General features: G+C 37.0%; 7 protein-coding genes and 1 pseudogene across 8 annotated transcripts; 5 read left to right on the forward strand and 3 right to left on the reverse strand.

Moving 5' to 3' along the window:
* Window positions 1-21,948: 21,948 nt before the first annotated feature.
* Window positions 21,949-27,735, reverse strand: LOC112770795 (uncharacterized). The gene is made up of 13 exons (XM_025815201.3): window positions 27,187-27,735; window positions 26,714-26,826; window positions 26,571-26,627; window positions 26,354-26,449; window positions 26,186-26,256; window positions 25,637-25,679; window positions 24,974-25,054; window positions 24,820-24,879; window positions 24,618-24,668; window positions 24,241-24,338; window positions 24,089-24,137; window positions 23,133-23,177; window positions 21,949-22,644 (listed from the first exon to the last, which is right to left on the reverse strand). The coding sequence occupies exons 1-13, from the start codon at window positions 27,539-27,541 to the stop codon at window positions 22,204-22,206; spliced, it is 1,560 nt and encodes a 519-aa protein (XP_025670986.1). The 5' UTR covers window positions 27,542-27,735; the 3' UTR covers window positions 21,949-22,203.
* Window positions 27,736-32,672: 4,937 nt separating this feature from the next.
* Window positions 32,673-33,318, forward strand: LOC140181310 (uncharacterized). The gene is made up of 2 exons (XM_072224847.1): window positions 32,673-32,888; window positions 33,007-33,318. Exons 1-2 carry the CDS (start codon window positions 32,673-32,675, stop codon window positions 33,316-33,318), a joined length of 528 nt encoding a protein of 175 aa, XP_072080948.1.
* A 1,362-nt stretch (window positions 33,319-34,680) lies between these two features.
* On the reverse strand, window positions 34,681-39,689 carry LOC140181311 (serine/threonine-protein phosphatase 7 long form homolog). Its single transcript, XM_072224848.1, has 6 exons — window positions 39,579-39,689; window positions 39,273-39,335; window positions 35,604-36,025; window positions 35,310-35,447; window positions 35,145-35,235; window positions 34,681-35,025 (listed from the first exon to the last, which is right to left on the reverse strand). Exons 1-6 carry the CDS (start codon window positions 39,687-39,689, stop codon window positions 34,681-34,683), a joined length of 1,170 nt encoding a protein of 389 aa, XP_072080949.1.
* Window positions 39,690-62,503: 22,814 nt separating this feature from the next.
* On the reverse strand, window positions 62,504-63,207 carry LOC112769781 (uncharacterized). Its single transcript, XM_025814249.2, has 2 exons — window positions 62,743-63,207; window positions 62,504-62,656 (listed from the first exon to the last, which is right to left on the reverse strand). Exons 1-2 carry the CDS (start codon window positions 63,205-63,207, stop codon window positions 62,504-62,506), a joined length of 618 nt encoding a protein of 205 aa, XP_025670034.2.
* A 2,185-nt stretch (window positions 63,208-65,392) lies between these two features.
* Window positions 65,393-68,899, forward strand: LOC112769782 (DNA polymerase delta catalytic subunit-like). The gene is made up of 5 exons (XM_072224849.1): window positions 65,393-65,428; window positions 67,725-67,816; window positions 68,085-68,151; window positions 68,245-68,316; window positions 68,747-68,899. Exons 1-5 carry the CDS (start codon window positions 65,393-65,395, stop codon window positions 68,897-68,899), a joined length of 420 nt encoding a protein of 139 aa, XP_072080950.1.
* Window positions 68,900-72,723: 3,824 nt separating this feature from the next.
* On the forward strand, window positions 72,724-74,694 carry LOC112773004 (uncharacterized). 2 transcript variants are annotated; one of them, XM_072225638.1, is made up of 4 exons: window positions 72,724-73,287; window positions 73,647-73,759; window positions 73,843-73,905; window positions 74,028-74,694. In XM_072225638.1, the coding sequence occupies exons 1-2, from the start codon at window positions 72,940-72,942 to the stop codon at window positions 73,650-73,652; spliced, it is 354 nt and encodes a 117-aa protein (XP_072081739.1). In that variant the 5' UTR covers window positions 72,724-72,939; the 3' UTR covers window positions 73,653-73,759; window positions 73,843-73,905; window positions 74,028-74,694. The 2 variants fall into 2 exon arrangements, with proteins under 2 accessions (XP_072081739.1, XP_072081738.1); XM_072225637.1 differs by having other exon boundaries at window positions 72,798-73,287; window positions 74,362-74,694.
* A 16,715-nt stretch (window positions 74,695-91,409) lies between these two features.
* On the forward strand, window positions 91,410-93,503 carry LOC140181313 (uncharacterized). The gene is made up of 2 exons (XM_072224850.1): window positions 91,410-92,456; window positions 92,823-93,503. The coding sequence occupies exons 1-2, from the start codon at window positions 91,410-91,412 to the stop codon at window positions 93,501-93,503; spliced, it is 1,728 nt and encodes a 575-aa protein (XP_072080951.1).
* A 7,097-nt stretch (window positions 93,504-100,600) lies between these two features.
* Window positions 100,601-103,912, forward strand: LOC112773266 (probable hexosyltransferase MUCI70; annotated as a pseudogene).
* The last annotated feature ends 40,267 nt before the right edge of the window (window positions 103,913-144,179 follow it).

Genomic DNA, 144,179 nt, shown 5'->3' on the forward strand with positions numbered 1-144,179 from the left:
ATCAGCCCTGATACGAGAGGATAAGGTCGGGCAGTATCCAGTGTACTTCACCAGCAAAGTTCTACAAGGCCCTGAACTAAGGTACCACAAACTAGAGAAGTTTGCCTACTCATTAGTAACAGCCTCACGGAGGTTACGGCCTTACTTCCAAGCCCACACAATAAGAGTCCGAACGAACCAACCCATGAAGCAAATCCTCCAAAAGACGGATGTTGCAGGGAGAATGGTTCAGTGGGCAATAGAACTCTCCGAGTTTGACTTGAAGTACGAAACCCGGACGGCAATTAAAGCCCAATGCCTCACTGACTTCATAGCGAAATATGCGGGAGACTGAGAGGAAAAGCCAACTACATGGGAACTATACGTAGATGGATCCTCAAACAAGACAGGAAGCAGTGCAAGCATAATACTGGTTAATGAAGGGGGAACACAAATAGAGGTTTTCCTTAAATTTGAATTCTCATCTTCTAATAATCAGGCAGAATATGAAGCCCTGATTGCAGGCTTAAAGCTAATAGAAGAGGTTGGTGCGATAAAAGTGACGATATTTAGTGACTCTCAAGTGGTGACCTCCCAAATAAATAGAGAGTATCAGGCCAAAGACCCAAATATGAAGAGATACTTGGAAAAAATTCTGGAGCACCTCGGGAGCTTTGCAGAAACTGAAATCAGACATATAACTCGGGATCTTAATAGCAGAGCAGACGCCCTCTCCAAGTTAGCAAGTACCAAACCAGGGGGAAATAATAGAAGCTTGATCCAGGAAACTCTCCAAGAACCCTCTGTGGTGAAAACAGAGGACAAACAAGATGTCCTTGAAGTAACCGGGCTAAACCTCGGATGGATGAATCCCTTGGTCGATTACCTAAAATTCGACATCCTCCCCAAAGAGGAAAAAGAGGCCAAGAAAATTCGGAGGGAAGCACAATACTACACTCTGGTGAAAAATATCCTTTATAAAAGAGGAATATCAACACCATTGCTGAAGTGCGTACCGACCTCAAGGACCACGGAAGTACTAGAGGAGGTTCATAATGGGATCTGCGAAAACCACCTTGGGGCCAGGTCACTAGCCAGAAAAGTAATCCAAGCCAGGTTCTACTGGCCGACCTTGCAGAAGGAGGCCACAGAATTTGTGAAGAAGTGCTAGCCATGCCAAATGCACGCAAATTTCCACGTGGCTCCCCCCGAGGAGCTCATCAGTATAACTTCTCCATGGCCCTTCGTAAAATGGGGGATGGATCTGTTAGGACCTTTTTCCCAGGCCCCAGGACAAGTCAAATACTTAATCGTGGGAATAGACTACTTCACAAAGTGGATAGAAGCAGAGCCATTAGCCACCATCACGGCTCAGAGAAGTCGGAGGTTCCTCTACAAAAACATTATCACAAGATATGGGATACCTCATTCCATCACCACAGATAATGGAACCCAGTTCACCGACTCTACCTTCAGAAGCCTAGTAGCCAGTACGAAGATCAAACACCAGTTCACCTCGGTGGAACATCCACAAGCAAATGGATAAGTCGAGGCAGCTAACAAAGTCATACTGGCAGGATTAAAGAAAAGGCTACAAGATGCAAAAGGAGCTTGGGCTGAGGAGCTCCCACAAGTGTTATGGGCTTACCGGACGACGCCTCAATCTGCCATAGGAGAAACACCTTTCCGACTTGTTTATGGCGTGGAAGCCATGATACCAGTAGAAGTCGACGAGCAAAGTCCAAGGGTGATCTTCCATGACGAGGTCGGAAATGTACAAGGGCACAAAGAGGAACTTGAATTGCTCCTCGAAGTCCGAGAGCAAGCCCAGATAAGAGAAGCGGCATTGAAGCAAAGAATGACCACCAGATACAACAAAAAAGTCATTCGAAGGAGTTTCACCCCAGACGACTTGGTCTTAATCAGGAACGACATTGGAGTCAACAAATCTGGGGAAGGGAAGCTCGCTGCTAATTGGAAGGGACCATACAAAATTAGTGAGGTCTTAGGAAAAGGTTATTATAAGGTGACCGACTTAAACGACACCGAGTTACCAAGGTCGTGACATGCTTGTAATTTGAAAAGGTACTATAGTTAAAAGCGAACTCTACTCCCTGATGTACTCTTTTTCCAACTTCATGATTTTTTCCCAAAATAAAAGGGTTTTTTCTGAAGGAGGGTTTTTAACGAGGCATCACAGTAGAGACTAAGGGACAATAGACAGTCAAAAACCCTTAGTAGCAGTAAAGTACCTTCACAAATAAATAAAGATCTTTTACAATATCTCTTATAAATTCCTTCTCGCTTTCTTTCTTTCTACGAAACGCACCGACTTAAGCTCGACAAAGCGTGAAAATCCCATGAACCGACCTAGATGGTCGTCAGGATAAAACGACGAGGTATAAGTCGGTGTAAAGAGGTTATAAAAGTCGATCGTGGTAAACTCGAAAATTATCTGACTTACAAGTCGGAAAAACCGAGAAACAAAGAAATGCATCGCAAAAATAACCTAAGTCATAAGAACTCAATAAATCAAAAAATTGAGTATAAGGAATACCAAAAAGAGATCGGAAAACCTATTAGCACCAAGGCAAAGGCTATCCCTAGTCCTTAAGAAATTTCAAGAAAAACTTAGAAAAAAGGACAGCCAGCCAAGGAAAAGGTTTTTTCAAAAGGAAAGATCAAAAAGGTTCTTTTTCAAAACCTAAACAGACAAGCATGTGCACAACAAGCAAAGAAAGGTAACTTAAAACCCTTATCCAAAAAAGGGTATTTTTTGTTAACGGCCATAAAAGGCCAAGAAAGTGTTAGTAAACTACCACCACAGTTTAAAAATAAATAGTTTAAAAAAGGAGGGACCCATAGGCCGGGCCCCCATATAGTCACAATCACTTTTTCAGTTAGGAAGGACGTCACCACCAGAGCCAGAAGGAGTAGTCAGAGCACCACCAGAGTTAGGAAGAGTAGTCGGAGCACCATCAAGACCAGGGAGAGAAATATCCATAGAAGACGGAGTGGAAGTTCCAGGAGCCTTCGAAGAACTCGGGGCATCTTTTGGTCGGGGAAGGGACTCTATTATCCTCTGCCCCCGAGTCTTTAGATCAGACTCAGTGACATATTGGGGAGAGTGAGGAGAATCGATAGCCCCGTCAACCACAATCTTGTCCAAATCCAAAGGAGAGAGATCCAGGTCGGGAGCAAGAACTCCGACCTGTTCCTTAAAGATCCGCCACGCCTCTTCAGCCCCGTCAACAATAGAGTCCTCCAACTCCGTATAGGCCTCCCGAGCTCTCATCAAGTCCTTCTTCACCTCCACAAGGTCCTTGAACAAACTCGAATAGCTCTCCTGCGCCTTCTCCCTCAGGCCCTTCGCCATGGAACACTGGGCCTGCAACTTCCTCTCCCTCTCCTGGAGGCCATTCCTCTCCTCCTTCAATTTGGCGACCTCCTCCCTCAGCACCTTCTCCTGCCCTTGATATAAGCGAAGCCTCCCCTCCAACTCCTCAACCCTCGAGGATGAACCCAAAGAGCTAAGGGAAGTCTTCTCAAAGATATCAAGAAACTTTGTGCACACCCCTGCCGCCCTGATACTCTCCTAAGCCAGAATGGTAAGGTGGTTTCGAACAGAAGCATCATCCATACCTATACGAGTATGAGGATAGATATGCTTCCGAACAAACTGAGGCGCATCCACCTTGGCCTCGCCTTCAAAAGAAGAGCTAGACTCTAAAGTCTTGCGCTTCTTCTTTTCAGGCTCAGGGGAAGATCGGGGAGGGGGGACGGCAGAGAAGAGGCTGAGGAAGAAATGACAATAGGTTGGGTGGGGGTCCCCAAACTGCGAGAAGAGGGGGGAAGGAAGGGAAGAACCAGCTGCCCTGGCGCCGCCGACCCTGGCACGGGACCTCACCTTGGCCTCCTGAACTCTCTGGTAAGACTCTCGAGAATTCTTCTTCGCCATCTCTATAAAAAACAATTAGGTAGCCAAAATTAGTAAAACAAGTCGGAGAAAACAAGTCGGAAAATATGATAAACAAACAAAAATCTACCTAGTTGTGCCTGGACAAAAGTCGGAGACCCCTGGAGAAACTTTTTTGTATCCAAGTAGGGGGCTCTCCCCCATACTTCTCGGAGGAACCCCACAATGGCCGCCTCCACTTCATCTAACTCATCCAAGCCATATTTTTCACAATGGGAGGCCTCTAGCCAGTACAAAGAAAAGCGAGGGGAAGAATTCTGATCCAGGAAAAAGGAGTGGTGACCCTCTACAGCTTGAACTTTGAAAAAGTAATTTTTGAAGTCATAGAAGGATTCATCGAAAAGGGTGAAGACTCTCCGACCTTGTATAGCCCTGAAAGACACCCACTGTTGTTTGTTATTTTGCCCACTGAAGGGCTTAGTCATGTGAAAGAGGAAAAAGAAAATTCTCAGAGAAGTCAGAAAATCCAAAGCATGGCTAATAAATTGGTAAATTTTCAGAAAATCCCAAGAATTAGGGTGAAGTTGGGTAGGAGCAACACGGCAGTGACGTAAAACGGCTATTTCAAAATCAAAAAAAGGAAGAAAAACACCCAAACGGGTAATCATGCTCTCATACATATAGAAAAAATGAGGGGCTGCCTCAGCAGCGCTCGCAAAGCAAACCCAGTCTTCTGGACCCGGGACAATCAACTCATACTTCGGCTCATCCTCATCAGAAGTACAAATTCTATGATGAGTGCGGAGGTTGGTGATGAAGTCAGTATCTACAAAGGGTTTCTCTCCCAGAACAGTGACATCCACTCATTGAGCAAGGGTTTCTATAGAAGACATTCTTTCCTAAAAAGGTATAGCAAAACCTACAAAGGAAAAAGAAAAAAGGATAAAAAACAGGGTCTCTAAGGGGCCTGGAATCATACCAGAGTCACTAAGAGCCTACGAGCCAATCCTCCTCTCTAAAATAAGAACATGCAAATAAAAGCACTTCATAAAAAGAGAGTAGAGAAAAACTAACCTTTGCTTGAAAAAGGGAAGGAGCAGAGAAAGAGGAAGTCCCTTCGAACAAAGCTTCTTTCGAACAGAGGAGAGAAAGTGTGAAAATTATCAGAAACGAAGCAAGGAAAGAGAGGGAAAGTATTTATAAAAATGTTAGGAGCATAATAGTAAAAACGGAGGCCGTCATTTAAAGAGAGGCGCCGTTCCCAATGTAACTGATCCCCGCGTATAAATACGCAAATTCCTAACGGACGCGACGTTTGATTAGACGCGACTGTTGAGAATTTTCAAAACACGTCGATTCCGAGTTAAAATACTCGACCCCAATTCTTAAAAGAAATTGGGCTCTAGTAGGGGCACTGTTCATACCCTGACCCAACGCTAAGGCCCAGGTCTAAAAAGAAAGGCCCAATCCAAGGAATTGGTCCTTATTTCATATCAACTTTCCCCTCGAAGTCGGTTCCCACCACGACCTACTCTAAAGAAGTCGGGAACGAGAATTAGCTGGCAGATAACACTAAAATAACTACTTCTAAAATCTCTCAACCCACTTTTAGGAGCCATATTTCAACTTCCCTAAGATAAAGGGACGGTTACCCACCTTAAAAGGTGGAGCTACCTCAACGGTGGTTATTAGTTCACCACTATAAATACACTGACATCTCTCAGGTATCTCTAAGTCTCAATACTCTCTAAACCTGCTTACACCCTTGCTGACTTAGGCATCGGAGTGTCTTTGCAGGTACCTCCCCCCATTCACTCATACTCACAAGTCGGACGGAGTCCCAGAAGCGCGATTCCCTGTGAAGGCTTCCCTCTTCAAACGATCGGGCCAGCCTAACGAGTCCATCCCATCAATCTCCGGTTATCCATCGTAACAGTATGGTTAGTTTTTTATTTACTTTATTATTTTTAAGAAGATCAATAATTCATATTATAATAGAATTATAATAATAAATTTAATAAAAAATCAAAATATAAAAAAATACTAAAAATTGAAAAAAAATTAAAAATATTTGAAATGACTTGAAACAAATATAAAAATTCTTTTGGAAAAAACTAATAATGATCATCAAAGTGAACTCACGTTGAAGTGAACGTAAAAGCAACAATTTTTTTGCTTTCAGTAAACGCGTTTTTAAGCTGTAAAATCAACTCTGCGTTTAGAAGAAAAAGATTGCCAAATATAAAAAAATAGCGTTCAAAGAACTTCAACGCACTTTTATCCTCTCAAACTACTTTGCCAAATACACTCTGATATTTAAAATTGAGTCAGTTTTTACGTTCTGAGTGTGTGCATGAAAAACTTCATATTAATTCAAGTCCAATACGACACAGTCAACCGGTCAAAGTTCAAATAAATCGACAACACGCAACACCAACCACTTCTGTTCTTCTTCTTTCTTTGACTCCACTTCACCTTTTTTTTTCTTTTTGCCTCTCTAACATATCTTGAATAATTCTACGAGCATGGAGAAAGAAAAGAAACAAGAAGAAAAGCTGGTGAAGAAGAAGAAAGCTATTATGCACGCTCATGATAACGATAACACAGTGATGAGAATGGCTTCAATTGCTATAAGCTTGAACGCGAGGTTGAAAGCTTCTGACATGCCTCTTCACATGCAAGAACATGCTCTTCACTACACAAGATCACTTATCACCCATGGCCATCACCACCATCCTTCCAATAAGCCCACACACACACACTTAGCAAGAGAACTCAAAAAGGTAACTATTTTGTTTCACATTTTCCCCTTTTAAAAATTGTTATTCTTGGAGAACTGAACTAAATTTTGTGTTAGAATAATAATGTCATCATATACGTATTTTTTTTGGTCTACATAAATAAAGTCATACTACGTACCATAACCATTATATTAGCATATTTCATGCATTATGTAAAATATTTATTTTCTTCTACTCTCTTATTTATGAGTGATGACCCTAATGGTATATGATCATGAGATATAAATAGAATAATGTGAGGAGGGAAGTAATAGCGTATAGCACTCAATTTCATCAGCTAATATTATATTTATAATCTACTAAAAATGAACTTTTATTGACTTTGGACTTTGAATATTTTTTTAACTAAATTTCGAATGTTCTTTGATGAGTTTGAAAAACTCTAAATTAATATGTGTGATGACTAAACATTATTAAAATTAATTAATTGCAAAATTATTTGATCTGAATTTTTATTCAATACATTGATGATTATAATTTTGCTGCAGGTTTAATCATGGGCCGGAAATAAATGTATTGTGCTAAGCCCAATTTACACTCAGCCTTGGTTTTAATAACAAAAATAAATGTGGCTGTTTTAATGTTACTTGGGCCCAAATAATTTTCTGATCTAAGCCCAAGTGGGTTACATGCTTTCCACTTGCTTTATGCATGTTCCAAATTTTATCAGGAAAGCAAATGTTATTAATGGGCCAAGATCAAATATTGTTGCTACCAAGCCCAATGTTGATGAATGTTTCCATGCCTTATTCGAATCCATGAAGCAAATGAAATGCCTAAATGCTTCCAACGGATTCCACTTCATTATTTTGAAGGATTTCAAATTTAATTAATACATTGGAAACATAAGAAAAAGAGAGAAGATTGATTTGATAGCTATTATGACACTACACGCTACTCAACAAAGGGAAGTGGGAAACTTGAATTAACTTTTACATTCTCTCTCTTTGTTCATTGATTATTGTTCAAACCCATTGAATATTTTCTCTTTCTTCTCTCTCACAACTCTTTCTCTCTTCGGTCTTTACTCAGAAAATATTGGCAGCCATGGAAGCAAAAGTAAGCTACCGAGATGAAGAGAAAGCAAGCCTAAAGACCATCACAATGATGGCAAGAAAACATACTAAAATAAAAATGAGCTGTGGCTAAGATATTCACCAAATGTGGTTAGATTTGGTGAGGTTATCTTGAGTCTTTCATGCTCAAAATGGAAGAAGAAGATTCGGCCAGCTGGAGGAGATTCTTGAAGCATGGCTTGTCTTCGATTCTGCTCAACCACCACAGGAAGTAGCTAGAGTGGCGAAGTGATGGTTGAAGGCAGAGATTGAAGCAGATGAAGTCATCATCATCATGAAGCATCAAGGGCCAGAATTCCATCTTGGAGAGCAAGCCAAGGATGGAGAGCTCGGATTGATGAAGGGTGATGATCAAGAAAGGACTAGAGGTAATTGCATGTTGGTTAATGCATGGTTATCTCTTCTCTCTCTATGTGGCCGAACCGGTTTTGTTGAAGGAAGAAGAAGTTGGTTCAGTTTTGGCTTCAATAAGTGGAGGCTCCCCTCTTCTATATTAAGGGTGGACAGCCACTGTTTGAAGCAAGGAGAAAAATTGAGAGTGCAAGGCACAGAGTTCTCAGAGCTACCTGAGCTAACAGTTTTCTCTTCTCCTTCAATGTATTCTGTTTTGCATTTTTCTGTTTAATTTTGTCATGTCTTGAGTCTCATGGTAAAAGGCAAACAGTGAGGTTTGTAATGAAAAAGCCATAGAGCGGAAAAAGGCAGAGAGTGCAAAATTAAAAGAAAAAGCCATAGATGTCTTAGAGTTCCTTTGTTCATCTATGTTGTGTTTCATGATTCTGTGAGAATCCCCTTGTAAGTTGGGTTAGCACTTTACAAATTGTAATCTGTTTGATTATAGTGAAATTCCATCATTGTTGTGATGGAGACTGGATGTAGGCTGCACTGCACTTAGCAGCCGAACCAGGATATATCTTGGTGTAATTTTCTTCCTCTCCTACTCCATTTCTGTTTTCTACTGCACAGGAGCAAAAACAAAAATGTCTCGTGCCAAGTGACGAGATAAAATGAAAATGTCTCGTGGCTAGGGACGAGCTAAAAACATAAAAGTCTCCTCTGAATCCAGCAAGTGTTAGCAAGCAGAAAAGGGGCTAAGATTCAACCCCCCCTTCTCTTAGCCACTGAAACCATCAATTGGTATCAGAGCTTGGTCTCAAAGAGATCAAGCTTTGCAGCTTGGAGTAAAGATCCTCATGGCAGAAAACAGTGGCGCAAATGTGGTGTCTTATAATCTAACTGAAGGACAATCAAGCAACAGACCCCCTCTTTTCAATGGGAAAAACTATACCTATTGGAAGGAGAGGATGAAGATATTCGTACAAGCAGTGGATTACAGACTTTGGAAGATTATCCTCGAAGGGCCTAAATTTCCAACTACCACAAGTGCAGAAGGAGTTGTTTCTATCAAACCAGAAGCAAGATGGACCGAGGAAGATAGGAAGAAGGTGGAGTTAAATGCCAAGGCAATAAATCTGCTCAATTGTGCTATCAGCTTTGAGGAGTACCGACGGGTATCAAGATGCACAACGGCAAAGGAAATCTGGGACAAATTGCAAATCACACATGAAGGAACCACCATTGTCAAGAAGACTCGGGCAGATATGCTAAACAGAGAATATGAAACGTTTGCAATGAAGGAAGGAGAGTCCATTGATGAACTCTTTGAACGTTTCAATGCTATCATTGTTGGCTTAGATGCTCTGGGAATTACACATTCTGATTCTGTGCTAGTGAGAAGAGTGTTGAGATGTCTCACAAAAGAGTGGGAGACTAAAGCTTTAATTATTTCTGAGAGTATTAGCCTAGACTCCATAACACTTGATGATTTGAGAGGAAATCTTCTTGCTTTTGAAAATACCTATTTGAAAAAAGATACAAAAAAGAAAGGAATTGCATTTTCTTCTGTGACTAACCCCCTGGATGATGAATCCAGTGATAACTCTTCTGAAAATGAGTTTGTTTTATTTGCAAAAAAATTCAGGAAAATGGCTAAGCTCAGAGGCAAAGGCAGCAGCACAAGGAAAGTGAAGAAAGACCTCAGCAAGGTAACTTGCTACAATTGCAAGGAAATGGGGCATTTCAAATCTGATTGTCCCAAGCTGAAGAAGGAGGAAAAGCCAAAAAGAGGAAAGAAAAAAGGACTGATGGCCACATGGGAAGACTTGGAGAATGATTCTGATGATGATGATGAAGAAACCGAGACCAAGTCACAGACATGTCTCATGGCAGACCACATAGATCAGGTAGTCTTTCATAACCCTAATACTGAAGATCTTCATCTTATGATAGACCACCTTTCTGAAAAAATAAGATGTTTTCTGCTAGAAAATCAAGAACTTGAACAGCAAATTACCATTCTTAAGGCCGAAAACAGTTTTCTAAAAGAAAAAGTGAGAGAGGCCGAAACTGCTTGTGATCTTGTTGAAGAAAATAAGCAGTTAAGAGCCCAAGTTAGGAGCTGTGAAAGTAACCATTGTGTTCTTGCATATGTGGACTGTTTTAAACAAAATGAAGAGTTGCTTAAAAAGGTTAAAAGACTTGAGGAAGACTTAGCCAAATTTACACAAAGTTCTGAAAGTTTAAATCACATCTTGGCTAGTCAAAAACCTCTTTATGATAAGGCTGGGTTGGGGTTTCATAAATCTGAAAATTCACATTTTGAAAATATTGCTTCATCTTCTAATGACATAAGATTTCAAGATCCCACCTACTTTAACAAAAAGGCAACTCCAAGATTTTGTAGACTATGCAATCGGAATGGACACTTTCCCATTCAATGCTTTTTCGGTGAAAGAATGGTTGGTGACAAAGTTTATAAAATTGTTTTTGATTACAATGGCTTAGGACATAGAAGATGGTTTAACGTAAAAGGATCCAAAAAGATTTGGATACCTAAGGTTACTTAAGCATTGTTTTGTAGGTGTGCCTAGCATCCAAAAGGAAGGAAAATGTGTGGTATATGGACAGCGGATGCTCTAGGCATATGACCGGAAAGGCAACCTTCTTCATAAAGCTTGATGACTATGATGGAGGACTTGTCACTTTCGGTGATGATGCAAAAGGAAAAATTGTGGCTGTTGGGAAAGTTGGTAAAAACTTTTCTTCTTGTATAAATGATGTTCTCCTTGTACATGGCTTGAAACATAATTTGCTTAGTGTTAGTCAACTTTGTGATTTGGGTTTTGAAGTTATTTTTAAGAAATCTGTTTGTTTAGTTGTGTGTGAAAAAAACTGGGAATGTTCTTTTTGAAGCTAAAAGATGCAACAATGTGTATGGATTAACTCTTGAGGATTTAAAGGAACAAAATGTAACATGCTTCACATCTTTTGAATCTGAAAAATGGCTTTGGCATAGAAAGTTGGGACATGCTAGCATGTATCAAATTTCTAAGCTAGTTAAAAGAAATTTGGTTAGAGGGATTCCAAACATCAAGTTTGATAAGGATCTTACTTGTGACGCTTGTCAATTGGGCAAACAAGTAAAATCCTCTTTTAAATCAAAAGATGGAATATCAACCAAACGGCCATTGGAAATGTTACATATTGATCTTTTTGGTCCTACTAGAACTCAAAGTTTAGGAGGTAAACATTATGGTCTTGTGGTGGTAGATGATTACTCTAGATTTGGTTGGGTACTTTTCCTTGCTCATAAGAATGATGCCTTTTATGCTTTTTCCACCCTTTGTAAGAAAATTCAAAATGAAAAGGATTTGAAAATTGCCCATTTAAGAAGTGATCATGGAAGAGAATTTGAAAATCAAGATTTTGAAAAATTCTGTAATGACTTAGGGATCTCTCACAATTTTTCATGTCCTAGAACCCCCCAACAAAATGGAGTGGTTGAAAGAAGGAATAGAAGCCTTCAAGAAATGACTAGGGCTATGTTGTGTGAGAGTGAAATTCCTAAATTCTTATGGGCTGAAGCTGTGAACACAGCATGTTATATTTTGAATAGAACAATCATTAGAAAAGGGTTAAAGAAAACACCTTATGAGCTATGGAAAGGAACCCCTCCAAATCTTAAGTATTTTCATGTTTTTGGATGCAAATGTTTTGTGCTTAATAATAAAGAAAACCTTGGAAAGTTTGATCCAAAATCCTATGAAGGAATGTTTGTTGGATATTCCACCACAAGCAAGGCCTATAGAGTTTATCTCAAGGAGCATAGGACAATAGAGGAATCCATACATGTTACCTTTTGTGATTCTAACTTAATTCCCAGTATTGTGAAGGATATTGATTCAGATTGTGAAGAGGCTGGAACAAGTAAAGAAAATCCCAAATCTGTTCAAATTGAAGAATCTGTCAGCCCGGTTTTGTCTCGTCAGATTGTAGGAGAAACTTCCAATTTATCTCCTGAGCAGACACGAGAAACTGAAACAGTGAGACCATCAGAAGTTCATCAAAGTTCAACACCTGGCCGAAAACCTAGAGAATGGAAGTCTATGAGGGGTTATCCTCATGACTTCATCATTGGTGATCCCTCTCATGGTGTAACAACAAGATCCTCTACCAAAAGGCAAACCGAACCAAGCAACTTTGCTCTCTTGTCACAAATGGAGCCCAACAATGTCAAACAAGCTCTTGAAGATCCATCATGGGTCAAGGCTATGCAAGAGGAGCTGGCTCAATTCGACAAGAATGAGGTTTGGACACTAGTACCTCATCCGGATGGTAAGAAAGTTACTGGTACTAAGTGGGTATTTAAAAATAAACTTGGTGAGGATGGACAAGTTGTTCGTAACAAGGCTAGATTAGTGGCCCAAGGTTACGATCAAGAAGAGGGTATAGATTTTGATGAATCTTTTGCTCCGGTAGCTAGAATGGAAGCAATTAGATTGCTTCTTGCCTATGCCGCCCATAAAGGTTTCAAAATGTTTCAAATGGATGTTAAGTGTGCTTTCCTTAATGGCTTTATTGATAGAGAAGTGTATGTGGCACAACCCCCCGGTTTTGAACAAAAAGAGTTTCCAAATCATGTTTTCAAATTAACTAAGGCTCTTTATGGTCTTAGACAAGCTCCAAGAGCTTGGTATGAAAGGCTTAGTGCCTTCTTGCTGGAAAATCAATTTCAAAGGGGTACCACCGACACTACTTTATTTATTAAAGCATCTAATGATGACATACTTCTTGTTCAAGTTTATGTTGATGACATTGTATTTGGATCGGCCAACATTTCCTTGTGTGAAGAGTTTGGAAAACTCATGACTAGTGAGTTTGAAATGAGTTTAATGGGAGAGCTTACCTTCTTTCTTGGCCTCCAAATTAAACAAACTCCTAGTGGTACTTTTATTTACCAAGGAAAGTATGCAAAAGAACTTATCAAAAAGTTTGGCCTAGAAAATTCCAAAGCAATGAGTACACCAATGCATCCCAACACAAAACTTGAAAAGGATGATGATGGTCAAGATGTGGATGAAACAAGGTATAGAGGAATGATAGGTTCACTCATGTACCTTACCTCCTCTAGACCGGATATTGTTCAAAGTGTGGGTGTATGTTCAAGATTTCAATCTCACCCAAAAGAATCCCATCTTACGGCTGTTAAACGCATCATTAGATACATTAAGGGAACTTGTGATTATGGCTTGTGGTATCCTAAATCTGATGAATTTTGTGCAGTAGGGTTTTGTGATGCAGATTATGCGGGAGATAGAGTGGATAGAAGAAGCACGTCCGGCATGTGTTGCTTCCTTGGAAGCTCACTCAACATGTGGTCAAGCAAGAAACAAGCCACAGTGGCTCTATCCACAGCTGAAGCTGAATACATTTCCGCATCTGCATGTTGCACTCAATTAATTTGGTTAAAAACACAATTAGAAGATTACAAATTAAAAATCAATAGTATTCCTTTATTTTGTGACAATATGAGTGCCATAAACATTTCAAAGAATCCTGTTCTGCACTCAAGAACAAAGCACATTGAGATAAAATATCATTTTATTAGGGAACATGTGCAAAAGGGTACTATTGATATTCAATTTGTAAAATCTGAAGACCAAATTGCTGATATTTTTACAAAACCTCTCTGTGAAGACAGATTCTGCACCTTAAGAAAAAGTTTGGGAATGTTTGATTTAAGTTTCATTGAAAATTTGTGAATATGTGACTCTGTTCCGTTTTGCTCGTAGGTTTGGACGAGATAAAAACGCAAGCTTGATAGAGGAGCTCTGTTCAAGGGGGAGGCAACACAAATTTAAATTCTCCTGGGCCCCACCTAATAAATTCTGACCCCACCATGGCAGTTTAGTTAGTTATTCCTTCCTTGAAAAAATAAAATCACAAAATTTTTTAGATTGTCTTTTCAAATCTAGTTGGAAGATACATGTTGTCAAATCATATCTTCTCCTTCCAACTAAATCCCTTGATTCAAGGAAAAACTCCCTCTTTATCACTTTTTGAAACTCCCATTTGGATAATAACCGTGCCATTATGGTCATTAACCTCCCATCATCTCTCTCCAATCCTCATTTATTGCACCTCTAACCTCCTTCCATCCTCCTCTCATTCGGCCATCACCCCTTCATATTCAACCCCTCATTCATCCACCATGAAAAAGAAAACCGCTGTTAGGCGAAGTAGCCGAACCCCCATTCCAAAAAACCCACCTTTCTCATCACCTCCAACCCATACACATATCCATCTCCATTCTACCTCATCCTCTACTCAGTCACCTCCCTCCAAGAAAACCGAAACCATGCGCCGAAAAGTTATTGCTCAGAAAACTTCAGGAAGAGGCAAGACAGGGAAGAACAAGCAACCAAGTGTTGAAGAAGATGAAGAAACATCACATACTACTCCACCTCCATCACCACCAAAAAGAACTACCCCTCATGCAAAAAGCTCCCAAAAGAAACAGAAAACCTTTGCTCTGCATGACACAAGCGAACCCCCCAATCTGGAATCTCTAGAGTTCAAAAACAAATTCCACAAAACTCATTCACATTTTGATCCTTCTCGCTTCCACTCATGTGCATTCTATGAATTTCACAAAGACGTTCTTCTGCAGCGCAATCTCTGCCCCTCTTACTTGGTGAACCTTCCAAATCTTGCCACCAAAGGAATGAACTTTTCGTCTCTGTTTGATGCTCTGAAATGGACTCCTCTGACTCACATTCAGAAATTGGTATACCCGGGGCTGGTCCGGGAATTTTATGCAAACATGCGCCTGATTGGTGGGTCAATCCACTCTTATGTCAAGCGTGTTTACATAACCCTCACTCCTCAAACCATTGGTGCTGCCCTTGGGTATGAAGATGAGGGACCAACGGTTTATATGGTTGATAAATGGGATGATCAAGTGGGAGTTACTCAACAAACTGTAATGCAACACATCTGTGCCAACCTGTCCGGGCTTGATGGATTAATCCCAACTCACAAATCCCTCGGCCCAGAGAACTCTCTGTTACACCGTATCATCACTCATATCATCACTCCTCAAAGTGGTTCTCATCATAGAGTAACAGTTTCTGACTCTATCATCCTCTTTGCTCTTATTACTTCCACTCCAATTTCATTTGCTTATATTATGACACGTCATATGTGGGAAGCAGTAAGAAGCACAAAAAAGGCTAATCTTCCTTATGGCATGTTTCTTACATGTATATTTGAATATTTTAAGGTTGATTTGTCTAATGAATCTGTTGAGAACAAAGTGTCACAGATTAAAGGAGGAGGAGTTTCGAACAAGAAAAGCAAGAAATCTGTTGCCTCCGAACCCTCTCTAAGCGATTTGGAAAGCCACCCTGAACCCTCAAAGGTGTCGGCATCCATCAGGGAGACTCTCAGTGAATTCCGCAATATGTCCAAATTGATGCTAAAGTCAAGCAAGGCTGCCTGAAAATTGGCATATGCAAATGAGAAAGCCTGGAAGAAGTGCTATGAAAGGGTCGGTTTCATGATTCAAACCTTTGATGATGAAATGGGAACAGGAGATTCTGAAGATGATTCTGGTTCTGAGTTCAATGTTTCTGATGATTAGTGACTATTCCTCTACTTTTATTTGATATTGGCAACAATAGGCTCAATCCTTCTTTTGTTTTTTGTAAAGGCATGACTTGATACTCCCTGCCGTATGATACTCTGAACAATTACTGCTTTGTTATAAATATTATGTATTGCTCATGTCTCTTGTTGCAGGTTTTTATGCCCCTTGATGCCAAAAGGGGGAGGAAATTTAGATTCCAAAATTGAAATTGGAATAAAACAGGGGCTGGAAAAACAGGGGACAAGGGTTGAAATTTTCAAATTGAAAATTCATGACTATCCTTGTTCAAAGAATGCATTTGTTCTATTATGATCCTTGATATATGAACTGCATTTGATGTTTGATTTATGGTGATGCCTGGCTAATGGTTCATATTTGACAAACTTGTTGGTTTGAAAATTTATTTTTGGCAGTTCCTTTAAACTGTGTTATCTAACATCTGCCATGCTTTGATGTGCTATTATGTGTTTCAAAATATTTTCCTTATTTTGAATGACATTGCTCTGATATCTGGACTGGAAAATATTTGGAAATTTTCTGAACAACACTGGTTTGTGTTCTGTTGATATGTGTAAGTTTGAGCAGAAAATCAAATTATTGATAACAAATGAGTTTTGATTATCATCCAACTCTGCTCATAAATCAAGCATTTAGCATCATGTAATAAATATGCTAAATAACATTGTTATTTGAAGCTTGATTAAAATTGTTACAGGTTAATGCTTCCCTTGGTAAAAACAGCATATATTAAGGGGGAGCAATGTGACAATTTGAAAGGGGGAGAAATACAAATTTAAAGGGAGTACTCTTACTCAATTTTAAATTTCTTTCCATTTCAATTTTAATATTGTTTGTCATCAAGGGGGAGATTGATGAGTTTGGAAAACTCTAAATTAATATGTGTGATGACTAAACATTATTAAAATTAATTAATTGCAAAATTATTTGATCTGAATTTTTATTCAATACATTGATGATTATAATTTTGCTGCAGGTTTAATCATGGGCCGGAAATAAATGTATTGTGCTAAGCCCAATTTACACTCAGCCTTGGTTTTAATAACAAAAATAAATGTGGCTGTTTTAATGTTACTTGGGCCCAAATAATTTTCTGATCTAAGCCCAAGTGAGTTACATGCTTTCCACTTGCTTTATGCATGTTCCAAATTTTATCAGGAAAGCAAATGTTATTAATGGGCCAAGATCAAATATTGTTGCTACCAAGCCCAATGTTGATGAATGTTTCCATGCCTTATTCGAATCCATGAAGCAAATGAAATGCCTAAATGCTTCCAACGGATTCCACTTCATTATTTTGAAGGATTTCAAATTTAATTAATACATTGGAAACATAAGAAAAAGAGAGAAGATTGATTTGATAGCTATTATGACACTACACGCTACTCAACAAAGGGAAGTGGGAAACTTGAATTAACTTTTACATTCTCTCTCTTTGTTCATTGATTATTGTTCAAACCCATTGAATATTTTCTCTTTCTTCTCTCTCACAACTCTTTCTCTCTTCGGTCTTTACTCAGAAAATATTGGCAGCCATGGAAGCAAAAGTAAGCTACCGAGATGAAGAGAAAGCAAGCCTAAAGACCATCACAATGATGGCAAGAAAACATACTAAAATAAAAATGAGCTGTGGCTAAGATATTCACCAAATGTGGTTAGATTTGGTGAGGTTATCTTGAGTCTTTCATGCTCAAAATGGAAGAAGAAGATTCGGCCAGCTGGAGGAGATTCTTGAAGCATGGCTTGTCTTCGATTCTGCTCAACCACCACAGGAAGTAGCTAGAGTGGCGAAGTGATGGTTGAAGGCAGAGATTGAAGCAGATGAAGTCATCATCATCATGAAGCATCAAGGGCCAGAATTCCATCTTGGAGAGCAAGCCAAGGATGGAGAGCTCGGATTGATGAAGGGTGATGATCAAGAAAGGACTAGAGGTAATTGCATGTTGGTTAATGCATGGTTATCTCTTCTCTCTCTATGTGGCCGAACCGGTTTTGTTGAAGGAAGAAGAAGTTGGTTCAGTTTTGGCTTCAATAAGTGGAGGCTCCCCTCTTCTATATTAAGGGTGGACAGCCACTGTTTGAAGCAAGGAGAAAAATTGAGAGTGCAAGGCACAGAGTTCTCAGAGCTACCTGAGCTAACAGTTTTCTCTTCTCCTTCAATGTATTCTGTTTTGCATTTTTCTGTTTAATTTTGTCATGTCTTGAGTCTCATGGTAAAAGGCAAACAGTGAGGTTTGTAATGAAAAAGCCATAGAGCGGAAAAAGGCAGAGAGTGCAAAATTAAAAGAAAAAGCCATAGATGTCTTAGAGTTCCTTTGTTCATCTATGTTGTGTTTCATGATTCTGTGAGAATCCCCTTGTAAGTTGGGTTAGCACTTTACAAATTGTAATCTGTTTGATTATAGTGAAATTCCATCATTGTTGTGATGGAGACTGGATGTAGGCTGCACTGCACTTAGCAGCCGAACCAGGATATATCTTGGTGTAATTTTCTTCCTCTCCTACTCCATTTCTGTTTTCTACTGCACAGGAGCAAAAACAAAAATGTCTCGTGCCAAGTGACGAGATAAAATGAAAATGTCTCGTGGCTAGGGACGAGCTAAAAACATAAAAGTCTCCTCTGAATCCAGCAAGTGTTAGCAAGCAGAAAAGGGGCTAAGATTCAACCCCCCCTTCTCTTAGCCACTGAAACCATCATTCTTAATTTTAAAAAATTTCAATTTTTTTTTTTACCTTATATTAGTGTTAAGTGCAACGTTGGTCGTAGGATGTTTGGTTCCCAAAACTTTCTCAATCAACATATATCTCATACTTAATATGTACGAATAAGGCAACTCTTGGATTTGATCAGGAGTTCGATTCGATGTACGGACCAGCGTGGCACTGTGTGATTGGGACGAGTTTCGGGTCTTATGTGAGTCACACTGGTGGCGCATTCTTCTACTTTTCCATTGACTCACTCTCCGTTCTTCTCTTTAAAACGGAGGTTTACTTGGTCACGCCGCCACCACCACCTCCTCATACAAATTAACCCCTTTTTTTTTTTTTGCTTAACTTTTTTCATGTATTTATATTTTCCATCAGAACTCAGGAGTTAGAGCTGAGTCCTTTTGTGCTAACCTTAATAAATGTGATATATATATGCATGGTTATGATTCTGGGTTATATAGATAAGTGTTTTGTCCCGAAGTTTGGTAGTGTTCAAATTGAATCAATTAGTTATTGAGTTACTTGATGATAAAGAAATACTAAGCTGTGAGATTAAACGGGATTGGTGAAGCTACTAGCACATCAAAAACAGTTGGTATCCATCTTTTTAGTTTGGTTTCATTATTTTGTTTAAAGAAGTGAGAGTGAAGACACTAAATGAATAATATTTGTATAGAATTAGAGTAATATTATTTGAACACCACAATATACAAGTTATATCCTATTTTTCGTAGTATATGAAATTATGAGACTGCATTAACACATTATTTAGTTTAAAAAACTTGACATATATTTCATAATGTTGTGTACAAAGCAATTTCTATCTAAGTGGTAATAATATCTAACAAAACATCAAGTCATCAACCATGATATAAAAAATAAAAAATAAAAAACCCAAGTGGTGGTGGTTGCCAGGATTTGCACCTTATCATCTGAGTCAACTGAAATGTTTTCCAACTGTAGCAGGATTTCACTTTTACGTTCTCAAAATTTTCTTCTCCTTTTCTCATCCTCTTTTCCTCTGCCTATTCTGAATTCTAAAGGTTGCGCTGTGGTCCCAGGCATTTCTGACTCTTTATGTTTTATTGTGCCTGATTTTATTGTATTATAATATCATAAAATTATTTAAAAAAAATATAGGTAGACAAGGAGAATACTAAATAATATGAATAATGAATATGTTGGATGTTTATTATTTCTAATTGGATGATTATTTCTTTTGATTCGATTTATTCATACACAATTAACAATGGGTGGATGTTTAAGTGTGTGTTTGGATTGCAGTTTGCAAACGGGAGTTTGCATAAAATTGATTTTGATGAAAAGTAAGTTTGGGTTAACTGATTTATATTTGGCGATCTTTATATCAAAATTGATTATAGTAAAACAAATATTGTTTGGATTATACTACTCAAAATCACTTTTAGATAAAAAATTACTAAAAGAGACATCAATTTAAATAATTTTTTTATATGTATGCAAAATCAGAATACTAACAAAAATAATATAAAAAATATTTATCATATAAATAAAATAAATACAATAAAAAAAATGAAAGAGAGTACTATAAATTTTATAATATCAAACAAAAAGAAAATATTCTATAATTTTTCTAGTACTATTAGTACTCTTTAATTTAGTATTATTTTGGACTATAAATTTTCATTATTTATGGTTTTATTGTTACTTATAATTAATTTTTTATTTATTTTGTCCTTTTTTATATGATCATAGATAATTTATATTATACAAAATTTTGATAATAAACGTAGTATATAATAATTATAATTACAAATTTTATAAAGTCATAATAAAAAATAAAAAAATTAATACAAAACAAAAATAGAGTACATCAAAAAATAGAAAAAAATCATACAGATAAGAAATAATAAAAATTTCATAAAATCAACAACATATATCATATGAACAAAAAAATACAATAAAAAGTAAATAAAATTCGTATGAATAAAATCAAATAAAAAATAAAAAAATTTCATACACAACATAAATATAATGCAAGAAATGATAGAAAAAAAAGAATTCATATGAAAAAAAATAATAAAAATATCTTTAAAAAAAGGTCAACAACATTTGTCATATGAATAAAAGAAATACAATAAAATAAATAAATAATTATATGAACAAAGCTAAACAAAAATTAAAAAAAGATTTAATAAAAAATATATCTATAAAAAATAGTATAGTAAATAATAAAAAAAATTTATAAAAACATAACATGAGAAATCAGAACACTACACAAATAATATAAAAATATTTATCATATAAATAAAAAAATATAAGTAAAAAATACAATAAAAACATAAAAATTTAAATATGAAAATGAGTATTAAAAATAATAAAAAATTAAAATATTTAATTTGCTAGTGATTAAAATAAATTTGAACTATTTTAATGAAAAAAAAATTGTAACTAAGAACTATAAAGAAGTAGGAAAAACTATAAAGAATTACTGTGAAGGTAATAGTTAGTGGTATCCTTTTTATAGAAGAAAATGAAGGGTAGGATTGGTAAAAAAGAAATAAAATTTTCACCTAATTTTCCAAAGACAATAAGCAACCATGAACGTGAAACGCAGAAGCTACAAATTTTAGCTTCTCCTGAACGTGCGTTCAGAAGCAGAATCAATTCTGCGTTCAGGAAAATAAAAATGGCCAAACATAAAAGTGAAGCTTTCAAGAAGTTCAAACGTGCTTCTCTCCTCCTCAACGTGTTTGCCAAACACACCCCAATTCATTAGGTATGCGGATAGTTATCTTAATGTTAGGGTTTAGAGAATAATTTGGTAGTGGAGTATCTTTTTACTTTATTAGGCCAATTCTAGAGTTCATTGTTCACATTGTTCACAAAAGTTATTGTCTACTTAACAAAATCTAAATATTTATTTTAAAAAGTTAAATTAATAAATTAAGAGACATATAAATAATTATATTTTTAAAATGTCTTTTCATATAATAATCTTTTTTAGACTTGAATCTTAAATTTTACAGATTTTTTTTGTCTTGCGCTAAATTATTTTTTAGACATTTTAGTCATAAAATTACGGGTTCCAAAAATATAAAATGCTCAAACAAAACATATAAATGGTTATATATTTGTTTATTAAATTTCGATTTTCTAAATTTTAAATTTTACTTTAGAAGGTAAAATGTGATCTCTCACTATTTATTTTATAAGTGGGACGAAAAGAAAATATGAGAGAAAAATTATTTAAAAGTGAAAATTTCATCGGATAACGAACCCCGCTAATTTCTCCTATCAAGGAGAAATCACACAAAACTGCCTTCACTTTAGTCAACGTTGTATAGCAGCAGTTGAATCATACGTAATCCCCAACACTTTTTGACTCAAGCTTATACTAAACAGAACTTGGATCAGTTGTTTAACCAATTGTAACGGGAGCATGCGAAAGACGGAAAGACAAGCAAGGCAACACTATCAATATCAGCTAAATCATTGCATTCCTATTTTGACAATTAAACATGTTCTCTACTTCTCTTCTATTCTCGCGTTTCTGCTCTAACAAAATTGGGGAATAAGACAACTCTTAACATCGATTTATATATAAAATAAGTGATCACGATACAGTGAAGATAACCCTCCACAGCAATTATAATGGAACACCTTTGGACATCTTCTAGTGATTTTTCACACTTCAAGAAACCTACCCCAACTTGCCTCTTGCCTAAGTAATGATTGTCACCATTGTTTTCTCCTATGCTTCTTTAGATCACCATTCTCTTTCCTCGAGCCACTCTCCTCATTCCTGACCTTTTTATACTCTCCGTTTTCCTTGACCTTCTTACTTGATTTCTCCTTAGATGACGATTTCCTCTTCCTTGTTGAAGAGCGGGTGCTAGGCTCTGCACCATCATCATTGCCCCGTGGCAGCGGTTCTTCTTCATAATCGAACTGCCAATTGTATAACATATCTTGCTCTCCATATTGTTCCTCCAAAGGCTCACCGGCACCAGGAAGCAAGCTATCGAAAGTCACATCCCCATTAAACCCTCCTTTGCGCTCCAGCAACACGGAGTCCGGTCTAATTATAGTACCAAGAATGCTCCTGCTGGGCCCCAGGTTCATGATGGTCTTGGTGTTTGTCAAAGTTGTGTAAGCCATTGAAAATGCGGATCTAATCTGTGGAAAGAAAAAATATAATTGTGTCAGCCTCACTTTCATGCAGATGACCCTTCTAGCCCAATAGGAAACAGGACAAAGCAAACACAAGACTTTAGCAATCATTTAAAACTTTTGAACAATTGCACAATGAATCATGCAGTTCTCCCACCAGTGGGGCAAATAAGCTATAAGCTAACGTGCACAAAAAAGGATACAATATATGATGCCCTAAAAACTTTTTATGTCTGAATGAATAAAAGGTCTTGCTCATGGATTATATAATTCTTCTGCAATTACAGCTTCCAGAAATATGAAATTCATGAACTGATTTGCAGAATATGACAACTTCCCTATGCTAGAAATGAATTTCAAAGACTTCGTGACATTTATAAAGAAAACACTTTTTGCATTGGTTTCTCCAAACTTCAGGGCTTAGGAGAAGAACACTTCAATAAAAAGTTAAAAACTCATACAAAACAACATTTACTAAGAGAGAACAAACAAACCTGGAAATAATTGAAGGAGTTCTTTCCAATGTCGTTCTCCGGTGCCTAATTTAGACAGCATAAAAATTCCAGTCAATCACCTACACTTATGATAATAATTTACGTCTCAGGATACACTAAATGTGTCAATCCATTTTTGTTATGTATGAATTTGCATACTAGAAAGACATTGCAAGTAATTTGCAGCTAAAAATGCAGAGTACAGAGATTTATACAAGTCAATATACAACTGCTAAATAATCTCTGCTCTCCAAAAAAAAAATAAAAAAATAAATTATCGGCATATTGATAATCTCTGCTTAGATAATCTTCAGTTTCCAATTTTCAAACTCTCCATTTGTAGGCATGCTCATACATACTAGCATCCCAAAAGGCACTTAGTGTATTAATATATTAATAAATTTGGAATATGTAATATATATAATTATTTAGAATAAATAAGACAACTAGAAAATTGGTTAAGAGGTATTTGTGACTGAAATATAACTGCTCTATTTGAAACCTCTTCATGGAATTTTTTAGTTAAAATACAAATTAAAAAAAAAAATCATTAGCAGACTTAAAAAATTATTAAATTGAGTGAGGAGACACCAAAAGAAAGTAACCAAAAGCCAACCCCTCTATTATAGGAAGAGATGATAGATTCTGTAAATATTCTAAAAAACACTGAAATGGCTCTGAAAATATGCTGGAGGAAAATTTTGAAAGCACCATGTTAAGAAAATCTAGGGTCTTTCTAGTTTGTGTTTTCATTTTCAGTATTTTCTACTTTAGAATTATTGAAGGAAAAAGTGAAAACATGAAGTGAAAGCAGAAAACATTTTATTGTGTTCATAGTTTACTTCACAAATCTTGAAATGAAAATGTAACAAACACGCCCTTAATTTCTTGCTTTCCTTGATCAGCCATCAGAAAATATTAAATTTCAAAGTAAAATCTATATCTTTGAGAGAAACCTGTGGATCCTCAATGCCAATAAGAAACGGCCGTCCTTTGTTTAAGAACCTTGGAAACACAAAAAGGGGAGAAATTAATAACTTCAAAACAACATATAGCGCAGTTAAAAATAGCATTTATTCACAAACATATTCATGCTCCTTTTCATTACCCCTTACTACTCTTCGAAAAAAAGATTCCTGCCCCATTACAAGCCACACCAACATCTGTAGTGTTCAACTTGCGTCCATAGAAATCGAAAAAATGCACCTAAGTATGGAGGAAAAAAGGAACAAACAATATCATAATGGAAAATTTGATATACTTCTTAAATGCCAAAAAATTCCAAAAAGGGAGACGTCAAAATAAAGGTAAGAAATAAGAGTAGAGCACAAGTTCTTTTTAAAAATATTACAACTAGAAGTAGAGGACAAAAATAGATAATAAATAACATGTCAGTCAGCCCACTAACTGCCAGGCAAACCAAACAAAAAAAGAGAGGGAACAGAAGCAGAAGCAGCAGCAGAACTGTTGATCAGAAGTACGCACCAAAAGGACCCCTAAATTGTGCTCGGCAGAAGCTTGAGTCTCGCGTAGATTCTAAAACATACAATAGTCATAGATTCAGAGCATGCCATTGGAAAATAAATGCTTTTAAGTTTTACTAATCAAAATGCACTGGAGATGGAGAGGGGAAAAAACAAGAATCCACAAAAAATGAACAGTTAAAGTACATTTAAGAATCACTGACCCGCAGCATTGCCATCAGCATGGCAAGGAGGGCATAAGAACCAATACCACCAGAATATACCTGCATACTTCATAAGAATCTTTCAATTAAGTAGACTGGGATCAGATTGTTAAAAAATTACGACGAAGAAACATAGTTGACAAGAAAAACTCACCTCATTTAGCTCTCTCTGTTGCAAAAACACTTTCAAGATCAAACATAATGGCCGAAGTGGGGGCCACCTAGCCACTGCCTCCTGCAAATGTAAGCATTCAACCATGACAAAGAACATACATCATGTTCAATCCAAACAGAATGTTCAACTTCCAGAAAAAGTTATCTGCTTCTTTGTTTCATCCCTTTTTTTATGTTCTATATCTCTGTGTGTGTGTGTGTGTGTGTGGAAGACTACAGGTAGGTGGAATTTTAGAATTTTGAAAGCCGCCTCCTGTAAGACCAAATGGAAATTACTTTCAAAGGCTTTGTTATTCGTTAATATTCTAAGATTACAGTGCAGAAACAGGGACATATTGGCCACAAGGGCTTACATTCCACACTTGAGTGCCCAAGCTAATACAATATATTCATCGAAAAGATTTTGTAATGCCCAAACCAAGAAAAAAATGAACTATATTACCTAATAGTTTAATAAAAATGAAGAAACAAATGTATGCCATGTACCACATACAAGTTAACTTGTAGGAGTCAATATTAAAATGCATACTCTATAGTCAATATGGATTAAAAGGTTAAATACTAACAACATAAACCCTGCTATCTAGAATTGAAATTAAAAAATATATCTTGAAATCAAATAGCAGGAAATAATAAAACATACCTGAATATACTCGGCAGCTTTGGGTCCATTGTCAAGGTCAAAACTGAAACAAAACATGGCAATCCAAAACAAACACTAGGCATAAACCACAAACCATGCATCTATATAAGTAAATAAATAACAAGGAAGCACATTAAAAAACAGCGATATGAGTAGTCCATTATCACTTAGCAGTTAAAAGTTAAGTTACGTGTATGTGGCTAAATAACTAATAGGTATTCTTTGTCTGTAGCACCTATGAAATATTCCTACCCAAAATTTAGGCAATAGAAACCATCATGTCACCTCCTTACTCCGTAGTTTTTTTCCATAAGTAGGACACTAGAAATCATTGTATGCAAAGATGGAAACAAAAATCAAGAAGAATAGCAAATGCAAAAGACATGCAAATTAAACTATATATCCAACAGCATATATGATGAGGTGTTCACAAACTAGACACATAGATCCTCAATAAAATTATAATTATATCATAACCAAGAAAAAATAAAGAAAATAAACTCTATCAACAAATTTTAAAACTCAAAGTCCAACGGAAGAACATAATACCTTACATCAAATGCAAGCCCACTTTTCTTTTCAACAAATTTAATAATTGGTACACGAGCCTTTCCAATCACCTACAGAAAATGCAAACACAAAATGTCACATCATTTTGGGAAAAAAATATTTATTTGTTTCTTGGCATCAATCACTATTTAACTAATCTGAGTAGACCTGTATCTTTTTAGCCATGCTCCTTTGTGACAATGCTCTAGAAAGTGCATTCAAGCCAAGCTGTGGATTTGGCAAGCCTGACTTCAAAATCACAACCTGTAGTTTAAGGATTTGATGAACTGGACTTAGAAATTTCATAACAATGGTATCAATAAACTACTCGCACACCAACTTATTAATTAATATAGATCCACATTGGGGTAGCAACAAGACTTACATCAATATCACTAGTCGGAAGATACAGCCCAGTCCTATAAGATCCAAAGACTTCTACCTGAAAGCCATATAAATTATAACCACATTAAAACTCAGTACAACAACAACAACAAGACCAAAGCGATAGAATTACTAAATGATTACCTGGCAATGGGGCCATATATGCTTTATAACATCGAACACAGATTCTATTGCCGTGTCCCGTGCAGCTTTCTCTTCAGATGTTGGAGACAAAAACTCACAAAAATCAACTATCTCTGCACATATCAAGCATAACCGGACATATTACAAAAACCATCATCCTGATAAATAGTGAACCATAACGCCTCCCCCAACCCCCAAACAAATTGGGAAAAACTAATATTTGAATATAATTTTTTTGATATTCAATCATAAAGTAAACAAATTCAAAAACACATTAAAACATGGCATGCTTAGTTAAGTTACAATTCAAATAAAAACTCCTCCCCGGCCCCGCCCTTTTTCCTCCTCTGAAAACTAACTGTTTTGAAACCAACATAAAAAAAATCCAAATACTAAGTAAGAATCTAACACAGCAAAATAGATATTCTTTCGCAGCATGGATTGGTGCTTCAAAATCCCAATCAATCCGATACCTTTATGCAGTTGAAGCATGGGGCTCCTGAACTTGCAGTTTCCGCGAAACCAACTGCTCTCGAGCTTCGGCTCGGGTGCGAGTGCTGGCGTCTTGGGCTCCTCCGCCACGACGATCGGCGGCGGGAGAGAGTCCCGATCGCAGGTCTCTTCGGCGACGTCGAGAGAGAAGAAATCGATAGTAGCGGAACCTGGAATGGTGGATGGAATTTCAGAGAGGGATATCTCATTGCGGAAGACAGAGTAGGACTCGTTGTTGTTGTTGTCGTCGTCGTCGGCGGCGGCCGAGAAAGAGATGGGACTAAGGGTTTCATAGAGGAAAGTTTCGGGGAACGGAGGGTGGTCCTGCTCCGCCATTGAAGAGCTTCTGGCGTTCTTCGACCGAGAAGGAAGAAGAGGTGGAGGAATTGGGGATGGTTATAGAAATTAGGGAAATTTTTTTATTTTGGCTGAAATTAGGGTTTCTTTCAGGGTTTATGTGTGACGCGAGCACAATGATCAAGGAAAGAGAAAAGATAGTGGAGAGGTTAATCCGTTAATCCATTGAATTTGTCTGCCTCTTATTGTTATTGAGATTTATAGATATTAAAAATGTTACTTTTTACTTTATTAATTTTTTAATTTAAAAAAATTAATTAAAAGATTATTAATCTTAAATTTTTTTATTTTATCCGATTCTTTTCATTTTGGAAAAATTTATAGGAAAATTCTATTTCTCAATACAAATACAAGTAACATTGGAAACCTCTCAAAAAGATAAAAAAAAATGCTAATGGATGGACTTGGAACAAATGCGAATACACTCAAAAAAGGAAAATAATAATAATAATAATAATAATAATCACCTAATTTAAATTTTATTCATTTACCTAAAAAGATAACAGATTTTTTGTTTTACTTAAAGAAGCTAAACAAAAAAAATTCATCAAGATCTTTAAATAATTTTATTATAATAAGATATTTTAAAAAAATAAAAAATTATTATTATTATTATTATTATTTGGTTTCAACTAGCCGAAACCATTATATATTTTTTAATGGGCAAAAAAATTTGATTATTCACAATAATTTTTTAGGACAAAAATGTTTGAGGACAAAAATATTGTCATTTTAGAATTAGGATAATCTGGTAACTTTTATTTCATTTGTTTTGTTTTAGTAAATTACTCTAATTTGTACGTACAATTATTTACAACTATGAACTATCATAATCATCTACAGTTCTACACACAATTACACAATGCAACTACGACATATGGGACATGTTGGATTCTTTTGCAACCAAGTGTCTATACAATTTGAATGATACATGTGCTTGCACTTAGGAAACACTTGACAATATTGTCCATCTTCAAAATCTTCCATGCAAATGGCACATTCGTCGCAATGACTTTTTGTTGTGTCGTGCATGCCATAGCTCACCAATGGTGGCAGCTTATTCGAAGCTCTTAGTTTCGGTCCACATTCCTTGTCGTCCACCATGGCCAACGAATTTTGTATATCTCTCTGGATAAGAGTTTCCAAGAGAATAATATGGTGATTAGGAGTATCCCCATATGATCGATGGATCGCTTCTTCGATATCACGCAATTCCTCCGGGCTTAATTCTAAGTACCAAAAGAACAATCCATAGAGGATTTGGTAGAAGATGAAGAAGAACAATATGACTATGCCAAGAGCAATCAAGATAGTTTGAATATCAATAGTGAACAAATACCAAGCCATATTGGATGTGTATGTATTTTGTTTTATGCCAAAACTCTTTTTACAAGGAAACTTGATGAATGTGATACAATAATTCGAACGCGATTTTGAGATTTTATATAAAATAATGAATCTTAAACCATTATAGTTATGAGTAGTGTGGCAAAATAATCATTTCATCCAAATAGATTGTGATTTCTAATTATGGATTAAGTAGGTTCTCTACTTTATTATCTTACTAGTTTGTAATAACAATCTTGGATACATTTTACATTCATCATTTTGAAGAGATACTGTTTAATTTGAACTAAACCATATGTTGCTAATTTCTGTTTGTCACACTTATATGAAGTTGATTTAATACATTTGATGGTTGTTGTTGTTAAAAGGCTTATAATAATACATTTTAAAAATGTACTTAACCAAAAAAACAAAAGAGAATTTGTTTGTGAAATCCAACTGCCAGAAGCAAATTATTATTAATTATAATACATTTTTAAAATTTATTGTTAGCTAAAAAACTGAAAAAGAGTTTGTTTGCGAATCTAATTGCCGGTAAACTAAAACACTTGGCCGGTAATCTATTAACATATTCAATTATCCAAATTTAAGGACGTTTAATAATCAAGAAATGAACAATGAATCAATAGAAACTTCAACGTATTAGGGCAAGATTAATTTCTATTTATTAGTTGTTTGACCACTTGTATTCACTTACGATTAGGGCATACAAATTTATTTGGGTAAAATTTTATTATCAATCTATTAATTTGTTATTTCTTATTCTATTATATATAATTAAAATTAGATTTCTATATTTAATAATGAAGCTGGCCTAATATTTTTCTAGAGTATTTTTAATTTATTTTATTTAGTTTATTAAATTAAATCAATTATAACTAGTTCATTCCATCGGCTCAATTTTTTTTATATGGAAGAGTGGTGCGTGTCTTCCCCGGATATGGAGTAATGGAGTTCCATACCATTATGTGGGGCAATTTTTTAGTTAGTGTCAGGTATATGAACTCGGACGGTGCAACTTGTTTGAATTTCAGCTTTGGCTAAACAAATCGGTGGATCCGATTTGGAGAGGATGGAATTTTGTTTTTTCTGAAGATGCTAATCGGACCCTCCGAGTTAATAGGAGGGTATAATTTTCTTTTGAATGTGGTTTAAGAAATCGGAGGGTGCGATTTCGTTATTCTATAATATTTTTGAATGATGTAACCCTAATCGCAGGGTCCGATATGTTGGTGATGTTAAATAAAAGTGTCTGAATGGTGGTGAGCCCCTATTTGCGCCTTCTTCTCCTTCTTCAACGGTTCTTTCCTCTGGTTTTTTGTTTCTCTGTTTCTTCTTTACCTGGCATAATTGCTAAGAATCTAGTTCTCAAGTTTTTTATTTTGTTTATGTGAACGAGAGTAATGAATGACAGAGTTGTATTGAAGGTATATTATTTTGGTCAGATTTTGTTACAAACATCTGAAGGAGTAACATTTGTTTGTGAAAATCCGTTAGATATTGTGATTCCTTTCACAATCTCATTTGAAGAGCTCAAAGGTGTGATCTGTGAAAAGATTCATTTTGAGAGGGCAAGAAGAATAGCCTGCATTCTATATAGATATCCTGTACAAGTGTTTAGTGGATTCGTCCAGTTTCAAACCAAATATGTAACGGACGAAGCGAGCATGCAAGAGATGTTTTCAATGTATATTGAAAATCGGAGTCAACTCGTGTTCATCGAGTTGTATGTTGAGTTTGAGCAATCTGAGGCCGACCGGAATATTCTACGGGAAGATTACAATAGTGAAAATGAAGAAGAGTTCGAAAGCAACTACGAAGTTGTTGGTCCAGATGGAGATGAAGATCAAGGTGATGGACCTAAGACTCCGGATGTGTCAGATGTGGCAAATGCACTGACAAATGAAGTGCCGTTTGAGGAGCCATCATTCATGCGAGTTTTGGATTTGGAAGCCATGCATGTTCCGAAGTTTCCGAATTATATCGGTGCAGGTACGTAATTCTCCGTATTTATAAAATGGATTAAAATTTTTTAATAATTAATTTTGATAGTTGGACCAACTAGCTAAGTGAAGTGTGAAAATATACTCGATTAGTATTTATTTTTGTTTACCTGCTTGTGTATTTAAGTTTAAGAAAGTAAAATTTTTAGGGAGTTATTGAATTAGTTGAATATAAATTAGAATTTATATATAAATTAGTAAATTACTTAAATATCAGTTAGTATTTCTGAGGTAATTTAGGAAGTTAATTAAATATAAATTAGTATTTATTAGTAAATTAGTAAATTAGATTAATATAAATTAGAATTTATTTGTGAAATAATAGTAAACTAGTGAATTCGTTAAATATAAATTAATAGCTGTTAGTATATTACTTGAAAATAAATACGCATTTGTTAGTAAATAAGTAAATTAGTTAAATACAAATAATTTGGATTTAAAACATAATTGATGCAGGAAAAATTGATTTACTTATATTTTCGATGTTTAAATATTTGTGTATTAAATATTTTTTGTATGGCTGTTCTGGTAGAAATTTCTTTTATCGCAGATGGTGAATTTGTTGTTGGGATGGAATTCAGTTCCAAGGAAGCTGTTATTAAGGCGAGAAAAGAGTACACCATACGAAGAAGCGTAGACTATCGGGTGTATGAGTCTGAGCCGTTGACATTTTATGCGAAGTGTACACAGTATGGGTCAGGGTGTGACTGGCTTATCCGAGTTAGCATGATCAGCCGAAAGTACTATTGGGTTATAAGGAGGTATAATGGCAGTCACACATGTACCAGAGCCACAATTTCTCAGGATCATTCAAAGCTGGATACAACCACAATTGCAGAAGCAATAAAGCCGTTGGTTGAGGCTGACCCCGCCTTAAAGGTAAAATCGGTTATAGCAGAGGTATAATCAAAGTTCAACTATACCGTTAGTTATCGGAAAGCATGGTTGGCTAAGCAAAAGGCAGTAGAAAAAATATTTGGAGGCTGGAAAGCATCATACGAAGCCTTGCCTATATGGTTTGAGGCCATGTATCATAAGGAGCCGTCGGCTGTTGTTCATTTTGAGACTATGCCTGCATATCAAGGCGATGACCTGGTGACTGATGTTCGGGTATTGCATCGGGTCTTTTGGAGTTATTCCCCCTGCATTAGAGCATTCAGACATTGTAAGCCAGTTGTGCAGGTAGATGGGACTCACTTGTACGGGAAGTACAAGGGTTGTCTACTAGTGGCAGTTTCACAGGATGGCAACAACAATATCGTCCCAATTGCGTTTGCTATTGTGGAGGGAGAAACTTCTGATGCGTGGCACTTTTTCCTTAGTAACCTTCGTCAGCATGTTGTCACTCGGGATGGTGTGGGACTGATATCCGACCGTCACGAATCCATAAATGCAGCTGTGGAAAGGAGTAACGGTGCTTGGTCACCTCCTAGAGCTTTTCATATGTTTTGCATCAAGCATATAGAGTCAAATTTTCTGAGAAAATTCAAGGCGCCGTACTTACAGAAACTGATCGTCAACATAGGTAACGATCAGTAAAGCTAATTAATTTACTAACGGAGTTACCTTAAATAAGTGTATTTACCTCTTTTTTTTCGTTTGTTTCTTTTTATCCTGCAGGATATTCGAGGACGGTGCGGGAGTATGAAGTACGCTACCAGCATTTACGAGAACGGGGCGAGGCCTACACTAACTGGTTAAACCGAATCTCCCGCGAATAGTACGCGTTGGCCTTTGATGGTGGATATCGATGGGGGCATATGACGACGAATCTAGTGGAATGCATCAATTCAGTATTGAAGGGTGCACGCAATCTCCCCGTTACTGCCCTTGTGAAGGTAACATTCTACAGGCTTAATGAGTTGTTCACCCGAAAAAGAACAGAGGCGGAAGCCCGGATTAATGCCGGGCATGTGTTTTCTGATGTCGTGACCTCAAAGTTGCATGCAAACCAACTTGCATCAAGAAACATACAGGTTAGTTGCTTTGACCGGCAGAATGAGGTCTTTGAGGTGCGTGAGATGCCAAGTGGACTGGAGTTTGCAGTCGACCTACGTGGCCTTCGATGTGACTGTGGACTGTGGTGAGTTCTAGGTGGACCAGATCCCGTGTCGACATGTGTTCGCATGTTGTGTCAACCAGCGACTGGATTGGCAAGTGTATGTACATGATGTGTATAAGATGGACCAAGTTCAAAGGGTGTACCGAGCAAGGTTTAGGCCACTAGGTAATCCTACTACATGGCCTGCTTACAACGGACCTCGGTTCATGCCAAATCCGTTCCTCAGACGCGTGGCGAAAGGTCGCCCCAGAATGACGCACTTCTTGAATGAGATGGACACGCGAATATTACGTCAGCCTAGGCAATGTAGGCTATGTGGAGCTGAGGGACACAACCGTAGCTGATGCCGTCAGTCAGGTGGTGCGAATGTCGGCACAGATGCTCAGTAGATTCACATTCTAAGATGATCTTTTATATGTAGCATTATATAGTATGCCATGAGTTGTCCAATTGAGTTAACAAATTATGAATTATGTAACATTGTATAATATGACATGAATTCTCATACCGAGTTAACATGATCTGGTCTATGTAGCATTATAAACTATGACAAGAAAGTATTATTCTCCATCTGTAGCATTATATAATATGATCCTCCTTTGTCCAAATTAGTTAATTTGATACGAGATCGTTGATGCATAAATAAGTTCATTAATACATATATACATAGTCCACATCATGAATACATAAGTAAGTTTATTACACCACAACTACTTTCTCATTGCCCACTTTACATCCTTCACAAAGTTCTTGCATTTTTTGGTGGCCTTCTTGAATACAGATGGAGTGTAGCGATTAGTGCTGCGACGTGGCGGATCAATCCTCAGATTGTAACCTTTGCCTTTGTCATCCGAAGTGTGTGCCTGACCTGCATACAATTTAATAAAAACAATTAAATATATAACATTATATAATCAAACCAACAGAGATACCACATATCATTTACTCAAATCACATGGATTTACCATTTATGAACACAAAATGAATAACTTATCGAACATGTAAAGTAAAATACACAACATAATACCATCATTACGGGATTCCTCATCCTCATCGAACTCCTCTATCTCATCCTCCTCATCGTCATCCTCGTCATCCGGATCATCTACTAGATACGCATTGGCCTCCTCCTCGAGTGTGTTAGCATCTTCTTCAAGAGGTCCTATGGAAACACGATTAGGATTTTGACTATTAAGAACTCCGCGTCCACCTTCACTTCTACTAGAGTCAACAGACACAAACCCTCCAGAAGCAACCGATGAGGTATGGCATGGAAGCCTCGCATCCAACGAATACCTATCTGCCATGAAATCAGGCTGATTGCCATATTGTGACTGTCCTGCATCTGCAGCCATGAATCAAGCAATTGGTTAAAAGAACCTCCTTCTCCTGTTTCAAATTGTGACATACCCCAATAGTGTTGATGCATTGGAAATGACGGGGGTGAACTGTGTCTGAGGTACATACTGGCTTGAGAACTGAGGTTGTTCTTGTGGAAGCAAATTTGGCCCTGATGGTGGCGTTGACTGTGGCTCCTGTTCCTCGTTGTCATCATCCACATCTTGACTACCCTCATCCATATCATCATTACCCTGATCCATATCCTCATTACCCTGATCCATATCCTGATTATCCTCATCATTCTCTTGAACAACAAAACTCGACAAATTCAAGCGGTCCCCAAATTTTGATTGGTACCAGTACATTTAAGTGTCCAGTGGATACTGTGAAGGCATGGGAAGCTCAGAAAGAACGTGGTTATACCTGTTTGTCCAATGCATGACCCAGAATGAATGACTCGGTGCCGTGGCCCAGTTAAGATTCTTAGGACCAGTCAGGACTTCTCCATGCGCCTTGTCCAGATTCCATTCCTGATGAGGTACTCCCTGAATGAAACCGAACTGTCGCCTAATCCTATCAATAGCATGCCACTCGATACATTCGAATGACACCAACGGCACTGTTGCGCTCCAGACAACCGACTGCACGTAGATTTCAGCAGGAATTATGTTTGGATCCACGCGATCCACAGCATAAGCAGTCCAGACAAACTGGCAAAAAATAAATGAAACTCATAATTACAACCCACATAACAGTTACAATTACAATGCTTCATCAGATTTAGCTAAACCCTAAATTCGAAACTAATAGATCTTTAATGAAAACAAACCTGGCCGTCCTGAAGTTCATCAAAGGCCTTCCTAAAGTGACTTAGCATCAGATATCTATATCGTCGGTCATCACACTCCCAGTTACGCCACCTAATATGATATATTTATTTAGTGCAACTGAATTCTAAATATCTACATACGGATACATTGTAACATAATATTACCTGTTTGCTAGCGAAAAATTGCGGGGTTCCCTAGGAAGCGGCGATAGATAAGGCAGTCGGATCCAAGCCCATCCGAGCAGAAGTGTTAGTGGACCATCGATTTCTTTACAGTTAAAGCGAGATGCCCTGTACAATGCCCTGTAGAGGTGTGCTAAGCATGCTGATCCCTAACTATACTGTCTAATACTGCCGAAATCACGAAGCAAGGGTAGAAACTTCCAGTGCACACCTACCCCAGATTTATCCCCAAACAAGATCGTCCCAATCAGCAACATAATGTGGCACTTCACATACCTCTGTATACTTATTTCATCAGTCAACTGAAAGTTTTCTTTTAGATCACGCAGCCACGTCAGTTTTATACAGCATCCTCTGCACTCCTGCTTACGCGGTGCAACTCCAAATTGATCCAAATACTCCGCTTCCAAGGCTTCGAAACTACTCATTGTCATCCCTGTAACTGGAAGATCATCCGTTGGTAGACCAAGAATTAGAGCCACATCTTCAAGAGTCACAGCACATTCACTAATGGGAAGGTGAAACATATGTATATCTGGGTGCCACCGTTCGATTAGAGCATTTATCAGTGCTTTCTGACATTGTACTACACCAATCTGAGATGCATGGTAAAACCCAGTAACTCGTAAGTGTTCTTCCACCCTATCGTTGTATCGATCCGGAGAAACTGGATGGTTACATATCAGCATTCTTAATTTCTACAAAAAACATAACAAATTATTAGTCAAGTTATTAAATATTACTAACTAACTACTAAGAGGGAAGAATTTTTTAACTACAGCAAGTCATTAACAAAATTTGCACAACTAACTCGACAACGCATATTACTTGAAACCACACAACATTCATAAATTATTTGACTATATCAAACTAAAACAAATATTTATAACTTCTAAATTGAATTATTGATCCCTAAAATTTCTCAAAACTAACTATTAATAACATCAACTAATACATACATTCCTAATCAATTCTCAAGAATATTACAACATTATAGATGCTGGTTATTTATTTATATCCGGTAGATCCCCAATTGTTCTAATATATAACATTATAATTTGCAATATTAATTATCTATTAAGTATTACTTAAGTAAAATTAAACATGTAACACCCTAACTATCAAAATGTCACGCTTCCGGCTGCGCCACTCTGATAGCTCGAGTATTACCACGACTCTTATAATATTTAAGACTAAAATATGAGCCTGTTTAAAACTTAAAACCGCATAACCTTTCGATAACTCTTTTTTGTGAAAACCTAAACATACATGTACATGCAAAATCAGATACAACTTTAAGATATATATATATATATATATATATATATATATATATATATATATATATATATATATATATATATATATATATATATATATATATATATACATACACACACACTAATTTACAAATATACATATCATAATTTCCTATCCCTCTTACAAACATAATAAAGATAAAGGCGAGGGAAAACAATAGCTACGGTAATACAAAAGGACCGAATAAACAGAAAATGAACATAACTCTCCTAAAGCTTCGTCTTCCATATCCTGAAAAAGAATAACCTGTAGGGGAATGAGAACGTCGTCCTCGCTTGTTCTCACTATAGGATTACAGAAATTGCTATAACAAGATACGTAAAGATAAAATCATTCTTAGAGTTCAGTGACCATTACTCGTCTTATGAGTCTTTCCAAAAACCATAGGTTCACATTCGTAATCCAGAAAGTTCCTTTTTGAAAACTTGCTAAATTTCTCAAATATTCTAAAACAAAACCTTTTTCCTTTCTTAAAGAAAATGTCTGAAAAGTTTTCCCTAGACTGCAACCATGAAAGCAGTTACCTACGCGGTATAAATGATCATCCCGTTCCAAGCATAGGTTCATTAAGTCTATACTGAACCAATTAGATACTTTATACAGAACTAGGACTCAATATACCAATCACGGCCTCAAGCCCATCCAATCCAACACGGCCCCCGGCCCAAACAGCTCAATCAGCAACCAACTCATCACAAACCAATCAATTCAAACACAATCACAATTAATGTGGTTCAAGCACAATCAAGAGCAATTACAACAAGTATAACAGTTAGCAGTTAACATAAGTATTCACATAGGCAAACCAAATACAATATGCACACCCAAACAATATCATATAGATGCAAATGATGAATGCCTGTCCTACTGGCTGTGATATCACATTGTCGGTTCAATTGCCAACCCGACACATTCCCATGGGAATGTTGCCCTTCGGTCACGTATAAATGGGAACCCTCTGGGATAACGTGCCCGCCACACGGTCCAGGATGTTAGTGCCTGCACACTCTAGTGATCCGAAAGGATGTGAGTGGGATACTTTGCCTCCGACCTCACATCTACACGTAAGCGGGATTAACCACCGTCCTTACGCGGGCGCTGCAACCTCGACAAGCGGGATTAACCACCGTCCTTGCCAGGCGCAAGCGACTTATCAACAATCTCGTCATTTATCAATTCTCTCAGCATAAGCGGGACGAACCCGGCCCTTATGCCTACCAACCAATAACTCATCAATCTTGATGATATCCACAATCAATCAGGCTCAATAACTGATTTCAAATTCATTCTTGGCCCATTTCCTTTTAAATAACAAACGTATTCAATTCACATCTTGCCAAGAATTACTTTTCAAAATGGAGCCACTTTCCAACTCTTTCCAACACTTCCAAACAATCACGAAACCAGGCCAAACTCAAATCTCTTTTGAAAGACTCAAAATCATTCATTTCTAAATCAGGATTTGGTCATAAAATTCCTTAGCAGAGTCTCAAGACTTTAGGGGAGAATAACCTAACTCATTTCGTAAATTCATTGAAAACCTCTGAAACCTTAACTTCTTGGTTTAATTAAATAAAATTGAATTTAAACCAAAATAAAATCATGTGTCCAAATATTCCGAACCAATTTCAAAACCAACTTACTTAGACCAAAACCAAGTCATTTAAACTGAAAACTAATTTCAGTTTCATTCTTCATTCTGTTTCCAAAGGCTTGTGAATTGTATCATTTTTACTAAGTCAAAGTTCTAGTTAATACTTCAAACTTTTCCCAAAATGTCATAAAGTGAAATAGATTAATTGAAAATCAAGTTTCTTTTAAATCCATTAAAACCCCCTCCAAATCTGTTTACTTAAATCAAATTCCAAAACATAAAAATTTTCATATTTAAATTGATTTTTAAGGCATAATTCCTTTCTTAATAATTACACCCAAATTATAAAAATTTTCTTAATAAGGCAAGTTCAAACATAATTTATTTATCAAACATTTAATTCAAATCATAATTCATTATTTTCAAAATAACGTTCCAATCAAGGTATCAGATTTTTATAGAAATTTCGACAGCATCTCCCCTAAAACTTGGACTTTGCCACCCTTTCCGGGTCCCAACCAAACTAATCCTCAACTCTTTTTAAAAGGGATTCAAGACCAAATCAATTTCCAGTAAGAGAAATTAAGACTTTAATTACTAAAATCATTTCAATTCAAAACAACCAGAAACCTCTATTTTGAACAAAATCATACATTATTTCAATCAAACCAGCAATCATATTCATCCAATACAAATCAGGCAATTTATAAGACTCACTTAATCACAAAAAATGCATTTCGCACATCATATCTATTTATAACAATTCTAATTTAAAATAAATGAGTTTATTTAAAAAGCCCCTACCTTGGCTCGTTGAAACCATAACCCAAACGCGTCATAGAAACCTTCTCTCTCAACTCGAAATTACCGGCAGCTTGAATCACAGCTTCACTCACGTTCGCAGTAACCATAGCAACTCTAATCGCAACATATAATAATCAGGACTCGACCCCACGTTACCAAAACTCATATTCATTAACCAAACACAACCGAATACTAACGCGAGGCTTTTCGAAACATAAATTACTTACTGAGCTAGCGAAACGAAGCAGCTGCGAACTCCGAGCACGACACGCAAGCATCGATATACAACCCTGTGACAAATAACGTTACAACGCCTCAGCCGAAATTATCAGAACAGCGACAAAAGGCTCCTCGAACCAAAATGCTTACGAAGACCGAGGGAGAATGGCTGAACCGAATAGCGACGGTCTCCGAACCGATTCGGCGACAGCCCGGCAGCCACCTTAAGCGGCAGCAAGGACTTGAACAACATGTAGCGACAATGAAGTTTCCAGAAGCTCAACAGAAAGGAGAACCAGCTTAAAAATCCTTACCGACAAAGTTTTTCCAGCGACTAAGTTGCATTCTCCGGCGGCAGAGACGGCGAAGCAGCTCGGAACGGCCAGCAACAGTGGCGGCGCTAACCCAGCACCAACATCCACCATCGTCACCACTTTCCTCTCCGGTCAGACCCAACGGCCGCAACTCAGCCGCAGCAACGATGAAACGACAGCAAAAGGATCAGCCTCAACCCGCGATGGTGGCTCTTCGGCGCGACACCAGCACAACAGGAACGGCGGCGGTGAGATCCCAACAGCGACGAGTTTCCCGGCGACAGAACAAGCAGGACTGGCGATGGCAAGGAGGCCCGGCGACGGCGACCCAGGCGGCGATGGTCTCCCCTGTCGCGCCCTCCCTCTCTTTGCTGTGCAAACTCCCATCTCCCTCTCTCTTCATGCTCGCCGACAGAGGCAAGATGGCGGCGACTCAGCAAGGATGAGCTCCTCTGGTTCGGTGACAAAGGCGCGGCTCAGGCTCCAACGACGAGACGGCAATGGCGGCCACGACATGGTTCAGCAACCGCGTGGTGACAGCGCGAACAGATCCTTCTTCTCCCCTCGGCTAGCAACGGCGGAGACACTCCTCGCGGTTCCGGCGATGAGGATAACGGCGTCTCTCTCTCTCTTTCTCTCTCTCCACATGCAGCGAACTCCTCTCCTTCTCCCTCAATGTTGTTTCTTCCTTCCTTCATCTTGTAGTTGCTGCTGCGGTTGTTTTAGTTTGAGGAAAGGAGAAAGCAAAATTGCGTTGCTGCTGCTAGGTTGGGTGAGGACGAAACCGGGTCGGGTACGGGTTACTGGGTTAGGGTTTCATTTTGAAAATTATGGTTAAGGACATTAGGGTAATTTCACATAAAATTGGGAATAATATAGTAATTGAAACCCAAGTTAAACCCAACACTATTTGTACATAGAAAATACTATTTGCTCATCAATTTTATAAATTATTTTCAATAAAATGTCCCCACCAAATAATTAGAAATAATATACTTATTTTCTTCATTTTCCAAAATAGTAATATCAATACTCTAAAATATTAATTATTTAGTCCAAATCATATAAAAATCCTTATTATTTCACAACTACCAACTTTACAATTTAAATATATAAAATAACTCAATAATTGTAAAATTAGATAAAATCTTAATTTGAATAGCCCAAACTCATTATTTTTGGATTTCTAGAACTTTAAGTTGTAAATAGAAAAATAATCCATAATTATAGAGTTTGGATGAAAACCTTAATTTATTTTAAATCCAATTAATCAAAACTACCTTTAATTACCTTCAATAAGATAATTTATAAAAATAAAACTATAAAAAATATAGGGTTTGAGATTAGTTCAAAATAGGACTTTTCAAAAGTCTTGGGTCTTACATTCCATCCACCTTATAAAAATTTTCGTCCTCGAAAATTAAAATAATACATAGGATCATGCATAGCCTTAAATACCTTTTAGAAAAGTAAGAGATCTTAACACATATATATACATAAGTTCAAATACCTGATATCCATAAGATTTAAACATAATGGTAAAATATAGTGCAAGGCAGAAGATAAAGATAGCCTCAATGCAAACAGGTTATATGGTTTCAAAACCTTACAAAAGCTTGGAGAAACAATATAGGGTGCAAGTCAAGATAGGCGTTCACAAAGCAGAGCTATAGTTAATGTGGCAAGAAGGCTACAAGACAAGTTGGTATTAAAACAATGGATATAGCGTTCCCTCACAGCTCTCTTACCCAATCGAAACTTCAACTTCCCAACTCCATCAATCACTTCACAACTCCATAACCGCTCGCAAGCCTACATCCACAAACTCATCTGCGAGAAACAAAACTCTCACACTTCTCATAACGTTGCACACTTACCGCTTCACCTTCCGTATCCACAATCAGGTCTTAAAGAACTAACACATCGCATTACTATACCTAAAGATCACACGCGACATTACAACAATTCTCGAGTTTACTCAGAAGGATAAAAGACTTTGAAAAGAAGGACAAACAACAAGGATAATCTCCGCAAGAATTTTGAAAGGACTACTGAATCTTCAAGTAAACAAAGATGTACAATCGATGAGAAATATTGGAAGGAAGTTTAGTTTAACAACCTCAAGGATGACTCCTGAATCAGAGATAACTGATAGGAACACAAAAGCATAAGCAAGGCAGTAGTTTGAAACTAAATCAAGCTGAGTTAAAAAGGTATAAAATCATAGAAGAAGGTTAACTAAAGCTAGTGATGACACCCTCAAGGTTTAAAATTTATGACAAGTACACATAATACATTTGAATATAAAGAATGAAAAACTAAAAAAGATCACCTCCTATGCTAAAAGAAAGGTATGTAACTCGCATTTCACAAAAGGGTGACAGAAATATATATCAAGACTGCAATAGGGTTGAAATAAAACTAAATTGCATTTTGTCCAAATAGTTTCCAAGTAAAAGATAGAATAGGTGAGGTTTGGAAAATGAAAATCAGTCGAGTTAAGGCCAAACAATTTTTTAAAATCCTGAAAGACATTTAGGTACTCAATCAAATAAAGGTATACACTGAAATCGTGGCAAGTTTGTAAGAAAATCAAAAGTTTGTTCAAGATTTCTCAAGGTTTAAATTCAAACAAGCGTGTATGAAATTTTATAGCAAATATGGAACAAGTTAAACTCTATTTAGAAAAGGAAACTCCGTGGTAAAGTTTGCTTATCAGTCGGTTCCAAAACTTTATTTAAAACAGTGCATGCCAACTCCAAAACAACTTTGTCAATTTAAAGAATAGCTATGGATACAATTTAAGCAAGGAGAATTGATTTAAATATCTTAAGAGAATCCAAAACTTGTTTCAAAAGTTCACATCAAAACTCTAAGATTACACTTGAAATTGCCATCACATAAGAACATTCAGAAATATTAAGGTGTACTTAAAAGGAAATCAGACCAAACAAGAAAGGATCTTAAGTCAAGGGAGTTCAAACAAGATCCACGAAGCGTGGGACACCAAACAAACTTTCTATTGGTCCAAAAGAATGCAAAACTCGTCAGGAAAGACAACTAAATCAACAGTGAATTTTCAAGAAAGAACCTTCGACTAAAGAAGAACAATTAAGAGGACAAACAACACACTTGATAAAAACAAATTCAAGTTGACTCGGATGAGTATGAGATTTACAAGGGAAGGGAAAACTAAGACTAATAGTGATGTTCATAAAGTAAAAGAATAGTAAAAAACAAAATCAAGTATTACAACCATAGAAACAAAAGTTTAAAGAATTAGCCCATACTTGAGAGGAAAGGTATGAACCCAATATTTTCGAAAGAACAACGAATGCATAAATAACGTATCATGCCAAATTAAAGTCAATTTGTCAAACAAAAGCTAATTGGAATTAAAGCAAAATCTTTTCCTTTAATAATAAAAATTTTACCTAAGTACATAGTCAAATAAAGTTACGTATAGAAACCGTAGAAAAATTATTTGAAAAGTCAAATTGTACTTAAAGTAAGTGTAGTTCCGTAAACCAGTAAAAGAACATGCGAGGTATCAGAATTGCATAAGGAATTTTCAAAGTTTTATATAGATATGTGCATACCAAATCAAAAGCGATTTTATAAAAGTTTGAAAATTGGTTATAAATACAGTCAAAAGTTTTTTTTTAAAGGACTCGGAGCAAGGACCTATAAAGGCACACTGCATCAAGACAAGTTCAAAGTCATGCATCACATGGATCACGAAAAAGAGTTCAAACAGAGAAAGACAGATACACCAAGAAATTCAAACTGGCATATACAATTTAGGATCAAATAAGAATGCATATAAACAGAAAATAGAATTGGAAACACCCAACTGCTTTCCAAAAGAAAAGGCAACAAGAACATCAAGATAGGTTAAGAAACAATAGGTCACATGACTCCAACAGAATCTAAAGCACACAACTGAGTAACCTCAAGAATAGTTTCTAACGTTCCCAAAACCCACGAATCGTGTTACCTATTACTCGTATCTTGTCTATGATAACCCATCAGTGCTTTCATATACATAATTCACAAGTATTAAGCCGGCCAAACTTAATATCAGGAATTATGCAATGCAAGACTAACAGCAATAATCAATAGATTGTCATATGCACAAAGATCTAATTCTCGTTATTCGAACAAGACATAGTACATGACAAACGCTCAGAGTATGCAATTGAAGCATAGTCGGTCCATTCCTCAGGCTGTACAGAAAAGACCGTTCTGATACCACAAATGTAACACCCTAACTATTAAAATGTCACGCTTCCGGCTGCGCCACTCTGATAGCTCGAGTACTACCACGACTCTTATAATATTTAAGACTAAAATATGAGCCTGTTTAAAACTTAAAACTGCATAACCTTTCGATAACTCTTTTTTGTGAAAACCTAAACATACATGTACATGCAAAATCATATACAACTTTAAGATATATATATATATATATATATATATATATATATATAGACACACACACACACACACACATACTAATTTACAAATATACATATCATAATTTCCTATCCCTCTTACAAACATAATAAAGATAAAGGCGAGGAAAAACAATAGCTACGGTAATACAAAAGGACCGAATAAATAGAAAATGAACATAACTCTCCTGAAGTTTCGTCTTCCATATCCTGAAAAGGAATAACCTGTACGGGAGTGAGAACGTCGTCCTCGCTTGTTCTCACTATAGGATTACAGAAAGTGCTATAACAAGATACGTAAAGATAAAATCATTCTTAGAGTTCAGTGACCATTGCTCGTCTTATGAGTCTTTCCAAAAACCATAGGTTCACATTCGTAATCCAGAAAGTTCCTTTTTGAAAACTTGCTAAATTTCTCAAATATTCTAAAACAAAACCTTTTTCCTTTCTTAAAGAAAATGTCTGAAAAGTTTTCCCAAGACCGCAACCATGAAAGCAGTTACCTACGCGGTATAAATGATCATCCCGTTCCAAGCATAGGTTCATTAAGTCTATACTGAACCGATCAGATACTTTATACAGAACTAGGACTCAATATACCAATCACGGCCTCAAGCCCATCCAATCCAACATGGCCCCCGGCTCAAACAGCTCAATCAGCAACCAACTCATCACAAACCAATTGATTCAAACACAATCACAATTAATGTGGTTCAAGCACAATCAAGAGCAATTACAACAAGTATAACAGTTAGCAGTTAACATAAGTATTCACATAGGCAAACCAAATACAATATGCACACCCAAACAATATCACATAGATGCAAATGATGAATGTCTGTCCTACTGGCTGTGATATCACATTGTCGGTTCAATTGCCAACCTGACACATTCCCATGGGAATGTTGCCCTTCGGTCACATATAAATGGGAACCCTCTGGGATAACGTGCCCGCCACACGGTCCAGGATGTTAGTGCCTGCACACTCCAGTGATCCGAAAGGATGTGAGCGGGATACTTTGCCTCCGACCTCACATCTACACGTAAGCGGGATTAACCACCGTCCTTACGTGGGCACCGCAACCTCGACAAGCGGGATTAACCACCGTCCTTGCCAGGCGCAAGCGACTTATCAACAATCTCGCCATTTATCAATTCTCTCAGCATAAGCGGGATGAACCCGACCCTTATGCCTACCAACCAATAACTCATCAATCTTGATGATATCCACAATCAATCAGGCTCAATAACTGATTTCAAATTCATTCTTGGCCCATTTCCTTTTAAATAACAAACGTATTCAATTCATATCTTGCCAAGAATTACTTTTCAAAATGGAGCCACTTTCCACCTCTTTCCAACACTTCCAAACAATCACGAAACCAGGCCAAACTCAAAATCTCTTTTGAAATACTCAAAATCATTCATTTCTAAATCAGGATTTGGTCGTAAAATTCCTTAGCAGAGTCTCAAGACTTTAGGGGAGAATAACCTAACTCATTTCGTAAATTCATTGAAAACCTCTGAAACCTTAACTTCTTGGTTTAATTAAATAAAATTGAATTTAAACCAAAACCAAATCATGTGTCCAAATATTCCGAACCAATTTCAAAACCAACTTACTTAGACCAAAACCAAGTCATTTAAACTGAAACCCAATTTCAGTTTCATTCTTAAATCTGTTTCCAAAGGCTCGTGAATTGTATCAGTTTTACTAAGTCAAAGTTCTAGTTAATACTTCAAACTCTTCCCAAAAATGTCATAAAGTGAAATAGATTAATTAAAAATCAAGTTTCTTTTAAATCTATTAAAACCCCCCTCCAAATCTGTTTACTTAAATCAAATTCCAAAACATAAAAATTTTCATATTTAAATTGATTTTTAAGGCATAATTCCTTTCTTAATAATTACACCCAAATTATAAAAATTTTCTTAATAAGGCAAGTTCAAACATAATTTATTTATCAAACATTTAATTCAAAGCATAATTCATTATTTTCAAAATAACGTTCCAATCAAGGTATCAGATTTTTATAGAAATTTCGACAGCATCTCCCCTAAAACTTGGACTTTGCCACCCTTTCCGGGTCCCAACCAAACCAATCCTCAACTCTTTTTAAAAGGGATTCAAGACCAAATCAATTTCCAGTAAGAGAAATTAATACTTTAATTACTAAAATCATTTCAATTTAAAACAACCAGAAACCTCTATTTTGAACAAAATCATACATTATTTCAATCAAACCAGCAATCATATTCATCCAATACAAATCAGGCAATTTATAAGACTCACTTAATCACCAAAAATGCATTTCGCACATCATATCTATTTATAACAATTCTAATTTAAAATAAATGAGTTTATTTAAAAAACCCTACCTTGGCTCGTTGAAACCATAACCCAAACGCGTCATAGAAACCTTCTCTCTCAACCCGAAATTACCGGCAGCTTGAATCATAGCTTCACTCACGTTCGCAGTAACCACAGCAACTCTAATCGTAACATATAATAATCAGGACTCGACCCCACGTTACCAAAACTCATATTCATTAACCAAACACAACCGAATACTAACGCGAGGCTTTTCGAAACATAAATTACTTACTGAGCTAGCGAAACGAAGCAGCCGCGAACGCCGAGCATGACACGCAAGCATCGATATGCAACCCTGTGACAAATAACGTTACAACGCCTCAGCCGAAATTATCAGAACAGCAACAAAAGGCTCCTCGAACCAAAACGCTTACCAAGACCGAGGGAGAATGGCTGAACCGAATAGTGACGGTCTCCGAACCGGTTCGGCGGCAGCCCGGCAGCCACCTCAAGCGGCAGCAGGGACCTGAACAACATGTAGCGACAATGAAGTTCCCAGAAGCTCAACAGAAAGGAGAACCAGCTTAAAAATCCTTACCGACAAAGTTTTTCCGGCGACTAAGTTGCATTCTCCGGCGGCAGAGACGGCGAAGCAGCTCGGAACGGCCAGCAGCAGTGGCGGCGCTAACCCAGCACCAACATCCACCATCGTCACCACTTTCCTCTCCGGTCAGACCCAACGGCCGCAACTCAGCCGCAGCAACGATGAAACGGCAGCAAAAGGATCAGCCTCAACCCGCGATGGTGGCTGTCCGACCCGACACCAGCACAACAGGAATGGCGGCGGTGAGATCCCAACTGCGACGAGTTTCCCAGCGACAGAACAAGCAGGACTGGCGATGGCAAGGAGGCCCGGCGACGGCGACCCAGGCGGCGATGGTCTCCCCTGTCGCGCCCTCCCTCTCTTTGCTGTGCAAACTCCCATCTCCCTCTCTCTTCGTGCTCGCCGACAGAGGCAAGATGGCGGTGACTCAGCAAGGATGAGCTCCTCTGGTTCAGTGACAAAGGCGCGGCTCAGGCTCCAAGGACGAGACGGCAATGGCGGCGACGGCATGGTTCAGCAACCGCGTGGTGACGGCGCGAACAGATCCTTCTTCTCCCCTCGGCTAGCAACGGCGGCGACGCTCCTCGCGGTTCCGGCGACGAGGATAACGGCGTCTCTCTCTCTCTCTCTCTCTCTCTCTCTCTCTCTCTCTCTCTCTCTCTCTCTCTCTCTCTCTCTCTCCCCACACGCAGCGAACTCCTCTCCTTATCCCTCAATTTTGTTTCTTCCTTCCTTCATCTTGCAGCTGCTGCTGCGGTTGTTTTGGTTTGAGGAAAGGAGAAAGCAAAATTGCGTTGCTGCTGCTAGGTTGGGTGAGGATGAAACCGGGTCGGGTACTGGTTACTGGGTTAGGGTTTCATTTTGAAAATTATGGTTAAGGGCATTAGGGTAATTTCACATAAAATTGGGAATAATATAGTAATTGAAATCCAAGTTAAACCCAACACTATTTGTACATAGAAAATACTATTTGCTCATCAATTTTATAAATTATTTTCAATAAAATGTCCCCACCAAATAATTAGAAATAATATACTTATTTTCTTCATTTTCCAAAATAGTAATATCAATACTCTAAAATATTAATTATTTAGTCCAAATCATATAAAAATCCTTATTATTTCACAACTACTAACTTTACAATTTAAATATATAAAATAACTCAATAATTATAAAATTAGATAAAATCTTAATTTGAATAGCCCAAACTCATTATTTTTGGATTTCTAGAACTTTAAGTTGTAAATAGAAAAATAATCCATAATTATAGAGTTTGGATGAAAACCTTAATTTATTTTAAATCCAATTAATCAAAACTACCTTTAATTACCTTCAATAAGATAATTTATAAAAATAAAACTATAAAAAAATATAGGGTTTGAGATTAATTCAAAATAGGACTTTTCAAAAGTCTTGGGTCTTACAAAACACATATTTCTAAATTTTAAAAAATACTAATAATGATTCTCATTATCTTCCTAAATTCATTTTCTAATAACAATAATAATTAACTTCCTAACAATGATAAATATAATTAACAAAAATAAACTAATGTTCTTTCTTTCAAACATTAATACTAACCATTCAATTTTTATTCCTAACTGACACCCACAATAATATTTAATTTCCTAATAATTATAACTAAAAATTTAAAACAGATTTAAAAAAAACATTGTATAAAAAAAATTGATAATAATCCGGTTTGCATTGTATAATTTATTTTCTAAATATTAATATTCATTTCCTAACACTGTTATAACAGATATATTAAAAAAAATTAAACAAATTTAAAAAAAAACATATGTTTTACCTAAATATAACTATCATCCTATTTACATTTCCAGATTTGATGTCTAACAACAACAATAATAATTAAGATCCTAACAACAATAATTTTTAAAAAAAATTAATAAAAAAATTTTAGAAAAAAAAATTAAAGAATAATCCTAACCATTCTATGTATATTTCTAAGTTCAGATCCTAACAACAACAAGAACAACTAAATTTCTAATAATAATATTTATAATTATAAAAATTAAAAAAATTTCAAACAAACTTACATAATCAGAATGAATGAGATAGTGTCTAATATGAAGCTTTGGGCGATCAACATCTTTAATTTTATATTTCTTTGGCATTTTTCTTTTTTCTCCACCATACACACTCACTACTAGCAGAGGAATGAAGAAGAAGAATGGAGTTTTTGGGGTTGAAAGTGAATGTTGAAAGTGAGTTATCGGATGGTGGAAGTCCCTACTGCATGCACTATGTTGGTATATTGGGCACCATTTGGGGAGGCAGCTTTGGGTGACGCGTGTCCAGAGCCACACAAAACGGACCATCCATGTTGCGAGGGGATGTCGCACGGTCCGAGTTGCTAACTCCATGTCGCACGGTCCGATTTCCTGATGTACTGACACTACACCCATGTGCTGCACTCCTCCTTTCCATAACTGGGTGCAACACCAAAGAGCTTTCCATATAGAAATTAAAAAGCGTATTCCTTCAAGAATTTAATTTGATTAATTTAAATATTATATTATTTAAATTAATTTAATCGGTACTTGATAAAAAAAAAGATAAACAAAAAGATAAGGATTAATCAAACCATATGCATCATATATTGATTAGATAATAATAATATAGTGTTGCATGAAGTTGTTCCAACCTAATACATAACCCTTTTAGCCAGCGCCTGTTCAAAAGAGGCGTCTGGGACGCTTGTCCTTTTTTGTTGTTGTGGCTTTCTATGCAACAGACACATATTTTTTATGTGACAATAACGTGTATTTATGTGACTTCCATCCAGTTTCATCCTGTATTTTTATAACTGTATTATGGCCTCTTGTGTTTGTGATGAAAATGCAATATACATACATTAGATATTAAATGTGTAAACATGTTTTTCAATTTTTGGTGGTTCAGTGGACTTTTTAGTTCGGCTGATTAAATGTATGAATACATTTTTGGTTGGTAAGGTATGCCCTTTAAATGTGTGAATATATTCTTGACCAAAAAAAAATTTGTGAATATATTAGAAAAGTGATACGTTTTTTGTGAGAATATTTTTGCACACTGGACAAGAAAAATTGTAACAAACTGAACCATAGGTAAATATTAAGAATTAAATGATTGTTGTGAGAATGAGACCAAGAAGAACAGCAGCCCTAACCTATTGGGGAATGAGTATGCAATCAGATTGGGGAAGGAAGTTGCTGCAAGGGAAGGAAAGTGCAGCGCCTCTCTTGCACAATGAGGATTGTTGTGGCAGCTTAGGAGTTCTATTGGGCTTGGATTGTGTTGGCCCAGACCTTAGTCTAAAAAAAATGATTGTTGTGTGTATAGCCATAAAAAAATTTAGTTGTTTTGTGTTAACCAAAAACAGAGTTGTTTTGTTAAAAAATGCAGAATTATTTAAATAATTTATTCAGTACCGAAAAATTAAATATTTCAATAAGTTATTTTTTGGAGTTAACTTAAAAAAATGATTTTAACAATTATGAAATTTGATTCTAATTCTATAGAACAATATTATGTAGTTGTCAACTCCTTTTTTGTTCGTAAATTTGTGAATACTAATTTGAGCATGGTATTTATTGGAACATTTTGTCGTCCAAAATGCATTAGTGAAATCATGACACATTAATTATTACGGGAAATGTAACTAGTAATTGTCCACTTCCTTAAATAGTTTTTACCAAAATTATATTAGCGAACGTTTATCACATATATTAAACTTATTAATTGAAAAATTTTTATATTTATTTAAATAAAGACTATTAATTTTTTATTAATAAAAATTTTAATAAGACATGCTAAGTAAACTCTTGTACTATGGATTTATAGCCATCAAATCTAAAGGAAATGAAGCAAATGAAAACAATTTGATGTAATGAAAGCATTCAAATAATGGTTAGCTTTAGTTAGAAAAAAATTTAGGTAGATAATAAGAATACTAAATAATGTGAATAATGGGTATGTCGAATGTTCGATTCAATAGGTATGCAGATGATTATGTTCATTTTTTTATTCGATTTACTCATGCACAGTTAACAATGGTTGGATGTTCAATTCACTAGGTATGCAGATGGTTATCTTAATATTAAAGTTTAAGAGCTAATTTGGGGTGGAGTACTTTTTTACTTTATTGGGTCAATGCTAGAGTCCATTGTTTGCATTGTTTACAAAAATCATTGTCTACTTAATAAAACCCAGTTAGTTATTAATGCATGTCAATATTTTAATTTTCATTTTCCATGTTTTAAAAAGAAGGGTTTTGCTATCCTATATTTTATGGACATTGGTTAAGTATATCATAAAAAAATATTTTAATATTTTTGATATATTTAATATGTTAAAAATGTAAAAAAAATTTGTAATAAATAATATTAAAATATTTTCTTTTATTATATGTTTAACTAATGTTTTTAGAACCTATGATAGCAAAATTCTAAAAAAAAAATAATATATTTCATGATTTTTTTAAAAAAAATTGTTATTCATATAGCACGACTGTTACATAATTATATGTATAAAATTCATATAACTAATGTGAAGTATATTTTTTCACATACTACTACTAGATTTTTTTTTTTTGGGTTAAGTACAAATGATTTTTTTTTTATGATAAGTACAAACTAGACTTTTAATAGTCATTTAATGTTGCAAAAAATTGGACTGGTCTATTATTATAGAAGACTAGAAGAGCAAGTCACGGTCCAAAAAAAGTTTCATGAAATTGTGGGGCTATTTTCTAACTATTAATAACAAAAGTAGTCTAAATTCAGAAAGTACTATATCTAGTGATCAAAACTGAAAATAAATATAAACTTACAAATGATCGACAAACCTGTGTCAAAAAGTACGAGGCGTTCCAGACGCCTCTTTTGAACAGGCGCAGGCTAAAATTCACCAAGAATTCACCTAATAATATAGTGTTGCATGAAGTTGTTCCAACCTAATACATAACCAAATATTAACAAAAAGAGGCAACAAAATAGCCCTTAGCAAAAGAGTGAAAGAAACCAAATTGTAATGGGTTTATTACTACCAGTCAAACACGGGCACATTTAGAAGCAAAAGAAAAGCAAAAAATTGTTGGACAGTTCACTAGTTATTTAAAGAGAAAATTATGGACCAACGTTATTTAACGATGAACTCCACTCATAATAGGTGCACTAGAAGTTCTTCCTCTTGCTGTTTTGAGTGGAGTTCGCACTCCAACGTTCATCATCTCTTTCATCTTTCTTATTTTGTTGGTTTATTATTGACCAATACTCACTACTACCTATCATGATATTCAAGGGTTTTAAGAATTGAATTTGATGAGAAAGACGGTGAGAGGTTTTAGAATTTCAAGTCAAGAAAATAAGATCATAAAAAAACATTCATGGAAAAAAACGACTATGTTTTTGTTTTAGGAAGGGAACAAATAAGTTTTTTACCTTTCTTTGCTGTCCAATTTAGTATTTAATGGTAACATCATCATTGTTACATTATACGTGGATCATTTCCATTAAATTTTAACGTTGGGTAAGACAAAAAGGGCAATGTATCTCACTGCAAACAAAGACAAGAGCCGGATTGTACCTTTTTTGGACAGAGGATGATGTGTCCTTTTCGAAAATGAATAAGAGTTGAGTTAGATCTTTAATAGTGATAATGAGGTATAGTGACACAATTAAAATCATGAAATAGCACTTATAATGATAAAGACGAGAAAGATGGTATTAATAGTGGTGGTTGATTATTTTGTTACTTATAATATTATGAATTTTAAAATTCTACAATTATAATCAAAATTGATATTAAATTAATTTTTATTTGTATTTGATAAACCTTTTAATAAAAGAGTTAATTTATCCCAAAATAATAAAGTCAATAGCTATATTGTCCCTTTTTTATTATCAAAACCCTATTATCTCAAAGTTGACTTGGCCTTCGAAAAAAAATAATTTGTCTAACTTTAGTTTTAGAAAAGAAATTTAGAAGTGCTTTTGAATTACAATGTATGTCCCTCCACTCTATTCTAAGTAGTTCTTGAAATTTTCTATCTATATGTACTTTCAAAATTAATTATGATGCTAGTTATCCTGATTTTGGTGATAGTGCTAGTTTTGCTTGCGTTATCAGAGATTGTAATGAGTGTTGGTAAAGAGGATGTTTGGGAATGATTGAGAGTGATATTATTCATCAAGAAAATCTGTTTGCTATTTGGCGATGTTATCTCTTAGCCTGAGATGTGGGTCAACGAGATGTTATTTGTGAAACGAATTGTGTGGAGGCGTTTAATCTTATTACTAATCATCAATATGCTTTTGAGTTTATTGATTTGTTGTTGTTCAAAATAAGAGATATCATGGATTGGAATTGACGTATTGACTTTCATTTGATTATGAGAGATGCATACACGATAGCGGACACCATAGCAAAGATGGCAATGAGGTTACAACTTCATCAAGTGGAGCTTCCCTCAACTTAAAAGGAATTTGAGAGTAGCCTTAAATGGGGGGTGGGGCTGTCTTTTTGTTTAAGCAGTTCATATTTTTTGTTTTTTGTTTAGCTTCTTTAAGTCACAAAAAAAAATTTTGTTATCTTTTTATGTAAATGAATAAAATTCAAATTAGGTGGTTATTAATTTTCTTTTTTGAGTAAATTACCAATTATGCCCCCAAATTTATAAAACGTTGACAATAATAACCCTCATGTTTGTTAACGATAATTATACCCACAAAAATATTTAAAAACGCTACAAATCTGCCCAACTGTGAGAAGAACCCTTCTCTGTTAAACAGAGCTTGGTGATGTGGCAGATGAAAATCCAATGTGGCATCCGTTTAGGGTTTCAATCCCGTTTTTTCTTTATCCCTAATTCATGAAACCCTAATTGCCTAATTCAAATTAAATGACTAAATTAACCTTAAATGAAAGACCTTATTTGACTCTCACTATATACTACGCACAAAACTGAAGAGTTTCTTGGTGGTCAAGTGGTGTTCTCTTTTTGTCTTTGTCTCTTGTATCTTCACATTCTTCTCTTGGAATTGGTAATATCGCATGCAGGCTCACGTTTGGCATTGATGCTTAGTATATAAATCTCCATTGAACAACTAAGGTTTGGGTAAGCATTTTATGTTTTCATTTTGTTATTATCAATTTGTTGGGGTTTGCATAGTATTGGTGATTAAGTGGATTTTTTTTAAATGGAGGTTCGATGATGGTGTTTTGATGTGTTGATTTAACTGATTATCGCTTATTTGATAATTTTTGTTAGATGACAACTCATATCACATTTGTCTATCACTATCGGGGTTGGTTAGAGAAGGATGAGGATGGTGTGCTAAAGTATACTGGTGGGTTAGTGAGTATCATCGAGAGGGTGCATGTTGATACATGTAATATGTTCCTTGTTGAAGGTTTTTTTCTAGATTTAGGTTATACTAGGTATAATGAAGTGTATTGGTTGGAGCCAGGGATGGATTTAGCTAATGGGTTACGGGTGCTGAGAAGGGATGTTGATGTGGTTAAGTTGTGAAGGTTACAGAAGGAATAGAGAAGGGGATTGAATCTATTGCCTTCTTTTACTTTAATGAAATAAGCCTTTAATTTCAAACTTTCAATTTAAATCTGTTTGAACTGTGCAGCAAAAATTTTATGAGATAATTTTATTTTGTCTCATAAATATCAGAAAAAAGAACTTAGAGGAAGAGAAGAAAGATGACACAAGCATATATCTTGGTTCAGTTGCCTTGTGTAATGCAACCTACATCTAGTCTCCACCACAACTGTGGTGGAATTTCCATTATAATTAAAGTATTACATACACCAATCTCTTAGGATTCACTCAATCTTTTCTCTCTCAAGTTTTTATCTAACTTGACTTGGTTATGCTAATCCTTAACTCTTCACTCTAAGTGCTAACCCAACTTAGAAAGGGGCACCTCACAGGTACAAAATACAAGACACATAAAACAACCTAAAAAAATCTGAAATCACTCTAAGCTTTTATCTCAAGTGTTTCACTTTGCCTTTTGTCATTCATTGACTTTTTTCATGAGCTTTCTCATTCAGCCTTTTACCTCTCAAGAAATTACAGAAAGATATACATTGAAAATGAAATACTAACTATAAAACATGAAGGAGATTAATGCATCAACAACCTCTGTTGCTATAAGTTGAACCGGATTTAGCTGACTCTGATTAAGTTCTTCATCTTGGCAGAATGCTTCTTTAACTTAGAAAACACTATCCAAAGTTGATGAACTCTTCCTAGAGAAGCTCTTCAGAACAAACTCAAAATCTGGTTCTCTCTCCTTGTCTTCAGAAAGTGAAAAACTTTTTCTTTTTGTACCTCTTGCCAAGTTACTGTTTGTATTTCTCCTTAGTCAACTCGTCGATCCTTGAGCCTCCGATGCTTGTCATCTCACTTTCTTCAATTAATCCCCAAATTAGGAATTTCAAAACAGGTTCTTTTGCTTGACCGAAGACCCCAGATCAGCAAGAAAATGTTGTTCAGTGGTAAACTCAAATCTAAACCCTTGAGCAAGTGCTTTGTCCCCAAGAAATATTTTTAGCCTTTGATTCACAACAGTGATTATTCAGAGAACACTTTCTCCATTTATCCCAAATTGGAGTTGCAGAAATTTGGAGAAGGAGTAAAAAAAGTAAATTCCATGCAAATGGAAATAAATCACCTTTATCCTCTGACTTAGCTCGATGCTTTGATTTGGGTGATTAGACATTAGCTTTTTGTGATTTATCTTTATCTCTCTTTCTCTTCTGATGAATGAACGAGAAGAAGAATGAAGCTCTCTCTTTCTTTGATACTTTTATTTGGGTTTAGATTGAAGATGTGGGCAGCTCCTTTTCCTTTGTTTTTCAACTTGTTTGGACTGCTGCATTTTTATTTCCTTAGCCTGCATCACTTAGCAAAGGCTGATCAAGAAAACAATTGGGTGTTTAACCCAATAAAATAATGTTTGTCATCATCATTTATATTTGTATATACTTAACTCAACAAGTTGTGTGATACTATACTAAAGGATAAAAACAGGGTCCACTTGTATTTTAAGCATCATGTTGATGCCGAACCAGAGTATGTTGATGAATTCTTGGTTTCTGATGATACAAATCAGGCTAGTGCAATGGTTGGAGGACTTGATAACGAAAAAATAGAGGGACCTCCTTCAGAAAATTAGAAAAATCATCATGAGGATCCCCCACAGCATGAGAAGCATGGAAGACCAGATGACGAAGAAGTAGAGGGACCTCCTTCAAAAAATCAGGAAAATCATCACGAGGATCCCCACAACATGAGGAGCAACAGAAAGAAGAGGGTGAACCAATGTTGAGTAAAGGTGGGAATGATGAGCAATTGCAAAATGTCATAGCTATTGAAATGCTACCTAATCAAAGTCAAGCTGCAACAATTGCCAATGAGGCCCCCCAATTTAGGAGACAACCATGATACACAAGTTGAAGGTCAAGAAGGGCAATCTAACCCTGAAGAAGTTGATGGGGAAGGAGACGCAAGAAGAAACATCTAAGGCCCCAACCATCTGGTAGAGCAGAATGTGCACCACAGAACAATAGTGATGCACATACAGGTTAGTATATTTTTTAACGCATGTATGATACAGAATATGATTATGTTTTATAATTGTATATTTGTTGTATATTTTTTATTGATTAAAACACGAAATTATTTACAAATATCATATTAAATGAATTGTAGATCCTATACGAATTTTGTTTAATGTTGTGATTCTATTTTACTTGCAAAAACTTGTCGGTTAATTAATAACCTAATTATATGACTGCGTCACATTGTTGGATTAGATGAGGATGCCTCTGGTGGGATACAAGGTAGGAGGCATCATCCAAGACCCCTTGCATCTGCTCAAAGAATTATACCACCTAAAGAAGAGAATGAGGCACCAAGGGTGATTGTTCCTAACCTAAATGACCATGATGACGAGCCAGCAGAATATTAGTACCACTCTAAGGAGTTGCATACCCCTCCCGGTTCTGATTCCAAGAATGAAAATCTAATATTCCCTTAGCACAATCCTGAGACAAAGTTTGGGAAAATTAGATTGGAGTTTGGCACGGAGTTTGGCATGATGGAACAGTTTAAGAATGCAATCAGGAAGTATAGTATTCAAATGAACAGAGAGGCATTTTTTTCTCAAGGTTGAGCCACATAGGTGCAGGGTCATCTGCTACAATGAAACTTATTCATTGGAGGTTTACTGTGCAAGGAGAAACTAGCCACCTAGTTACCAAATTAAAACATTGGTGGATGAGCATACGTGTCCTAAGAGTAATAGAAGTAGGCCAGTCACTTGTAAATGGTTTTTGGAGGAGTTGATTAGCAAGATTAGGATCTGTCCCAATTTGTCCCACAAAGAGTCTCAAGACTTGTTCACGGTTGAGTTTGATATATGTGTCGGAGAGAGGATGATGTTTAGGACAATGGAAAAGACTAAGGATGTCTTTGAGGGCACATAAAGGGAATAGTATTTGAAGTTAATGACTTACTTAAATGAGCTGCGTAAGGCCAATCTGGGATCCACTTGCCATATGGGTACAACCCCACAACCTGAAGGGTTGCCTAAGTTTAAAAGCCTATACATCTTCCTAAATACCTGCAAAAAGGGATTCAAGCAAGGATGTAAGCCTTTCTTATGTCTTGATAGAGCATTTCTGAAGGGTTATTTTGGGGGGCAGCTGCTGACAGCCATTGCTCAAGATGCCAACAATCATCTATTCCCAGTTGCATATGGAGTAATTGATGTATAAACAAAGAGAAACTAGAAGGAATTTCTAGAATATTTGTTGGCAGACATCGAAGACTATAAGCAATTTGATTGGCACTTCATGGCAGGAGAGTTTTTGGGAGGAAACCATAAATGCAGTAGAAGGAGCCAACACAAGGCCACCCACACTCTGAAACTGATGAAGAGGTATTACATTACTCAATGACTGCTGTTCATAATAATGTGACATGTAGTAATTATATTTAACTTGTTGTAGTAAAATATAAACATATCCGAATAAACAAATCATGGTGCTGGAAGGAGAGGAGCTAGAACCAACCTTGCAAAAAGAGCACCCAGATCTGCCAGAAGTGCTATATCAACTCCTAAAACTCCCTCCAATACTGCTGCTACTAATGCATCTACTAGCAGAAAAAGAATCAGGGTAAAGATGCCTATTATGAGGCCCTCATCAGTCCAATCCCATGTGAGACCCATAGCTCCAAGTTCAACAGCCCAACTTCATATGAGGCTTACAGCTCCAGCTCCAAGAGCACCTCCAAAGCCCAACCCACCATTTAGGCCCCCACATATTAGGCTCATTGTTCCTACTTCAGCTGCTGCTCCTAGTTCAGGAGTTCCAAACACCACAAGGACTCTAATGGTGTCAAATGAAACCAGGAATGGAGCAAGTAAAACAACCACTTCTAGATTCTCTAAGTTCATGACAAATCAGTCAACTTGAAGGATGCTTGGCTCTCTAATTTGTTCTTCTTTTGAGTTATATGTTGATGTTTAGTTTGGATGATTTTTCTACTTTTGGGTTATATGTAGATATTTAGTATGAATAGTTATGTGCCTTTGTTGGACACCTTTAGTATTTTGGTATTTGGTATTAAGACTAATTAGCAAGTAAGCAGTATTTTGGTTGGAACAATTTGTGTTAATGCTTAATGTTATGCACTTCAATATTTTTGGTGTTAGTCTTGTGCTTTTGGCAAATTTAATTTTTTAAGTCTATTTCAACTTAGTTTTTGTTTCTTAGTTGCTGTTTTTAGTTAGTTGCACTTCATTCCATTCATACTTTTTGTTAGTGATGTAATTGAATTTAAGATACAAATCCACTTCATTAACAGGCAAATAAATAGTTACAATAATGTCAACATAACTTTCAGACAACAATAATACATAACATCCATCAAAAAACCATGTCCTACATGCAACCTTTGTCTTATCTAATCAAACAAATCAAACTCAGTACAAGTTCAAACATGATGATGCATAGAAACAATGCAACTCTCTTTGTGTGCTCCATCATCATCTTTTGATCTCTGTGTATCGTCTCAATCTCAATACTGGTAAATCTCCCTTTCAAAACTCCACTTGCATTGCATACTAGTGTGCTATTCTTAGAGCATTCCTGCACCCCAACTGATTCCTCATTAGTTTCGTCCATCCACCGAGAATAACGACACTCAGTGTTCTTCGTCTGCCCAATACAAAAGCCATCCATCAACATCAATTCTCAATAAGAGGGCACAAATGAAACAGTAAATTCATACATACCTTCCACATAGGACACCTGAAAAATAATCTCCTTGGATTTCTCTTCGTCTTCTACTTTGACGCCACCACCTGAAGACGGCAGAAGCATGTCCTGTCGTAGGGCTTGCTCCCATGTTCTTCGATCCCAGAGCTACCATTTTCTATTGACTGTGTCCTTCGATTATTATTGGACATGTCTCTGCTTCCACCAAGCATGACAATGGTTAGGGTTTTGCTTTTTGATGAAATTGGAGAAAACGTTGTCTCTCAATTCCATATAAAATAGAAATGGGATTGAAACCCTAAAGGAATGCCGCGTTGGATTTCCGTCTGTCATATCACCAAGCTCTGTTTAATGAAAAAGGATTCTCTTCGCAGTTGAGCAGATTTGTAACATTTTTAAATATTTCGAGGATATAATTGTTGTTAACAAATATAAAAGTTATTATTATGAGCGTTTTATAAATTCAAGGGCATGATAGTTTATTTATTTTGAGTATATTCGCATTTGTTCCAAGTCCATCCATTAGCTGCCTTTTTTTTTCTTTGAGAGGTTTCTAATGTTACTTTTATTGGGAAATAAAATTTTCCTATAAATTTCTCCAAAATGAAAAAAATTGGTTAAAATAAAAAATTAAGATTAATAATCTTTTAATTAATTTTTTAAAATTAAAAAATTAATAAGTAAAAAGTAACATTTTTAATATCTATAAATCTCAATAACAAATTAATTTAACTTAATAATTATTTAAAGGCAAACAAATTCAATGGATGAACGGATTAACCTCTCCACTATCTTTTCCCTTTTCTTGATATTGTAAAATTTGTTTATGGTGAGGAAACTTGCGTCTGGTCCTTTAGGTAGCGTTTGGCAGAGAGACAGAGACTGAGAGACAGATACTGAGAGACAGAGATAGAGAGACAAGAATTAAAATAAGTCTTAGTATTGTGTTTGGTATAAAATATCATTCCAAATAAAATATAGAGACTAAAATAAATGAAATGACCAAATTATCCCTACTAACTAAAAAAAAAAACCCAAATCCAATCCTTCAAACAACCATTTCCCCTTCCTCCTTTCTCAATCCCTAATCTCCCGTCAGTTCACCCAATTTCGCCGCGTCAATCTCTTGCTTGGCGTCGAGTTCGCCGTCGACGAGGAAGCCTTGCCACCGTTTCATCAATTCCTTCGCTTACGGTTCTCTCCATCTGTCTCTCTCTTTCTCTCTTGCTCTCTCTCACTTTCTTCTGTTGGTTGCAGGGGAAATTCGGTTGCTAGTTATGCTGGAAACAGGGGCTATCCTCCGAATAAGGTATGTAAGCTGATGATTATGATCATTTTGATACCAAATTTCTGATGTTTCCTTGTCTTTGCAAAAGGGTAAAAATTTCAACAAAGGGCACCTGTAAAAATTTGAACTGAACTGTTCTTATTACAGAGATGATTATTTTGAGCATGATAGAATTACATATATACTTGTAAGCAATCACTGGTTTCTCTGACTACTGCGTCAAGTTTTGTACTAAGTATGACCCTTCCTTTTCCAGGTTGTCTGTACTGAAGGACCAGACAGAGTCAGAGAATTAATTGCCATAAGCACTTCATTTGATCATGGAGAAGATGGGAAATTGCCTCTAGTGAGGGAAGGGGGTCATTCACATCGTCGAATTGTTCATGCTGCTGATATGATTGGAAAAGAAATTGAAAGGGCTCTGCTGAAGTCAGTTGTTAATAATCCTAATATTTTTGTGTTTGAACACCATTTCGCTATAGATCTTCTCACTTGTCAGGTTTGTTTTCTCTGATATTATTTTATTTTTATACTAATGGTTTTGTACCGTATACCTTGCTAGTACCTCGCTCCAAGCATGCTGGTATTTGTCAAACATTTGAAGTTTTAAATTCATGGGCTCCATTCACGTGAAATTGTTGCTGTTCAAATTTTACTAGGTACATTTTGAATGTCTCAGTGCGTTCTCTAACTAAAAATCTAAAACATGCCACTGGTGTTGCAGGATGGATTTGATATCACTTGTGTTGGTATTGACACTCTGAATACTGAAACATTAGAGGTGGGGAAAGTGATTTTGTGCAATTGCTTGAGAAAGATGTTATTGCTATTGTTGAATATATTTTTGAATTTTCATCTTTTTAGTTTTTAGGTGGTAAGATTCCTTTCAAAGGTGACTTTGCTTGCATCTGGTGGAGCTGGACATATTTATCCCAAAACTACAAATCCTCTGGTAGACCTCTTTTCTATTAATAAGATAGTTATATCTTGAAAACTAAAGTTTACAAATAAACTACTGATTATTGTTACTTACTCATTTGCAACATCTTATTAATTTATTCTGATGATACACTATAAATTTAGAAATAGCATGATTAAAATATAAACAGAATTAATAAGGTCTAGTTTAAGCTGAAATTGTTGATTGATTAAGTGGTTTTCTTTGTCCTTGTAAGTGTTAATTGATGGCAGTGAAGTGATCCATCTTATTCTGGTTGCACACTTAATATGTTGACTTGCTTATAGTGCATGACCTGCATTTTATGGTCTTATTTCTTTTAATTTAACTTGTTTATCTTTTTGTTATCGAAGGTGGCTACGGGAGATGGAATTGCCATGGCACACCGAGCTCAAGCTGTGATTTCAAACATGGAGTAAGTAGATGAAGGCAAAAGGATACATAACTTATGCATCACAGAATCTCTTGAAGGCAAAAGGAACTACATATTAAGTTATAGTGTTGGGTTTTAATTTGCAGCAGGAGTATTTGTGTGTAATTTATTTGTATTTGTAAACATGTTGTAAAAGCATGTATATGAATGAATTAGATTGACTGATCTGTTGACATTAAATTCTTGAAATTAGATTGGCTGTTTTGAAAAATTCTTGTATTCTTTACCTAATTCCAAACAAAACAACTGCAAAATCTGATCCAACTAAAAAGTTATATTATCATAATATCATACAAAGCATTTTATATAGATGGGAATAACAACTTACTAATAACATAGATGGAAGGACACTGAATTTAGCATATTGAACTCATTAACATAAATTCATGAAGCATTAGTTTGAATATTCAGTATCTAACATTACCTTGAAAATTTATGAAGCAATAATTTGAAAAGTCAGAATCTAATAATAACTTGTGAATTAGGACATTTCACCTAATAATTTATTGAATTCATAAAAATTACTAAATCATCCTAATAAGTTAATGAATTCATAAAAATTACTAAATCATCCACTAAGTACATAAACAAAGCTCATATCTCGATTACACACTCCTAGGACATTAGTACATATTTTACCCTTCCTTGTTCGATATCTTGACTTATCAGACTCGGGGACTGTCACTTCTATATAAGTGCCATCTAATGCTCCCAAGCAACCCTATAATTCACAAAAAAATACAACTTTTAGATAGACAATCCTTCCAGGCTAAAAACAAATTACATACATAATCCATTTAGGTTTACCTTAAACTTTCTCCATGTTGGGTCTATGCAATCCTCTTCAACCGGTGAGGCCTTGGCGAATAACAAGTTTTGCATACGTATAATAGCCTTTAAAACCTTGTTGAAATACTTACTAACTGTTTCCCCAGACCTACAAAATCTAACTTGTAGATTACGGTTTTTCTTGTGATGAGCTAAGATAATTAAAAAAGTTGCAACTTGTTCCGGCAAGCTTACTTGACCATCCTCACAAAGTCCTCCTTGGACTTGAAGCAACTCGCACAAATTAGCAAAGGCATTTGTGTTCATTCTTAACTCCCAAATACAATTCCTATCACCTTCACCAATAATACGCTCTAAAGCATCATGTCTAATTCTACTATTTATTCTTCCGCCTAATGACACTTTCCCACTACTTCTATTCCTAAAGTACACAAATAATGTAAGAACAAAGTTCAACATCAAATTACCATGCTTCGATCTCATTGTTTCATAAAAAGAAACACATCATTTAATAATCTCCGACCGTTCCATTCCTTTCTAACAAAATCATTTCATACAAAATAAGCATAAACATTTAATTTACTCAAATCAAAATCTAAACTAGATATAATTATTCAATGTCTTTTGTCACATGTACTTGAAATAAGAACAGGTTAATAGCCAAATAGCCAAAGTAGTACAATTTATAGCAATGGAATTAGTTACTTAATACATGCTATTGTCATTTTTGTCCATGTCAACTTCATGTGACTTGAAACATGTCTTCATTTCAGCATAAAGGCAGGGGCAACTCTCACAATTAAAAACATTGATATTCAAATTTCAAACCTACCAAGTCAAAATCAATTCAATAAACCAGTAACATTGATTTATTTAATATATGGTTAGTACCATACCCACATCAACCTTATCACCCTTGTTTTGCATGCTGTACCTCTTTACAATCTCCCATGTATAAAAAAAATAATCAATTAATTCCATACTCCTAAGAACTTAGGAGTAATATTATTTGTACAACAAAAGTTAATAACTTTATTTAGAATACTAATTTTCTTCTCAATATTTATATGAACTACCAACTTACTTTTCTACTAAAGACAAACACAACTAGCATTTCTGGCTCCAAAGATCAGAGAGTGAAGATTGGAGTATCATAGAGCACAAATTTAGCTCAAAAAGTAAGTAACCTACCAAATCATAAAACTCATATATTTGGTTCTTCTGTTGGTAAAAGATGTTAAATAAATAAATAAGTGCCATCAACTGCTAACATCCTCTAATATTTGATGCAAATTTTGCAGCTGTCTACTTTTTCAAGTTTTGAATTGTAATATACTCAAAAGGGTCATTAGTATGGTGCTCCCCTTGAGCATCAAAACGTTGTCCCCCACAAATAAAGCCAGCTTTATTAGCAAAAAGGGTCAAAAGGGGAAAAATAAAAATAAAAAAGAAAATCAGAAGCAACACAGCTTAGAAAAATTCATGCATTTGCAGTTTGCATAGACCATGAATTAATTAGATACCCTGTGCATTGCAATTCTAGATCTGAAATAAAAAAATTAGCTTCGAAAATTTTCATTGGTTATTACAGAAAAGTTTCCAACTTGCAAATAAATGCAGAATAATTTGTGAGAAATAAATCGAGTACCATATGAGCTAGATATTAAAAATTGAAAAAATAAGAACGAAACTGCGGGCAGAGACGAATTGTAGGTGTGAAGATGAATTCACCGGAAGGGAGCTAGGGATTCGTCTCAGAAAACTGCATAACAAAAACACGACAACAATTTCCACGCAAGCAATTCCGAGTACAAATTTAAATTATGACTATACAGATTGCATTATATATGGTACGATCTGGAAGTCTGAAAATCATTTAATTTTCATTTCATTATATATGCTAAAATAAAGTTGAGGCAAATGTTGAATGCAGATTATATAACACAATAATTAAGAAATGTATTAATCAGAAAAGATTTTATTTTATACATGCAAGGCATTGGCATTATTAAATGGAGGAAAATAAATTTGTCCTATTCAAGCAATTCAACTCTATTATTATATGAATGAATTAACTAACCCTTTCAGTAGCACCAACCCAATTTAAACAACACATATGATCCACGACAATATATATAGTACCAGAGAACAAGATTCAGCACACTTTTCTGATAATAATACTTCACACATTGCATTTAATTTCACTAACATATAGGTCAGAGAGAAAACAAAATCAGTTCTACATAAGATAAGAAAAAACCATGACTGGTCCACACTCCACAGATCATGGTTTATGAACTAAATACACATATCACATAAAACACACTTCCCAAATACATTTAACAAAAACAGAAAATATCGAAATAGAAGATAATCTGCAGAAGGCGCTGAAATTTACCAAAAATTTCAACAAGTAGAGCAGTAGAAATTTTGAATTAAAAATCATATAACTCCATACAACTATAAAACTGCAATAAAAAACAACACAAATGCTTAAGATACATGAAACAAAATGCAAATATGGAGGAGAAGAGAAGAGAAATAGAAGCTTCATGAGGATACCATGAATTGAAAAATATGCCTATGAAGATGAAGGTGTGACGGCGACTAACCTTGCTCACAGTGGTTCAACGATTTCGACGACGAGGTAGTGGTCTTGCAGGCGGCGATGGGTAGCGGCAGTAGCTTCAGGGTTAGCTCCAAGGTCTGATTGATATGATATTAGAAGAACTCAACCCTGATTATTTGATTTGGTCAAAAGGGCAAATTAGGAATTAGATAATTAGAATGAGGGTATTTTGGACATAAATTGTTATTTAAATTTCTGTCTCCGTCTCTATCTCTGTGTCCCTACTTTTTGGAAGTATTGAAATACTGAAATTTTTAAGACAGAGACTGAAATTTTAGTACCAGTCTCTAGGCCAACAAACATGATACTGAGATGGAGTCCCCTAGTCTCCGTCTCACACTACAAGAAAAAAGGCCTGTGGCCACGCTTTTTTCTTGCCACGCTTCAAAAGCGTGGCCAAAAGTGGTCAATGGCCACGCTTTTATGAGGGTGGCGGTAGATTAGAGATTTGGCCACTTTTTTTTTGCCACGCTTCAAAAGCATGGCGAAAAGGATCAACGGCCACGCTTTTGTAAGGGTGGCAATTGATTAGAGAAACGGCCATGTTTTTTTTCTGCCACGCTTAGCATGGCCATAGAGAGAAACAAGGACGTTTTAAAAGCGTGGCAACAGGGTTTCATTACGGCCACACTTACAAAACGTCGCCATATCCTGGTACTCTTTTGGTATGCTTTAAAAGCGTGGCCAAAAGGTTTTTTTTTTCTGCCACGCTTCAAAAGTGTGGCCGTAGAGAGCTACAGGAACGGTTGAACCGGACAGAGAACCGACCGGTTTAAAAGAAACTTCGTCGTTTTTGCCAAATTTGCTTACTTTCACTCTTGGTTCTGAAGCTCCTTCGTTTCTTTCTCCCTTTCTCCCTCCGTTTCTTTCATTCACAGAAACTCAGCCAAAAAACCCTAACACTGTAAGCCTACACCACCGCCGCCGCAAGGAGTGGCATACTGTTGCCGTCCGTCTGTCTATTTAGCTTCCCTCGTGCTCCAAGTCTTCAACTCCCGTTCGCTGTCACCGATCGCAGCTGCTTCCTCGAGCTCGGCGTCCGTCGTCTTTGTCTGCTCAGCCGCGCTTCCGCCGCTGTTGGTTGTCGTTAACGTTCGCGTCTTCGTTCAGCCGTCGTCTTCGTTCGCGTTCTTCGCCGTTCAAGTTTGCTCGACGTTCACCGTTCGCGTTCACTCGCCGTTCACCGTTCGCATTCACGTTCGTCTGGAAGCCACGTTGCCCTGCTTCAAACTCTGCGACCAACCCGTGTGCTCCACCTAGCCGTCGAACTGCTTTCGTTTGTCGCCGCCGTGAGTTCCCTAAACCCACCACCAGACAATACACTCACACAACACCAATACTCTGCTTATTTCTATTACAATAAGTAACTATTTGATTTGGCAGTGGTTTAGATTTTTTTTCATAGACTGAATTAAAGTATACAATAGTTATGTTCTCTTCTCTATCACACTGATACTAAGCTTTGAATTCTCTTATTTCGTTTCAAGTTTACCGCACTCAACATGTTTGATGAAATGCTTTAACCATATTTCGGGTTGGTTTTATCATTTCTAGCTTTTAGAAACTTAGTAAGTTGATTGCATGTGAAATTAGAATAATTGGATCTTAGTAATTAGGAAATTTTTGCTGCACAAATAGCATCTTTGTAGAAAACATATTAGCATGATGATTCCACTTGCATTAGTATTTTTCTGGTAAATTTTAACTGTTAGTGTGAACTTGTTAATTTGCTAATTGTTCTTGTGTTGTTGTTCTGTTGTTCTTCTGTTATTTTTATTTTTATTTTTTGTTGTGATTTTCTGTTTTTGAACCTGTTAAGTTGATAATTTGCTAAATTATTGGGCTGCTGTTGTTTTAATTTGCTAAATTGTTAGGTTTCTCAAATCCTTACATTAATGTTTTGGTATTTACATTTTGACAATTGTCCTTCTCAAAAGCAAATGGTCACGAGTTAATTATTCTCTTGCCAAAATTATAATTCTTGGTAGGTATTCTTGATAGAGGTATTCAGCTTAATGGTCTTGGCATGAAGAGCTTCATGACTTATGAAAGCAATGTACTTTTTTCCCTTCGCTTCATGATTGATTGCAATATAGCTGGTGGTAATTGGATTGAAATTCCTGCTGGGAAATATAAGAAGATAGCAAGAAGCTTGTCTAACTGTCAGTTAGAGTTTGATTGCTTCGGTTAGAGTTGACCCTGATATTATAATTGGATATAACATCTGCAAATTTGACCTGCCATATCTTATTGAGGTATTGGTTATCTTTGAGATTAGAAAGTATTACCAGTTAATAATTAGAAGCTTCGGTTAATTTAGTCGTGGCTGCTATTTTATTACATGTTTAGTTTATGCTTTTCTTGTTTTCAGAGAGCTCAAGCCTTGAAAATAGCAGAATTTCCTATTTTGGGCCGTATCAGGAACAGTAGGGTCCGAGTAAAGGATACAACTTTTTCATCTAGGTAAAGATAAGAAATAACACGTTATTCTATGGGTTCACTCTCATGTTATTTGTGTTAGTTAAATTTCTGGAATTGTAGTAGATGGTGGGTTTCTTACGAGTGCATCAACTTCTATAAAAAAATGAGGATTTTTGGTTTCAAAAGTAATTACAACATTTTAGGTCCTCAACATTTTCTATGAATTTTAAAACTATCTCGTTTACCATTTGTGTTTTTGCACTGTTAATTGTTTCAACCACTTTCTCGGTGTTACTTGATGGTTTTGTAGACAGTATGGAACCAGAGAAAGTAAAGAAGTTGCTGTAGAAGGGAGAGTTCAGTTTGATCTGCTCCAGGTAATGTTGATTTTGCTTTTCATTAACTACCCTCTGTTTGGATAATCCAACTTTATTACTGAGTAAGTTTTTTTGGCTTTGTTTTATTTGAAGGTTATGCAAAGAGACTACAAATTAAGTTCTTATTCTTTGAATTCTGTTTCAGCACACTTTCTTTCTGAGCAGGTAAGGCAATGTTTTTTTATTTCATTCCATGTAATTATTTCCTTACTCCATTCTATTTTTAATATATCTTGGAACTGTTCATAAGACATGAATTATTGGTAGAAGAAACAATTGACAAATCTTTTTTTGCCCTGGCTTTTTGCTATTGTAAATGTGACATCATGGACTAAATGAGTTATAATAATTTAGCAAAATAAATCTTGATTAGTATGTGTTAGTTACTATTCGTATATTTGTGCATGTGTTTCTATTTGCTTTTTTGCTTTGTGTGGTTCTATTCTAATGGCCAGCACAAAATATTTAAAAAAACTGAAATGTTGCACTTCCATCATGCCTTCATTGCTTGATTTATTTTTCTTTCTTTCTTTTTCTTTTGGAAAAATATAAAGCATACCAATTTAACAAGCCTCTGTCTGTTTGCATGCTGCAGAAAGAGGATGTTCACCATTCTATCATATCTGATCTTCAGAATGGAAATGCAGAAACTAGGAGGCGCCTTGCTGTGTATTGTTTAAAGGTTCATATTTTGATTTGTTTCTCTCGTAGTATGCTTTGTGCAACTACCATTTGGTCTGCATTTTAGCTGGTGCCCCTTACCTTGGAGGAGTTGTGGATGAAGACAGGCAGCTGATTCATATATTTATTTTTTATTTGTTTTGTTTATTTACATTTATATTTATACTATGCATGAGGGGAGTTTGTAACCACTTACAATACATGATACGTGTTCAGGAGGGCATTTAACACGTATTAGTACATTTCTGCTAAACTTTTAATACCTGAGTTATTAAACATGATCACACAATTTGACAATTTAGTTTAGTGTACTTTATCTATGCTAATAGATTCATTAATAACTTCTCTAAACCTGAAGTTGGCTTTAGAATCTATGCTAATAGATTCATTAATAACCTGAAGTTGTACTTTATCTATTTGGCACATGAATTTGAAAAAGGAATTAAACTTTTTTTCCCCTCCTTTCCTTACAGGTACTTTCTCAACTCCTTAGGAAGGCAAAGCAGAAGAACCTGGTTCTTCCTAATGTAAAACAGGCTGGTTCAGAACAAGGAACATATGAAGGTGCCACTGTAAGTTCATTTTAATTATTCAATTGATGATTATATCAGGCTCTATCTTCCTTAAATATGCATAACTTCATGTTTTCTTTTTGTCATGTCTCCTAATACAATGTGAAATTAAGACACTGAATAAGCTTCCTGCCAGCAAAATTATTTGACGATTTCTATGCCCAAAGGGTTTTCCAATACTACGTTGAATGAAATAGATTTATAGATACATGCTAAACATAAATGTTGTAGCAAAGTAGGACATTGCTGTCACAGTGCCACCTAACATCAGAGTTGCTGAATGCTGACATGTTTGTGGATTTGAAAGCTGTTTATAGCTCAATAATGTTATCACCAAGTCTCTTCTAGTAGCTGCATTCTGTAAAGACTGTTTTCTGTTTTTATTTTTTGGCCACTTTCTTTGTTTGTAACCATATTTGTTACGCTCAGAAAAGATGTGGTAGAATATTTTTTACAGTTTAAGAAAGGTTTAGTAGAATTTATACGAAGTCCTCTGCTTGTATTAAATCGGAGTTCTTAAAATACTTTTCACTTGTCTTATCCCTCTTTAAATAACAAAAACAAAGAGTAAAAGAAAAAAAATGAAAGCATGATTTTAAGTGTATATATTCTTGGCATCCTTTTCCTTATTTTCCGTTTGGATGTTTATTTATCCAACTTTTGCTTGTCAAGCACAAGATCATGATTCTTTTAACTTCTGCAACTTGCAGGTATTGGAGGCAAGAGCTGGGTTCTATGAAAAGCCAATTGCTACAATAGATTTTGCATCACTACATCCATCTATTATGATGGCCTATAATTTATGTTATTGTACCCTGGTAAATCTTAACTCTTCATGTTTCTAGCTGCTACCACGAGCAACTTAGTGTTTTTTTATCCCCTGTTGTATTTATTTTTATTCATTAGGGTTCATTGATTTTTTTGGGGGGGGGGGGAGGGTAACAGTTTTGACTTTTGAGCACTTCTTGTTTACTGTTTTAAGGTGACTCCTGAAGATGTTCGGAAACTTAATCTCCCTCCAGAATCAGTGAACAAAACTCTGGGGAAACATTTGTTAAATCATATTTGCAGAAGGTCTGTTGCTTTTAGTTTGGTATTTTGAGCATAGTTTAGTTTCGTGTTATTGTACTTTTAGATTTGCATTTACCAATCAGTGAGCATAGTTTAGTTTCTGTTGCTTTATTGTTCTTGATATTTTGCTGCAGGCTAGTATTGGAATGGATAACTTGAACGCTTAATGCACAAAGTGGAGCAGTTTTAGGTTGATTATGATCTTTTACTAGGTATTTAGGCTGAAGAGCATCTCTATTAGTGTAATTTGATATATTATGAGCAGTTCTAACTTGTATTGTTTTTGTATTTTTCTTCGGTTTTTAGTTTTGGAATTTGAACTCGAGATTTATTTTGCATTTGAATATTAGTTTTTTAATGTATAAAACAATTATAGTAAATTATATATGTCACTAATTATTGTTTGATATGTCTTGTAATAAAAATTGCATACTATATTTGTAGGTTTGGTAATAAAAAAGGATTGAAAATTTATATTGTGTAGCAATGAAGATCAAGCAAGGAAAAGAATTTTTTTTTTTTAATTTAACAAGGCTTTCACCACGCTTTTAAAGCGTGGCTGTATATCTTCTACTGCCACGCTTTAAAAGCGTGGCCGTATCTCGTCTACTGCCACGCTTGTAAAAGCGTGGCCGTATCTCTCCTTTCGCTACGCTTTAAAAGCGTGGCCATATCTCTACCTATCGCTACGCTTTAAAAGCGTGGCCATATCTCCCACATACAGCCACGTTTTTTAAAGTGCCAATTTGTAAAAAAGCGTGGCAAAAAAAAAGCGTGGCGATAAACTGAAAAAAGCGTAGCGATAGAGCAACCGCCACCCTTTCATAAGTCACCTTTTAAAAGCGTGGCGGTAGCTCAAAAAGCGTGGCAATAGACGTGTTTTCTTGTAGTGTCAGTACCTCAAAACAAACACTACCTTAAAGACCGTGTAGGAATATTCTAATTGTGTGGTAGAAATTAACTCCGTACATGAAATATTATTTGTGTTATATCTGACCCATAATTTAATATAATTACAAATTACAAATTACAAATGAGTATGATGCGGTTCGTTTGGTTTAGCAAATTCAATATTGGTTTTTTTTTTTCCTGGTCAGGGGCAAATTCATATTGATTAGGGTGCTCATGTAAGAGGTTCAAGGATTATTGGCCTTAGTAGGCTTATTTTTATAATCAGCCCTTTTTTATGGAAGATACCCAATTTTATTTTCATTGGTTTAGACTATTATAAAGAGATTTATTTGAGTTATTTTTTTTTAATTTGATCAAATTGGATGGTTAAATAATAGTTGTTTAAAGTATATATTTATTTATTGACAAAAAGAAAGTATATATTTATTCAAGTGAAAGAAAAAGAAATATATATTTACAATTAAAAGTAAAAAAAAATTCAATACAAAAAGAAAGAATAAAAAAATTTCATGTCCAAAAAAAAATAAAAATATATTTTTTTAATCAATTTGTTGTTTTGATAATAACAGTGAAATTACAAGTGTAATATCTTCTCATCAATAATAAATGAGATTACTATTTAAAAAAATTGAGTTATTGGAATAAATCAGTAAAATTATATTTTGTCACTGTAAATGTATGATATTTTGTGGTGTCAGTAGTTCTTGTGCTTTAATTATTGAGTAAATAAGAAATGAAGTAATAGTAAATAATGAATTAATAATTAATTTTCTTTTGGAATAAAATACTAATTATAAAAAGAAAATTAATCCTTTAAGAATCTTAATTAAAAACCGCTCTGAATATATTGACTAAATAGATAAATATACAACAATAAAAAAAATAATAATCATATTCTAATAAAAATAAAAAAATTTTATTAAAAAAAAATATACGTCTTCAAATTATGGCTTAGAATTACAGTTTTCAGTTTTGATTTTAGTAGTAGTAGACTAGTAGTAGTAGTACAATAAAGACAATGATAATAACATTAATAATTATAATAATAAGAATAATAGTAATAATAATTTTAATAAACAAAATAATACTAATAGTAATTATAACAATAATAATGATAATAATGATATATTATCATAATAACAGTATCGATAATAATGACACTAATGAGAACAATAAAAGTAATAATATAAGCGAGATAATAATAATAAGAAGAACAATATAATAGACCAAAAAAAAAAAAATTAAGAACAGTATAAAAGCTAAGGTTGCAAAAAAGATATATCCAAATTTGTTCCATTTGTTAAATTTCACTATTTGCGAACCCGTCCCTATAGTTTTGGTTATCTTCATTTATTTCTTGGTCCTTCAAGGTCTAAATTATACTTTCTTCACCTACAAAAAACTCAGATATTTTATTGTATTCGCGTCACACATAAACCCTGAAAAAACCCTAATTTCAGCAAAAATAAAAAGAATTCCCTATTTTCTATCACCATCCCCAATTCCTCCACCCCTTCTTCATTCTCGGTCGAAGAACGCTAGAAGCTCTTCAATGGCGGAGCAGGACCACCTTCCGTTCCCGAAACTTTCCTCTACGAAACCCTTAGTCCCATCTCTTTCTCCGCCGCCACCGCCGACGACGACAACAACAACGAGTCCTACTCTGTCTTCCGCAATGAGATATCCCTCTCTGAAATTCCATCCACCGCTCCAGGTTCCGCTGCTATCGATTTCTTCTCTCTCGACATTGCCAAAGAGACTTCTGATCGGGACTCTCTCCCGCCGATCGTCGTGGCGAAGGAGCCCAAGACGCCAGCACTTGCACCCGAGCCAAAGCTCGAGAGCAGTTGGTTTCGCGGAAATTGCAAGTTCAGGAGCCCCATGCTTCAACTGCATAAAGGTATCGGATTGATTGGAATTTTGAAGCACCAATCCATGCTGCGAAAGAATATCTATTCTGCTGTGTTAGATTCTTACTTAGTATTTGGATTTTTTTTATGTTGGTTTCAAAACAGTTGGTTTTTAGAGGAGGAAAAAGGGCCGGGCGGGGGAGCAGTTTTTATTTGAATTGTAACTTAAACTAAGCATGCCATGTTTTAATGTGTTTTTGAATTTGTTTATTTTATGATTGAATATCAAAAAAATTATATTCAAATATTAGTTTTTACCAATTTGTTTGGGGTGGGGGAGGCGTTATGATTCACTCTTTCTCAGGATGATGGTTTTTGTAATATGTCCGGTTATGCTTGATATGTGCAGAGATAGTGGATTTTTGTGAGTTTTTGTCTTCAACATCTGAAGAGAAAGCTGCACGGGACACGACAATAGAATCTGTGTTTGATGTTATAAAGCACATATGACCCCATTGCCAGGTAATCATTTAGTAATTCTATGCTTTGGTCTTGTTGTTGTTGTACTAAATTTTAATGATGGTTATAATTTATATGGCTTTCAGGTAGAAGTCTTTGGATCTTATAGGACTGGGCTGTATCTTCCGACTATTGATATTGATATTGATGTAAGTCTTGTTGTTACCCCCAATGTGGATCTATATTAATTAATAAGTTGGTGTGCGAGTAGTTTATTGATACCATTGTTATGAAATTTCTAAGTCCAGTTCATCAAATCCTTAAACTACAGGTTGTGATTTTGAAGTCAGGCTTGCCAAATACACAGCTTAGCTTGAATGCACTTTCTAGAGCATTGTCACAAAGGAGCATGGCTAAAAATATTTTAAATAGATTGCTCGTTAAAAATATTTTTTTAAGAAAAATATATTTATAGATATTGAGATTAAATTATATTTTATAAGTGATTTTTTTAATATTTAAAAAAATATCTTTTAAATGATATCATAATTATATTTTTTATTTTATTATAAAAAGTAAAAAAAGTGTAGTGTATTTTATGAAGGGAAATTATAGCGTACAGAGGTAATGTTATACAGATTTGAAGAGATTCTGTGTTGTTAAAGGTTGTCGTGACAAGTGGCGTGTTGATAGTTGTAGAGGAGCAGCTCGGCAGAGGTGTTTCAGGCGTTGTCGGGGCTAGGAGTTCTTGGAGCCGCGCTAAGTGGTCATAAGGAGGGAAGCCCGTAACGGGCCTTGGATGTGGGTTCCGTAACCGTTATTGTATAGAAAATGGACTATGGAGGAAACAAGTTGGACCAAGTGTGTATAGATTGTTAGTGGGTTTAAGGAGTTAGAGTTTCATGTGCCCAAAAAAAAAAAAGGGAATGAGAGTTTCAGGATTGTTAAAACAGGGAAAAAAAAAGTGTCAAGAATGGTAAGATTTGGCTTGATTTAAATGTCTTCTTCTTCTCGTAATTTTTGCAACAAAAATTTATGTAGACTTAATTAGATACAAATTAATAATGAGCATGTAAAAAAATAAAGAATAAAATAGCATAAATTAAGTATATTTAAAAATCAATACATTTTATACCTAAAAAAAATCAACACATTGTTGCTGGATGTGATAAAATGAAGATGAAATTTTACATAGTCATAGATAAATGTTATTACTTTTGTTTATTTTATAAATCGTATTTAATTCGAAGGCAGTATGAAAAAAAGATAAACCGAGAACTTGTTATGACTATGACTAATTTTGATATATGAAAAATTATCCCTTTAGATTTTATATTTACGAAATTAAGCTATATTTTCATTAATTTTGTAAATTTATTAATGTTTATGTTTGTTATATCTTATGTTAGGTAATGTTTGACTTTTTATGTTATCATTCGTTCAAACACAAGTTTTATATATCTAGAAATTAATGTATTTATTTATGAATTTGGATTATCTAAATTTTGAATTTTTACTCTAGAAGATAAAGTGTGATCTCTCACCCTTGAATGATTTCTCTCTCGTATTTTTTCTTAGTCCCACTTATAAAATAAATGGTAAAAGATTACACTTTACACTCTAAAGTGAATTTCAAAATTTAGAGGATACAAATCCATAATTTATTATTGTATTACCACATAAGGTTTTTATGTATGTTGTAATTTTTCTAAATTTGAAAAGTATTTTTAGCTGTCTCTATTTGGTGAAGACTTTCTACTGACGTTACTCTCTAATTAATATTATGAATTTCATTAATAATCTCTGTTATTATGGTTATAATTGGACTCCGAAATATATCTCGTCGACATCAAAAAAGGGTTCCTACAATGCCTGCTTCCTGTGTGTCGTGCTATGGGTTTCTCGTTAATTCGACTAGTGCGTGAAACCTGTGAAAAAGACAACGACGCTCAAGCCAGGGTCAAACTTCAGAATGCTTAATATCTAAAGACACAATGTTTTTTTTTTTGTCATTGTATTGAAACATGTGATGCCCCTCTATAGCTCGCATGGAGTTGTATTTATTATCATGTTGCAGTAATCAACTTAGAGGCGTAGTCTGAGAGTGATGCTGCTTCTATAATGGTGTGAAACAGCTATTTGTTTAAACTGGTTATTGGAAAATGGTTGCTCAGAGGTTGAGAGGCTAGTAGACATCCTTTGAATCAATATCCATATCCGTCACTCGATTGATGGATCTTCCGCCCTCTGGCCATCACGTTCTTTACCCAAGATAGCATTTATTGTACAGGAACTGAGTAGGAACTGCTGCATTAACAATAACAGTATAATTCACACAGTATCGCCAAAAAAAAAAGTGTAAAGATATGTTGAAGTGAATAGTGTATAAATGCAGTTTAGATGTGTTGTGTCAGTGTCATAGTTGTCAAAATCGAAAAGTGTTCAAACCAGTCAGACCTATAATTTACTGGTTTATTGTTCCGATAGATGAATAATTAGTTGAACCGGCAGAACCGATCCTACGTAAATTTAGAATATAAAATAGTCTAAAGTATAAATTTTAAAATTAAAATATATATGTTCATTAATATTTTAAAAACAATCAAGTGATAACAAATTATAATTAATAAGTTATAATCTAGTTATTATTAAATAAGTATATAAAATTTTAGTATTTTTTTATAATAACAATTGCTTAATTTTATTTTTATATTATAATATTTTTTTATTTTAATAATTTATTAATTAGTTTATATTATTTATTACATCGTTATATACTATATGTGTTTATCAAAAAATAGTATTAATAAATATCGTATAATTATATAAAAATAATTATATTGTAAATAATAAAAATATTTAATATTTCTTATTTATAAGCATGTTTAATTATATTTAGATTAATAAATATGAGTAATAAATAATATAATTAATTACGACTATACTAAGTTGTTTGTTTTTGTGAAATATACAATGTATAATTGCTGTGCCACTGGGAATGTTCTAAGTTTGAACTATAACCACATAAATAGATTTTTCTTTACAACATATATTAGTTCCTAATCTTTTTTTGTTTTTTCTAAGTTGTTGACATTGTATAATATTATAATCATTCTAAAATAATAATTAGTTCTTGACCTTTCACCTTTCATAAAATAAAAGATAAATTAATCTTTAATCATTTTTAAACAAGTTATAAACCAATTATTTATTTTTCTAAAAAATAGCATTATTAGAAAATTAGCATCCTAATTGCTTTTGTTAAACACTAATTTATTCAAAAAAAATTATTTGATTCTGATTTTGTAGAGTCGGCTTGCACGTAGGGTGTCCCCCACTCTTGTCTCGAAGCGCTAAGGAGCTAGAGTTTTTGAAACTAGGGTCGTAGAACTAGCACACTAACTTCATCTTGCAATACTAACCGAATTTTGCGATTAAAAGTATAGACGCAATCAATTCGCAACGTGTATCCTCCGAGAATCGGGGAGTATATCCTCTTTCCTTAGAGATCTAAAGGTCGTATGTGAGGCAATGAGTTCTATCAAGATCATCAATCCAATTCGCAACACATTGCATATAGAAAATGGAGGAGGTGGTGACGTGAATGAGAGTGTGTTGACATAAGAGCCTAGCAAAAAAAATCTCTACGGAGTCTTCGCGTCGACCCATTTTGTTTCTTAGGCACATGATATTAATCTTCTTCCTTGTCATGATATCCATCACCTCCATAGATTTTCTTGTTAGAGTGCCTATATTCCATGTCTACAATCTCAACTTTCTGTTGTTTCGACCTTTACCTTTACCTGTTTCTTTGTGAAATAACTTATTTATCCTCATCCGTTCACGAAAACGCGGTTACTCATTTAACATTACACCCGAGCACCGATACAGCGGCTCTTTCTCATTTGACACTGTACTTGAGCCATACAATACGTTGCTTCTGGACAATGACTTAGTTTTAGCGCAATAACGTTTTTGATTCATGTCATGAATATTCAACTAAGTTTTTATGTTGGTTGTCAAAGGCCTAACACAACCCTCCTCCTTTATCCGGACTTAAAATCGGCTATGTACTGCAAGTATAACATAGGCAGAGTTAAATTTATAATTTTAAAAATAAAAATAAAAATATTAAAATAATAAAAAGTGACCAAACAGACATAATAGAGTCAGTTGAGCCGCTAGTTTTAACGTGAAAATAACTTACTTAAATTTAAAATATCAATATTAAATTATTAAGTGAAGATTTGTAAGCAATATTTTTTTATGTTAAATAACATTTAGGAACAGCCATTTTAGCACATAACAATTATATAGTGTTAAATTAATTGTTTCTAATGAAATAACGGTGATTGTATTTATATTTGTAACATGACGAGATTATTGATAAATGAAATATATCTATTGGATAATTTATTTTTTTTTTCCAAAAAATAGAAACAATATAGACAAAGGTCATACTATATAATATAATGAAATTATGTAAATAAATGCTTGCTAAATAAGTCTTTACTGTTTAACGAAAAATAATTAGCAACTAATAACTATGAAAACAAAATCAAATTCTCACAAAAGCTTATTTTCCAAACAAAATATTAAACATTAACTAAAAAAACATAACTATGTCCCCACAAAAATATTATTTTCTAATTTAATGGCCAATGTCCAATTCCTATACTCAGTGTAATGTTTATGGGTTTGTTTTTTTACTCTCGTCTCTCGTATTCATATAAAACAATGGCCCAACAGCCCATCATCAAGAACGGAACTTGGTTAACTCCGTTCAAAATGTTGGCTCAGCTTCAAAACACCCAAGCCACATTTGGGAGAAGCTTTTCTGCAAAACCTGCTCCTTTCTAACCACGTGTAGCAACGACATTTAAATAGGAGAATATCTGTATATTGAATCTTTACCGTAGAACGACCCTTTTATGAATAGATTATATTTCCCTCAGTATGACTAAGTATTCTTTAAAAGTGATTCTTTATTTAGTCCTTTATTTCAATAATTTAAAAAAGATCAAAACAAATACATTTAGATAGATTTAGTGTCTTTTTAAAATTAAATACACATCGGCAATCAGGGTTTTCAAAACAATCAAAGATGGCAAGATTGTCGATATGCCGAAGAACTGATCTCTGTACTTGTAGAACTTGCGGCGCGGTTTGATGAACTTGTAGAACTTGTAATTTTTAAACTACTTTGATAGTCGCTTGGTCGGCTTATAATTACCGTCTTTTTCCACTTATTCGGCAGTGCATTTTCGCTTTATTTTATTACCGTTTTGCTGGTATTGGCTTGTCGCTTGCGTTTGTTTACCGTTGTGTTGGTAATTTGACGAAGCCAAGTTGTGGCTTTATTATTGCTATAGCCGTTTGTTATGGCGTTAATCTGGTTGGTTTCCGGGGTGATCAGTCCCGGGATACCGTGTCGTCGCCTTGTTTAACACATACCATAAGAAATTCGTTGTCATGGGATGGATAAAAGGGAAAAAATAAATTTGAACAAGAGAATATTAATCGGCAGTCGGACAAATCTATGGCAATGATAAGTATTTAACGCAGGTAAATTGTCTAATGATAAAGCAAAACCCGGGTTACTAAGCTTGTCGGGTTCCTTACTTGGCGTGTTTGGACTATGAATAAAATCTTCTTAAGTTACCCGCATTCCAGGTTCTCGGGACTTCTTTGCCATCGAGCCTCTCCAATTTGTAGGCGCCCTTACCAATCACCTCTTTGACCCTGTAGGGACCTTCCCAGTTAGCCGCCAGCTTACATTCTCCCTGAGTCGGCATCCCGATGTCGTTGCGCCGCAGGACTAGGTCATTCTGTTCGAATTCTCTTATGAGTACTCTGACGTTGTAGCGTAGGGCCATTCTTTGCTTCAACGCTGCTTCCGACAAATGGGCCATTTCTCTAGCCTCGTCTATTAGGTCCTTCTCTACGACTTCCTCTACTCCTCTCAGAAGCAGCCGTGGGCTCGGCTCGCCGATCTCTACGGGTATCATAGCATCCACCCCGTATGTCAGGCGGAATGGGGTTTCTCCTGTGGACGATTGCTGGCTTGTGCGGTAGGACCAGAGGACGGAGGCGAGTTCGTCAGCCCATGCTCCCTTTTTCTTATCAAGTTGCTTTTTGAGGCCTAGCAAGATGACCTTATTCGGTGCCTCAATTTGGCCATTCGTTTGGGGATGTTCCACAAATGAGAACTTCTGCTTTGTGTCCAAATCGGCGATGAACTCTGCGAACTTCTTATCAGCGAATTGCGTCCTGTTATCAGAGATAACGACCTCAGGGATGCCGAATCGAGTTACTACTTGCCTCCACATGAACCTCCGACAATTGGATGAGGATATGCTCGCCAATGGCTCAGCCTCTATCCACTTGGTATAGTAGTCGATAGCAACTATAAGGTACTTGACTTGCCCTGGACCGACCGAAAAAGGTCCCAGGAGGTCGACTCCCCAATGTGAGAAAGGTCGGGAGGACATTAGTAGACTTAGCTCGGTTGCCGGTGCCTTGTGGAAGTTGGCGTTCTCCTGGCACTTGGCGTATTTCCTTACGAATTCTTTGGAGTCCTCCATCATTGATGGCCAGTAATAACCGGCTCTGATGAGCTTTCTTGCTAGGGCTTTGCCCTCGATGTGGTGACCACAGCACCCCTCATGGACCTCTTTAAGCACATAGTCCATTTGGTCGGGATGCAGGCATTTTAACAAGGGTTGGCTGAGTCCCTTCTTAAACAACTGCCCTTGTATGATTGCATATTTGGCTGCCTCCCTTCTCAACGCTCTGGCCGACTTCTCGTCATCAGGGGTCTTGTCGCTTTCCAAGAAGTCAGTGATCGGGTCCATCCAAGAGGGGCCTACCTTTGTCAAGTGGAGGGTGACCGCTGGCTCTTTTATCAAACCCTGAATGAGAGATCGGTTGCCGACCCCTGGTTTTGTGCTTGCTAGCTTGGACAGGAGGTCCACCCGTGTGTTCCTTTCTCTCGGAACGTGTTGGATCGTGACCTCCTCGAATTGTTTGCTCAACTCTTTGACTTTCTCCAGATACTTTTGTAACAGGGAGTCTCTGGCTTGGTAGGTCCCATTGACCTGAGAAGTGACGACTTGCGAGTCACTGCATACTTCTAGCCTTGTGGCTCTGACTTCCTGTGCTAAGATTAAGCTGCCCAGAAGGGCCTTGTACTCCGCTTGATTGTTTGACACCGGGAACTCGAACTTGATGGACTGTTCATATATGACTCCAGTGGGGCTCTCCAGGATGAGTCCCCTGTTACTTCTACCAAGAAGTCGGTCATGGCCTGTGCCTTAATCGCATGCCTGGGTTCGTATTGCAAGTCGTATTGGGATAGCTCGATGGCCCAAGTCATCATTCTTCCTGCTAAGTTTGGTTTTTGGAGTATCTGGCGGATTCCCTGGTCTGTCCTCACGACTACCTGATGACCTTGGAAGTACTGTTGTAATCTGCAGGAAGAGGTCAGGAGTGCAAGTGCCAACTTCTCTAATTTGCTGTATCTCAATTCTGCTCCTTGCAGTGCTTTGTTCACGAAGTAAATTGGTTGCTGAACCTTCCATTCTTCCCGCACCAAAACCGCTACCATCGCTTCATCCGTTATGGCCAAGTACAGGTAGAGTGGTTCTCCGACCTTGGGCTTCCCGAGGACAGGTGGTGTTGCAAGAATCTCTTTGAAATGATTGAATGCTTCCTCGCACGTCGGGGTCCACTCAAAGGCTATCCCCTTTCTCATCAAGTTGAAAAATGGCAGGGCCTTCGCAGCCGACGTCCCGAGGAAGCGGGATAGTGCGGTGAGCCTTCCTGACAACCTCTGAACATCCTTGACACAGTCCGGGCTCTTCATTTGGAGTATTGCTTGACACTTTTCAGGGTTGGCCTCCACCTCTCTTTGGGTTATCATAAACCCTAAGAACTTTCCTGCTTCCATGGTAAAGGCACACTTGAGTGGGTTGAGCCTCATGCCGTGTTGTTGAAAGGAAGCGAACACGTTTCCTAAGTCGCTTAAGAGGTCCTCAGGCTGGGTAGTCTTTGCAAGGATATCATCCACGTATACTTCCACCATTTTCCCTATGAGGTCGGTGAATATCTTGTTCATTAACCTTTGGTATGTGGCCCCGGCGTTCTTCAGGCCAAACAGCATTACCTTGTAGCAATATATTTCCCCAGTGTTATGAACGCTGTTTTCTCTTCGTCTGGCCGGTGCATCGGTATCTGATTGTAGCCAGAACAAGCATCCATAAAGCTCAGATACCGATATCCTGCCGCCGCGTCGACGAGCGCATCAATGTTGGGTAGGGGGTAGCAATCCTTGGGGGCATGCTTTGTTGAGATCGGAGTAATCCACACACATCCTCCATTTTTCATTGTGCTTTCTCACTTGAACTACATTCGACAGCCAGGTCGAGTAGTCGAGTTTCCGAATAAATCCGCTTCGAGGAGGTTGGCCGTCTGCTTGGCCACCTCCTCTACTCTTTCTTGTGACATTTTCCTTCTCCTCTAAGCCACCGGTCTGGCCTCCGCCTTGACGACCAAGTGATGTGACATGAGTTGGGGGTCTATCCCCGGCATGTCGGCTGGCATCCAAGCAAGTAGGTCGACGTCAGCCCTGATCATTTCCATTAGGGGTTCCTTCAGGTCGTGTGGGAGGTTTCTGTTCACGAACGTGAACTTCTCCTCTGTATCGCCGACTTTGAACCTCTCTAAGTTTCCTTCCGGTTCGGGTCTTGGCTTGTTGTTGACTCTAGCGTCCAAGTCGGCGAGGAACACTCCCGATGCCTCTTTAGATTTCTTCCTTAAGGAGAGACTGGCATTGTCGCAAGCGACTGCCGTTTCTAAGTCTCCTTTTATGGATCCCACAGATCCGTCATCAGCGATGAACTTCATTAGCAACATCTTTGTACTGATCACCACCCCGAGATCATTGATAGTCTTCCTTCCTAGGATGACGTTGTAGGCCGTGGAGTCTCGCAGAACCACGAACTCAATCATTACCGATCTTCGCCCCTGTCCTAGTCCTACGGATATTGGCAGGGAGATTGTCCCGTCTGGCTTGATGAACTGGTCGCCTAAGCCTACGACACCGTGTTGGTGAGTCTTTAGGTCGGCATCCCGTAGATCCAAGGCATCGAACACGTTGCGGAACATGATATTCGAGTCAGCCCCGGTGTCTACGAGAATCCGCTTGATGAGGCCGGTTCCACTCTGGCCGTGATGACCATGGGAGGGTTTTTCGCGACCTCATCGAACCATTGGTCCTCCGGACCGAATGAGATGGGTGGAACCCTCTTGAAGCTTCGCACGGAAGATGAGGAAACCGCCAGGACTTTGGCGTTTTTCTTGTGTGCCGACTTCGACCTTGGAGCCACGTCTCTTGCTGTTACCACGTTCACTATGGTAAGGCTGTGCTCGTTGTCCTCCGGCTCATGACGTCGCTTCACTGCGCGGGTCTTGTCCTCTCCCTCGCGGTCGCGATCTCGTCTCCTCGGCTTCCTGTTGAGATGGTAGAATTCGGCCAGTTTTCTGTCCCGGATCGCTTGTGCTAGCGCGTCCTTCAGGTCAAAGCAATCCTGTGTCTTATGTCCATAACCCTTATGATAATCACAATAGAGGCTCTTGTTCCCCCCGGTTTGGTCTTTTAGAGGTCGGGGCTTCGACAAAATTCCCTTCTCGGCTATCTGCTGATAAAGTTCTATGATGGGGACGGTGAGGGGGTGTAATTGGTGAATTTTTCGACTCGGGGAAACAGCCTGGACGTCTTGCCCGGACCGCCGTCTCTGGCGTGCTCCTTCTGCCTTTCTCCGCCGCCGTGCTGCCGAGGTTGATTGTAGATGGGCTGCCGCTTGTTGGCAGCCACGACTTGACTGACTTCTTCATCGTTGATATATTCCCTGGCCACGCCTAGGATCTCCTGCATTGTCCACACCGGCTTCGTGGTGAGATGCTTCCTGAAATCCTCGTTCATAAGTCTATTCGTCAAACACAGACTAGCTACCGAATCAGTTAGCCCGTCAATCTCCAAGCACTCGTCATTGAACCGGTCCAGATATTTTCTGGTCGGCTCGCCGGGCCTCTGTGTCACCCCGAGCAAGTTGATCGGATGTTTTGCCTTTGCGATTCTGGTAGTGAATTGGGCCAGAAAGTGCAACTAATGTCCGAAAAGCAGGCCACTGAGCCTTGCGGGAGGCTGTTAAACCACCGTATTGCAGGTCCCGCCAGAGTGACTGGAAAAGCGCGGTACCTTACTTCGTCTCCCACTCTCTCCAGGTTCATTCTGACCTCGAAGGTCATGAGGTGCTCCTGTGGGTCTTGGGTTCTGTCGTACCTCATGTCCGTCGGCTTATCAAAGTGCTTTGGTAGCCGGACCTCGAGGATGGAACGATGAAACGGGGTTGCGCCCATTATCACGGGTCGCCGCGTTCTCCTCGGCCTTTCTCCGCTGTTTTCCCGGTCCCGTTCTGTGGCGCGTCTCCTTTCAGGTCGGGTGTATATCACGGGGTCCCGACGTCTTCTTAGGCGTCCTTCTTCCTCTCGGACGCTTTCGGATTCAGATCGTGGGTTCGGCGTTCGCTGAGAGTGACTTCTCGGAGGAGAACAGGAATAGCTTGCTTCAGGAGTTCGTTGACGATGTTCCTGATCTGCCAGCTGGCGTTCCAGGTTTTGCATCCTGTGACGCAATTCCTGCATTATTCCGGCGCTATTGCTGCCTGTTCCCCCAAAGGGGCATCTTTCTTGAGATCGTGAAGACGGCTCGGGTCGTCGTGGAGGGGTCCTCGTGCGCTCCCGGGAGGAAGCCACAGAGGCTTTCCTTTTGTGCTCGGCCTGGTTCTCCGGGACCCAGTATGACGTCCATTCAGGCGTAGTCCCCATAGATGGCGCCAATGTTAAGTAGCACGGGTACCAGACGGTTCGGAGGGATCCTTGGGTTGATGAGGTGGGGTACGGCCTGGTCCTCGGCTGCGGGGTGAAGCTAGAGTAGCCGACGTCTCGGGATCTTTGTATAGAGAGGGGGTGTCACATGCAAAGACACTCCGACGCTCTAGTCAGTTAAGTGTGCAGGCGAAGAGTGGGTAAAGTAATGGGTGTGACGTACCTTGGGGGAGGGATAGGACCCTCCCCTTATATACCATGTCAGAAAAGTGGGCCTCACAGGAGGAGGTCTCCTTCCAGGAAGTTTCCTTCTTCCCAGCTATTATGCAGCTGGCAAGGAGGGTGCGTGGCCGGGTCGCCAGATAGGCGGGTATGATGACCCGCCCAAACGGAGCGATAGGTCTCCGAGTCGGGTCGGTCTCCATGCCTAGCTGGGTTGGGCCGTAACAATATAAAAAGAATTAGTTTTATTTTTAACGTTTAAATAAATTAAATTTTACATTTATGATTTTGGATGTGTTTCAAATATATTTTGTATATAAGTCAATAATTTTGGATGTGTAATAATTGAAAAAATAACCAATTTTTACAAACATACATTTTAATAATTTTAAAAGCGTTAATGTTCAAATAAATAACGATAAAATCTAACAAATAATAAAAAATAAAAAATATTAAATAAATTTTTATCGAATAAGATATAAAAAATATTAATTTTATATTTAACGTTTAAATTTAATTTTCTAATTTATGATTTTGGATGTGTTTCAGAAATATTTTATGTATCACTTAATAATTTTAGATGTGTTACAATTGAAAATGAATTTTTACGAACATACATTTTGATAATTTTAAAAATATTAATATTCAAATAAGTAACGAAAAATCTAACTATTAATAAAAGAGAAATATTAGATGAGTTTTTATCGAATAAGATATAAAGAATTAATTTTTTTAATGTTTAAATTTAAATTTTAGATTTATAATTTTGGATGTGTTTCAAAAATATTTTTTGTATAACTTAATAATTTTAGATGTGTTACAACTTACAATTGAAAAAAAATTAATTTTTACGCACATATATTTTAATAATTTAAAAGTGTTAATGTTCAAATAAGTAATGAAAAAATTCAACTAATAATAAAAAAAATTGTTGAAAACTATAAACTTTTATTAAATTTTTATTTGTTATCTATCTTTTTTCTCCCAAAAATCTGCAATTGCTCATTTATTTATCTTTAATTCGATCTAATTATTTTATGTTGGTGGTATTCTCTTATCATTCTAGAGATAAAGATTAAAAAAAATAGAAAAAAAAAAAAGAAAAAAAGAGAGGGAGGAAGAAGAAATGAATATTGATACATAGAATAGACTGATAATTCATTTATTATTTAATTCAAATGTTGATATAATCTTATTAAAATTTCATTCGACAATATGATAAATAAGTTTTGAGCTAGCATGCAAGTCACTCGAAATAGAAACAAAATAGCACGACTCATCTAATAATAATAAAATATTAAATATGAAATAATAATAAATTTAGTGATACTCTTATATGGAGATTCTTGTGAAGAACGTAAGAGAGAAGAAGGAAAAAACGTACGAGAGACACGTACAAATAAAAAAAATAAATAAAATAACCACTTTATGAAGTTAATAAAATAATCACTTTAATTTTTCTATTCTTAATCAGCAATAGAAAAATTCTAGTATTTGAAATTTAAATTAATTTTAATTACTAACATATTAGCTACAAATTAAAAATGTGTTTTAATTAAATTTAATTAAATAACATTATTTAAATTTTAAAGGCTGATGAAAAGTTGAATTTTATTGTATAAGTAATATTTTTCTTTAAATATATATAACTTAAAAAAATGTTACTGAATAAATGATTTTTTTATAATGTTCCTATTGAATTTTAGTAGGAATAGGCATTATGAATGTTAATGGTAAATGAATGAAATGTACAAATATGTTTACATGAGAAATCATGGTTCATTGACTCATTGTCAATGAATAGATAAAAACAAAACTGTATGGTCATGAAAAAGAAGATATAGGTGGTTGTTTATTTTGTTATAATATGGAATATATAAAAACTAACAAACAATGTGCTTGAAAGTTATAGGTCAAATTGGGAGTTTCAAAAGATAAACTTAAAACTGACTCTTAGAATAGTGGATAAAAGCTTGGACAAAAGATTTGTTATAAAGAATATGACGGCTATTCCGCTGGTGAGTCATTTGTTCTTGATGATAATGTCAATGAGATAACTCTAGAGGTGATAATCAAACAGTGGAAGCAAGAGTTAATCAAAAGGAAAATAGCTGGTTCAAGAGTCTTAACAAGTTTTATTTGATGTTGTCATTAAATTTTCATGCAAGTAGTTGTATATCTTAGATATTTTTTGTATGAACTTTGCATCATTTTTCTTTTATTTCTTTAAGTTTGATATTTGATTTATTGAAAAAAATACTCGCAAAAAGTGACTCTGAAAATTAACACAATAAGTAATAGTTTTTAATTATATAATGATAATAAGGGTAATTCCCACATATAAAATAAATCCAGCCCAAAATTACACTAATGTTCTAAATTAAATTGACCTATATGTATATTTCGTTTATAATTCTATGTAAATCGAATTTAATAATTTAATTTATACTATTTACATGTAAATTGAATCAAGTTGATTCGATTATATTTTTATAGTATATTTAAGATAAATATATTTTTAATTCTAAAATAATTTGATTCAACTATATCATTAAATTTTAAAATTAGTTTCAACAAATTTTGTCTTTATGGTCAATTTTTTAATAATTAATCATTAGTCAATTTTTTATACAATTTTATCCCTCCCAACCTAAATTTATCCCCAATCCAAATCCTAGTTCTAAATAAAATAATTGTTAAAAAAGTAATTGTATCAACGAAATTAAAATTTATTTTAAATCATCAGTGACAAAATTAAATTAAATTAGACGTTTGTACTCTTTTTAAAAACTGAAATGGGCAAAAAATCTACGTTACCCATATTTATACAATAAGTTAATCACATTTATTCTTTTTAATGATTATTTATAAATTAAATATAAAAAATATTATGTATATATTAAAATTATATATTATATATTTTTTAGTGTATACTTTATATTAATAATTAATTTTAATAACTGATTTTAGTATTGTTACGATCTGGCCCAAACCTTCCACGGGTCGGTCCGACCCGAGCGCCACCCGACCCGGACGGTCAAGGGTGAGGTGCCCCGCAACCGATCCGGACACGCATCCCAGACAGTTCATTTACAGCTGTGGGAGAACGTCTCAGAAAAAGTGGGCTTGTCCTTGTAGGGCCCACCTCTGACACAGTATATAAAGGGAAGGTTTTACCCTTCCCCCAAGGTACGTCACACATCACTCTCCCCCCTTTTCGCCTGCACATTACTGACTAGAGCGTCGGAGTGTCTTTGCAGGTGACACCCCTTTCTCTACAAGAAGTGCTCGGGACCCCGTCTACACCGGACCGGCAGTTCACGACGAGGCGAGACCCCTCATCACCAACCAGTATACCAACCCGATCCGTCCGGTACCCGACCTACCGAACATTGGCGCCGTCTGTGGGGACTCGTCCATGGACTTCGTACTGGTCCAAGGTGAGACAGCCCGCGAGGCCGAGCCCGTAGGGGACCCCACCGCGACTGCTCCCCGGCAGCGCACAGGATCCCCTCCGAGACACAACACAACCTCACCAGAGACGCCCCTTCGGGGGAACTGGCGACAACCACGCCAGAATAATGCAAGAGCTACGCCACAGAATGCAAGACTTGGAACGTCGGCTGGCGAAAAGAGAACACGATGAGCACACTCAAGGAGCCACTCCAGACGCACGCCCAGCCCCTAAGCTGAGTCCAAGAGCGCTGGGGAAAGGGGACGCGCGAGAAGAAGCCATGACCTCATCATTTATGCCAGGCATGAGAGGCGGCATACTACAGATCACGGAACCGAAGACGCCCGTGGGGAGAACGACGAAAACACGAGGACCCGTGATAATGGGGGCGACTCCATTTCATCGTTCCATACTCGAAGTCTGGCTGCCAAAACATTTTGACAAGCCCACGGACATGAGATATGACGGAACGCAAGACCCTCTGGAGCACCTCACGACCTTCAAGGCCAGGATGAACCTGGAGGGAGTGGGGGACGAGGTAAGATGCCGCGCTTTCTCGGTCACCCTAGCAGGACCTGCAATATGGTGGTTCAATAACCTCCCGCAGGGCTCGGTGACCGGCTTCGCGGACATCAGCCATGCCTTCTTAGCCCAATTCACGACCAGAATTGCAAAGGCGAAGCACCCAATCAACCTGCTTAGGGTGACCCAACGACCCGATGAGTCGACCAGAAAATACCTAGACAGATTCAACGACGAGTGCCTGGAAATCGACGGGCTGACAGACTCAGTGGCAAGCCTGTGTTTGACGAACGGACTCCCGAACGAGGACTTCAGAAAGCACCTCACTACGAGGCCAGTATGGACAATGCAGGAGATCCAATGTGTGGCTAAGGAGTACATTAATGAAGAAGAAGTCAGCCGGGTCGTGGCTGCCAATAAACGGCAACCCCCCTACACCCAAACCCGGCACCACGAGGGCGGAGAAAGGCGAAAGGAACACGCCAGGGACGGCGGTCCGAGCAAAACACCAAGGCCGTTTCCCCGAGTCAAGAAGTTCACCAACTACACCCCCTGGCGGCACCAATCGTGGAAGTTTACCAACAGATAGCCAAGAAAGGAATACTGTCGAAACCCCGACCTCTGAAGGACCGAACAGGAGGAAACAAGAGCCTTTATTGCGAATATCACAAGGGGTACGGACACAAGACCCAGGACTGCTTCGACCTGAAGGATGCGCTAGAGCAAGCAATCAGGGATGGGAAGCTCACCGAATTCTCCCACCTCATTAGAGAGCCAAGGAGACGGAATCGCGACCACGAAGGCGAAGACAGGCCCCGGGCGATAAGGCGACGCCAAGAACCGGAGGGAGACGACCACGGCTTCACGGTGGTGAACGTGGTAACTGCCAGGAATTCGGCCCCGAGGTCGAAAGCGGCACAGAAGAAAGACGCCAAGGTCCTGGCCGTCTCCTCCTCATCTGCGAGAAATTCCCGGAGGCTCCCATCCACCTCCTTTGGTCCCGAAGACCAGTGGTTTGACGAGATACTGGAAAGTCCCCCTATGGTTATTACGGCCAGAGTCGGAACCGGCCTCGTCAAGCGAATCCTCGTGGATACGGGGGCGGACTCGAACATCATGTCCCGCAACGTATTTGACGCCCTAGGGCTGCGTGACACCGACCTAGCGACCCACCAGCACGGTGTGGTAGGGTTAGGTGACCACTTCATCAAGCTGGACGGGATCATCTCCCTCCCGACCTCAGTGGGACAAGGACAGGGGCAGAGGACAGTAATGGCAGAATTTGTGGTCTTGCGAGATTTCCCAGCTTACAACATCATTCTGGGGAGAAAAACCATTAACGACCTTGGCGCGGCGATCAGCACGAAACTGCTTGTAATGAAGTTTGTTACTGATGACGGATCTATCGGATCCATCAAAGGAGACCTGAAAACGGCAGTCGCCTGCGACCACGCCAGCCTCTCCTTGAGGAAAAAGTCTAAAGAAGCATCAGGGGTTTTTCTAGCCGACCTGGACGCCATAATAGATGACAAACCCAGACCTGAGCCAGAGGGGGACCTGGAAAAATTTAAGGTCGGGGACACGGAGGAGAAGTTCACGTTCATAAACAGAAATCTCCCCTATGGATTGAAGGGACCTTTGATGGAGATGATCAGAGCCAATGCCGACCTGTTCGCTTGGACACCGGCCGACATACCGGGAATAGATTCCCAACTCATGTCGCACTGTCTGGCCGTCAAGCCGGAAGCCCAACCAGTGGCCCAAAGGAGGAGGAAGATGTCGCAGGAAAGGGTGGAGGAGGTGGCCAGGCAGACGGCCAGCCTCCTCGAAGCGGGGTTCATCCGAGAGCTGGACTACTCGACTTGGCTATCGAACGTGGTCTTGGTGAAAAAGCACAATGGGAGGTGGAGAATGTGTGTGGACTACTCCGACCTCAACAAGGCATGCCCCAAGGACTACTATCCCCTCCCCAACATCGACGCACTCGTCGACGCGGCGGCGGGGTACCGGTATCTGAGCTTCATGGACGCTTACTCTGGGTACAATCAAATACCGATGCACCAGCCCGACGAAGACAAAACGGCGTTCATAACGCCTGGAGGGATCTATTGCTACAAGGTGATGCCGTTTGGCTTGAAAAACGATGGCGCCACGTACCAGAGGCTGATGAACAAGATATTCAGCGAGCTCATAGGCAAGACAGTAGAAGTCTACGTGGATGACATCCTTGCGAAAACCACACGACCCGACGATCTCCTAAGCGACCTGGGGGGCGTGTTCGCGTCCCTCCGACAAAACGGCATGAGGCTCAACCCGCTCAAATGCGCCTTTGCCATGGAAGCCGGGAAGTTCCTAGGGTTCATGATAACCCAAAGAGGGGTAGAAGCCAACCCTGAGAAATGCCAAGCGATTCTCCAGATGAAGAGCCCGGGTTGTATCAAAGACGTACAGTGATTAGCAGGAAGGCTGACGGCGTTATCCCGTTTTCTCGGCGCATCGGCAGCAAAAGGCCTGCCCTTTTTCAATCTGATGAAAAAGAGGATAGCGTTCGAATAGACTCCTGCATGTGAGAAAGCGTTCGACCACTTCAAAGAGATCCTAACATCACCTCCGGTGCTCGGGAAGCCAATGGCCGGAGAACCACTCTACCTCTACCTGGCCGTAACAGAGGAAGCGCTTGCAGCAGTGCTGATACGAGAGGAAGGGAAAGCTCAGCAACCAATCTACTTTGTAAGCAGGGCGTTACAAGGAGCAGAGCTGAGGTATAGCAAATTGGAGAAACTGGCGCTGGCACTCCTAACCTCCTCCCGAAGGCTGAGGCAGTACTTCCAGAGCCACCGTGTTGTCGTGAGAACGGACCAAGCAATTCGACAAGTACTCCAAAAGCCTGATTTGGCAGGAAGGATGATGACATGGGCCATCGAGCTCTCCCAATATGATTTGCAGTACGAGCCCCGGCATGCAATCAAGGCGCAGGCAATGGCAGATTTCCTAGTGGAGGTAACAGGCGATCTCCCCGAGGAAACGGGCACACGGTGGAGGCTTCATGTAGATGGGGCCTCCAACCAGACGTCCGGGGGCGCTGGGGTCATCTTAGAGAGCCCAGCCGGGGTCGTGTACGAGCAATCGACCAAGTTCGAGTTTCCCGTATCGAACAACCAAGCGGAATATGAAGCCCTCTTGGGAGGACTGACCCTAGCTAGGGAAGTCGGGGCGACAAGGCTGGAAGTGTGCAGCGACTCACAGGTCGTCACCTCGCAAGTGAACGGAAGCTATCAAGCAAGAGACCTGTTGCTGCAAAGGTATTTGGAAAAGGTTAGAGAGTTGACTAGGCAATTCCAGGAAATCACGGTCCAACATGTTCCAAGGGAAAAGAACACACGGGCGGACCTCCTATCTAAACTAGCAAGCACAAAGCCGGGAGCGGACAACCGGTCTCTTATCCAGGGCATGGTAAAGGAGCCAACGGTCGCCCTGCATTTGGCGGAAGCAAGCCCCTCCTGGTTGGACCCTATCATAAACTTCCTGGAACATGGCACACTACCTGATGATGAGAAAGCAACCAAAATGTTGAGAAGGGAGGCGGCCAAATATGCAATCATACAAGGACAACTATTCAGAAAGGGACTCAGCCAACCCCTACTGAAGTGCTTGCACCCCGACCAGACGGACTACGTACTTAGAGAAGTCCACGAGGGATGCTGCGGCCACCACATCGGGGGCAAAGCCCTAGCAAGGAAGCTCATCCGAGCTGGGTATTACTGGCCATCAATGATGAAAGACTCCAGGGAATTTGTCAGAAAATGCGTAAAGTGTCAAGAAAACGCCAACTTCCACAAAGCGCCGGCTTCCGAGCTGAGCCTACTAACGTCTACCCGACCTTTCGTTCAATGGGGAGTCGACCTCTTGGGGCCCTTTCCAGTCGGCCCAGGACAAGTTAAGTATCTCATAGTTGCCATCGACTACTACACCAAATGGATAGAGGCTGAACCGCTAGCCAGCATATCCTCATCCAATTGCAGGAAGTTCATGTGGAGGCAGGTGATAACCCGTTTTGGCATACCAGAGGTCATCATTTCGGATATTGGGACGCAATTCACTGACAAGAAATTCACAGAGTTCCTCGCCGGCCTGGGGATAAAGAAAAAGTTTTCCTCAGTTGAACATCCCCAGACGAACGGACAAGTGGAATCCGCAAACAAAGTCATCCTACTAGGCCTCAAGAAGCGCTTAGACAACAAGAAAGGCGCATGGGCCGACGAGCTCGCTTTAGTCCTCTGGTCCTACCGGACAACCGAGCAAAGCTCCACAGGGGAAACCCCCTTTCGCCTAACATACGGGGTCGACGCGGTGATACCTGTGGAGATTGGCGAACCGAGCCCACGGCTACTTCTTGCAGAAGTAGAAGAAGCAGTGGAAAAGGACCTGGTGGACGAGACCAGAGAGATGACCCACTTGTCAGAAACAGCACTGAAACAAAGAATAGCTCTACGCTGCAACACTAAAGTCCTCAGGAGGGAATTTGAGGAAAGAGACCTCGTCCTGCGACGCAACGACGTCGGTTTACCAACCCGAGGAGAAGGAAAGCTGGCGGCAAACTGGGAAGGCCCCTACAGAATCAAAGAAGTGCTCGGCAAAGGTGCCTACAAGCTGGAGAGACTCAACGGCAAAGAAATCTCGAGAACATGGAATGCAGGTAACCTAAGGAGATTCTATTCGTAGCTTGGGCACACCAGCCAAGCGGCCTGACGAGCCAATAGATGCCTACTCCATTCACGTGTTAATTGCTAGCGATTTATCTTTATCAAATACCTGCCATGTTCACAAATTTGTCTGGCTAACGACTAATTTTTACTTGTCTAAATTCTTTTATCTACTATTCTCCAATACGTATTCCACACAATCGCGTTCTTCAACGAAAACCTGGGACTGATCACCCCGGGAGCCTGTCAGATCATAGCCATGACTAACGGCCGCGATAACACGACCAAGACGGTTCCAACCGTTACCAACATAAACGGCAAAACGGACACAAACAATAAGTCCACACCAGAAAAACAGTAACAAAACATAGGTGCTACTAAACAAACAGAATAAAGGCGATAATAAAAGGCCGACCAGGCGACCACTAAAAAGTAGCAAAGGTCTCAACAGTTATAACAAGTATCTTACAAAGCCACACAAAAACACAAAGTTACAAGAGCTCATTTTCGAGGCATATCAACAATCTTGCTGTCCTGGATTGTTTTGAAGACTCCAATAGCCGACGTATCGAATTCTGGGACCACGATCTTCACCTGGGCCTTGAGAGCCTCCTCGGTCATAAAGATCGCGTTCTTTCCCTGCTCCCTGACCGCCTTGTATTTCCTCTTCAACTCTTCCGCCTCGGCTCGCGCAGCCTCAGCCGACGAGACGGCCGCGTCACGTTCCTTCTCCGCAGCGATCACCCGACCCTGCGCGGCATTGAGCTGGCTCTCTAGAGTCATCTCCCGCTCGGTTAAACGGGAGACGGTGGCGTCGGAGGCATTCATTTTTTCCTCAAAGGACGCAGCCTTCTCCTCGGCATCCTTGCACCCCCTCTCTGCCGCGGCCAATTGCTCCTGAAGCTTTTCAACCTGGACCTTGAATTCGTTGTTGGCCTGGGCGGCAGTATCGAGCTTCCTTCGCAACGCCTGCATGCCCAACAACTCGAACTCGGCCTTCCGGGCTATCACCACCCCACGGAGAAGGGTACGATACATCCACCTCGCCTGCCCCGCGAGTTCGGTTCCAAGGAAGTGATCCTCCGTACCGGGAATCAGTTGATTATCAATAAAGGCCCCAGCATCGAAGTTCCTCTCCATCACGGTGAGAGCTCCCTCCGGGCTGGAAGATGCCCTTCGTCTTTTGGGAGTGGGGACAAGCTTCATATCATCATGCTCCCGCCGAGTAGGGGGTGACTGCTCAATACCGGCCGTCTCATCGGGAGTGGGAGAAGCCTGCCTCCTGGAGGAATTCTTATCGGACGTCTCGACGTCCCGGGGGGAAGGTACAACTTGATTCTCCTTCTCCCCGAAAGGGCCTTTCGGCTTCCCGGCATCCTTCTCGTCAGCCTTCTCCTCATCGCTATCCTCCAAGAAGGTCTTGACCAAATTTTCGAGTCCGGTCACCGAAGTAGACATCTCCACTACAACAGAGAAACAAATACGTTAGTCGTGAAGTCGGGAAGAACAAATTAAAAAGCAAACAATGCAAAAGCACAAGACAGAACAGCTCACAAATATAATTCCTGGCGGACTCCCGTTCACCCATAAGGAGGTGGGGGTTCACGGGGTTCTTTCCAAAAAGGGCAAACAGCACATCGGCAATCCTCTTATTTACAGGGGACATTCCCTTGTAGGTCATCTTAATGAAAGAATTAGACCCCGCCCCGAAGCTCCAATAAGTCAGGATGAGGCGTTCCCCCTCTAACGATAAGCAAAAGGGATGGCGACCTTTAACGGGACGAACTTTGAAAAATTTGTCCTTGAACCCATGATAAGAGTCCTCGAACAGGCCAAATATCCTCCGGCCTTGGGCAGACCGGAAGGACAGGAACCCTTTTCTCACCTTCCCTTGTTTTGAGGGGTTGGTAAAGTTGAAGAAGAAGAGGAAGACATCCACTGACGCCGGCAGCTCGAGATATTCACAAACCATCTCGAAACAGAGGATAGAAGCCCAGCTATTCAGATGGAGTTGCGACGGCGACACGGATATCCGATTAAGAAGCGACATCTGAAAATCGGAAAATGGTAGGCGAACGCTAACCTGGGTGAACATGGCTTTGTAAAACCAAATCCAGTCGGCGACCCGGGGAGAACGGAAATTAATCTCATACAATCGCTCGTTGGGGGCAGGAACGAAGGTCTCGTAATTGGCCTCCTCATCTATCCCCCCGCACAGATACCCGGCTTGCCGGAACTCCGTCAACTCCTCCAGATCCATCTGGTTCGGCGAGTCCTTCACATTTGAGGTCACCCAGGCGTAGGGGTCATAGTTCGCGGCAGAAACAGAAGCCCGGGAGACGACGCGAGGCATACCTACAGTGGGGGTACCACTCCATTAGTCTATGAGGTCGGGAGTCCGGAAAGAACCCAGAAACTATGTCCATGCTATTCAACAGTTAAGCTCAAGCATGGCCAAAGCTACACCTATCACGCAAGCCACCTAAAAACCTACCCTGGAATGGTACCCCTCCCCTAACACATCTACTTAGCACTAAAAGGTCATCTAGCAACAAAAACTAAACAAGACAGCAAGAACACAAAGCAAATACAAACAACAAGCGTACAACAACAAAGCAGAAAAGAGAGAGGTCCAAGGATTACCTGAATTTGTTGCAAAAACTGAGAAGGATGAAGGGAAGATGCACGAGAATACTGCAACAACGCTCTGAAATTTTCGAAAGAAGAAGAGGGAGATAGCAGGGAGATGGAAGAAACAGGAGTGTAAAGGGGAAAAAATTTGAGGCAAACTGTTTAAAACTGCCACTCAGGAAGTGCGAAAGACTTGGGGGCAAAATAGTATTTGCGCATGGGGTTTAACCCATTATGAGCATTTAATGCTCAGCGCGAAGAACGAAGCGACGAACGGTTGCCTCAACAACCAAGAGACACGTGCGCAGGGGACATGTCCCTTCCACGGGCGGCCGACCTGACGACGATGCATGGAACATGAAATAACACGCCACTAATAGCTCCCACGACTATCACTGGCGCGTGGGGGCACTGTTACGACCTGGCCCAAACCCTCCACGGGTCGGCCCGACCCGAGCGCCACCCGACCCGGACGGTCAAGGGTGAGGCGCCCCGCAACCGACCCGGACACGCATCCCAGACAGCTCACTTACAGCTGTGGGAGAACGTCTCGAAAAAAGTGGGCCTGTCCTTGTAGGGCCCACCTCTGACACAGTATATAAGGGGAAGGTTTTACCCTTCCCCCAAGGTATGTCACACATCACTCTCCCCCCTTTTCGCCTGCACATTACTGGCTAGAGCGTCGGAGTGTCTTTGCAGGTGACACCCCCCTCTCTACAAGAAGTGCTCGGGACCCCGCCTACACCAGACCGGCAGTTCACGACAAGGCGAGACCCCTCATCACCAACCAGTATACCAACCCGATCCGTCCGGTACCCGACCTACCGAACAAGTATATATATATATATATCACATGATTTATTAAAAATTAGTATTTTTATTCATGGGACAATATCATTTAAAATGACTCACATGTTAAATCTTTTATTATCGATGCTTTATTAAAATCAAATTCTACCGTTTATATTAGACAATTTTTTTAAAATTCAAGCAAATATTTTTTTGGTGTCCAAACATGCAAAAACAAAAAAAACAAAGCAAACATTATTCTACATCAGAGTCGATGATTTGTTAGACATCAATACAAGGCGTAGACCAAATAACATGATTAAAATTATTCTTAATTCCATATGTAGTTCTATTGATTTTTCGAGATACCTACTCAACGTGAACAAACCAAAGACGAGATAGGAGCTCCTAAATCTTGTGAATCAAATCTATTACTTCAGATAAATACACACTCGTAAGATTATGCATGAGATGCAAAATGTCAAGGCAATTCGTTTTATATATAATATCTCTCAAACTGCAATCCCAAGCTAAAACCAATCCCTCCAAACAGCAAATAATTTACATCTAATAATAGATCAGGAAGAGTGCTTTCAGAGCAGCTGAGATCCAACCTCCCTTAGAATCTCTAATAAATAATAATACACCCAAATCCCACCAAATTTGAATCCAGATACAAGCTTGCATCACAATTAACTTTAAAAACGTTGCTTGCCGGTGGTTTTCACCAGAGGCGATTTTGGAAAGACCTAAAGGTATTGTTTCGATTCCTATAAAGCTATAAGTCCTTAGCGGTAATTCTGGCCAAGACAATAATCTTGTGGGATGTCTAAGGATTGTCAACATTAAATATGTCATTGCACCTATGTTGCTATACCCGCCAAAGTCCTGCACCAAAAGACTCCTCATTGTCAACCAAGGCCTTCTGAAACCAAACTTTAAGAGCAGTACCAACCGTCGAGTCCAGAATACGAGGATCCAACATCTGCCAAATTGCCTTTGAGCACTCACAGTTTCTAAGACAATGCTCCATTGTTTCCTGCGCCTCGTTACATCTCTTACACATATCTGAAGAAGCTAAATGCCGCTTGAAGTGAAAGGTCTCAGTTGGTAGAACATCATGTAAGCCAAGCCACATAGTGAATTTGAACTTCTCCGGAATGCTAGGATTCCACAACTAGTTTCAGTTGCTATTAACATTTCAATTCAAGTTTTTCTCTAATAACTATCTATAACCCTCCTTTGTACTATACTTTTTTGTTGTTGTAGGCCACCAATTTCACTGTGACCCCAACTCAGTCGGACTAGGATATCTCAGACCACGAATGAACTGCTTAATTTCATGTGAAATAGGTGTGGTAAGACTATCAACCTCCCAAGATCCCCCTTCCACAAGTCAACCATTATGAAATCTAACTCGGAAATATGCACATAAAGAACAAGATTGCAAAGCTTACTAAAAGAAGTCCACTCATCATACCATATTGATTTGTGGACATCCCTAACATTCCAACGAAACTCTTCCTTGAGATGATCATAGGCACCAATAATGTTCTTACAGGTAGGTAGCCGATGAAGAATATCTGCTGTTTCTGATCATACCAGACTGATTTCTGAGATATTTATGCTTCAGAACCTGCACACACAACTTCTCGCTATTATTTAGACAATCTCATACCATCTTTTCCAGAAGCGCCATGTTTGCACAAGTATCCCTAACACCTAATCATCCTATCCTTTTAGGAGTTATGGCAACCTCCCACTTAACTAGGGGCAGCCCCTTTTCTAGTCATTTGGCCTTTCCACAAGAACTGTCTCATCAAGGAATCAATCTTATTACATGCATATTTTGGAAGAAGAAAAAATTGCATGTCATAAAGCGGGATAAAAGCCATAACCGATTTAAATAGACAAAGCCTCCTTGCCTTATTCAGCAAGCATCCTTTCCAACTCGAGAGCTTTTCGAAATTTTTTTTAATAACCTCTGGAGCTGTTCTCCTGGAGGCTCTAACATGGCCGATGTTAATACCCAGATATTTACCCAAGTCATTTTAGAAATTATTGAGAGAACCTCTTTCCTCCTCTCTGACACTCTACTGGAATACTAGGCCTTCGACTTATGAAGATTTACCTTCAGACCTAACGTTATGGAAAACAAGTCCAGACAATGCATAACCTCAACTTGCTGCAGCAGCTGCAATTGCAAAACGGTGGCGTTTTAACGGCTTTGCCGGCTGCGACGTTCCCTCGTAGGCCTTCGAAGGCCCTCCTTCACATGCCAAGGGAGAAGGAGAGGGTGTGCCTCTCGATTTGCCGGCAACTTGGGAGAGGGAAGGTGGTAATGTTGCTTTTGGTTGGTCTTGGATACTTGGTTTTCGTTTTTGGTTGCTTTATGATTTACAGTGGTTAGTCTTTCAAGTCTCCCTTTTGTTCTTTTATGTTGAGTAAATGGAAGTTGGTTTATGATATGACACTATAGAAAAGCTTTAGAAGTTTGAAACTTGACTAGACTAGGTATGGTTTCCAATGGGACATTATGGCCATGTTCAATAACTTCGTCGGAAGTATCTCAGGACAGAAATTCAGGGATAATGAGAGGCACAAACTTGTTTGGAGAACCAGATAGATAGAGAAACAGGCAAAATGTGTCTTGGACCAAAATTTGCTCAATTTAAACTGGGGACAATGATAGTGGCAACTTTCGGTCATGTTTCAATCTTGGTCTCTCTGTATCTTTTTCTCCTGGGACACTTTCCGAACACAACCTATGTGCAAGTTTTAGATTTCAATGGATTAACTATAGACATGATTTTCAAGTTTCAACAACACACTATGAGGATGCCAATGCAGTTGGTTTTATCTATTAGGACAATACTCAACTGTTGTTATTGTTGTTTAAAGTAAAGTCGGTAGCTGGTTTACTTGGAATTGGAGGTATTAAGGAGGAATGTCAATCTGTTTACAATTAGGAATGTATATTGATTATTGAGTTTATTTGAATGTAGTTTCAGCAGATAGTATTCCTTACTGAGTTTTGAGGAGGTCTGGGATCTACATTTCTTTGATTGGTCGCTTACTTTACCCATTTAATTTCTAATCGTTTCAACCATTCAATGCACTTTCTTTGTTGTGGTCTTGAGACGAACCAAAATCATAGGCTTCAATTCAGTTATTTTCTTATGTAGCTCACTATCATAGTTATGGCCTTCTTGGAGAGTTGGTTTGTGACAAAACAATAATGGTGTCATTTACGTCTTGTAGAGGGTCTCACACACTCACCCATTGCCAAAACAAAGTTATGCTGTTGAGTTGTATTGGTTTAAATAATATACTTCAGAATAATGTGTTCTCATTTGGGACTATCACTGATTCTTAAGCATGTATTTGTCTGCATACATTTCTTTTTTATTATATGCAGCTCAAAATCTGTATGTTTTACGGCGTGCTTTTGGTACTGTGATGAACTAGGTGAAAATATCTCTAGTGAAATTGAAGATATAAGATCTTATACCGTTACTAGGTATGAAATTGTAAAATCTGATGAAGTAGGAGATAAGTCACGAGATAGTAATTATTCTAGGGTGACCTCATTGACTACTAGAGAGCAATGCAAGTTAAAGCCACCACGAGCACTTGGGCCACCATCTTTTTCCAAGTCTAAAGGAAGAAAGGGATATTTTCCTACCTTGAGCCATCAATGTGACCATTTTGCATTCCCTCCTCCCCCTCCTGCTGATAGAAGACGACCTGGACCGCGTCATAAGCTTTTTGTTCTTTTTGTCTGGCCTTTGATTTAAACATTTAAATATGTGAAGAAAGTGCATGTTTAATTATTATCGATGTAGAATTCTGATAATCAGGTTCTTGGTCACCTTGTTTTCTGCATGTCCTGTGTGTTATATACCAGTGGAACAAGCAATAGCTAGTATGCCGAGCTCCCCATCAGTGTCTCCTGTGCTTCACAGTTTGACTTATGTGCAAGATGAAATTCCAATTCAAACTTTTATGCAAAAAAATGATGATCCAACTAAAACTCAACCAGATGGTTGCTCCGATTTTGGTGGATATCCTACTCTGCAAGAAAGGGATGATGCTTTTGATATAAAAGAGGCCATGACAGTGTATTGCGGGTTAGTTCATTTTTGTTTTATCTTTTTTTTTCATCCCTAATGTTTGAAGATTGATTTTCTTGAAATAATTCATAATACTTCAATCCCCATGTTAGTGTCCAATGCTCCCTAATAATTTTTTCCTTATTGAATGCATTTTGATTTCCTATCTTCAATTTTCATATCTGGTTAAAATATTTAGATTTGTCAAAGGAAGAAGACCAGGTCGCTAAACAGGATTTGACTTTGACGAGGCAGATCTATTTGAGTTGGATCAATACCATGACGTCATTGTTGCATCTGCCATATTTGGTATGACTGATGTGCTCTAGGCATGTTTTTGTTGTTGATTTTATGTTTCTCATAGTTCCATCTCTTCCATTTCAGGAAACTATGATCTCATACAGCAGCCGAGGAATATCAGTGAAGAAGCAAAGAAAAATATCCCTTTCTATATGTTTATTGATGAAGAAACAGAGTCCTTTATGACGAATGCCAGTATTTTAGGTGGTAGTAGGAGGGTTGGATTGTGGAGAATCATTGTTGTCCGTAATATTCCTTATACTGATGCTCGGCGAAACGGAAAGGTTTATGCCTTACATTTTGTCCCTTAATTATAATTCTTTCATTTACATTTCATATAATGTTTACCATTTTGAGCATATATAATGTCACATTGCAATCATTTTGTTTGTTTTCTCTTTTGTCGACATTCCACCATTGAGTATGTTTTGGGAAATGATTTTGCCATTAGATGCATTTTTTAAGCTAATAGACGTGCAGTTCAATTAAAATACTTATAATTTAGTGTGTGTGTGTGTATATATTATAGTTGGTCAATTATGCTTGAGTTTGGTTCTTTACCTACCTTAGTATGTTTGTATCATCCAATGAAGGGCTTTTGTTCAAGAAACTTTAATAATTGGTTTTTTTTATGAACAATTTGATTTTTAAATATGTCAATAATCTGATTTGTACTGAAGTTGAATTAAGATTGTTAGTTACATTCCCCCTGCCTAAATTTACAATTTAATGTGTGTGTACCATAATACTTATGGTTTTAATGTTGGTTCTACACTTAATGCAGGTTCCTAAGCTTCTTCTGCACAGAATCTTCCCCAATGTCAGATATTCTATATGGATTGATGGAAAACTTCAACTTGTTGTGGACCCGTACCAAGCCCTTGAAAGGTGAAGCGCTCTATCTTTCTAAATTGTATTCGAATTCTTATGCCTTTCATCATCATATTGATTTACTTGTTTGTTTATAGTTTCACTAAAAATTATGATGATTTAATGACATTTGCAAGTAGGGTTGGAAGTGGGCTGAGTTACCCGACCGGGGTTTATGGCTCGGTTTGTTTTAGACCCAGCTCGGCTTGGCTTATTTTATTAAACAAGCCAGGCTTTGGCTTTTTCTAAAACTTATTAGTAAAAATGGCCAGGCCATAATCGTTAAGCCGACTCGTCAAAATATTTTTAAAAAAATAAATGATTCTTAATTTGAACTTTCAACTATTCACTCATAATAAATCTAAAGCAAAACTTAGAAAAAAATAGTAGTCAAGACTAGCTAAGATTCTAGTTTGTTTTTGTTCAAAGAAAAAGTTTATGCTTGTGGATTGTAAGCATGGTTATGATATGTAATTAACAATTGACATATAAACGAATTGTGACTTACAAATTATGAATTATAAATTATAGAATATGTTTAACGTTAATTTAGATTTTTTAAATTTTTTGTTTTAAGTTATAATTCACAAAATAGACTTTTCAAATAGGCTCGTGGGCTTGTCAAGCTTTTAAGCAGGCCGGGCTCGATCTTGAAAAAAGCCTGGGAAAGATAACATGCTTAGGCTTGGGCTTTATATTTACAATATAGGACAGGCTCACCTCATTTTCACCCCTACTTGCAAGTTTAACTTGGTGCACTACATGTAAAAGTTGCTTAGCTAACCGAGAAGACCGTGGAGTGCCATAGGGCACTTTTATATGATGGCTTTTGCACATTCTGCTTTATAGAGAAATGTGAATTTATTTTGTTTCACGGGTAGTTTTTCTGTTGAGTTTTAACAATTTTCATGCATGTATACAATATAATGTTTTAATCATTTGGCTTTATATCTGTAGTATATTCACTATGATTTCGTTTTGTACCATTCAGGTTCTTGTGGCGCCCAAACGCCACTTTCGCAATTTCAAGACACTATAGACGCTTTGATGTCTTTGTTGAAGCTGAGGCTAATAAAGCTGCTGGGAAATATGAAAATTCTTCCATTGATCATCAGGTTCAATTTTACAAATACCACGATGGACTAACCCATTATTCGAAGGATAAGCTTCCTATAACTAGTGGTAGGAACAATGTTGATATACCTTAGTCTACATGAGAAAATTCGACTATATGCGCACGTTCTTTTTTTTTTTTTGTGTTTGCGTGTGATTGCTGATTCCTTGTTAACATTTGAAATATTTCTTGTGGCTGAGTTTTCTGCAGATGTTCCAGAAGGTTGTGTTATCATAAGATAACACATTCCAATTACAAATTTATTTACCTGCTTATGGTTCAATGAGGTTGATCGCTTTACTTCTAGGAACCAGATAAGCTTTTCTACTGTCAGAGACAAAATCATGGCAAAAGTTGACTGGAGTATTATTATGTTCTTGGATTGTGAAAGACGCAACTTTGTGATACAGGTCAGTATTTTCACGTTTCCATGTTTGTGTCTAGATTTTAAAACCAATATGATCCTAGTGACTTAGAGCTACAAGTTTTTGAATTCAATATTTGCTTCCCAAAATCTCAGTTTAGTAATTTGCTCAAGACAAAAAATAAAAAACAAAAACCAACTTGGATTAGTTGAGTGGTAGGTCACTCGTTTTGCTTAAGCAACTGTTGGGGGATTTAGATCCTATCTTGTACATGTAGTAACTTATTGGTCAGCAATAAATTCTTAAAGAAACTCAGATCCGTGATGAATTAGTCATTGGCCTATCGAATTGGGAGATAATGTGAGAACTATGATGCACTGACATGGATACGGGACATGACACGACACGAAATACGCCGACACATAAATTTTAAAATCTTATAAAACATGGGACACGCATATATATAAAATATAAAGTATTTTTTGATAAATCGTAATGATATTTTGATATATATATATATATATATATATATATATATATATATATATATATATATATATATATATATATATATATATATATATATATATATATATATATATATATATAGCCTTCGCGAATACGAACTGAAACTTTAATTAAGAAAACATGAGGAGACTTTATATATATAAGATAAAAAGTTTCAGTTCGTATTCGCGAAGGCTCGATATTAAATAAGGATAGTATAAGATAAAAAGGTTTAGATGTAAGTGACGCCTGGACTTTTAGTACGATTATGAGGTGCTAAAAGTTAGGGTGTTATATTATGGTATTAGAGCTGCATACTCTGAGTGTCTGTCATGCAGTAGGACTTGTCCTAGTGACAAGAGTTTGAGTTTTAAATGTATGATTGTCTATTGATTAATGTTGTTAGTCGACCGTTGTATCTCTCATGGTATTAAGTCTGACCAACTTAATACTAATTATTTATGTAGATGGGAATACTAATAGATTATCATATACGAAATAAAAGTAATAGGTAACACGAATTACGAGATTTTGGAGACGTTAGAGGTTACTTTTGAGGGTTTACTTCATTTCGAGGTATGATCTTTGTTAGTGCCGCGTAACTCAATTCTCCATTTCCCTCTTTTTATCATTTGTATTGAAGTTTCTTGCTTGAGGTTTTTCTTTTGGAATATAATTTGACTATATTTCAACCATTCTTTATCGCTCTTGCATATCTCTGCTCGATTGTAATCCTAACTATTCACTTGATAAGTTTGAAATATATATTCATCATTGATATTGCTCATATTCCTCTTTATGAACCATGTATTCTTTTATTTGGCTTTGAACTTGGTTTCTTATAATAATGATTCTTAAGTTTTTGAAGACGTTAGATGTTCTTTTTTGATTAGTTTGCACCAAAACATGTACTCTTACCGTGCCACGTGATAGACGTACTGTTTATTCATTTATTTTTCATCTCTTCCGTCCCTTGTTTCAATTTTTTTCGAAACCAAATTTGATTATTTATCTTTATCATTATTTGTACACTTCTTCATAAATCCAACCCTTTGATCTGATTTTGAATTTGTTTTGACGCAACGCATAATTCTCAATATCTTCCTTTGTTTTGTATTTCTTTAATTATGCTTGAGCTTGTTTATGCCATGAGCAATTTCTGGATGTGACAAGCAATAGATCAGTTCTGCGGGATACGGTTATCACGAAAAACAGATTATTCTTTTCGTCAAGATGGCCTAAGGAAAATAGATCGCTTGCAAATGGATCCTTTCTGAACTTTTATCCTTAGCATTGCTTGTATTCTTCTTCAAGTATCTTGTACGTTTGATTTTGAATTTGCTTCGACTTATTCTATTACCTTTTCTTCTATTGTTCCTATCCAAGTTCCTTTTCTCAGATTTTTCCTTAGAATATAATTTAACTATCTTTTTGGCGGATTTCGTATTCTGTGCACTCCCGTTTGATTTAGATTCTACTCATCCTTTCGAATTCTTGTAACTATTATCCGTGATGTTCAACATTTTTCCTTCTGAATTTTGAATTTCTTTGTTCAAACTTGAGCTTATTCGTTAAAATTACAAGTTCTCGGATTCTAAGTTTAATTTGCATTAAACCTATCATACAATTTCTGCACCACACTACACTTTTTCAATCATTTTCACACGATATTATTTTCATGTTTGAAAACTGAACATGTCAAATCTTTTTGTTTTTCTTTGACATGTTTAAAAGGGAAGTTAGTATGAATCTTTTTTATCTTATATCAATTTTCGAATGCGAAAATTTTTGTAAGGTGAGTAAGATATAACAATCCGAATTTTTAAAAATTAAATAATGAGTTATTCATGATTTATTATTTTATTTAAAAAAAATTATTTTCCTAAAAGTAATTAAATTAAATTTATAATATTTTGAATTTAAAATTCATCAAGATCTTTAAATAATTTTTATTACAATAAAATATTTTAAAAAAATAAAAAATTATTATTATTATTATTGTTATTATTATCATTATCATTATTACTATATTATCATTATTATATTATTACTTGGTTTCAACTAGCCGAAACCATTAAAGGAAAACAAAAAAAGAAAATTGAGTAACGTGGCTTTGAATGCATATATATGTATATATATAACTATGACACCCAATGAAAGCTTATCAACACAAATTCTTATCCATTACCATCATTACTAATCATGTTCACTTTTTCTTTATGCATCACCTTTGTTCCTTTAATTTCATCATCGAACTAAGCTTAAAGAAAATAAGAGAAAGGCCGTGACGGAGAGAGAAGGAGAAACTGTGAACCTCCAAGTTTCCGGCTTTATTTTTTTAAATTCGTAATTCTAATAAAAAATTTAATTCAATAAAAGTGTTCGTATTTTCTTCTTCTATACGTTGGCATCATTTTTGTTCGATAAAATTTGACGGTGGTATAAATTTCCTTCCCCTTGAGTTCGGCCAATTGGAGTTCTGGGAGGCATAGACGATTTCTAACATTTTCTTCTTCGACAACTCGGTTAGAAAACTTCTCTAGAGTTTCGAGTATTTTGATTTCGTACAGAGGTAAGATTTGGTAAATTTAATATGAATTAAATGTATTCTTGATATGTGATTGTTGGCTTAATGAATATTGCTTGAATTTGAGTGATCTTGTGCTTGAAATTATGTTGAATCTCGTTGATTTTGATGCTTTAAAGTTCTGCCATTATAGATCTGACAAGAACTGAACTATTTTGATATATTTGAGGGCTGTTGTTAAGCTTTAATATTGAGAAAATTGATGAGATTTGGTGGTTGAAAGATTAAATTAAAAGTTGTAAAAAATCGGTAACCGAAAAGTTCGAAAACAGATTAAAACACATAATATTTTGAAAGAAAAGGGCTAAGAATTTCGATTTTGGTATAAGAGGAAGATTAATATTTAAACTTTATTTTTGAAGGGTAACATTGTATTTGTATATAAAGATCGAGATACAATTTGTAATTATATAAGTTTTCGGTATTTTGGGTAATAAATAAAGTACAGGGGTAAAAATGAATATTTTATAAAAGTTCAGGGTTATTTTTATAAATACCGAGATAAGTGAAGTTTCAAATATAATTTTATAAAAATGTTGAGTTAAAAATAAAATATTTAAAAATTTGAGGTTTAAAACATAGATAACAAGAGTTTAAGAATAAAAATTTTACGAAGCCAAGTTTTTAAGAATAGATATAAATATTATTTATTTACCATTTAAAATATCTTATTTATATTATTGTTATTATTATTTTATTAAGAATATTATCTAGTAAAGATATTATTAATATTATTATAAGTTAGAGAAGAGCAAATAGAGTGATCTTAAACGTTTTAGAGAACGCAAACTTAATTAAAGTACTTTATAATTCTTTTCCATAAGACACTTAGGGAAAGACGAGGGAATAATGCGAAGATAATTTATATTATGGAATGATAGAAAAGAAAAGAAGAGAGAAAGAAAAGAAGTAAAAAAATAAAAGAGAAAGATGAGAAAGAAAAGTAAAGAAAAAGGAACAAAAAGAAAAGGATGTATTAAGTAAAAAGGATCTCTGCTACAGAAGAGTAGAGAGCAGCGACTGAAAAGAATTTAATGAACGTCTGCCATAGTAGAGCGGATAGAAAAGAAGGTATTAATTAAAGATATCTCTGCCGCAGTAGAGTAGAGAGCAAAGATTAAAAAGAAATTGAGTGCTGTTTGAGCCTTAGTGCCAAGTGTGTAGTGGGGACGACGATACGTAACGCTCACTTGATACTATAGGGATGACTTAGTGGGGACGGCGATGCGTAATGCTCACTGGAGACCGAAAGGAAGATTCTCCCATGAGGACGGCGATGCGTAACGCTCAAGGAGGGGATGTTGGCTGAGATAGGGACGGCGATACGAAACGCTTATCTCAGGACCAGTGTCGGAAATTGAGTAACAAACCGACACATGAGCTCATGGCCTGTATAGGACTAGATATGCATCATACTTGTTTGCGCATATCTCTATGTTGTGAAACTCTGTGAACGTGTCAGTGTGTTTTTTGGTTAATTGACTTCTGAGTGAATTACTTATCATGCTTTGTTGAAATTTGTCTGTGTGGTGTGTTGCTGTTGATTAAGGAATAAAATTAAATGAACTTAACTTCTAACTCCGACCCTACTAAAAAATCTCCAGTTTTTACTCCCTACTTCCACCCCTTTCAGCTATAGGTGCGAAGGCTTAGTGTGGAGCTACAGGAGTATAGAAGTTTATTTTCACGAGTTGATTTATTTTTTCCTTGTCGTTTATTATTTTAGTTTTTAGAGGGGTAGGACTTGTAATTGAGATTCTTTGAATAAGTCTGTATATAAAGCTATGTGAATATATATATATATACTTTTGTGATTAAGTGATTTAAAATAAAGTCTCCTCCTGCTTTCTTAGTTAAAGTTTCGGTTCGTATTTGCAAAGGCTCGATATTAAATAAAGATAGTATAAGATAAAAAGGTTTAGAGGTAAGTGACACTTGGACTTTTACTACGATCATGAGGTGCTAAAAGTTATGGTGTTATATGAGACATCTAGCTAAATTTGTGAGGTGTCATCTCCTTTTCTCAATGTTAGTGAGAGAAGGACTTCTAACAGTTAACTAGAGGAAAGCATGGATTCTCTCAGGACCTTTCTAATGTCAAACCAAGTTGTGTACTCTTTTTGAGGAGTAGGGAGCGCTGTTCAGAGCTTGATCTACGGATTTGATGCTAAGGAGCTATCACGGAATAAATTCCAAACTATATAATCCAGTACGTTCCATGGGGAGAGGAGAGAGAGCGCCATAATTTTTGCTAACCACTGCATCGGCAACCAACATCTTAATTTATTTGCATCACAGCCACGTGAAACATCAAGAAAGTTGTTCAACATACTAGAGTGGTTAATAGGCATACCTACCTAGATAACATTTTGCTTACGCCGAAGTTAGGGACAATTATAATCCCAAAAACTTATTTTGGAACTATCACCAATCCTCCAAATATGGTATTATTGAATTTCCAACCAGAAGTACAAATACCTTATAATATCCTTACTAGCAAAATGTCTCGTTTCCGACTGTACCACTCTGATAATGAAGACATTGCGATGACTTTTATATACTTAATAATAAAATAGGAGTCTTTTAACTCGAAAACCGTATCGCTGTTTTCTTTGAAAAAAAATACTTTGTTTTTACAAACATTCATTTATAAAAATCACAATGCTTCACATGTACACATATAGATATACAAATATCCTTTACACAAATAACTTACAAATATAATATACATACACATTATTACAACTCCTATCCCTCTTACAAAATATATTAATAATAAAGGTGAGGGAAAAAATATAACTAATATATCAAAACAAAAACAGCACAACTAAGAACTCAGCAAAAACTTCATAAGCTTCCCCGTCCGTCTTGAAAGAGAAGTTTGTAGGAGGTGAGAACATCATCCTCGCAGGTTCTTAGTAGAGAGTTTAACGATTGTCATAAGAGGATACGTATAAAAAGGAGAATGAATTTTAAAAGCAATGATCATCGTTCGTCTTATGAATCTTTTCTCAAAGACCAATTTATTATCCAAAACCCAAATTCATATTTTAAATTTATAGAATCCAATCAAACATAAATATCTAAAGGGTTTCACCACATACCAACGAACCATTCTAACCAGACTTAACGATAATTCAACTAATTATGACCTCCGACCCAACACATAAGCAAACCACAGCCTCTGACCCAACACATAATCAAACCACGGCCTCTAGCCTAACATATAAGCAAATCATGGCCTCTAATCTAACATATAATCAAATCATGCCACCACACTCCACCATAACCCAAACCAACAAATCACAAGCACAAGAAATCAAATAGATAATCAAACAATTACACAGAGATCAATTATAACAAGTAGTACAATTAGCAGTTAACAGAATATCAATTAGGCAAACCAAAATAATTATGCAAACCCAAGCAATTTCAAACAAATGCAGTATGATGCATGTCTATTCCTAAACAGCAAGGTTGCGAGGACCGAACCGGTCATTGAGCCGGTCAAGTTACTGGTTCAATGGTTTAATGGTCCAACCGTGGTTGAACCGTAGTCAAACCGGTTTCGTTAAATATAAAATAAAATTATTAAAAGTATAATATAAATCTTTTAAAATTTAAATTCAATCATTCATATAATAATAAAATTTAAAATTTCATAACCTACCCACTAACTAAACTATATCTCATCTCATCATTAAAATTCTAGATTCAAATTCAAAAATCACAATTTATAACTAAAAGAAATCATGGCATAAATACTATATCCATATTCAATCAACAATCACCAACAATCAATAATAATATCAATAATTACTTAATTAGACAAAACTCACTCCATTAATGTCAAATTACTAATTAGAAATAGCTATGAACCAATCTCAGCAGCAACATTTTTTCAAGATGTGCAAAACAAACTATCCCCTGTCCCCTTAAAACCTAACTTCATGTTTCAGCCATTACCACAATTACAGTAAAATAAAACCTCAGCCATTACAGCAATTACAGCAAAATTTAGAATTACAGCAATTCAAAATCCAAAATTATATCAATTCTATTCAGCATTATAAAATTATACTAAAATTCAATTCAGCATTCAAAATCCAGGATATGAAATTATATCAAAATTAGGAGGATTATTAGAAGAATACATTACAGAACATAGAATTCCACAATGTGATCACTAGTTTTCAGCCATTAACAGAAAGTAAATTCAAAAGAAAAATTCAAGTTCCTTCATAAACCAAAGAACGAAACAGAAAATAATGTTAGAATTACTTTCAATAGCAAGGGTATGTGCCAAATATTCGGCACATCATGGAGACAGAAGTAATGTTCTAAAAAACGGTTTCAAAATTCTATTCAACATTCAGTATTACAGCAATTCTGTAGCAGAATAAACAGAATAAAAAAATTAATTGAAAAACTAAAGAACTCTGCAGCAACTCCAGCAAGCCAGTGATTCATATCATTAATAGAATAAAAAATATTAATTGAAAAACTGAAGAACTCTGCAGCAACTCCAGCAAGCCAGCAATTCATATCATTATGAGTTTATCAAAAAAATTAATTAAAACACTAAGAAACTCACTGAGGCAGAGAAAGCAACGACGGCCTAAAGTGGCATAGAGATGCCCAGCAGGACAGAGGCGGCCGACGACAGAAGCTATGCCCCGACCTTCCAACGACGAGGGTGACAGAAGCTTCAAACGGACTAGCCGACGACGACAATGGAGACAGAAGCTTCGAGTGGTGATGGTGGCAATGACTGGTGGCTACTGTCGGTGCCGATAGTGGTAAGGACGGTGGAGTGGAGGCATTCCTGATTTCCTGCTGGCTTCAGCCTTTCAGCTTATTGAGGAAATTAGGGTTGGAAGGGGAGAGAGAGGCATTAGGCTCGAAGGCATTGGATGGGTTATGGGCCTTTTGAATGTTTTTTTTTAAGCGTTAAAAAATGACGCCGTTTTCTATAAGGATGGCAAAACCGAACTTTTGAAAAACCTGTCCGGTTCGTCCGGTTCACCGGTTAACCACCGGTTTGACCGATTTTTTATCAGTTTTTTGCATAACGGCTTTAGGAATCAACCGGACCAGCCAGATGACCGGTTTTCGGTTAATCTGGTTGAACCGGCCAGTCCGGTCCGGTCCAATTTTTAGAACATTGCTAAATAGGCCATGAGCTCACGTGTCGGTTGGTTGTCCGCACCCGACAACACTCCTGAGATGGGCGTTATATATCGCCGTCCCTATATCAGAAAACATCCCCTCCATGAGCATTACATATCGCCGTCCTTATGGGGGATCATTCATCCGGTCTCCAGTGAGCGTTACGTATCGTCGTCCTCATGGAGCCGAACTCATAGTCTCGCTTGGGTGTTATGTATCGCCATCCCCACTGAGCTGTACTCTTAGTCTCAAGTAGGCGTTACGTATTGCCGTCCCCACTTATCAAATTCGTTTCCTCCATGAGCGTTACATATCGCCGTCCTCATGGGAATCCCTCCTTTAGGTCTCAAGTGGACGTTACGTATCGCCATCCTTGCTGAGCCTCACATACATTATCTCAAGTAAGCGTTACATATCACCGTTATCAAGAGATTGTGTTCAAGATTATATCTCATTTCAATCATATTCAGAATCACAATTCTTAATAATCATATTTCAATCAAACAGAATCTTAATCATAGCCAAATTCGACTTCAGAACCATAATTCTTCGCAATTCACAAATCAATTTCCCAAATTAACAAAATCATGAAGAGTCCGGTTTTCCTTAACTAAGTTATTAAACTAAATTCAATAATTCATTCCTTCAAATCCATTTCAAATTCCCAAGAACATAACTTTTAAATTAGATTTAATTAAATAAAACTCACTTTCAAATTCATTATCAAGTTTAAGAACTTTCCAAAATGACTCAAAAATAATTTTCTTTTACTAATCTACTCAAATACTTTAATTTCACTAAAACTTCTCAAAACCAACCTCAACGCCTTTTTCAAACTCCATAACCCTTCCTCAAAGAGTCAAAAAAATCAATTATATTAAACTACCTATTTTCATTATTTTATTTTTTGCTTAGAGCTCCCCCAAAACACAATTCTTTTCATAATTAACCAAACCAAAAATAAGTTTTCTCCCAAAGAGACTCAGAAGTCATTTATTCAATTTCACTAAAATATTTATAAAAATTTCGACAACACCTCTTCTAAAACTTGGACTTTGCCACCTTCTTCGGGTCCCAACCAAACTATTTCTCAAACTCTGCTCAACCATTTCCAAAATCAAACAAATTTCGAATCTCAAATCAATTCCAAATATCAAGCCAATTCCAACATCAAGTCATTTCCAAATCTCAAATCATTTTCAATATCAAATCATTTTCAATACCAAATTATTTCCAAATCTCAAATTATTTCCAAATATCAAATCATTTTCAATCCAACGCCTAAATCGAAGAAATCATCATAAGTAAAATTGCATCAAGCATTCAGTCTCAATAATCAGAAACAACTACCATCTAACCATTATCATAGCAAATTCAAACCAAGCACAAAACCCAACTAAACAATTTCAATCGATTAATAAACCAACTAGGCAAGCAATTATATTCATTCAAAGCAACTAAGTTCAATTCATAAGACTTATGAAATCATCAAAATACATTTTTCGCATTAATATCGACTAATAACAATTCTTGAAAGTAAAAAAAGAGTTTAAGAAAAAGCCCCTACCTCGAATAGTCGAAACCCAAAAGCTATAAAATGTGCAAACCCCCATTTCTTTCCCGGGCCATAGCAGCAGCCGCCGCAACCACAGCTGTCTTATACTTCCACAGCAACAGCAGCAGCTTCAATCGTAACATGCAATAACCGCAACTCGACCCTACATTACCAAAATCTCAGAATCTCTAACCAAACATAACAGAATACTGATTTCAAGGGTTCTAGAACGAAATACACTTACTATAACAAAAAGGGAAAACATGGAAATAGGGCAGCAGTAGCTCCGATGATCCTCACCGGCAAGGATTGAACCAGCGGAAGCTAGGCAGAGTTAGGGCAACTGACAGTGGCTCCCGACGGTGGTGTCTTCCAGCGATGTCAGCTCATCGCGGCTCCACGACGGCTCTGGTAGAAACGAGGAACGGCGACGACAGCTTGGCGGCAAGGTGCAACGGCAATGCTGGCTCGTGGCAGCATCACAGTGACTACCCACTACCGCCGCGTTCTCTCTCTTTGCGGGTTCCTCGACGGCAGCGTCCCCTAGCAGTGGTGACGGCGAGATTCGTGACGAAGCCGACAGCAACAACGCGCAATGATGGCATCTCCTTCTCCTCCTGCCTCGCAAGCTCTTTCTCTCTCTCTCTCTCTCTCTCTCTCTCTCCCCTATTTGTTAGCGATGGCAGCGTGTAATATGGAGACAACGACGACGACAATGGCGGCGGTGGCATCCCTCCTCGCCGGTGCCATCTCCCTTTCCTCACTCTTCTTCTCCCTCGGTTTCTCCCTTCTCTCCGGGCTCCCTCTTCTCTCTTTGCCTTTCTTTCTTCTTTTCTTTTCCGTTGGGTGTGTGTGTTGTGTGTGGGTGGGGTGGCGGCTAGATTAGAGGAAGGTGAGAGTGTGGGTGTGGGTGTGTTAGGAAAGTTAGGATTAGAGTTTAGGTATTTTTAATAAAATAGGGGTAATGTAGCAATTGAAAAACTAATTTGAGTAAAAGACATATCGGTTCCTGACCTTTTTAAAATTGGACATTTTCGTCCCTTAAGATTTGAAAATACTTTTAACCTCTTCACCTTGTAAAATCTGGGACAATTGAACCGGAGAAGGATGATGGGGCTGGGGGGACTGTGACCTGTCCGTTTAGGTTGCTGAGCTGGATGGGATACTAAAATTCGTAGGACAGATCGATCCTTCACACACAAAACGACGTCGTCCCCTTCCCTTACCCCTATTTGATCGATAACCTTGGAGGAAGACATGGGTGTTGATGCTGCGATCGTCCATGATGAGTGAAGGGAGCTCTTCATGCACAAGACGAGGAGGGGGATCTTCGTGCGCTGTGCCAGGAGGATGTTCGCGAGTTGCGATTGTGCCCAAGTGCTACTGTGGCATCAATGCCATTATGTACAAGTCAAGAACGACTAGTAACCCTAATAGAGTGTTTCTTGGGTGTCCATTATTCAAGGTAAGTGAGCGATTTTTACAATAGTTGGGTTATAATGTGCTGGGTATTGATGGGTGATTCACTGAAATTTTGTTCCAGGCTAAAGAACCGTATTGCCGGTACTTTGTATGGCTGGATGAACATTTGAAAAAAATTAGGGCCGTGGAGCCTGAAGCCTTGGGTGCGGTGGATGAAACTGAGGGAGTAGCCATTGAAGAACAGCTGCTTGAAAATCAGGATATTGAGAAAAAAATAGAAGAGTTGGAGAGGAAGCTGTTGTCTATTGAAAGCAAAAAAAAAATTGAGTTTGTGGCATATAACTGTGATTGGTGTAGTAGTAGTTGTTGTTGCTGTATGTATGTTGAAGGGGGTATGATTGATGTACATGGAATTGGTTGTAATGGAACTTGCCATAGCTGGCTTTTGAATGAAAAGTGTATTAGTGGATTGAATCCATTTTTGTTTTGTATTTAGAACATCTAAACATTATTCCAAGCATTATACAAGATAGCAATTCTGGATAGATTTTAACCAAAACGTTAGAATGACAATGTATCTGATTTAATCCAAAACATTGCCAGCATGAGTTAACTCCAAAATATGAAAATGTCTGGTTGGCATGTAAACAAGTTTGCCAAGATTACTCTTCTTAAAAGCATTGTCTAATGTCATGCTAATAACTAGCCAAAAAAAAAAAAAAAAACACAGAAATCATGCTGCTTTGTTCACTTCCTCTAAGGCTTGAGAATTCTCTTTGTGGCACTGGTTGCTACTTTCAAGGTCTCCTTCGAGAGTCCCCTACTGGTGTATCTGCTTTGAGTTTGTTGTGTGTGTGGTGTTAGATTTGGTGGTGGATTTGCACTTATTGGGGTCGGACAATTGGTTGCTTGGGTCTGAAAGTAGGTGCAACAGCATTGGAGACTGGTTGGTCCATTCTTGGCAGCTGGAATGGAGGAACTGGTGCAGGAACTGGTGCAGACCCAGATGCCTCCCTAGCACTAGGTTCAGTCAATTTTTCACTCTGTGATTGATTTTGATCCTATGTAACAAAGAGACAGCAATGTAACCAAATAGGGTAATTAGTGCTTAACCTAACCAAATTTTTATAAGTGACTCTCTAATAAGAAGTATAAAATGGTCCTAAAGTATTTTTTGTGCTGGCTTACCTCGGGTTGAGGGGCTGATTGTGAAAGGGGAAGCAGCACCAGAGCTTGTGAGTTGTCAACTGTCTTCTTGGGTTTTTTCTTCTTTGGTTTCCAGTTGGGGTTGCTTGGAGCTCCTTTACAAGTTTTATAGTTGTGTCCTTTCTCGTTGCACTTGCTACATGTAACCTGGAAGCTTCTTTTCAGCTTGTCTCCCTGAATATGAGCCTCAGCAGGGTCCTTGTTGCGGTTGTGCACCTTTGGCCTCCCAATAGGCCGTTTGATAGGTGGCGGGGCAGGCCTCAGCTGCTCAGTTGTAGTTCAGAATTCTTCACTAGGAACGGGCTTGATGCAATATGCATATGTCTTGTGAATGGACTCCATACACAACCATGGATGCACATAATCCTCAACCTGGTCATGCCTCTTTCTGATAGCAGCAATAGCATGTATGCACAGCATGCCTGCATAATCAGTAAAACTTACATGTAAACCAGCATAACTTTACATAAGACGAGCACATATTAGTTGGGGTTAAACTATTTACCATTCAATTGCCATGTGTTGCATGAACAGGTGTGTTTGACTAGATCCACATCCACTTTCGTCTTCTTTCTGGTTACCTCAAACCTTTTTCTTTCATTGTCCCGCACCCAATCAGCTATCTACCTACTGCTTGGTTTTATCTTCATCTGCAACCTTTTCTCCTGAACTGGTGCTAGCTTACCACTATGGTGTTCTAACAATCTAATGTGCTTGGTCATCCTCCTCATTAAGTAGCACCTAATCTCCTCACACATTGTCAACACAGGTTTAACTCTGTATTTTACTACCTTTGCATTGAACACTTCGCACATATTATTAGTCAGGTTATCCACCTTGGGTCCATGACTAAAATAGGCTTTAACCCAAGTGGTAGGTTCAAATTTCATCAAATATTCCCATGCCGCATTGTTAACCCCCTTCAGCCTATCCATTTTCTCCTTGAATTCTGGTTCAGTTGTACACCTAGCACACTCCCACACAATGTCTCTAATGTGCATGTCTTTGAACCGATTAATAAAGTTTTCCATATATGCATGACACAGTTTCTATGATGTGCCCTTGGCATTACCTCTTTTAATGCTGGTAGCAAGCCCTATTCAAATATATTTCAATAAACAAATAAACACCAACAACTAAATAGCATTATAGCCTACCCTAACAAACCCTACAACTAAACACATTATAGCCTACCCAAACAACCCCAACAACTAAACAGGGTATATGCTAATTCAATAAACACCAACAAATAAACAGATTAAAGGCTAAATCAATAAACACCAACAACTAAGCATATTATAGGCTATTTCAATAAATACCAACAACTAAACACATAAAGAAAAGTAAGAGTCTTACCTTTTGCTGGTCGGACATAAAGTTCCAACCGAATTGGGAGGCATCACCCAGATCTTCCTGAAGTAATGTCAGGAACCATTTCTATGACTCTTTGGTCTCAAATCTTGCAACAGCAAATGCCACAACATAGAACTGGTTATTGGCATCCTGGGCCACTGCTGACAGTAACTGGCCTCCATGGTATGTCTTTAGAAAGGCTCCGTCTAGATGGATGAAAGGCCTACATCCACTCTTGAAGCCTTGCTTACAGCCCTCGAAGCAGATATATATCTTGTCAAAGACAGGGAGGGACTGAGGGATAGGCTTCACATCAATTCTTGCTATCGACCTCTTTGAAGCCATCAATGGTTGCAAACTTGGTACCCACCTCAAATCTCCCCTCTCCAAACCCATACTCTTCATTAAAGACTGGAAATTCATGCTTGTCTCCCTCATCCTCTGAGGATACTGGTGTGTGAAGGTCCTTAGATGCATACTCATAAACCGGGTCATCATCATCTGAATCCTCCTCAGTCACATAGAGCCCTATTGGAGGCCTGTCATTGGGCTGCACAGATGGGACATCTTCTTCAGCATGCACAGCAGCACCAGTTCTTTGGGGGTTGACATTAGGCACACTTCCTTTGGGCTTGGCTGTAGGCCTGTTTCTTTTGGGCTTCGCACTAGGCCCAGTTCCTTTGGGCTTGGCAGCTGGCCTGGTACCTTTGCCATCAGGCACACCTGCAGTCTTTCTCCCAGCACCTCTCTTGTTCCCACTTGACTCTGCGACTAGCCCTTCCTTGACAGTGACCCTTCTTTTTGGCAGCACTTTCTCCTTTCCTTCCAGAGTTCTTTTCTTCATAACATCATTCTCCTCATCACAGCTAGAAGAGTTATCATTAGAACTAGTTCCAGTGCCATTCGGAGGAGGTTTATACAGCTCGTCCTCCCCACTACCATTCCCATCCCCTGCTGTTGATGGTGATGAGTGAAGCTCCTGCATCATCAAATTCTTCCGGCCCCTGTTCGGCAGCAGCATCTTCTTCCACAATCTGTGGCTCATCAACAGGGTGATCGAAGTAAATGTAGAACTCGTTGCTAGTTGAATTCCTCAGCTTGTTCTCTCGCATTTTATTGATTCTTGCATCCCCTCTCAAAATGTGCAGTCCAGACTCAAGATCATTGCTGGTTAGGTCATACCAATACACTGTCCTGTATGTTGCATAGCCTAGACCCTTGAATAGTGTAACCAAATCCCCAAAATTCACAAAGTCCAAATCCATCTCTGGAAATTTCTCAACTTTCCCACCAATATACTCAAGAGTGCCACTGGGTCCTCTACCAAAATGACCTCCATGGTGAAAAACAGGTACAACATATATATCAACCATCTGCATTATGCACAGATATAGCAATCACACATTAAGCCCTAGATCAAGTGCCTGAGAAATTTAAATCAGTTAAATCCCTATAGAATTTTTTCCAGTCTCATCCCCAAAACAGAGCATGCGATCATGACTAACCCCAACCCCATGCATTATATTCTACCAAATAGTTAAACAAGAACGAACAGTATATTCCACTAATACTCTTACCTCTGTAGCAGACGGCAGCTTCTTGCCAGATGAAGCCTGTCAAACCCTTCGCCACCCGCAACGTCCACTGAGCACACAACACCTTCTCAACGAGTTGAAGACGTTCTTTTTTGGAGGGAGAAAGAAACTGTTTGTCTTCTGGTAGGGTTTTCAGTAATTACAAGTGTGGCTTCTGGGTGTTATGGGAATAACATTATCTAAATAGGGGTAAGGAAAGGGGACGACGTCGTTTTGTGTGTAAGGGATCGATCTGTCCTACGAATTTTAGTATCCCATCCAGCTCAGCAACCTAAACGGACATGTCACACTCCCCCCAGCCACATCAGCCTTCTCCGGTGACGTTTTCCAACCCAAATCAACGGAGGGGTTCAATTGTCCCAGATTTTACAAGGTGAGGGGGTTAAAAGTATTTTCAAATCTTAAGGGACGAAAATGTCCAATTTTAAAAAGGTCAGGGACCGATATGTCTTTTACTCAACTAATTTTAATCCAACAATAATTATATATAAAAATATTATTTATTTATTAATTTATAAATTATTTTTTAAATAAATACTCTAATTAAAAAATTATAGATAATCAAAATTATTATTTCTTTATTCATAAAATAATGTTCAAAAGTTTAATATTCAAATTAAAGCATATGAAATTCTCATTTTCTTTTAATTACTAAAGCGTTAAATTATAAATAAGAAATTGCTCATCTTATATATAAAAATTTCTGAAAATATAATTTTAACTAAATATAATAAATCGTAAGTAACTTATTATTTATTTTTTTAAGAAATTCGGGGTCTTACATACCTTTCCACAGGTTATAGTTATTTCTTTTAAACTCTACAATCAAAATATCATCATCTCCATTGTCATACTTCAACTGAAGAACTCTAGCCTATAAAGAATCTTACTTCACAATAAAACCCCACCCTATCTTCATCATGAATGAATAGATTCATTTTACTTGCATGACGAATCTCCAAACAACCCGTTTTTTTGGGTTTGTAGACTTTATCCCAATTCATCATGTGGCCTGGGTCTTTTTGGATTAGCCAATGTCTCTCCAAAAAATCCTGCATTTATGATAATATTATAAGTATGTGCAGTTAATAAAGTAGATTGCATAGTATAAGAGAGAATAAAAGAAAGAACGAATTTTACCATAGTGATTCTTCCCACTAGGGAGAGGGTAAGAGCTTTCCAAGAGTTGAGTTTGGAGTTGAGCTTATTGATGATGTCATTCAAAGTACGCTTGGACATTGTCGCTGTGGACCATGGTTTTTGGAAGCCTATTCACATCAATAAAGATGGTCTTAATATCTCTCGTTTATGTTTTGCCGATAATATGATCCTCTTTGCTGAGGCTAACACCCTTGACCTAGCGGATGTTATAAATAAATGTCTAAATATTTTTTGTGAGGGCTTGGGCCAAAAAGTTAGTTATGATAAAACTCGGGTTTTCTTCTCTAGAAATGTGGGTAATCATATCATAACTAGCATCAACAAAGCCCTCCACTTTGCTCGATATAAAGGACAAAGATATATGAGAAAATGGAATCTCCTTAGCGAATTCCTCTGGAAGGAGTAAATTCGTCAATTTTTTCACCGTTCCAATTAATAGTGTGAGTAGGAAGACTGATATCGATAAGAGTTTCTTCAACAAAACTCAACTTAAGACTATCACAAGTCTTTTCCAAGTCAATCTTGATAGTCATCTAACCCTTGGTTCTTTTTTTATTCCTTGTAGAGTGGATAACTTCCTGAGTTATAATGATGTTATTTGAATTGTGTCTTCCTAGAATGAAACTCCATTGACTAGGTCTAACCAACCTCTTCATAAGTTTCCTTAGGCAATTGTTGGTGAAGATTTTAGTCACCATCTTATAAGCAACATTACAAAGACTTATCCAAAGCCTGCAAACTTTTCACCTTTCACCCGTGTTGATAGCATTGGTCTCGAAAGGCCCTCGCTCTAAAAGGGAAGCTATCCTATCCTGCTTTGATCTGGAATGGAACCGGAGAATATGAAATGGGCTCTCGACCCCGGTCCAACCGGTACCTCCTCCCGACATGAAGGAATGCCCGATAATCCTTCGGGGGCTGGTATGTCCTTTCAGAAGTCTCATTTTCTTGAAGTTGGTAACCATATCTACCTTGGGGTTAATAGTAATAAGAGCCTCATTAATTTTCAACTTTCTCAAGGTTTTGAAAAATTAGTTGCACAAGATAACAGAGATCTACTCCCACTTTCTTCCATTGAGATTGATAGAAAATTGGTTGCATACCATTTCTATCCCTTGTAAGGGTGTTCATGGATTGGATTTGATCCACAGATCCACGGTATATATTCGTATCTAATATGCAAATTATCAGATTGAATATGATTCGATCTGCAGTCAAATAGGATTGGATGGTAGATTTTATAACTGTGTCCGTAGATTTGCAAAATAAATAAAAAAATATAAACAAATAAAATATATATACCTCTTTTAAGTTTAACACTCGAAAAACCCTAACCCCCTCCTCCTTTGGCTGGTGGATGCACCTTCACCCTCACTCACCTTACTTACTCTTTAATCTCTTATCGTAGTCCTCTACGCTGCTGTGCTGAAGGCTGACAGCTCACCTCACCTCACTTCTCCTTTGCGTTAGTTCTCCTCTGCGACGGTACTGCACTTTTGCTTTCCTCATCCTCAGCCCATCGCCTCTTATGGTTCATCGCACTCGTCACTCGCCTATCATTTCGCCGCTCACCACCTATCGTCTCCCCACTTGCCTTTGTTTGTTGTCATCGTTATGATTTTGATCGTTGTTTTACTTCTGCAGTTTTGCTTTACTTCTGTAGTTTTGTTTCTGCTTAACTGCTTTACCTTTGCAGTTTTCTTATGCTTTCTTTGAATTCTGGTTCCTTTAAGTTCTGCTTAGATATGAATAAATTTTTTGTGTTCTGGTAATTTCTTTAGTTATACTTTTCTTGTATTAATTTGTTTTTTCAAAAAATGAGATATATTAGAAAATTATAGTTTTTCTCTACTGTGGTTTAAATTTGCTGCTACTATTAGGTATTAAATTCTTAGTCCTTTTTTATTGTGCTTTAAAATCTGGTTTTGGTTTTACTTTTTGTATGGAATTGATTAATTTTTCTTTCTGATCCGATCTGCAGTCAAATAGGATTGGATGGTAGATTTTATAACTGTGTCCGTAGATTTGCAAAATAAATAAAAAAATATAAACAAATAAAAATATATATACCTCTTTTAAGTTTAACACTCGAAAAACCCTAACCCCCTCCTCCTTTGGCTGGTGGATGCACCTTCACCCTTACTCACCTTACTTACTCTTTAATCTCTTATCGTAGTCCTCTACGCCGCTGTGCTGGAGGCTGACAGCTCACCTCACCTCGCTTCTCCTTTGCGTTAGTTCTCCTCTGCGACGGTACTGCACTTTTGCTTTCCTCTTCCTCGGCCCATCGCCTCTTATGGTTCATCGCACTCGTCACTCGCCTATCATTTCGCCGCTCACCACCTATCGTCTCCCCACTTGTCTTTGTTTGTTGTCATCATTATGATTCTGATTGTTGTTTTACTTCTGCAGCTTTGCTTTACTTCTGTAGTTTTGTTTCTGTTTAATTACTTTACCTTTACAGTTTTCTTATGCTTCTTTTGAATTCTGGTTCTTTTAAGTTCTGCTTAGATATGAATAAATTTTTTGTGTTCTGGTAATTTCTTTAATTATACCTTTCTTGTATTAATTTGTTTTTTCAAAAAATGAGATATATTAGAAAATTATAGTTTTTCTCTACTGTGGTTTAAATTTGCTGCTACTATTAAGTATTAAATTCTTGGTCCTTTTTTATTGTGCTTTAAAATCTGGTTTTGATTTTATTTTTTGTATAGAATTGATTAATTTTTCTTTCAAATTCAGGCTGGTTGCTCTAATATCGTATTTTTATTTATTTTTAAGTTAGATATCAATATATTTCGATTTATTTTTACTTATTTTTTAGTTTTTTATTTCCAAAACTAAAAAATATGAATATAAAATTCGATCTAATATGATGATTTTAATGTGAATCGAATCAAAATATTTTGATTCGTAAGCATTCCTTCTCCATAAAGCTTACGCGTGCTCGGTTGAAAATAGCTTCTTTAATTTCTACGAGAGTGACATTCTTGCCAAAATGGAATTTAAATCATCTTCACCAAAGGGTTGGAATAGCATTACTCAGCACATGCGGACAATTAGGATTAGCATAATAAAGAATTTGGATTCTCTAAAGTTTGAATTTCACTTTAGAGAATAAAGTGTAATCTCTTATCATTTATTTTATAGGTGAGATCAAAAATAAATATAAAAGAGAAACCATTCAAAAATAGAAAATTACACTTTACTCTTTAAAGTACAAATTTAAAATTTAGAAGATCCAAATTCTACAATAAAGACCAATAAAAAAAAAGTGTAAGCTTAGTATATAATTGACAATTATTATTATTATTAGGATGTATTTAATTTGTGTCTTGAAGGCACATGTTAAAATGATAAATTAAGATTTTTTTTTAAAATATAAGAAGTTTGAATTTTTAATATATATATTTTTTATTAAATAAAAATATTTAAAATATTCTATTAAAATCTTATCATATGCCTTTTAGCTATATTATTATTATTATTATTATTATTATTATTATTATTATTATTATTATTATTATAACTAAATATAATTTTAATTCTTATAATTTAATCTAAAAATTAAAATCATCTCTAAGGTTCAATTTAATTTTAAAATTATTTTTTAAACCAAAATATTCTTTTCCAATTTTCAAAAGGAAAAATATAGATAAACAATAAAAATATTAAACAATATGAACAATTGATATATCGGATGTTCAATTCATTAGGTGTATGGATGATTATTCTAATATTAAGATTTAAGTGAGTAATTTAGATATATAATGTGTTTTACTTAAATTAGATCAATTTTATAACCTATTATTCATGTTATTTAAAAAAAAATCATTAATTGCCTAACATAAACCTTTTCAAAATTTCCCCGATTTCTCTTCTTTTTCTACTTCTTCTTCCTTACCCACCACCACCCTTTTCCAACAACCCTTCCCACCATCTTTACTCCACCTCAACGGATATACTGCCGCCACCACCATACTTTCATTAGCATCAACACCGACATTTGGTGAAACTCGATGGCTTTAATAGACAGCGAACGATGGTTTGCAGAGGGTGAAGGTGAAACTCGACGGCTGCTTTCTTCTGCGGTGAGCTCGCTCCGACAGCAGTGACGGTGGTAGTGATAGAACATGGATTAAGCACGGTAGCGAGCATCTCTTTTCTCTATCTCTCCGTTTGTGTCTTTCCTCTCCCTTTCTTCCTCTCTTTCAGTCAGACCAGAAACGACGAGGATGTTCTCCCACTCCAACGTCGTTGCCGCCTTCCTCTTCCCTTGTATCTCTCCCTTCGATTCCGGCATCACTATTTTCTCTTTTTCTCTTTCTCTCCACCACGAGAACAATGGAGGGAGCGACAGGGAGGCAGCGGTGCTAGGCAGTTTTGGATGTCGCCATCTTCTCTTTGTCTACTTTTTTTTCTTTCTCTTCCTTCTTTCACCTATGCTTCTCTCTGTATCTCTTCTCTTTTTCTTTTTAATTTTATAATTATTTTTTAGAGGTAATTTAGTCTTAAAAATTTACGATTTATGAAAAAATAATAATTTTAAAATACAATTCAACGTTAGACATAATTTTAAATAAAAAAACTTTAAAGATGATTTTTATTTTCGGCCAAAATCATAGGATCCAAAATCATACTAAATTATTATTATTATTATTATTATTATTATTATTATTATTTAATTGTTCGAATTGATTGCTGAAATTAATTAGCCTTAATTAGTTGACGTTTCCATATCTAATGTTTCTTTTTATCATTTTCTTGCCTTATTTATTTACTGGTTTTCTAATAAGAAAAGTGTTTTAATGCACCTTCTATGTTTTATTTTGGTAATTAGATTAGCAAACTATACATTTATAATTAATAATAATTTGCTTCCGGCAGTTAGACTCGCAACAAATTAAAATCTTTTTTTTAGTTAAGCACATTTTCAAAATGTATTATTATAATTTTTTTTAACGGCAATAACCACCAAACTTATAAATCAACTTCATGTAAGGTGTCTAACAGAAATTAGTAACATATGGTTTAGTTCAACGATATCTTTTCAAAATGATAAATTTAAAATATAACAAGACTGTTATTGCAAACTAGCAAGATAATAAAGTAGAGAACCTACTTAATCTATATTTAGAATGCACAGCAACCTATTTGGATGAAAGATTATTTTGCCACACTACTCCTAACCATCACGGTTTAAGATTCATTTTATATAAAATCTCAAAGTCGTGTTCAAAATTGTATCACATTCATCAAGTTTCATTGTAGAAAGATTTTCAGCATAAAACAAAACAAAACAAAATACTTATCCAATATGGCTTGGTATTTGTTCATCACTATTGATATTCAAACTATCTTGATTGCTATTGGCATAGTCACAATGATCTTCTTCATCTTTTACCAAATCTTATATGGATTGTTCTTTTGGTACTTGGAATTAAGCCCAGAGGAATTGCGTGATATCGAAGAAGCGATCCATCAATCATATGGAGATACACCTAATCACCATATTATCCTCTTGGAAGCTCTTATCCAGAGAGATATACAAAATTCGTCGGTCGTGGTGGACGACAAGGAACGAGGACAGAAACTTAGAGCCTCAAATAAACTGCCACCATTGGTGAGCTATGGCATGCACGACACAACGAAAAGTCGTTGCGATGAATGTGCCATTTGCTTGGAAGATTTTGAAGATGGACAATGTTGTCAAGTGTTTCCTGTGTGCAAGCACATGTATCATTCAAATTGTATAGACAATTGGTTACAAAAGAATGTGACATGCCCAATATGTCGTAGTTGCATTGTGTAATGTGTGTAAATGATTAGGATAGTTCATAGTTGTAAATAATTAATTGTACATAAAAATTACAATGTATATAGATAATTATTATTAGTTAGTAGTACTATATGTATATCTTTGTAGAAACAATGGCGTCTTTTTTTTTTTTATTATTTCCATTCAAATTAAATCTCTCTATAATCACGACAACTTTCTTTCCCTTTGGTTAAGAATTAAGGCGAAAATGGTATGTAATAAAGTAAATTTTTCTCTGCATAAAAGAATGAAGAAATGTAACATCATCTTATGTGTGTGTGTATACTAACATAATGATTCATGTGTGTTTGTGATTTTTGTCAATGTTTGTACAAATTTTGGCTAAAACGCCATATTTAACCCAGCGAGTGCTCTGTTATTATTGCTTCTGCCGCTGCTATTTACAATGACGACCATCGCCACCATCGAAATATAATTAATAAGCATCATTATTATTAATATTATTTTTTGTTATGTTTATTTACCAATTACTATCTCTATCATTATTGTTATTGTTATGTTTGTTTTGTTGTTATTATTATTATTATCATCATCTTTATCGTACGAAGTTGGTAAACTATTTTTTCCTTTCAACAGACGTGAAAAAAAGTTAGGTAGTCTCTCATAAATCTACAATTTGGTCTATATGTTAATAGTCCTAGAATTAGACCTTTTTGTTAAAAGTCTAAATTTATTCATAGAGGAGACCCATCTCATAAGTTAGTTACATTAGCAGTTTATTAAGATATTGATGAATATATTTAAAGGTTTTATTGACCTAGAAAGGAGTTGAATCTAAATTTTTTTTTTCAATTTAATGCACAAAAACAACTTTGAAAAAAATTGTTATTGTAACTGAAAAATGAAAAATTCAGGAGAATTTTCATTTTGCGTGCCTCATAATAACAATATGCAAAGAAAAAAAAAAGAAAGAGAAGCTTGCACCACTATATATTCTAGTTTAATTATTTAGTGTACTATGATTTATATTTAGTCTCCACGGCAGAAAAAGTGGATAGAGAAATTACAAATACTAATTTCAAATTATTATAACCTAATTTATTTAGGAGAGTTAATGGTAAAATTAGTCCCTTAAAGATAGGTCATTTTCTAAATTCGTCCCTAAAAAATTTTACCAATTAAATTAGTCATTTAAATATTACAAATTAATCATTTTTATCTTTTTATCACTCAATTAATAATTTTTGTCAATGATTTATGATATAAAATATTATCTGATAGCATACATAACACTTATAATGTCTAATTGAATGTTGAATAAATATGTTTATAAAAATCTATCAATTTTGTTTATTTTTTTAATTATATAAATCATAATCCTAATATAACCTAAGAACACTAAGTTGATAAATTTTTAGAAAGAAAAGTCTAGGGGGCCAGCAACTTTGTTAAATTCTGGCCAGCATATAACTAGCAAAGAAAAGTGAGCTATTGGATGAAATCTTACACCAATCTCACACCGTTAAAATCATCTTGATGGCTATTTGAAGGCTACAGATCACAAAAATTGCTGGCCCCCTAGCATTCCTCTTTTTAAAAATATATATGTTCAGCATCTAATTAGATATACTAGATGTCATGTATGACGTGAGTTAAATGTTTCATGTCATCAATTGTTTATAAAAACTATTAATTGAGTGACTTAAGGACGAAAATGATTAATTTATAATCTTTGAAGGACCAATTTAATTGATAAAATCTTTTAAGAACAAATTTAAAAAACAAACAATTATTTAAGGACTGATTTGACTATTAAACTATTTAGGAATCACTTAAGCTTTTTAGTAAACTTACTAAGCCTAACATCACTCTAGGTGCTATCCCAACTTCCAAAAAAATTAAAACTTAACCTAGGTCCATCATCTTAAAAAATATTACATCAAAATTAATATAAAAAGGCTTTTTTTTTTTTTTTAGAAACTATCTCTCATTGTATTTTTTTCTTTTACTTTTTCAAATGTCTCACATAATAGCGTTTTTTTTTTCATTTCAAAGAAAGATAAAATCCGAAAGGCATGATATTCAAACAACAAAATATGGAAAACGATGAACGAGAGAATGTTGAAATATTGCTCAGAGTGTGCTCTCTTTCCTTTGATTTCAAAATCTAGCTACTTGCCACTTTTATATTAGACGCAATGTTTCCAAAAATTAATTCTTGCATTTTTTGAAAATCAAAACGTGACTACATATAATATAACATCTTGATTTTCGCATTAGGGTTGTGTGTGCGAATTTTACGTTTTGTTCGTGTAACATTTATGATAAGTTTTTTTGCGATCTTTAAATAAAATGAAGAGTAATGTAATATTAATATTACGTTATTATTTAATTTTATTTGACGAAGGATGGTTACTTGATATTAGGTCCAGAAGATTTAAAAAGTTTGGCTTTACTAATGTCATTTACATTAGTAATTTATCCCATCTTTATTCTAATTAAATGCCACCACTTGAGATAATTATTTGAGTTTTTACCATGTCCAATTACCTTAATTACCTTCCAAGATATTTAAAAGTTTAACCTCGCTGACTCAGCAGCTCAAAATTGCGACATGCAGCGCTTAATGCTCGACGTGTCGCGACGCATGCCTTTCCCATTTAATTAAATGACATTAGTCACTAATTACACATTATATAAGCCTAAAAAATTCTCTCTCTCCTTCATACTTCAGCCGAAGCCATGCATGGGAAAAAAGGGGAGGTTTTGTTAATTTTATGACTTTCCAAACTCGATTTCTTGAGATGCGTAAACCCTACAAAACTTCTGATCCGATAGAAGTGACTGTATCTTCATCTTCTACGCGTGTGAGGTATCAAGCTAGAGATGATGATGATGAAGTGAAGTGCAGAAAAGTGCAGAGTAAACAGAGAGAATGAGAAGAAAACAGATTTGTGTTATGAGAAAAATGAATTTGCCTCAGTTACTTTTACAAGTGCTACAACTTTATATATAGTTAGCAATATAGTTAGCAATGTAACTGACTTAGCTAACTGAAAGCTAATTAACTGCTTCTAGAGTCTTTTTGTAAGTTCTAATTGTAACTAACTCCCTAACTACTACTAATTGCAGCTTGCTTATGTATTACTGCTGACATCAACCCTACTATTTTGTTTGTTGAAATTTCCTTTGGCAGTGGTGCTTTTTATTGGAACTGTTGGTTTGCACTCGTTCTGTAATTCTGAGCTTGGGTCTGAATTTGTGAAAGTTGAGGCTGGAAACAGGTTTTGTGAAGCTGTCCGCTATTTGGTCTTGAGAGGGAATGTGCATGATGTTAACTTTCTTTTGTGCAACATGGTCTCTTACAAAGTAAAGGTCAAGTTCAAAGTGTTTCCTCTTGTTGTGAAGAACTGGGTTTGCAGTCATTAAGACTGCACTTTGATTGTCACAGTAGAGGTTTGGTGTGGTGGAGCATGGGATTTTCATTTCACTCATAAGGTTTTAGATCTATAGGATTTCAGTTAGGCCAGCAGTTAACCCTCGATACTGTGCCTCTGTGGAGCTTCTTGAGATTGCATTCTGTTTTCTACTTGACCATGAGACTAGGTTTGGTCTTAGGAATACATAGAACCCACTAGTTGAATTCCTATCATCAATGTCACTGCCCCAATCTGAGTCACTGAAGCTGTAAATTTGACATTCATTTGTTCTTTGGAACCTCAGCCCATAGTTTGATGTTCCGGCAAGGTATCGTAAGATCCGTTTGACTGCTTTCCAGTGGCTTTTCAGAGGAGTATGCATGAATTAGGAGCCTTTGTTCACAACAAAGGTGATTTCAGGTTTGGTGATTGTGGCATATTGGAGGCCCCTAACTATAGATCTGTACAGGGCTGGTTATGGTGTGTAACACCCCGTTACCCTAAGCCTTACCTCTAGCCATAAGGCAAAGAATAACAAAGTGGCACAATAGTTCTAAAGCTTATAATATATAATATATGTCCAAATATATATATATATATATAACTAGAAGCCTGATGAAGGAATAAAGCTCAAAGTTGCGTAAAGCGACAATACAAAACGCAAAGCGTTCACACATGATAACTAAATGCGTAAGCACGAACAGGACAAGACATAATATATAAAACCTTGTAGATAGCTTCAGGATACATAAGGTAATAATTTAAGTAAACAATATATATATACCGGCTAGTCAAACTGAATACAACAGAGTTTCAAAGTTTAAAACAGCAACAACCTATCTCTCAAAATTTTCAGAAAATAGAGCCTCTAAGGCAACAAAGTTAAATATACGAAAGGTGAGAGAGTACTACAACAAAAGTAAAACATAAGTAAACAAGGAAGGAACCATACTCCTCTCTATCACCATGTTCGCAATTTCACTGAGGTGAATTATGACTTGCATCTGAAAATCAACAACATATGGTATGAGAACCGGAGGTTCTTAGTATGGTAACAGTTCCCAATATATAAGATGTAAGGTTCCGGGACGCGAAAGGCAATCCTAGAAATTCACATCGGAAACGGATATTCAAGCTTAACAAAAATAAATAACTTAAACCATAAACCATAAGCAGGGTTATCTAAACTTTGGGGATTTCTAACTAATACCAAATACGCCACTGTATCCCACAGCCTTCGCCAACCTACCCTCCATGCGATCCCATCGCCACTGTTTGCCTAACCTCCTCAGCATCAGTCAAACACAGATAATGCAAGCAAGTAATTCACAAGTAATATACATATACGGCAAGTAATTCAAGAAGCAAGTAGGCATATTATACATTTAGGCAAACTACAAGTAATCAAAGCAAATAAGCACATAAGAGATGCATATGATGAATGCATGTCCTATTGGCTGTGATATCACTTGTCGGTCTATAAATGCCAACCCGACACATCCTTTTGGATGTCGCCTTTCTACCACTTCCGAGGATATAACACCTAGCACGCTTTTGTTCCGAGGATATACTGCCCAGCACACTATCGTTCCGAGGATATAGTGCCTGGCCCACTTGCATGCTCATTCCGAGGATATAGTGCCTGACACACTCTTGCGGTAGAGAAGGAAAATAACAACAACATGTATTTCATCATAAATTATTCCAGGGATATAATACCCTGTACACTATCGTACTTAACCCAAGGATATAGTGCTTGACAGACTCTCAACATTCCATAAGATTATCATTCCTTTCTGAGTCCTCAACTCATCATAACCATCATCAATTTCCATTTCCTCAAATTTACCATCAACTATCATTACCTCTCAAGTCCTCTTAGTCATCCCCAATATATTATTTTGCCCGCTCACCCACAACTTCAGAACCCTAAGTCTCCATCTTCTAAACTCATAACAAAAAATACCGCTTTCATTCACTTAATGTATCCTCCCTTGATTCAAAGTCTAAAAACTAACAGAAAGGGTTTTAAACAAATGTTACGAAAGTTTGCAATCTTGTCGGGAAAGTAAAACAGTTGAAAACAAGGTTTTCTTAAAGACATGGTAGTGTGCGTACGCATAGGGTTGTGCGTATGCATGCACAAAAAGATTTTTAAGAAGTGTGTATGCATAGAAGTGTGCGCACGCACAGAAAGTAAAAGTTTTCATTTCAAACACGCGCACAGATACGTGTGATCGCCCTGAACAGACTGCCACTCCCAGCGTGTGTGTACGCACGAGACTGTGCGTACGCACAACTTGCAAATTCCGTAAGATGTGTGTGCGCACCAGAGTGTGCTAACGCTCCCAACAATAGGCTTATCCCTGTGTGTGCGTGCGCACGAGAGCGTGCGTACGCACATTTTCAAAACCTCACAAGGTGTGCGTGCGCACAAGGCTGTGCGTACGCACAAGTCAAAAATAGCCACTGGCCAGAGCACGCGCACAGCAGTGTGCGTGCACACACAAACCAGAAATCATAAATTCTGCAACCTCACAGAATTCAAATTCCTGACACAAACTTCCAACGATCATATCTTTCTCTAAAAAATTCATATTTCTACAAAATCTATACCGTTTTAAAGCTCTTTAAATTATCTTTAATTTGATATAAAATTCATTCAATTTCAAAAATTGTAGCTCAAGATATGATCCGTCAAAGTTCACCAAAAATCTATTTTTACCAAAGTTCACTAATAACTCAATTTCACCAAAACTCTCAATTTAAAACCAATTCAAAGCCTACTCAACCATCATAAAACACCACCACACACAACAACTTACCATTTCATACCATTTCCATCAATTCCACACGTAATTCACTCAACCATTACACCATACTTAAATCATTTAGTTTTCAAATCCTCTATTTCTCCCACAATTCCTACATCACAAATCTCCATTACCACCAACCATCCATTCAACAATTAATAAATCACATATCCATAATTCCACACATCACAAATATTGTACAGTTACTTATTACCATAAATTCTCATAATCCTCATGGATCATCAATATAACCGATCACCATCAATACTCATCAACACCAATAATTTCCAACAATCATCATTACCCACAATAATCAATAACAACCAACAATTACATCAATTCAATCATATCCTAAGGTCTACTAGCCTAAGTGTCAAGAAACATTACATATTATATAAAGAAAACCGAAAATATACCTTTGTTGATTCCCAATATGCTCAAACACCAGACTTGATTCTAACAAGATCAACAAGCCACAAACACCAACATCACTTCCAAAACTCACCAACTATCAAGCTATACACATCTAACATACCAAAAATCAACACTATGGCTAACCAAAACATCAAACCACAAGAGTTTGAAGAGACTTGCATTATCCAAAGAGATTAGGGGAAACCCAACAATACTCCAATGCTAGATCACCCCTAAACAAACAAAATCACAAAATCTCCTAAAAAACCAAACCCAAAAATGCAGAAATTCTAGGGCTGAAAATTGGAGTACAATTTTTGAGATCTTACCTACAAAACTTAGCTAGAAATGACGGGATCGGCAAGATTTTTGTGTGGCTGCAAACGGCTCGTCAATCGGAGCTCCATAGCTCAAGTTATGACTCCCGGAAGATGGTGATGAATAGTACCACCACCTCCTCTCTCTCAGTCTGCGTTTCTCTCTTTGTGGAGGGTGAAAATGAGCTGAGTTGCTCATTAACTCACCTATATATGTTGGGCCTTGGGCCCAACTTGGGCCCGATCCAATCCGTTAGCGTTTTAGGTCCGTTTGGCCCACTTTAGGCCAAAACCTTTAAGATTAGCGCCCGGTTTTCGATTCTAAATTATTTTTGCCTTTTCAAAACAATAAATTAAATTTTTAAAATCTTATTTTTCTCAAAATACAGTACCGGACATACTAGAGCCGGTACTGCCGACTTAAGCACTGGTATACATTTTTACAAAAAAATCTTTCACAAAAGATACATTTTCCAACTCAGAAAAATTCATTGAAATCAATTTCACCTTTTTATTTTCAAATATCATGTCTATATTTTAGAACCTATTTCGGGCAATTAAATTATTATTTTATTAAAGTGCTTAAGCCGGTTCTTACATGGTGGACATCCTTACCATGACCTGACAACTAGAGACTGGATACCATAGGGGTTGGTACAGCTTTGGCATCACGCATTCCTGCCCTAATTAACAGGTCTTGAATGTATTTAGTTTGACACAGGAGCGTGTCACTTTCATTGAGTTTCACAGCCTCAATACACAGAAATAGCTCATTTCTCCCAAATTCTTGAGTGTAAACACATCATTCAATTGAGCAATTAGGTTGGAAATTTCAGCTTGGGAGCTCCCAATGACCAGGATATCATCCACATATACCAGAATATAGATAACAGAGGAGTGAGAGAACCTGGTGAAGAGGGATGTATCAGATCTGGTTTTTGTGAAGCCAAATCGATTGAGAGTGCCTTTAAGCTTTGCGAACCATGCACGGGGAGCCTGCTTCGAGCCATATAGGGACCTCTGGAGCTTGCAGACATGGGGTTGAGTGAGAGAGGTGAACCCTTCGGGTTGAGACATGAAAATGGTCTCATGTAGATCCCCGTTAAGGAACGCGTTGTTGAAGTAGAACTGCCGAATGGACCATCCCTTGGAGAGTGTCAGGATAAGCATGATGCGGACAGTGGGTGGATGGACGACAGGGCTAAAAACTTGGTCATAGTTGATCCTTTCTCGCTGGTGGAACCCCTTTGTGACGAGGCAAGCTTTATACTTCTGAATGGTGCCATCTCGGTGCCTTTTGATGCGAAACACCCATTTGGAGCCAATTACTGGGTCAGTGTGTGGTGGGGGTTTGGGTACCAGCTGCCAGGTTTTATTGTGTGTCAGGGCATCAAACTCCTCTTGCATGGCTTGTCTCCAATGGGGACTGGCTAGCGCCTATTAAACAGAGGGAGACAGGGAGTTAGTGAGGTCAGAAGCATGGGTGGTGAGGACTGCAGCATAGGTTCTGGGCTTGAGGTTCCCTATCTTACTGTGAGTCTGCATAGGATGATGATTGATTGGGGCAGGGGGAGGAAGTGGCAGCACGACTTCAATGCAACCGGGCTGGAGAGTACCTGTGCAAAAAGAGGAAGCACTGACAGGGGCATTAGCAATTTCAGAAACAGAATCATGAGTTACAAAAATAGGTAAAGTAGATAATGAATCAGGTACTGAATTAACTATATTAGAAGTATCATGTAATAAATGCATGGGTAGTTGGGGGCTGGGTAGCGGGGATCGGGTGGGTTGTGGGGGCAGAATGGGTGGGGATGGCTGTGGTGAAGGATGAGGTCTGGGAGGGAGGGTTGCTGAGGTAGCGACTGAGGGTAGATAGAGGAAAGGAGGGGTCTGGGATGAGGGAGCTATTGGGGTGGCAGTAGCCTGAGGAGGGAATAGTTCATTGTAGGAAAACTCATATTCATTGAAAATAACATCTCTGGAAGTGAATTCTTTTCCATTTGAAGAGAGGCAAATGTATCCCTTATTATTTGCAGCATAGCCAATGAAGATATATTTCTGTGATTGGTGGTTAAATTTGGTTTGGTTGTACGGTCTGAGGAAGGGATAACAAGTGCAGCCAAAAGATTTGAGGAAGGAGTAATCAGGTTTGGTGTTGGTAAGGGATTCATGAGGTGATATATTGTTTAGTTTGGGATTTGGGAGTAGATTGATGAGGTAGGTGGCTGAGAGGGCTGCTTCACCCCAAAAGGTTAAGAGAAAGGTTGCTTAGGCAAAGAGGGTTAAGGTAGTTTCTGTTATGTGTCTGTGCTTTCTTTCTACTTTCCCATTTTGTTGATGAGAGTAAAGACAGGTAAGCCTGTGTTGTATCCACTGGTTTCAAGAAATTGGGTAAATTCTGTAGAGAGATATTCTTTTCTATTATTGGTTTGTAATGCTTTTATTTTTAGTCCAGTTTTGAGTTCAATGGCTGTTTTGTACTTTTGAAAGGCAATAAAGGCTTGTCCTTTTGTTTGTAGCAGGTAGATGCTGGAGTATCCTGTGCTGACGTCAATGAAGCATATATAGTACCTACAGCCAGTTCTACTGTACACAAGATCAGGTCCCTAGAGGTCAGAGAAAATCAGATCTAAGGGTGCATAGCTGGTGTGTGAGTCAAAATGAGGTAATTGATGTATTTTGCTGATGCAGCAAGCACGACACAATGAGGGTTCAAGACTTTTTTTATTGATTGAATCATTGTCAATTACATTGCACTGTTTCATTACAATAGAAGTGACTTTTTCAGATGGGTGGCCTAGTTTTCTATGCCATAGTTGTGCAGTAAGATTTATATTTTTACAAGCTATTAACACATTTGCACTTGACACATTTAGATGGTAAGACATTAGTAGGATTAGCTTTCTTTGGTGACTGCTGGATTGTGCTATGAGTACTTGATTGCTTGTTGTGTGATTGCTTTTGCTGTGACATTGGCTGAGATATTGTATTAGTAGTGGGGACTGTATTTTAGTTTTCTACAGTATTGGGTGCTGATATGGGTTGTGGTGTGTGGTGTGAGGGTGGATTAAGGTTGGTAATGAGGGACTGTGTTGTAAAGGGGTTGTTAGCAGTGAGGACTTTATCTGTGAAAACAGTAGGGACTCTTTGTGGTTTAGTGAGTGCTGATATGGGTTGTGATGTGAGTTGTGAGGGTGAATTAAGGTTGGTAATAGAGGGCTGTGTTGTGGAGGGGTTGTTAGCAATGAGGATTTTATCTGCAATAATAGTAGGGGCCTTTTGTGGTTTAGTGGGTGCTGATATGGGTTGTGGTGTGAGGTGTAAGGGTAAATTAAGTAGGGGTGGCAAAACGGGTCAAACCCGTCGGGCCGATCCGCTAAACCTGCTAAAAAAGGCGGGTCGGGCTAGGATTTTGAGCCTGCCAAATTAAAAAAAACCCGCCGAACCGCACCGCCAAATTGGCGGGTTTTGGTGGGGCGGGGCGGGCCGGTCCGCTGGACCGAAGATTTTTATTTTTCTTTTTTTTATTAAATAAAAGAGTGATTACTATTATAAAATTAATAATTATAGATTTTTAAACACTTTTTTTTATTTTTTGTTTTTATTCTTCTTATAGTTATTAATTTTATTTATTTTATTTTATAATTTCGTATATATGGTCAAATTATGTGACTTATTTTTTAAAATAAAGATGATTCTATTGACAAATATTATTTGAATAATTTTAATGAAGTTAAAAATAAAAAAAATAAAAAAATTATATTATAATTTAACTATTTTTTTATTGTATTTAATTTTTTAATTATTATTTTTTGGTTAAATTTTAATGAATTTTATTTTTAAAAAAAAAAAAAAAAAGAGTCAAACGGGCTAGCCCGCCGACCCGCAATCCACCATAAAGCGGGGCGAGCTAGCATTTTGAACCCATTTTAGTTGACGGGGCGGGCCGATCCACCCCGTTAATGGGGCGGGCCTAGGCGGGACGGGGCGGGTTGGGGCGGGCCAGCCCGCTTTGCCACCCCTAGAATTAAGGTTGGTAATTGGGTTCTGTGTTGTAGGAGGGGTGGTAGGATTGATTGTTTGGTCTGTTTTACTGTTGGAGAGAGTGCTTATGTTATAACAGGTTGATTTGGTTATACTGTGGTTATTGAGGCTGAGAGTTCTTAGAATAATTTGAACTCCCTCAAATTTGTATAGTCCATTTTTAAGCAATCCTTGAAGAAGGACTTTCTTGAATATCTAGCATTTCACATTACACAAGTAAGGCCAGAATTCAAAATAGACACAGTTGTCTAATGTAAACTTAGCTACACTTACTAGGTTTTTGGAGATGGTAGGGACATAAAGTAGGTTTTGTAACTGAAAGGGTTTGTTTGATAACGATGCATGCCTTAATGTACTTCCAATGTGCTTAATTTTCATACCTTGACCATTACCTCCAAAGACCTGTTCTGTGCCATCATAATCTGTTCATGTGGCTAAGTTCCTTGAGTCATAGGTGATGTGGTGAGAAGCTCCCGAATCAGGGTACCACGCTGTGTCTTATTGATGAAAGCATGGTGAGGAGTGCTTGAGGATTGGGCGAAGTAGGTTGTAGTGCATTTTAAGATTGTTGATGCTTCTGAGAGGTTCTTGGACTTGAGTTGTTGTGAAAAGCAAGAGATGGAGGTTGAGCTGTGTTTAGAGGTTGAATTTAAGGATTCATAAAGTCTTGAAACGATGATAGCATTGAACAACCTTGTGGCCAATCTTGCCATAGAGTTGACATTGTGGTCTACTACCTTGCCACCATGAGGAGTAGCCGCCTCCACCTCTGAACTGTCCTCTACCTCTGGAGCCTCGGAAGCTTCCTCTGCTGTTGTAATTGTTGTAGCCTCTTCTTTGGGAATTTTCTTAATTCCTTCATTGCTCTGAGCGATATTCACTTGCATTGATCCCAATTCCGTTTTTCTAAACCTCTCAATTAGCTCTTCTTGAGTCAAGAGTTGTGTTTCAAACTCACTTTCAGTGGTGTGATCTATTCTTGTTGTTGCAATAATAACAAATGTGTTGTATTCTTCACCAAGTCCTGCCAAGGCTGCTTCAATGTATTCTTCTCTTGAGAGCGGTGCTTCCAGCGCTTCAGTGAATCTGCCACCTGATTAATCTTTGACATATACTCTGTTACTGTTGAACCATGCTTCTTGAGTGTTCTTAGTTGAGTTTTTAGCTGTTTGATTCTTGTTTTCACTCTTGCCGCAAAATACTCCTCTAGCGTGATCCATATCTAGTATGCATACTCACATTTGATTACTCGATTGACAAAGCTTGGTTCCATGGATGCAATTAGCCAGGCAACTAGCCATTGATCTTGAACTTCCCATTCTGTATATTCTTGACTTTCAATTTCATTTCTGCAATCTGATTATGAGCTAAACCTTGTTGGAATCTTTGCAGGATTGAGGTGATTTTGTAGTTTGTTGATCTTGATGCACGCAAGAGCTTGCTTTTTCCACGCTTTGAAGTTGTTTTTGTTGAGTTTGGTTGCAGAGAATGCAGCGAATGCATTCTGGTTTGGTACACTCACAGGTGTGTTGGTGGTGAACTGAGGTGTGTGCTCCATGGATCTGCAGCTCTAATACCATGTGAGGTATCAAGCAAGAGATGATGATGACGAACTGAAGTGTAGAAAAGTGCAGAGTAAACAGAGAGAAGGAGAAGAAAACAGATTTGTGTTATGAGAAAAATGAATTTGCCTCAGTTACTTTTACAGGTGCTACAGCTTTATATATAGTTGGCAATGTAACTGACTTAGCTAACTGAAAGCTAATTAACTGCTTCTAGAGTCTTCTTTTAAGTTCTAATTAAGTATAACTAACTCCCTAATTACTACAAATTGTAGCTTGCTTATGTATTACTGCTGAAAACGTGATGACATGCATTTTGTTCGGTGAAATCGCGAAGTGGAGTTGTCCCTGCCAGGGACCAGTTCGGCTGAACCAAAGGAGGGGAGGAACCACCAAGTTTTCAATGTTTTCGCTCCGTTTGACCGATCAGAAACCTCCTCTGGTATCTTTTGTTGTGTTCTGCGCTTTTACAAAGACAGGGTTTGACTCTTTAATCGGTTAAAATTATGAATTAATTGATATATATGGTTGGATTTTTGTCTGTTGATGTCTGTTGCTAAAATCTGTGATTGTTGGGTGTTGAAAATTTGAGTTGAATTGATGTTGGATTTGTTCTTATGTTTTGGCCACGATGAAAAATAAGGCATTGAGATGTTGTTGTTGAATAATTTGCTGAAATCTGAGTTATATGATAGTATGCAACTGAGTTCTGACGGTCGGATTTTGATTTGGAATTAATTATAAAGAAATGAATATTTTGAACAGAGGTTTCGAATAAAAAGGAGCAGAGGCTTGGCTTTTGAGAAAGATTTAATGAATAAAATTATTTATTTATAAATATATGAATTTTATTAAAAATTAATTGAGTTTGATTTTTGAAGAAAAATAATGGGTTACAATAAAGAGTTTCAAGCGGAAGACGATTTTGGGAGAAATATTATTTTGATAGAACGAAAATGGTTTTATTTTGAAAATGGAAGAACCATGCCGAATTTACTTATTTTTAATGAAGTTTTGGGTGTTTGAAAGTTTATAAATATTTTGAATAATTTATAAATTAACTAGTGAAGACTGGGTCTCTTTTATAAAAGTTCAGAGTTATTTAGAGTAATTTTAAAGTATATCAATTTTATTAAAGTAACCTGCAGAATATGTCATTTTTCAAAGCTTAAGCATATTTATGTATTTTATTCCCGTGGGCATATTTTTAAAAGTGTTTATAAAATTTAAGGATAACTCTGAGATATTTGAAAAAGTGATTTTAAAGTTAAATCTCATGACCTGCTCTGTTTCAGTTTATTATTTTGGAAAAATTACAGTATTATGGATAAAGAACTATTATATCTTGAAAGGTATTTGATTATATGATGAGATGATTGAGGTTTGGAAAGGCAACACCAATGACTCTTCTTGTCATCGATCTATCCAGCGGATTGCCGAAGAGTGGTACGAGCACTATAACACAAGAGTGTGACCCGTCACTTTAATCGTGGGAGCAGTACGGGTGCTACAGCACAAGAGCGTGCATGCGCTATAACCCAAGAGTGTACCGGGTGCTATAACCTGAAGCCTGGCAATGAGAGACAATGTCCGTAAGGATGTAATGTCGGGCACGGGTCGAAAACTGACGGATGAGCTTATTACTTGCACTAGGGCTAGACATACATCATACTTGTTTGCACATATTTCTTGTGTGTTTTGAATTCGTTCTTGTGGTTGTATGTTATGTGATGTCTGATCTTGATTGTTGTTTGCCCTATGTTATGTGATGTTCCTTTCGCCATAGAGCCTATCAGGACTTCAGCCGCAACTTCTGGTCATCCCTCAACAGTTGCAGAGGTTTTTCCTAGTGGTACACCTTCCGCAGGTGACAGCAGTGATGGTAGTCCCCAAAGTAAATCAGAGGTCATCATTATTCCTGACGACGAGGATGTCGACGAGATAGAGATTGTGGATCTAATTTTTGAGGACAACAAGGATCCATAGATGGATATAGAGATCATGAATTTGACTTCTAACAGTGACTAGGTAGTGGCTTCTCACTTTTGAGAACTCTCACTTTTGTTTCTCGAGAGACAAAGTTAGAAGACTAAGCTAGTCTGGGTGTCAGAGTAGGGGCTTCCTATATGGACCAGACCCCGGAGATGTTTTGAGTTGTATATATGTATATAACTGTGAGGGAGTAACTAACTTTTCATCTTTTAGGTGCTCTGTATATATATATATATATATATATATATATATATATATATATATATATATATATATATATATATATATATATATATATATATATATTAGTTATAGTTTACTATCCTGTTTGTGTATGGATCTATTTATCATTTTGTTTGTGATTTTATTTTCTTTAAGAAAGGTTTTTCATAAAAATCGAGTTCCGTTAATCCGATTACAGGCTTGATATTATTAATAACAGTATCAGTGTAACTTCAAGTTGGTGACACTCAATGTTTCGGTATGAGCATGCCATACTGCAATTTAGGTCGTTACACTACAAATCTGATTGTCCTTGCAGCTCCAATAAGTGCCAAATGTTCAGTTGTGATGTATTTGATCTACTGTCCTTGTGATTTTTCTCCTTTCTATTATGTGAAACCAAACATATATATCTTTCCTTTCAACCTCAATATTAATTCTTATAACACTTTTCACAATGATTAGTAAGGTAGTTCATGCTATTAAAATCTCTTTTTAACAATATTAATGTTTTCTTAATTATTCAATTCATATTTTGTAACAGTTCTTACAATAATTAACAAAGTGATCCCTAAAACTCAAATCTTCTGTTAATAATATTAATTGTCTTCTAAATTATTCAATTCATATTTTTCTAAAACATATAATTTACATGCATATATTAAAAGTAGTATGGAGTGGCCTAGTGAAGGGTTTAAGGATTTATGTAACTATTGGCACGCTTTATAAGTGTACCCATATCTTCTTGTTGTCATTAACAGCCACGCTTATCAAGTGTAGTTATATATCACCCTATTGGCACGCTTAAAAAGCATAGCTGTATCTTTCTCTATTGGCACGCTTTTGAAGTGTACCCAAAACCAACCTTCTGGGCACGCTTCAAAAGTGTGGCTATATGTACACTTTTCGATATGTTTTTAAAGCATAGCTATAGGGTTATACATACGGCCACGTTTTTAAGTGTGCTAATAGGTGAAAGCGTGGTAAAAAAGAAAGCATGCCGATAGATCGACAAAAGCGTGGCGATAGAGCAACCGGCACACTCGCATATGTGACCCTTTCAAAAGCGTGTCGATAGCTTAAAAAGCGTGACGAAAAGCTATCGGCACGCTTTAAAAGCGTGGCAAAAAGTTGATTTTCTTGTAGTAATATATATACATTAGAGGTAATATTTGAAGTCATAATAATGATGATAAATGTTAAAGAATATTGGAGTCTCTCAACAAAATGGTGCTAAAGAGGATGAGTAAATATCCTTTCTGGTCCCTGACTAATTTGCTCGAAGGACAAAGAACTCCTCTAGGATTCGAAAACTCTTAATCCTTAAATATTTAAGTAATTGGTCAAAACGACCCCTGTTACTGGTATAAGTAGTCCCTAACACATCAGTAAATTACCGTTTACAGGGGCCACTTAGACCCATAATAGAAGCTACTTAGACTAAGTACTTGGATGGTTAAGAATCGATTATGAATTTTCGAATTGTGGTAGGGTACTTTATCCTTCGAAGAAATAGACTAGAAAGGACATTTACTCTAAAATAATAATGTAAAGCATTACATGTTACAAGATACTTAAAATAAGAGAATAAAAAAATATTATATAAAATTACTAGCAAAGATACAAAAAAAATAAATTCACATTTGAAAATCATTAAAAATAATAATACATAGCTTAAAAAACTAATTTTTGAACTTATTCAAGTAGTCATTCAATGTTATTTTATTTTATTTTAATATTTATATTTTAATTCTATCCAATGAAAATACAATTTATTTGAACTTTTCAAACTAGTTAATAATATAAATATATGAAGCTTTAATTTTGGAAATAGAAATTAATAAAGATACAACAATATTACGTGCACACAAAAAAAATTCACTCGCATAAAATATATTAAAATACAAAATACACATTAAGAATAAAATAACACAAGTATTTATACACATATACATAGTAACTGATTTTTTATGTAAATAACATTTCTAGTAAAAGTAGTCTTGGACATTATCTAAATAATTACGAGTTTTAAAAATTTTATAAATTTACAATGTATATTTTTATGTGATTAAACTTTCATTTTTTTAAAAAAAAATATTATGTTATTATTTAATTTTATTTGACGAAGGACGGTCACTTGATATTGGGTCCAAAAGATTTAAAAAGCTTGGCTTTACTAATGTTATTTACATTAGTAATTTACCCAATCTTTATTCTAATTAAATACTACCACTTAAGATAATTATTTGAATTTTTACCATATCCATATACCTTAATTACCTGCAAGATATTTAAAAATTTAATCTCGCTGACTCAGCAGCTCAAAATCGTGACACGCAGCGCTTAATGCTCCACATGTCACGACGCATGCCTTCCCCATTTAATTAAGTGACATTAGTCACTAATTACAAATTATATAAGCCTAAAAAATTCTCTCTCTCCTTCATACTTCAGCCGAAGCCATGCATGGAAAAGAAGGGGAGGTTTTGTTAATTTTATGACTTTCTAAGTTCGATTTCTTGAGATTCGTGAACCCTACAAAAATTCTGATCCGATAGAAGTGACTGTATATTCATCTTCTACATGGTGACATGCATTTTGTTAGGTGGAATCGTGAAGTGGAGCTGCCCCTGCCAGGGACCAGTTCGGCCGAACCAAAGGAGGGGAGAAACTACTGAGTTTTCGACATTTTCGCTCCGTTTTTGACCGATCAGAAATCTCCTCAGGTATATTTTGTTGTGTTCTGCGTTTCACAGAGGTAGGGTTTGACTCTTTAATTAGTTAAAATTATGAATTAATTAATATATGTGGTTGGATTATTGTCTGTTGATGTCTATTGCTGAAATATGTGATTGTTGGGTGTTGAAAATTAGTTGAATTGCTGTTGGATTTGTTGTTACGTTCGGCCACAATGAAAAATAAGGCATTAAGATGTTGTTGTTGAATAATTGGCTAAAATCTGAGTTATATGATAGTATACAACTGAGTTCTAAAGGTTAGATTTTGATTTGGAATTAATTATAAATAAATGAGTATTTTGAACGGAAGTTTCGAATAAAAAGGAGCAGAGGCTTGGCTTTTGAGAAAGATTTAATGAATAAAATTATTTATTTATAAATATATGAATTTTATCGAAAATTAATTGAATTTGGTTTTTGAAGAAAAATAATGGGTTGCAATAAAGAGTTTCAAGCAGAAGACGATTTTGGGAGAAATATTATTTTGATTGAACGAAAAAGATTTTATTTTGAAAATGAAAGAACAATTCCCAACTTACTTATTTTTAATGAATTTTTGGGTGTTTGAAAGTTTATAAAATATTTTGAATAATTTATAAAGTAACCAGTGAAAACTGGGTCTCTTTTATAAAAGTTCAGAGTTAATTAGAACCATTTTA

The sequence above is a fragment of the Arachis hypogaea genome, chromosome 18, assembly GCF_003086295.3.
Source record: "Arachis hypogaea cultivar Tifrunner chromosome 18, arahy.Tifrunner.gnm2.J5K5, whole genome shotgun sequence".
NCBI classification, from domain to species: domain Eukaryota; kingdom Viridiplantae; phylum Streptophyta; class Magnoliopsida; order Fabales; family Fabaceae; genus Arachis; species Arachis hypogaea.

Excerpts from the sequence above, each read along its gene's own strand:
- LOC112769781 (XM_025814249.2), bottom strand. The coding sequence starts at position 63,207 with ATGAGATCGAAGCATGGTAATTTGATGTTGAACTTTGTTCTTACATTA. Across the intron at positions 62,657-62,742 it reads CAACATGGAGAAAGTTTAAG|GGTTGCTTGGGAGCATTAGA; the intron begins GTAAACCTAAAT and ends TGTGAATTATAG.
- LOC112769782 (XM_072224849.1), top strand. The coding sequence starts at position 65,393 with ATGGGTAGCGGCAGTAGCTTCAGGGTTAGCTCCAAG. Across the intron at positions 65,429-67,724 it reads GCTTCAGGGTTAGCTCCAAG|AGAGCTCAAGCCTTGAAAAT; the intron begins GTCTGATTGATA and ends TCTTGTTTTCAG. Across the intron at positions 68,317-68,746 it reads CACACTTTCTTTCTGAGCAG|AAAGAGGATGTTCACCATTC; the intron begins GTAAGGCAATGT and ends TGCATGCTGCAG.
- LOC140181311 (XM_072224848.1), bottom strand. The coding sequence starts at position 39,689 with ATGGTGGATGTTGGTGCTGGGTTAGCGCCGCCACTGTTGCTGGCCGTT. Across the intron at positions 39,336-39,578 it reads TCGCTGGAAAAACTTTGTCG|GGTTGTATATCGATGCTTGC; the intron begins GTAAGGATTTTT and ends TATTTGTCACAG. Across the intron at positions 35,026-35,144 it reads ATGAACTTCAGGACGGCCAG|TTTGTCTGGACTGCTTATGC; the intron begins GTTTGTTTTCAT and ends ATTTTTTGCCAG.
- LOC112773004 (XM_072225638.1), top strand. The coding sequence starts at position 72,940 with ATGGCGGAGCAGGACCACCTTCCGTTCCCGAAACTTTCCTCTACGAAA.
- LOC140181313 (XM_072224850.1), top strand. The coding sequence starts at position 91,410 with ATGGCCGGAGAACCACTCTACCTCTACCTGGCCGTAACAGAGGAAGCG. Across the intron at positions 92,457-92,822 it reads ACCCCGACCAGACGGACTAC|GTGATAACCCGTTTTGGCAT; the intron begins GTACTTAGAGAA and ends ATGTGGAGGCAG.
- LOC140181310 (XM_072224847.1), top strand. The coding sequence starts at position 32,673 with ATGACGACGAATCTAGTGGAATGCATCAATTCAGTATTGAAGGGTGCA. Across the intron at positions 32,889-33,006 it reads TTGCATCAAGAAACATACAG|GTGGACCAGATCCCGTGTCG; the intron begins GTTAGTTGCTTT and ends GGTGAGTTCTAG.
- LOC112770795 (XM_025815201.3), bottom strand. The coding sequence starts at position 27,541 with ATGGCGGAGCAGGACCACCCTCCGTTCCCCGAAACTTTCCTCTATGAA. Across the intron at positions 26,827-27,186 it reads CATGCTTCAACTGCATAAAG|AGATAGTTGATTTTTGTGAG; the intron begins GTATCGGATTGA and ends TGATATGTGCAG. Across the intron at positions 25,055-25,636 it reads AAGCTGCCGAGTATATTCAG|GAGGCAGTGGCTAGGTGGCC; the intron begins GTATGTTTTATT and ends TTACATTTGCAG.